Below are 121,896 nucleotides of genomic sequence, written 5' to 3' on the forward strand. Positions count from 1 at the left end.
CTGCATGTTGTGCATGGAATGTTTGAAGAACTTACTTCGAAATGTTAATTAAAGTTTGTTATAATTAAATCGCCCAGAGAAGTGGGGAATTTAATATGAGACATTTCTCTGCAAGCTCGTGAAGAGAAGTCGAAGAACTTTGGACATTTCCGAACAGTTGATTAGTTAAACAAACTTGTGTATGGAAACATTGACTTTGTAGGTCAATGTCAGAGTGCTAATATTCGTTTGTTTGAAGTGATCTGAACGCCATCTATCTTGTGTATCTACCCGTAACTATTACGTTTCCATTCGGACGAAACGTGAGGTAAGCAGGTGTAGGAGCATAAAATTCTGTGCGTCAAATTAAAAATTAGTAAAGTGTAATTTTGGTATGATTTTGGCTTATCGTGCTCCTATACGTAAGATGGACGGAAATAAAGTATAAAATTATATGTAAAGTGAACGGGGATATATTCCTCAGCGAGAATTTGTAAGTTCTAAATTTTATCCTATTATTTTTCACTCTTTTGGCCAACTATTGCAAATTTTTGGTGTGTGGTATGTCTTTGATCACTATATTTAATCATTTGTTGTTAAATATTTGGATATTAAATTCAATTTGGAAGTAAATTTTGATATGAGTAATCTCCTAAATTATATAATCTGTAAATTGTATTTAGAAGTAGATTTAATTGAAAAGTAGAATGATAATGTTGCAAAACTTTCCTACTACCATTGAAAAATGGGAAAGGGTTAACTTTGGTTTGGATGTGAATATTTGTGTATGAACCTTTATTTCGTTATTGTTGAATTTATTTTCATGTTGAATAACTCATACAATAAATTGTTAATATTGAGGAAAATCCTAATTTTTATCTGGAAAAGATTACTCGCCCCATTGTTCTGCATTAAGGGAAAGAAAACTGACCCTTTCGTAAGTAGTGGTTTACTTGCTGTCAAGATTGCCGCTGCAACTAGATAATATTATTTTGCACGAAATACTGTTATCATGACTCACCTATGTACTTTCTTTTTGCAGTCATTATTTAACGCAAATGTAAATACCATATCTATAAATGTTCGCATAAGCGAAAACAGATAGCTGGATCGAGATAACGGTAACTTATGCAAAGCACTCTTGTCTATTACATGTATACTGTGTTTCCACTTTTCGATTAATTTTATTATATTTGAAGATATTACAGAGAAACTGTAAAATTAGCAGTAGTTTAATTTCATTCCATTGAGGCATCTGAATAGATAGAACTTAATATACGAAAAATCAAACAAAGCCAGGCACGAAGAAACATATCTTCCAATGTAAAGCTTCAATACAGGTTTTGAAAATGAGACAAGTCTTCAGTAAACACATGTTGCCCTCAACTGTTTATAATAGGCCATTTCGAACTGACAATATCTTTTTCTCCAAATATGAAATAACATCACAAACTGGAAAGGTATATGTCTTTTTACAAGACTTCCTCATGTACTTTACTTCAAACTCGTCATGAGCAACAACAAAAAAAAATCAATCCTACGTAATGCCTGAAGCTCTTCTTACTTGAAGCTCATTTTATACGATGTAATTCTACAGACAATATTGCATGCAATTGCATTTTCCTAATTCCAACAGATATCGCCAGTGGTGGAAGTTGGTATATTCATTTGTACGTAGCGCAGTTCCCTTCTCTACGCTGTCACGAGCAGATTGACGAGTGACAAGTAACGCCACTCGTCAATTTGCCAGTGACAATTCAGTGGGTAGGACTCTGTCAGGTACAAATGAATATGTACCATCATCCACAGGTGGCGATATTTGCTGGAATTAGGAAAATGCCATTGCATGTAATATTACGTGGAGGATTGCATCGTGTAAAATAAGCTTTAGACAACAGTGAAAAATTCGATTTTATTCAAACAATTTGTGTCGAACACAAAATTACTGTTAAGTTGCATTTAATAAAAAAAGTTTCGGCAAAAGTAATGCATCAACAATAGAGAAAATTGGGCTACAATTGAAACCAAAGGTAGTATTTCACGTAAATAACAATCTTTGATTTTTCTTTATATATATATATATATATATATATATATATATATATATATATATATATATATATATATATATATATATATCTTTTTTTAAATAAAAAAGATATATGTATTTCTATATATATCTTTTTTAAGGATTTGCTTATGTTTTTGTGATATACAATGAAGTGTTTAATTTTCGTTGTACTATACAATTTTTATATCTATCTACGTAAATATTAAAAGAGATAAACGGATAGATATGGAATTGTAATGTTATAACGTGGATGACACAGTACTTTCGATATTAAAAAATATAAACAAGTTCATAACGGATGTAATAAAATTTGACATCATCTAGAAAGTTTGTTCTGCATAGTAGATACAAGTACTATTGCGTTGGAAAGTTGGCAAAAATTTTGATTTGCAGTGCTTTAATAGAAGTTTCGTATTTAAATGGTTATTAAAACAGTAATAGTTTTGGAAAATTAAATCATTCTATTTATTTTAAAATATCTTATTTTTCTGAAATACTCCATTTAGATTCATTCCACTTGTCTAAAAGAATAATTCCACATGCCACTATTGGCATGCATGCCGTAAGTTGCCAAGGTTTATTGCAAAATGTCACTCCGTACACATCGCTTCCCCTCCGTGCATACAGTAATTAACGGAGATGACATTATAAGCACGGAGGTGACAAATTCCGCCATTATGGCACGATTAAGATATACTCCTAAGGTTAGATTCTATTCATCTTAATTTTCAGCATTAATTCTTAAAAGTAACATCATGATTCAACTATATCAAATTATCATCTATAAATACCTTCTTATAATTTCCAACGGAGTTGACAGGTTGTGTTGGATAAAATTATAACAAGTTCGATTTCAGAGTAATAAAAAACAACAAGTACCACCAACAAACTTACCTCGCTCAACTGGCGCCTTCCTTGGGAAGTTCCATAAACTAACAAGTCCTGAGACTACGATGAAAATGAAATCGGGAAATGTGGAGGACATATGTTTTTAAAATGCATTAGCACGGAGGTCAGAAAACAAACTGGATACAGAAAAAATGCTACTTTTAATAGCATGAGAAAAACTTTACCTTATATATTTGTTTCCATCTATTCACTGATATTCATACTTTAAAAAAGTCGTCTAATACTTGGCGAATAAAATATAGTAATTTAGTAATTTCGAATCATTCAAGTGAAACTGTAAGTGGTTACAACGCACGGTGCTGACATATCACCTATTTTGACATTAATATTTTTAAATAAAATTATAAAAAATATGACTGAGTTCATTATTAATTTTCGGAAGACCCGGGTTCGATTCCCGGCGGGAGCTCATGTGGTTCGGATTCCACGTTAATCAGTAGTTCCACATTTCATATAGCCTCGCTGCTGAACAGGACGTAAAACTCAAAAATCAATCAATCAATCATTATTAATTTTAAGTTACATCTGCAAAGTATGTACTTATATAATTTCAACGTGTTTTGATTTCTATCTACTTATCAACATACCAGTTACATCAAAAGTCCCATTTCAAATAGAATGATCCATTTATAGTTACACATTTGTAGTTAAAAATTGTATCCAAGGGTATTTACTCATTTAACTTTTAAAAAGTACTAAAGTAAAACTAATGAAGGGATAAAATGAAATGTATATGCTTGTTAATAAATTAACACATTAATAATCTTTTATTTCAAATACATAATTTATTGGATGTAATAAAGATATATTTTTTTAAATTATAGTCATACTTTACAATCAACTTATGTAATAAAATTTCATAAAAGTCTCCTGTATGAAATTTATTTAATCTACATAAAGCTTTTAATACAGTTCCGTCGTTAATATTTTATATACCTTGAGCAGTGATAGCTAAGTGGTAGTCTGCGGGCTTTATTTGGTCCGCTAGCGTTTCATCCAGATCTAGTTCACAAATGAAAAATGAAAATATGTATGACTTGTTCTTTTCATTTACAATTCTATAAAAAGGAAGAGTATAGCTGGCCATCACAATATACTTGACTTTTAACCTTGGTTACTAACAACGAAAGCGTGTGATGTCACTCAGAAATAATTGCACCAAATTTGATGTAAGAGTAGGTAATGGGAATTTTAACTTTCTGCATTGTCCGCAACAGCCAGCAAAGGCTCCGTCCCATCAATATCTGATTGACAGGCTATACTTCTCCTGAATTATAAGACTCATTATTTCTGCTTCCGAATGCCTGCGAAACTAATGCTTTCACACGTTCCTTTCTATTTCCATTACCTACTCCTACACCAAATTTGGTGCAATTATCTCTGAATAACATCACACCCTTCCTTCGAGTCAATTCTGGAAGGTAAGATTTTAGATATCTGGTCGATATTTAGAAAGATGTAGATTTCATAGATTTAATTATAAATGTCCGTGAAAGTTCTAGTTGGCCTAAATACATCAAAAAAGAACTTAAATACGCAAAATAGAACAAAGATATCAGAAGATAAATTTGACCATCACTGGTCTAAGATATTTTTTCTCTTGTTAGATGTATTTAATCTTTACTTTCATCTGGCCCTTGTTCTTTTTCTTCTTTTTGTTTAGGGGAGGAAGTATCTACATCCACGTGTTCAGTCACCTCTTCACCTTCTTCCAAAACGCTGTAAAGTGGGTTCTCATGTAATACATCTTGCATCCTTACTCTTAGTTCTCCCGTCGCCTGGAAGAAAGTAAAACAAAGAAGATTCTGAATCAAAAGTTTTGTGTGCGGAGAGGCTACGATTTAATTATTTACGAGGCACATCCAGAAAGTAAGTTTTGAAAGCGCTCCAAAATGACACTAATAGTCAAAGTGGGAGGCTCCTGCGCAGAAGTGGAGCAGCACGTAGCTAGAGTCGCACACACGCGGGGGAACCCCGGGCCCGGACTCCCCAAAACTTCGTAACTCGATATACATTTGTACAGAAAAATGATTGATGTAGACTAAAGATTTGATCTTACATTTAATCTATACTCATATATATATATATATATATATATATATATATATATATATATATATATATATATATATAATATTGGTATATATTATATACTCGAAAAGAAATAATTCTAAACCAAGCCAACACATTATAATAATTATGAATTTCCCAAATGCAATAGTTAGTGCAATGCTGATAGTGGTATAGCTAGAAATATATCATGGAGAGCACTAATAATTACCGTAACCAAGAAATACAGTCACACGCTTATATATATACATATATCAAGCATTATATGGCGTGACAGGCTGAAATGTGGGTCATATAGTCGGCAACAGTACTTCATGGGCTCTTATGATACAAAGTTCAGTATTTTATTTCAGTACACAGAGGTGAGGTGAATTGCAGGTGAGACAAATAAGGAAAAGGTTACGATCTTTTCAGTTTTCTTTAGTAATACAGTGTTGAAATACTTATGAAATTTGCAAGGAAGAAATAAATTAAACTTTCAGACTCTACAATCATGAAAGCAAGAAAGAAGAAGCACGGGTATACTCTGGGATCAAGTCTAAAATAAAACTAGCCATTACTATGACAGCTTAGCAGTAGATTTGAGGGTTTTAACTCCTCTTGAGCAAGATATTATGGAAAAATGAGTATTTATTATATTAAGATATGTAAGAAGTTAATGAACTATACCGATAAATTGGAAGAGGTGATTCCTTACATCAAAATATGAAAAACAGAAATCACGTGGGGATTTGCGGAAAAGTACATAGTTTCGGAACCAGGGCTATCCAAAAGCGTGAAAAGTAACATCACAGTGAGCGTTATTCCGAACATGAGGAACTGTGGAGCTGGCGGTCTGTAACACTTCCGACTTCCTATCAATGCATCCCGAGTTAACTGCTGTCAACTATTTGGACCCACCACCACTTTTAAGTCCGAGTAAATCTCACTCGGGAATTCTATTGGGAGCATGTCTGGGAATTATACCCTGTGGGGAATCCCATGAACACCCATTGCACATTGGTGTATGCGTAATTTTCTTTACGCTGATAAGTATCACCACTTCACGATTCATAGTGTTTGGAATAATAGGTATGCAATTTATTATTTCCACGCGTTTGGACGTCCCTAGCTTTGAAACCATGCACTTTTCTCCACATGTCCATATGAATATTTTCATATTTTGATGTGAGGAACCGCTTTCCACAGTTTGCCGATATAGTTCATGAACACCCTCTACAAAAATCACGTTGGACTGAAAGGATGAGATGACTGAGTGTATGAAACCATCCTTGATGAAATTCTGCGTACGCCATTGTGGGTTAGAATGGCTACTTTCGTACAGACTATCAGTGATGATTTCAGATTTTTTTGTGGAGGGAATTTCAACACTGGGGCTGATAAGTAAATTAATATTATGACATTGAGTAGGATAGGATATATTGTTCCTTGCTACCCTCTGAAATCTTCACTGTAGTTCACTGTAGTTATGCGTCATTACCAGTTAGTCGACCGACTAAACATGTAGTCTACTACTCTAATTATAAGATATAAAAGTTCCATCTCGTGGGTCCATTCCGATTATTTGTACATAATCATGTAGATAATGAATACGGAACATGATATTTATCTTGAAGAATGGTTATTCGTTGTATGTTACGACATTTTATTGTCAATAATTTCAACATTAATCTCTAGACTATCGCTCTTTCCATCCCACGTAAGAAAATCCTAGTTACAGTATTGCTAAAGAAAATAAATAAAAAAAAAAAAAATAAAAAGGTTTAGATCTTACCGATGAGGGTTGGTCGTACATTGGATTGTCGAATGCTTGTCGAATAGGTTCGTCATCACTTTGAGGACCTAATTCTTTCACCTGGCTAGCTCCAATTCGTAGTTGACCCTCTTCACTTCCATCATTCTCAAACCGAGCGAATGTGATTGGTCGACTGCCTAAAAATAAAGTGCCTCTGGAAATAAAAATAGTAATTAATGTATTTATTAGTTTTAGTTTATTACAGTAGATTATTATTATTACTGTAGATTAAATCTGCCTGTAATTTGTATGATAAAGATTTTTGAGGACGTCGTACACCTAAACATTTATAGTACATATATACGGCAGTCATTGGCGTCTCTGGCATGTAAAATTTGGTGGGGACATCAAAGGAAATGATCTAACTGCTAGTGACTATCTAACTAAATTAAATTAAAATAAAATATTGAATATTTCGTATTTCAAAATATTGGGGGACGCGTCCCCCCGTCCCCCCGCGAGAGACGCCCATGACGGCAGCACAGGATTGACACAGCATTTCATGACCGGAAGGTTCCTTCAATGTATTGTGCGATCAACAGATAGCTCGCTTCTAACAGGTAGCTGCACGTGGTGTACACAAAATGAATGGGAGGATTCTTAGCAAATTGGAGTGTAGTCCAGGCAAATTAGCTTTTTCAGTGGAACAAATTCGGAACAAGCTGATTTTCGGTACACACGTTCAGAATAGCATTAGAAACAATACCGGAGAGTTCAAATGATGTCAATGGTGAGAAACCTAGGAAATCGCTGCCAACTTGTAAAAACTGTTTTCGACCACATTTTTCTTCACAATTTAGTTTTTTGTGCTAAAACTATGCAAGATATGCCAAAATGTTATTTGACCTTTCTTGTAGAGCATTACATTTTCAACAAATTGAAGAAAATTGCAATTTTCTGAAGCAGTGGTTTCCAAGAGATGGTCCCGTAAAGGTCAGTGGACATTCACTGCAGGAGACACAATTTATAGTTGGGAAAAGAGTTTTATTTTAAACTAGCCTTATAATATTTTTAAAAATTTCACACCGTACTTTGTCTTAACATATGCAATTGGTGACAGGACACATTCAGTCTTTTTTTTTTTTTTTTTTTTTGAATTGGAATTTTAATTACGACTTTAGGATTAAGGTTTTCTGGGGCCTCGTTGATGATGGCGATAAAGTCCTCCAAAAGTTGTTGGCAACCATTGCTCTAAAACAATCCGTTTGTATTTTTCTTTTCCGGGATCATTTTCATCAACCATGATTTCTTCAGTTGACATAATAGGTGGCGAGTTCTGCGTCCCAATCTACAGTGAGAGCATACAATAGAATATCAAAGACCTGCATTTATGCATCTGCAACCTATGCAACCCTTTTGACATTTACATGCTATTAGCTTTAATAGGTTTTCGGAAGAGAGTGGTTTAAGCATGGTGACTGGAACCGAAGAAGTTCCATCTTCTTTCTACCATGGTAAGTCATTGCTCTTCCATAGTTGCACTTGATGAAACACTCTGAATAGGTGTTGTTGGGGAAGACTAACCAAGTTAACTTCAGTTTTTCCTTTAGAAATGAGTTGACATAATTTAGTGCATCTAAAGATATTTAAAGAAGTCTCTATATCTGTAGCTCCGTAGACTCAAAGAAGATTTTTTTTTCCTTCAGCCAGTAATGTAGATGCTTGTGCTGATGGATCATTGAAAACTGAAACTGCATTTTGAAGTTCAGGTTTAGTTCTCAGAATTTGGAAGATTTTCTTCTTTCCTTGCATTGCTGTCACAGCCACTTACTGCATGTAAAAACAGAAATTGATCTGTGATATTTTAAAGCAGTATCGCGCATCAATAGAAAAAAAAAAAAAATTATCATAAACTTTGCCTTGTCCTGTTTTCAAAAGATAGATTGTTATCTCATCGGGTGTAAGTGATGTGAGCAGAATCAGTAGGTCAACCAACATCTTCTACTACAACTTCAGACTTATTCTTGACGCTGCTAGCCAGTTTGATAGAAGTTTGTACGATGTCTGCATAATCATTTACTTGAATGACAGTAATTATTTTGCTTTGGAGATCTTTTGTGAGTTGCTGAATAAAACGATACTTATTCGCCAGATTTGACAAAAACTTACTTTGTTCAATCGTTGAGTCCAAACTTGGTTCAAATCTATGTCAGGGCAAGCTATTTTCAAGGATCGTCTATGTCTTTCGATATTTTTTGTTAATGCTGAGCTGGATTCATAACCATCAAACGCTACTACTAAGCTATAGTCAAAGTGCTTGATCATATAACTGCTGCATGCTTTGTATATTTTCACACTTGGTTTGGGTAGGCAAATCCACTTCGTGTAGCAGATGACCTCCATCAATTATATATTGACAGTTTTCCAGAGGTAGATCCTCAGTTAGTTTGAAAAGAGAGTAGAGAAAAGCAGAGCCGTAGCTAGAGATTTCTGCGCCCGGGGCGAAGTAGAATTCAGCGCCCCTACACTCACTTTAGCAATCATTTTATATATATATATATATATATATATATATATATATATATAAGAAAAGCAGCTTTTGTTGTTACGCTGAATTTTTATTAATCTTCTTGGCAAGACCATTACAACAACCAAAAACGATCATTATGTATCCTTTTCCAAATAAGAGCTGTTTTCGAGAATCTTATTTTGGACTTTTTGTTAAACTTGACAAAACTACCTTTGGTTGTATACAAATTCGCTAGGAGAACAGCAGTGTTGGGTAAGTTACTTGTAAAAATGTAACGCGTTACAAGTTACTTTACTTTCTCTTAAAATGTAACGCGTTAGTAACGCGTTACTTGCCCCCAAAAAGTAACTGTTACTTTACTTCGAAAGTAACGCGTTACTTTTAGATACGAAACTTCAAAAATGTGAAAAAAAATACGACTTCAATTTTCCGTACTACAATTACTAGGTCTACCGCTATTATTATTATTATTATTATTATTATTATTATTATTATTATTATTATTATTATTATTAATTATAACAACACTGTATATAAAAAGAAAGATAGACGGTTTGTATTTGAATACTAAAAAACTGTTGATTGCCAACCTCGATAGTCGTGAAGTCTAGGAGTCAAGGACATTGTTCATGAGCTTCTGAATTTGGGTTGAGGGTCTAGGTTGAGTATTCGGGCTTGAGCCAAACACTGTTAAAAGTTATAGGGCACTGGCCAAATATCTTCAAAACTGGTCGGCCCGAGTTTAGAATTGTCAGCGACTCGAGCAGCTCGGCTCACAGCTCATTCACTATCGACCCGAAGTGAGCCGAGCCAACAGCTCACCCAACCGACTCAGCTAGACCCCTCGGCTCAGTTGAGTCGAACCGAGCAAATATCTCATCCCTACCAAGCCAGTTCGAGCCGATGGTTCACCCCAAGTGAGCCGGTTCGAGCCATCTTCTCAGTTAAGCCAAGCCGAGCTGCGCTTGTTATAAAAAAATATCTTGTTTTCTCGTTATCGAGACGAGACGAGATCCGAGCAGTGTCCCCTTTCGTGAGCAACACTAAAAGTATTCCATGGCTTTTGTTTTCCAGTGTAATCAGGCCATGATTTCAAGACGACTTAAAACGAACGAGCCATTTATCAAACTCGACGCGAAAAACTGAATCGGCTCGGAACTCGACTCAAGAATATTACCCTTGACTTGACTTGAAACTCGACCTGAATTCGAGTCAAGTTGAGTTTTAGCTTGACTCGTGTTCATCCCTATGCGTTAGAAAAAATAGTTCTGCTAAACTAATTATATAATAATAACGATGTTGTTATGTAAAGTTAAAAATAAAGAATATAGAGAAACATTACACTACTCTATAATCAATGGGACTCTAGGATAAGTAAACTGATCTGAAAGAACTCCAATATTACATACCATCAGCAAACTATTTTCTAGTAATAAAGTAGGCCTGCTCATCAAAACACAGTTTATTCATATAACCCCTTACTGTAAATCGTTAATTATGCTACCCTAGTTGTTGATAAATAATTTCCGTCGGGGCACTTCAGACATTTTACTTTTAAATTCTGTCCACCATCATCCTCAGCTCTTAAGAAAAAAGTATTCTTTCAAATGTTCGAACGGTAAAATATTTTCGTTCTCCATCTTTATAAAAACAACACCAATCAAAGTAAAATAGACTAACGGTATCATTGCACACCTACTTCATTCACTGAATGTATTGCTTTGGAGCTGTCAAAATCTATGATCAAATCTTCCAGGTGCTTGCAATCAGTACACGCGATTTCCCTAAGGCTGTCCTCATCTTCAAAAAACAGCAAGTGGCACTACGAACTTATCTGTTTCTCTGTGTGTTGTGACAGTCGGTCACTGGCATACATAGTTCATGCTCGATTGTTTCATTCTGAAAAATTCACTTACAGGAAAGAAACATTTGTTTCCGAAAAAAATATACACATATTGTAATTACTCATCCAAAATGTAACGCGAAAAAAGTAACGCAAACTAGGTACGTTACTTAAAAATTTGTAACGCGTTACCGTTACAGTTACTTTGGAAAAAATGTAACGCGTTACTAGGAAACGTTACTTAAAAAGTAACGCGTTACAAGTAACGCGTTACTTGCGTTACGTTACTTCCCATCACTGGAGAACAGTTATGGAAAGTTACTACTATTTACAACATTTCATACTATTGATAAGAAATGAAATTTTAATACATTAAAAACTATGTGCTTTTAAATTGTTTCAAATGGGTGACAGTATTAATTTCCAGTAATAATTGTAAACTTTTTAATTTTATTCTGTATGTGACCACATCAATAGTATGTTAATTTCGATCTCTTAACGGTAAAAAATATTTTGTGAAATGGAATGGAAATTCAGAAGGATCCTTCTTTGTGAATTTCTAAATATTGATCGATGGAGGTGAAGAATATGTTCAATGTTTGTACTTAAAATCCAAAATATACTTTGGCTACTACATATGTCTGAAATTATAGCAGTGTTGGGTAAGTTACTTGTAAAAATGTAACGCGTTACAAGTTACTTTACTTTCTCTTAAAATGTAACGCGTTAGTAACGCGTTACTTGCCCCCAAAAAGTAACTGTTACTTTAGTCGAAAGTAACGCGTTACTTTTAGGTCCGAAACTTTAAAAATGTGAAAAAAAAATGACTTCAATTTTCCATACTACTATTACTACCGCTATTATTATTATTATTATTATTATTATTATTATTATTATTATTATTATTATTATTATTATTATTATTATTATTATTATTGCACTTTCTGAATCGCTTTATGTAAATGCAAGGACAAATTTTTACTTGATATATGAACATTTTCATATAATGTAACATTGATAAAATGCCATACTGCGTTACTCGTTCGTAGGGATGGACGCGAGCGAGTTTTCTTTGACACTCGATTCGACTATAGGGATGGTATCGAGACGAGACGAGACGAGACTTTGTACAGTCTCGGTCTCGTCTCGGTTGATAAATAGCGGTCTCGGTCTCGTCTCGAGTCAAAAATCGCCGTCTCGGTCTCGGTCTCGTCTCGGTCAATAGATGCTTGTCTCGATCTCGGTCTCGGTCTCGAGGACCAAATCTCGGTCTCGTCTCGAAAGTCTCGAAAGTCTCGAAATAAATAGTGTGAAATTAAAATTGTGAAAGTATTATTATCGTACAGTCTGTCGTTTCCGCTTCTTATTTTTTGCTTTCATTCTTGACTATTATGGTATGCTGTACCTCTTCATAGCTAATTTGCTAGCGCTAATGCTTTCCATGCGTGTGTTCCAGGTTCAATCATCTGTGGGCAGTGGCGGAGGTTGGACGTTAAAAGTGTGTGTGGGGGGAAAGACATGATCTGAATATTTGATATCAATGTTAGTTTTCCTGGTTACTTGTAACACTTTGTTTGACGAAAGGTTGTATAACTAATAGGATACTCTTTTTATCAGTTAAAATACCGTATATCGTATGTCATATTTTATTAAGTAAATTGACAAGAGAAACGCAAGTAGACACTAGCCCTTTGTACTCTTAAACAACGAAGGTGTAAGAAGCGATTTGATTCCTTGCTCATGAATATCTGTGTGGAAAATTGTGTGATCAGATTAGAGGCATATTTAACCCTTTTAAATTCTTGCCTTTTTCGGTGTTTTTCGTGAGTCTCAGATAAGCAGCGACAGTGTTATCCCTATTTACCCTAGGATCATGGTTCATACCTCGTTTTTCTCAGAATAGAGTATCCTTTCAGATGGTATTACCCGATGTCTCTCGGACATCCCTAAGGAGGGAAAAATTGAGGAAAATAGGGATTTTTGTTGAAAAAATTCCTTTTTCCCCGGTTTGGAGCCCTTTGGCGCGGCCCTGGGTAAATATAAAGATCCAAAAATCACTTTCAAAAATACTACGTAGTGTACTAATTGCTTATGCCAAATACTAATCTCCGATCTTCAACACTAAGGACGGGAAAAATATTTTCCTCTTCTGCGAATATTCCCAGAATGTCCCAGAATACCCTATATAAATTTCAAAAAATTCTTGACACGTCCCTAATTATCGTAGGATCACGGTTCATACGCCATTCTCTTCAGAATAGAGTAGGCTTCCAGATTAAATTACCCTAATGTCCCTCGGACGTCCCTAAGGAGGAAAAAATTGAGTAAAATAGGGATTTTTGCTTAAAAATCCCTTTTTTCCCGTTTTGGGGCCCTCTGGTGCGGCCCTGGGTAAACATAGAGATATGGAAATTACTTTCAAAAATACTACGTAGTATACTAATTACTTGTGCTAAATACCAATTTCCTATCTTCAATACTAAGGACGGGAAAAATTCAGGTTATTTTCCTCTTCTGCGAATATTTCCGAAATTTCCCAAGGATACTATACAAACTTCAAAAATTTCCTGACACGTCCCTAATTATCGTAGAATGATGATACATACGTAGTTCTCTTTAGAATAGAGTAGGCTTTTAGATGGTATCACCAGCATGTCCCTAGGACGTTCTTAATGGGGTTACAAGTGAGGAAAATAGGGATTTTTGGAGAAAAAGCCCTTTTTCCCCGTTTTGGGACCCTCTGGCGCGGCCCTGGGTTAACATAGAGATCTGGAAATCACTTCAAAAATGTTACTTATGGTACTAATTACGTGTGCCAAATACCAATCTTCTATCTTCAATACTAAGGGCGGGAAAAATATTTTCCTCTTCTGCGAATATTTCCGAAATTTCCCAAGGATACTATACAAACTTCAAAAATTTCCTGACACGTCCCTAATTATCGTAGGATGATGATACATATGTCGTTCTCTTCAGAATCGAGTAGGCTTTCAGAAAGTACCACTCAAATGTCCCTATCATGTAGACGAGTGGAGCAAGAATTAGTGTTGTAAAAAAAAACGGTTTTTTTCCTGTGAAGTGTTTTTTCAATAAAAAACATCGTTCTTTTTCATGTTTTTTTTTCAAATGTCTGTTTTTTTTTCTGGCAGCTATTATTTATTGATTTATCTTGAACATTATTGAAATAATCAATAGAACTTGAATCGAAGCCCTCGTAAATTACAAATCGTTTGTTTCCTTGTACCTATACGAGCAAAATCGTGTGATTATTCCATTCGGACCCAGATCATTTTTGGCGTTTTCCTACTTTGTCAATTAGTGACTTATTGCTCAAAAACCACTTACCCTATTGATATAGTTAAGACCTTGTTTTTTAGAAAAGGAATGTGGCTATTTTTTGGTGTACATTACATTGCAGTGTTGTGAGCGGGTGGGAAATTACTGAGGGAAATGTAGGGGTGAAAATTTACAAAAAATCCCTAACCGAATTTCAAGATTTTTGTATCTAGCACCACTGATGCCATATCGGTCTAAGTCACCTAAAAAAATTCTTTGGTGCGTTGACAAGGTACAGTGAAAATCTAAAGTCGCTGGCTTCCATTCAAAGAGAGAAAGAAAAAATTCTCTGTTTCCATACACATGAAATGTTGACACTTTTTACGCCTCAGAAGCAAAAACCAACAGATATGCCGGGGCTACAGCTTCTCTAATTATCCTATTGAAACTTTTTATGGTGCGTTCTGTAGGCTAAAGAGAAGGCTTTCAGGTAGTGGTACATTTGTTGCAACGTAGCGAGCAAGAGGGAAATAATAGAGGGGAAAGGGAAATTTGCCAATTTTTTTTTTTACTTAAAATCAGGAATTAATTGTTTTGGCTGGAAACACTGTCATAAAACAGACGTAAAGTATCTGAAAGTAAACCTTCGTACCCCAAGAATACTTCCTACAAGTATCATGGCGATATCTAACAAAGTAAGCATGATTTTTTTAAAAAAAATCTCATTCTACCTCAGAAATTCACAATTTTCTTAACATTTACAGAACATAGTTTATTATAAGCCTTAACTGTACTTCCCCTAATTATTCTACCGAAACTTTTTATGGTGTGCTGTGTAGGCCAAGGACGAGGCTTTCAGACAGTGGTAGGTTTGTTCGAATGTAGCCAACAAGAGGGAAATAATAGAGACAAAAAGGGATTTTTTCACAAGATTTCTCCCTAAAATCGGAAATTAAAATTTTCTGTAGCTGGCAACAGTGCTAGCAGACACACACAAACTATCTTAAAAGAAGCTTTGGTATCCCTATAATATACCCTCAAGTATTGTGACAATATCTAATAAAGTAAGCAGGTCATTAAAAAATATTTCAGTCTACCTAAAAAAAATCACAGTTATCTTTCCACTTAGAGAACAAGATCTACTGTAAACCTTAACTGTACTTCCCCTAACTATCCTATTGAAACTTTCTATAGTGCGTTGTGAAGGGTAAAGACAAGACTTTCAGATACTGGCACTTTTGTTCCTATGTAGCCAACAAGAGGGATATAATAGACAAAACACGTAACTTTCCCCTAACATATTGAATTAAAATTTTCCGTAGGTGGCAACACTGCTACCAGACAGACGAAAACTATCTTAAAATAAACACTGGTACATTACTAATATATCCTACAAGTATCATGGCGATATTTAAGAAACAATTCTTTTAATTACCAAAAATATATTTCGATGAAGAGAAAAGTAGGGGAAAATCAAGAGTTAGAACCTTAATCCGAATTTTTCGTGCTTCCCCTAATTACCCCACTGTAACGATATGTACGCGAGTTTGTTCAGTAAGAACAAATGTTCGACTGACGTAAGTTGACTTGCATTCCGACGTATAGGTACGGTTTATAACAAAAATTTCGAATTTTTTGCCCAAATTTAAGGAGATTTTAATTTCCGTAGTTGGCAACACTGCGCGCAAGCCCGTCCAATTGATGTCAACAATTAGGTATCCATCGGACGTATCTACCTGACAAGTCTTAAGGAGGTCTCTATACAACGAATGAAGCTACAGGGGAAAAGTAATAAAGAAAATTCGAAAATTCTCGAATTCGACACACAGAAGAAAAAGAAACTAAAATGATAAACTATGGACCAACCATATTTGGCAAGAAATATATATATACCGATATCTTAATTAGTGACCATACAGGAGCGGATTAAAAAATTGACATATCCGTATGTGCCACTTTGGCCACCTGGGTCCGAAAGGGTTACGAGTGTACATTTAATTACATTTTTTGACTACTAACTTGTGTTGTTGTATTAATTATAGTCTTGACTAATAATAATATCGTTGTTGTAAACAATCACAATCTCTCCTTTTTACATCTTAGTTCCAATACTGATGCTGAGAAATGCAGGGTGTTTCAAAATGAATATCGGGGAATTAAGTCTTCGCAGTACTTATTACATTTTACGCACAATTATAAACAATACATCAAATAAAAGAACACCTCAAACAGTTTTTGCTTCAAGTGTTCGATGTGAGCTTCATTCGTCACATGGCACACATAGAGTCAATAGGTGAGAAAGGCCCATAAACTTTCCGCCATATGGCACAAAACATTCAATTCACACAGACGGTTGCACTGTAACTACAGATTCAGTCTTTGCAAAGTTAAAACACACAAAGCTTTCTGGTCTCTAGTCTCCATCTTTGCTACTTGCTCTTTCTAACGGCAGACAGAGGAAACAATGCATGGCATGGGTGTGTACAAAACTGTTTGAGTTGCTCTTTCATTTGATAATACTTATAATTGTAAGTTAATTGTAATAGATACTACAAAGTTTCAAAACCCTAATATTTATTTTGAAACACCCTGCATTACTTCAAATTATGTCATCCTATATTCATGTCTTGTATGTACACTCATGTCCAAGATTATTGTTGTATGTCTATAAATATGTTGTTGTAGGAATATAATTTGATAACGAATCCGCCTGGTATTTCTTATAATATTAGTATGTGTATAATCGGCAAAGACATGTATGTGGCAAATTTCATGTCAAAACAGCAGTAAATAAGAACAATAAAACAAAAATAAAACTTTCTTTCCATTTAGCAACAGTTTCTTTTACTCTTTCTCATTTTCGTATTTATAATTCTTTTCCTTTGAAATTTACAACAAATATACATTTTCCGATTATACACGTAATATTAAAAGTACCCTGCAAAATCATTATCAAATTATATTCTTACAAGAAGACAGTTATAGATATGCGACAATCATTGTGGACATGCATGTACATATCATCGGGCCGACCCCAGGCAATTTGTCGCCCGCGCAATGACGTAATTTGCCGCCTAAAACTTTCTCCAGAAAGAACAAATCTTAAAAGTCACGATTTTAAGTATGCTACTCCAGCATGAACAACGAAAGGGAGGGAAACTACACTCGCACTCAGAAAGGCTTAAATACTTACTACAAATACAATATTGTTGTGTCTGTTTTTTTCTTTAAACATTAATCTATTATGTTAGTGAAAGATAAAGCAAATACATCTGAAAGATGGTAATCCTTTTTATAGAATTCAATATCGGGTTTCAATCTCAACATATCAGTTTGCAATTATAGTGCAACTAGCTCTTTTACCTTTATTTCTTGATTTTCCTTCTACATCTGTTATTTTTTTTAATTGTTTCCACCTTCCATGATAACAATCTTATTTGCGACAAAGACAAGAGAAGCTTTCATATCAGAACTTTGATAACTAACCAAAGGGGACAGGCATTCGAGAATTGAGTTCCTGCATTTGACAACAATCAAGCAATTTATTCTGGGATTTATTTTACCATTTGCTTTAGCACTGATCATGTTACTTAAACTAATGCGACCTAAACATAATTTATGAATGTAGTATTCAAATAGAAGGTCAGCTTAGTCAGTGGTGCCCACCCCCTCATGTCCATGACGCACCCCCCCTCAATTGTCTATCCGTAGGTGTTCTTCCATGAAAAAAAAATCTTTTCGATTAATTTTTACACACCCTCAAGCATATTTATATAGATTTTTAATCCCCCCAAATATTTCAATGACGCAATTTGCGTCATAGTCCCCCTGGCTTAGTAAATTTAGCTACCATGATCATGAAGTCTATCTCCAACAAGAAATATTTATTTTAAATAAAACACTTATGACAGATATTGCCCCTCAGTGCAAATGCACGTGTTGCACATATGGTAGAGCCAGCAATGCATATCATATATCTAGTCGACAAATTATTTATATGATATTCAGAAAATATTAGTAGGCAAATTAGTACAGTTTTTACCTTTAGACAAGTTATTTGCATTTTATACTGTTCGTGATATTACTTTCGTACTTATTAAAGGCCTACTTTCACGAAAAAAAAAATGTTCATTTATACTTTTATTTCTTCGTTGATATGAGTGAAACAGTACAGAAACACGGATTATTAGTAGGTACGCTACTCATATAAATTGTAAAATATGTGTACCGTATCAGTATCTAGTGTTTAATTTATGTTGCATTTTATGGTAATTACACCTACATAAAAATACTTCAGACTTAAATGACGTAAGATACATTACAAATGACTATTTGAAAAAAAACCGAAATTTAGAAAAAAAAACGAGAGGCAATGTTTTTTTTCTAAAAAAAAAACGTACATTTCTGAAAAAAAACGAACGGTTTTTTTTTTCTATTTACAACACTAGCAAGAATCGCGAAAGTGGGATTTTTGATCAAAAATATCCCTTTTTTACCATTTTGTTCCTCTGAATCCCCCTTCTATGTTGACGAAGAGATCCGAAAAAATTCTCATAAAAACTAATGGGTCCACTGATTGTTTATGGAAAATATTAGGATTCTAGGATTAAAGAGAAGCTCACCAAAAAATGTTGAAGTTATAGGGGAAAGTCGGATAGTATCGGACAGTGTATAGTTCACTATTTTCGGAACAGGATGGCGACACTCTTAGCCACGTGTTAGTAGTTCTTTGTGAGAGAAGCGTGGCGCCAACATTCTGAGATAGTACGTTGAAAGGTGTATATGTGGTGCGACGATTGGTAGTTTTTGTGCGGTTTGTGGTTGCATGTACTTAATTTTGTCGGCTAATTACAGAAACAAAGGTGTGTGAAATATGAATTTAAGTAGTTGTACATTTTTGTTGTAATTTTGTATCCTAATTGGCATTATATCATTGCCTACGTTGCAAGACAAATTATTTCAGGACTCTTTATTATCATGCACGTTGGTCGGGTGGTATCGGACAGGGTGTTGGCGGGCAATATCGGACAGCAATATTCGAAGTTTCAATGCGAATAGTTCTAGCCGGGAAAGATTTTTATTATTCTTTCATGAAGACACACCACGATTTAAGTTTGAGGTGCGCGGAACCCACAAGTTTGCAGCGGGCTATAGTATTCAACAAGGAGCACGTTGGTATACTTTTTTTTTTACATTCTCTGAACTTTTGAATAAATATTCTTTTAAACCATCGAGAATTTTTAATGCAGATGAAACTGGTGTGTCAGTAGTTCATGAAAATCAGTTAAAAGTTGTGTCTATAAATGGGAAAAAGCAGGTATGGAAATAAGATCTGGAGAAAGAGGCAAAAACGTAACAATTCTTCTGTGCATAAACGCGTCAAGTGATCAATGTATCCCTCCATTATTTGTGTTCCCAAGAGTAAGAATGGACAAAGAACTTACGAAAGATGCTCCCGAAGGAAGCCGTAAACCAAGCAGTTGGATCAGCAAGGAAGTCTCTGAAATTCGACGGTGAAACAAAGACTGATTGCATAATTTGTGGGGAAAACTTTGATGGGAACTGGATACAGTGTAATTCGTGCAAAAGTTCGGCACATGAAAACTGTGTGAGTCTTAAGAGAGATGCATTTTATTATAAATGTGATATTTGCAATACAACATAACAATCTGTAGTTTGTAAGGTATGTAAGAAGACATGTAAGGAATCTAAGAAGGTAATAACAGATCTGTCCGATATAACCCGCCAGTTTTTTATATCTTGAAAAATTAGACTTTTACATTTTTTTCAGTTTCTCTAAATTTTGTAGTAAAAGTGAAATATGGTTTATATAGTGTTATAAAGATATGTATAAGGATTGCATATATGAGGTTTTTATTTAATTTCTGATTATCATAAAATTGTTACATCACATGTTCCTTAAGTACCCGACCTTCCCCTACCTCCCTAAAAAAGGGAATTTGTAAATTGATGACGTCATACCCCCCTATGTTCTGACGCTCGGAAGCATATAGACCCTTCCAAGGCTTTCTTGAATGCCTCCTCTCTTGGAAAATTAAAAAAAAAGAAAGAAAGAAAAAGGAACTAAATAGCATTCTTGGTACTCTTTTAATCGAATCTTTAAGACACTACAATATCGGTCGAAAACGACCGAAAAAACTTAAAAGGGTTAATAAATTTGCAAAACAAATAAACAGAAAGGATAATATTAATCAAATAATCATAGTAATGAATAATGGGGCTTGTTTTGCAAAAGTTATATTGAAACTGGAAATTAATGAACAACTTATTTTTAATTCCACGCATGCTATTATATATGTTATTACTCTTAGAATGACAGTGAATACTACAAGCATATGCTACGACATTTAAAGAAATACTTTTGCACCTTCCCGAAACATGTTCGTTGCCATTAAGTACAGTTTTCACTTTCTTGAAATATATCAAAACTCAGCAATACTTAGTGACTCTACATTTCAGTTATACAAAATAATCCTAAAATCTAGAATTATGCTAAATTTAATAAATTGAATTGTATATACAAAACTGTATATGTACACCCCTAAACTCCTATATTATACTGCAAAATTCCTTACTGAGCTCCTTCGTGGCTAAGCGGTTAGCGTAAACGCCTTTGACGTGGGAGACCGGGGCTCGATTCCCCGGGGAGCTCACGTGGTTCGGACTCCACGTTGATAATTAAGTCCACGTCTCACATAACTTCGCTGCTGAACAGGATGTTAAACTAAAAAAAAATCAAGTCAAAATATTCCTTATTATTAGAAAGAACAAAATACATTTTAGGAACTGTCGATTTTTGTGCAATTAAAGAATAACTTGTGAAGGACTTCTTTTCTTGCGAAATGTTATCTCAATAAGTTCCAGAGCAGCTGACTAACATATCGAGCACTTGCAAGAAGAAATTAAAGTACAGTAGAGCGTCGATTATCCGAACGTCGGTCAACCGAACGACCGCTTAACCGAACTGTGTACTCGCTCGCACCTGTTACTCTCCCGCCCTACCGTCCATCATCCCCCTCACTTCCAAACCAAGTTTCCCACAGTAGTCGCCGCACTGAGCCACCGCTGGCGGAACATTGCTTCTAATGGGGCCTTCATAAGGCGCTGCTGACCGGCCAAGCCGCCAGTCGCTGTGTTTCAACAATCAGCACACTTCTGTCGGTTTGGCACTGGCTGTAGAAGTACAGTCCAGTACAGTGCAGTACAGTACAGTACAGTTCGATTATCCGAACAAACCAGTTTTCCGAACACCCATGTCCCCCAATTACTTCGGATAATCGACGCTCTACTGTACGCTCTAATTGTGGCGTTCCAATAGGTTAATTTTTGGTCCATTTTTAGTAGCAGTTCAAACGCAATTCCTGTAGCTTTCTTAATTCCACGGGAAGACAACCAATACGTACTCATGGAACGACAAATATTTTATGGCACCATTTTCATTCTATGAACCAATAATACATACAAAACTTTATATTTCCAAATGAAACTATATACATTAATGGGTAATTTCAAAAAAGTGGGGGGGCAACTGCCCCCCTTTGCCCCCTAATCGCCGCCCATGTCGGTTGGTATATCATATCTGGGATAAAACCCAATAGTAACCCATATATCACTTTCTAGCAATAGACTTAGTCTCAAATAGCCTCACTACTGCCTATACAATTAAACTCTATTAAATTAACTCCAGTACTATACAGTAGTTTATTTACTTCCTTTGAATCAGAATTGATCAATACCTCCTAACGGATAACACAACACATAGCAGCTCGAAAGTATTAAATCGGACCGAAATTGAAATTTTACAATACCTCATTTATTGTCCAATACATTCTGCTTTGACTGTCATTTTAAAAACAGAATATAACTTTCATGATCTTAACAAATAGGGTAAATTATTACTACAATATATTTTGTTTCTAATTGATCAAATGCTTTATTAGCGTTTCATATATACGTATTTAATTTACACTTTGTAACACGGACTTCCTGAACCTTGTGGTGGGAGCTAAGACACCCACCTTTGTTATGTGTGGTCTTGGGTTGAAATCAACAAACAAGTTAGATTCAAAGTCCGATATTTCGCATAGTTCGCGTCTCAATTTAAGTACATTCTGTTTCTTATACGAGATCGTAAGGTCGTAATGCATTACTATGCATAGACGTAACTAGGCAGGAGCAACTGAGACAGTGTCCCGGGGTCCTCACCTATAAGAGCGTCGAAAAACCCAGTCAGGCTTACAAAATTTCTACTCTGAGAAATATGGAAAGGATAATACGTAAGAAATTGAAGAATTTAGTGCTATAATTTAAATAAATTGTCATGAATACTGCAGATCTCTCTCTTTGTACGCTAGGGAAAATGTCAACCCTCGGTGGCGACGAAATCAGCTTTGGGGGTCCATAGAGTTATTGTTACTCATCTAAGTAGGACAAAGCAATAATTTGTTTCCTTTTTCAAATATCTTGTTTTACTCTTCGTACTACTCTTCGCAGTAGTTTATGTGAAGTATATTTATTTATTTTTATTTTATTTAATTTATGTTTTGCTCTCATTTCAATGATGTCACGCAGAGACGTAAGCAGACTACAGCAGAGCCGTAAGCAGCACGCTTAACTACAATTCGCGTGGTTCCAAGTTCGATTCCCGGTGTGGGTACAGTTGAACGACCAAAGTGGTTCAACTATAATCAGTAGCTCCACGTCTCCTTTAGCCGCCCTAGCATAACCGTGGGACGTTAAACTAAAACAAGTTAACCCAAAAATCAACAGAATGCGTATTACTAACTGTAAGTCTTTGAATAATTGCATATACACTGAAGAAAAAACCCAAGTCCAGATTTTGGGATAAAACGAGGATAATATGCTTTTTGTTGGGAACACTATGACAAGACAGTGGTGTCAGTCTTAATACTGGGTGAAACACCCTCATTTCTATGGCGACATAGTCAGTAAGTGAGAGCGATGCTTACTGTTTTCACAGGAGTAATTGATGCTCTCACTTACTGACGTACGTAGCCACATGAAATAAGGGTGTTGCACCCAGTATTACAATTGACGCCTGGGTATATATATATAAAACAACACCGACGATTGGGAGGTGATTCCTGACACCAAGATAAGACAAAATGCTTCCTTTCGGAGTTACACGCTGCCAAAAACATGAAAAAAAAATGAATTTTAATGTTCCACAGCTCCAGTGGCGGAGCCAAGGGAAGGTCAGGGAGGTCAGGCCCCCTTGCTCAAAATCTTGGCCCCCTAGTGCCCCCCACACAGTGATATAGCTATAGGTTTACAAACGCTAAGTGAGTCGTAGCCACAAGTGAAACTTCTACCAAAACATCTCTCCACAACAGAGTTATCAACTGCAGAATACCGTATGTTGCAATAGTCTGCGTTCCGAAATGAAATGAAATCAAGATTTACGTCCCACGGATATGCCAACTAGGCTAATGGTGACGGTGACGACGAGAGATGAATGAAATGGTGGAATGAAGAAAGTGAGAGGAAACGGGAGAACCCCAAGAAAACCCACGCACGCGGTGGTTGTCCACCACAAAGTTCACTTGACGCGAGCTGTGATCGGACCAAATGTGGACGCTCTACCACTGAACCACTGCTCTGCGTTTCGAGTAAAATAGCACTACTAGTTTATGTTCGTAGTACAGCAAGATCTAATTCACCGAAATTTGTGGGATGCATGCATTGATCTCACCACCTGAACTACCTTTTAACCCCTGTATCTTATTGACGTAGTTATCTCTTTTGTTTTCGACAAAGAGCCAGAAAGAAAAGCAAAATCAGTCGGCATTCTCATTCGCTTCAATGCTGAAATTTATACTAAAATATGAGACACTTACTTACAAATAGCATACACTTTAGTAAAGCATTACACTTGCGTTGGACGAAAGAAGTGTTCGTACATTACCTATTACAATTCGTACAGTAAGTTGTTAATTCTCATTGACTGTGGTGACATAGAACAAATGCATAGTAATCATTAAATAATTTGGTACTACTACTACTACTACTACAGTAGTAATCGCGTCACTTTAGGACACTTTTTGGCCCCTGGGTCCCTGCCTCAGGACCCATGGTCCCTGGCCGGGGTCAATGACTTAGGGGTACATAGGACCACCCCCTCTAAATTTTGGCAGGGGTACCATGGCCCACCCCCTAAATTTTGGCAGGGGTACATAGGACCACCCCCCTTAAATTTTGGAAATTGCCAAATCTAAAAATTTGGTATGGTAGCCTAGGACCATAGTATGTACCTCTATCAGTATTGGGTGTCTATGTCGTTCCCTTTCATGGGTAAAAAATTGCCAAAAATTCAAATTTCGGGGGTTTTTGACCTAATTTATCCCCTTTGATGAGGTGTTATTACCCTATATGGTTATATGGGCGTATACAGGGGTCCATTCCCTTTCATAAGACATGGGTACATTAATGCACCCCTTGAAAAATTTGGGAGGGGTACCTTGGCCCACTCCTTAAATTTTAGAAATTGACCAATTTAAACATTTGGTATTATAGTACAGAACCCTAATATGTATTATAATAAATTTGGATGGTCCACCTCGTTCCCTTCTAGGGGTACCAAATTGCCAAAAAATATAAACGTAAGCAATACGTAGTACCACGTGTTTGGTTTTTGACCTAATTTATTCCCTTGGATGAGGTCCTATTACCTTATATGTTTATATGAGCGTATACAGGAGTCTATTACCTTTCATAAGACATGGGTATATTGGTGCATCCCTTTAAAAATTTGGGAGGGGTACCTTGGCCCACCCCTTAAATTTTAGAATTTGCCCAATTTAAACTTTTGGTATAATAGTATAGAACCCTAGTATGTATCACGATAAATTTGGGTGGTCCACCTCGTTCCTTTTAGGGGTACAAAATTGTCAAATTTTAGTACAACCATGTGTTTGGTCTTTTGACCCAATTTATCGCCTTGGATGAGGTCCTATTACCTTATATGGTTATTTGGTTATGTATAGGGGTCTATTCCATATCATAAGACATAGCTACATTTGTGCACCCCGGGAGGGGTACCTTGGCCCACCCCTTATATCTTGGAAATTGCCCAATTTAAACATTTGGTATTATAGTATAGGACCCTAATATATATATTACTATAACCTCGTTCCCTTTTAGGGGTACAAAATTGCCAAAAATATAAACGTAAGCAATACGTTGTACCACGTGTTTGGTTTTTGACCTAATTTATTCCATTGGATGAGGTCCTATTACCTTATATCGTTATATGGTCGTGTATAGGGGTCCATTACCTATCATAAGACATAGGTACATTTGTGCACTCCTTTAAATTTTTGGTAGGGGTACATTGGACCACCCCTTCAATTTTGGAAATTGCTCAATTTAAACATTTGGTATTATAGTATAGGACCCTAATATGTATTATGATAAATTTGGGTGGTCCACCTCGTTCCCTTTAAGGGGTACAAATCCGCCAAATTTTAGTACAACCACGTGGTTGGTTTTTTGGCACAATTTATTCCCTTGGATGAGGTCCTATTACCTTATATGGTTATATGGTCATGTATATTGGTCCATTCCCTATTATAAGACATGGGTATAATGATGCACCCCGGGAGGGGTACTTTGGCCCACCCCTTTAATTTTGGAAATTGCCCCTTTTACATGTTTGGTATTATAGTATAGAACCCTAATATATATTACTATAAATTTGGGTGGTTCACCACGTTTCCTTTGATGGGTACGAAATTGCCAAATTTTAGTACAACCACGTGTTTGGTTTTGGCTCAATTTATCCCCTTGGATGAGGTCCTATTACCTTATATGGTTATATGATCATGTATAGGGGTCCATTCCATATCCCCTTAAATTTTGGAAATTTTCCAATTTAAGCATTTGGTATCATAGTACATGACCTCAACATGTATCATGATAAATTTGGGTGGTCCATCTTGTTCCCTTTCATGGGTAAAAATTACTAAAATATAAACATAAGCAATATGTTGTACCATGCGTTTGGTTTTTGGCCCAATTTCTTCCCTTTGATTGGGTTCTGTTACCTTATATGGTTATATGGTCATGTATATGGGTTCATTTCCTATCATAAGACATGGGTACATTGACGCACCCTTTAAAATTTTGGGAGGGGGTAACTTGGCTCATCCACTCGGTTTTAGAAATTGTTTAATATAAGCATTTGGTATCATAGTACAGGACTTCAATATGTACCACTATAAATTTGGATGGTCCACATCGTTCCCTTTCATGGATAAAGAACTACCAAAAATCGAATTTCGGAGGTTATTGACCCCTATTTAGCACGTTATATGGTTTATTACCTTTATATGTTTATGTTCCCTTTTAAATTTGGGAATTATCAAATAACAAAATTCGGTAAACGTTTTCTAGGACCCATTGGTGTTCCTCTTATGGCCAAATATTCAAAAATTTAAATGTTATTGACCGGCTTTATTATTGAATAAGTACAGGATTTATTACTTTTTTCATAAGACACAGGTGTATTTGTGTACCAATCTTAAATTTTGGGAGGGGGTACAGTTCTTATTGTCGTATCAATAATTGGTAATTGGATAGTATCTCATTCATTGGGTAAATCATTATGATCGCGTGATCAGTTATTGACCTATGATGGGATTAGGAGTCCAGGACATTGGTACATTAAAACTTTGTAGTATAATTTGAGAATGCGTCATTGGTTTTGATTATTCACGCCAAATATAAACGTAAGCAAGACGTTGTACCACGTGATTGTCCTTGATGAGGTAGTGTACAGGGATTCATTTCCTTTGTTGTGGTACTTCTTAAGTTTGAGTACACACACTTCTAGAAAACAGTTGGTTCTACTCAGGTAAACAATTGACGGACATTATTGACCTTATTGAACATATAATGATATGATTAACTCTAAGACTTAGGTATATCAAGAGAAGTATTCTTTAAATTTGGGAATGGTGATAAACAGAATTTTAACATAAGGCGCGAAATTTGAAACAATACATTGAACTTTAGTCACAGCTCATAGTCTAAGATCATTGGTGGTGATTGATTTGAAATCTGATAGCTAACCTTATTGAATCTTATGACTCATAGACGAAAGGCAATACATGCTACAACAGTTTGAAATTTAATCATAAGGTGGTGTAATCTGACACTAGCAAAGTTATTGTTAATGCAATTTGATTGGATGATCACTATCTTTCGTGCAATCTGATTGGCTGATCACTATCTTTCGTGCAATCTGATTGGTTGCTGATTTTCAAATCTTTGCTGTATTCAGTTTTTAAGTTTTGTTTAACATTTAAAAATCTTGGTTTCGTTCAACATTTTGCACTCACTGATAAATATGATCAAAACCGTTTATTTGTTAATCGAATAGTTAAAAACCGGATAAAGTTTGACGGTTAACCGTGAAACGTAAAATTTTTTAGTTTGAAAACTCTTGTTTCAAATTTGTTTGAATTTTTTGTTTCAGAATTTTGTTGAAATTTATGTTTCAAAATTTTTTGTTTGAAAATTTTCGTTTGAAATTTTTGTTTGAAAATTTTTTGTTTAAAATTTTTTGTTCGAAATTTTTGTTTTGAAATTTTTCGTTTCCAAATTTTTTTGTTTAAATTTTTTTTGTTTCGATTTTCTTTCAAAATTTTTTGTTTGAAATTTTTTGTTTCAAAATTTTGTTTGAATTTTTTTCGTTTCCAAATTTTTTCGTTTCAAAATTTTGTTTCAAAATTTGGTTTGACATTTTTAGAAGTTTGTGCACTCATTAGTAAAGAACCGAAACTGTTTAGAACTAAAACCTCTGGCAACATTGTGGTGCAATAGTACACGTCAGAACATGATAATGCAACGTCATCAGTTTTGCATCATATATAAGTATCGTTCGAGTTAGTATTCATGATAACATCATCATGGCTACTTGTCTGGAGTTTCTAAACACACGTGATGTGATGAAATCATTTACCAAGATTACTGATTTACAACAGAATGTACCTTGTAGAATCTTAGCTAGCCAAATGATCCCTACAAAGTTTGGATTAAGAATCGTAGTGAAGCTTGAAAATGATAAGAATATAATTTTACCAGCAAGATATTTACCTATGGAAGCATCAAAAACAAGAAGAACTGCTGCGTTTCTTAAATACTGGATCTGTATCTTTATGTTACAAAGGATTCTTGGGTCGAAGTCATCAATTTGAATTTAGTACACAGCCAGGTTCGTCAGCAATTGTGATGAAATCATGAATTCAAACGTCAGCACGTCAGACATAGTTGTATGAATGTGGTTGGTCAGCATGACGTCAGCAACTGTGATGAAATCATGAATTCAAGCGTCAGCACATTCCTTTTCAATGACGTCAGCCGTAGTTCTATAAATCAACCAATACAGTGTCAGCCCATGAAATCATTTGAGCAAGTGCGTTTCAGCAGGAAAGATGTGTACTTCTAACGATAAAGAGTTCATCTTCGCAAGCTATTATCCAATAAATATATTTCAAACAAAACATGTGATGATTGGTATCAGTGCTAGAACATTTGAACCAGTAATTCGATTGGGCAAAGCAGAACAATTTGGTGTACAACTGACCTTTGAAGAATGGCAAATATTATGTTCACGAATCGACCAAATGAACGATTATTTTCATGATGAGCTAAATGTGACCATAGTCAAATCATTAGGCTCAAATCATGAAGTGGTGCTGCGTACAGTCCTCGAAGAGAAGATGGTGCTGTTACGTAAGAAGAGTACATTCCTTGTCCCTCGCAACATGGTGTATCTAACACAAACGGAATGGAACAAATTCATCAGCGTATTTCAGTGTGTGAAACATGCAGTGGAAGTGTGCAACAAAACAAGTATATTTCTGAAAAAGTACTATTTTGAAAAATGTGTTATGCATATTGTACAACATGTATCTAGATATTGTGATGGTTGTCAACATCGTTCGTGGGTGCATACCTGTATTGATAAACAGTTTATTTGTGATCAAATGGACATTGAGTTTCCACCAATTGATATTGCATTAGACCTTAAAAGACTTCAATTGGAATTAAAATTATATGCTAAAGACAAACTAGTGCAAGAAGTTCAAAATACATTGTATCGACAATATCCAGAACCACTATCTGGTATGGATGTATGTGGAGTGTAATAAAATGATCCATTTCAATGAATTGTTTTTTTTTCATTTCAAGTACAACCCATGTTCTGACGTGTACTATTGCACCACAATGTTGCCAGAGGTTTTAGTTCTAAACAGTTCCGGTTCTTTACTAATGAGTGCACAAACTTTTAAAAATGTCAAACCAAATTTTGAAAAAAAATTTTGAAACGAAAAAATTTGGAAACGAAAAAAAAATTCAAACAATATTTTGAAACAAAAAATTTCAAACAAAAAATTTTGAAAAAAAATCGAAACAAAAAAATTTAACAAAAAAATTTGGAAACGAAAAATTTCAAAACAAAAATTTCGAACAAAAAATTTTAAACAAAAAATTTTCAAACAAAAATTTCAAACGAAAATTTTCAAACAAAAAATTTTGAAACATAAATTTCAACAAAATTCTGAAACAAAAAATTCAAACAAATTTGAAACAAGAGTTTTCAAACTAAAAAATTTTACGTTTCACGGTTAACCGTCAAACTTTATCCGGTTTTTAACTATTCGATTAACAAATAAACGGTTTTGATCATATTTATCAGTGAGTGCAAAATGTTGAACGAAACCAAGATTTTTAAATGTTAAACAAAACTTAAAAACTGAATACAGCAAAGATTTGAAAATCAGCAACCAATCAGATTGCACGAAAGATAGTGATCAGCCAATCAGATTGCACGAAAGATAGTGATCATCCAATCAAATTGCATTAACAATAACTTTGCTAGTGTCAGATTACACCACCTTATGATTAAATTTCAAACTGTTGTAGCATGTATTGCCTTTCGTCTATGAGTCATAAGATTCAATAAGGTTAGCTATCAGATTTCAAATCAATCACCACCAATGATCTTAGACTATGAGCTGTGACTAAAGTTCAATGTATTGTTTCAAATTTCGCGCCTTATGTTAAAATTCTGTTTATCACCATTCCCAAATTTAAAGAATACTTCTCTTGATATACCTAAGTCTTAGAGTTAATCATATCATTATATGTTCAATAAGGTCAATAATGTCCGTCAATTGTTTACCTGAGTAGAACCAACTGTTTTCTAGAAGTGTGTGTACTCAAACTTAAGAAGTACCACAACAAAGGAAATGAATCCCTGTACACTACCTCATCAAGGACAATCACGTGGTACAACGTCTTGCTTACGTTTATATTTGGCGTGAATAATCAAAACCAATGACGCATTCTCAAATTATACTACAAAGTTTTAATGTACCAATGTCCTGGACTCCTAATCCCATCATAGGTCAATAACTGATCACGCGATCATAATGATTTACCCAATGAATGAGATACTATCCAATTACCAATTATTGATACGACAATAAAAACTGTACCCCCTCCCAAAATTTAAGATTGGTACACAAATACACCTGTGTCTTATGAAAAAAGTAATAAATCCTGTACTTATTCAATAATAAAGCCGGTCAATAACATTTAAATTTTTGAATATTTGGCCATAAGAGGAACACCAATGGGTCCTAGAAAACGTTTACCGAATTTTGTTATTTGATAATTCCCAAATTTAAAAGGGAACATAAACATATAAAGGTAATAAACCATATAACGTGCTAAATAGGGGTCAATAACCTCCGAAATTCGATTTTTGGTAGTTCTTTACCCATGAAAGGGAACGATGTGGACCATCCAAATTTATAGTGGTACATATTGAAGTCCTGTACTATGATACCAAATGCTTATATTAAACAATTTCTAAAACCGAGTGGATGAGCCAAGTTACCCCCTCCCAAAATTTTAAAGGGTGCGTCAATGTACCCATGTCTTATGATAGGAAATGAACCCATATACATGACCATATAACCATATAAGGTAACAGAACCCCATCAAAGGGAAGAAATTGGGCCAAAAACCAAACGCATGGTACAACATATTGCTTATATTTATATTTTAGTAATTTTTACCCATGAAAGGGAACAAGATGGACCACCCAAATTTATCATGATACATGTTGAGGTCATGTACTATGATACCAAATGCTTAAATTGGAAAATTTCCAAAATTTAAGGGGATATGGAATGGACCCCTATACATGATCATATAACCATATAAGGTAATAGGACCTCATCCAAGGGGATAAATTGAGCCAAAACCAAACACGTGGTTGTACTAAAATTTGGCAATTTCGTACCCATCAAAGGAAACGTGGTGAACCACCCAAATTTATAGTAATATATATTAGGGTTCTATACTATAATACCAAACATGTAAAAGGGGCAATTTCCAAAATTAAAGGGGTGGGACAAAGTACCCCTCCCGGGGTGCATCATTATACCCATGTCTTATGATAGGGAATGGACCAATATACATGACCATATAACCATATAAGGTAATAGGACCTCATCCAAGGGGATAAATTGTGCCAAAAAACCAACCACGTGGTTGTACTAAAATTTGGCGAATTTGTACCCCTTAAATGGGAACGAGGTGGACCACCCAAATTTATCATAATACATATTAGGGTCCTATACTATAATACCAAATGTTTAAATTGAGCAATTTCCAAAATTGAAGGGGTGGTCCAATGTACCCCTACCAAAAATTTAAAGGAGTGCACAAATGTACCTATGTCTTATGATAGGTAATGGACCCCTATACACGACCATATAACGATATAAGGTAATAGGACCTCATCCAATGGAATAAATTAGGTCAAAAACCAAACACGTGGTACAACGTATTGCTTACGTTTATATTTTTGGCAATTTTGTACCCCTAAAAGAGAACGAGGTTATAGTAATATATATATTAGGGTCCTATACTATAATACCAAATGTTTAAATTGGGCAATTTCCAAGATATAAGGGGTGGGCCAAGGTACCCCTCCCGGGGTGCACAAATGTAGCTATGTCTTATGATATGGAATAGACCCCTATACATAACCAAATAACCATATAAGGTAATAGGACCTCATCCAAGGCGATAAATTGGGTCAAAAGACCAAACACATGGTTGTACTAAAATTTGACAATTTTGTACCCCTAAAAGGAACGAGGTGGACCACCCAAATTTATCGTGATACAACTAGGGTTCTATACTATTATACCAAATGTTTAAATTGGGCAAATTCTAAAATTTAAGGGGTGGGCCAAGGTACCCCTCCCAAATTTTTAAAGGGATGCACCAATATACCCATGTCTTATGAAAGGTAATAGACTCCTGTATACGCTCATATAAACATATAAGGTAATAGGACCTCATCCAAGGGAATAAATTAGGTCAAAAACCAAACACGTGGTACTACGTATTGCTTACGTTTATATTTTTTGGCAATTTGGTACCCCTAGAAGGGAACGAGGTGGACCATCCAAATTTATTATAATACATATTAGGGTTCTGTACTATAATACCAAATGTTTAAATTGGTCAATTTCTAAAATTTAAGGGGTGGGCCAAGGTACCCCTCCCAAATTTTTCAAGGGGTGCATTAATGTACCCATGTCTTATGAAAGGGAATGGACCCCTGTATACGCCCATATAACCATATAGGGTAATAACACCTCATCAAAGGGGATAAATTAGGTCAAAAACCCCGAAATTTGAATTTTTGGCAATTTTTTACCCATGAAAGGGAACGACATAGACACCCAATACTGATAGTGGTACATACTATGGTCCTAGGCTACCATACCAAACTTTTAGATTTGGCAATTTCCAAAATTTAAGGGGGGTGGTCCTATGTACCCCTGCCAAAATTTAGGGGGTGGGCCATGGTACCCCTGCCAAAATTTAGAGGGGGTGGTCCTATGTACCCCTAGGTCATTGACCCCGGCCAGGGACCATGGGTCCTGAGGCAGGGACCCAGGGGCCAAAAAGTGTCCTAAAGTGACGCGATTACTACTACTACTACTACTACTACTACTACTACTACTACTAATAATAATAATAATAATAATAATAATAATAATAATAATAATAATAATAATAATAATAATTATTATTATTATTATTATTACAGTTTATCTACATAATAATATAAATAACTATTAATATTATTATGCGGTATTAAAACAAATCTGGAACTTGTGATATTTATTCACTTCCATCATTCCATCAGGCAAACTGGTCCCATGTGTGCAAGAAGGAATGTTTCGAACTGGTAAAATTTGAGATGACTACTGCCTATAACCTTGAGCTTCGCCTGTCCAATTCTATTATAGCAGTCAACCTCCGCCGTCACGTCTAAGTGGAGTAGTCACCTAACCCTTGCTCATGTTCGGCAGCAATCACGAGCACTAGGTTTACTCACAAAGGATGTCGCGGCATGTTCTGCGAACAGCTTGTTGTTTACAGTTTCCATTCAACTTTCAGAAGTAATGTTCCACTGTATAAATATGATAAACAGACTTGTTTCCTAGTTCGCTTTGATTTTCTTAACGACTACTAAAAAATAAGTAGTTATCGTATTTCTGCTTTTTTTTTTAAATAGTGCTTTTGGATAGGATAGGCCTAATGGATAGAATAAGATATGCATATTCAATGATTTTTAAATTATTCAGTACATTTTAGCTTGTGATTGAACCTTACAAGTTTTGTGAGTATATGAATCAAGTTTTTCCATTCATTGAAGATGCTCCCCTCAAAATTTTCGTGGTCCCTTCACTGGCCCCCTTGAAAAACATTCTAGCTATGCTACTGCATAGCTCCAATACTATGGGATCTACCGTAGTCGGGTCAAGACTTCAACTAAGAACTAGTATGTTCCCTATCCAAATATCCATGTATCAGTATCTTGCGGTACTTCTGCAACTGCTTTTACAGAGGTAGTTGGTGAGTACTTAAAATTATATGCCCTTAGACAAACTCCTTCTATGAAAATTGTTGTGTGAGTACCGCAGGATTCTGAAACATGTATTTTTGGATAGGTCACATAATTGTTCCTAAGTAAAGTCTTGATCCGACTACCGTAGATCCTATAGTATTGGAGCTAGGGACCATTAAAGTTTATTTTTTCATGTTTCCGGCAGCCTATAATTCCAAAAGTAAGCATTTGTGCACCCAGGTTGGTCTATACTTTTTGTCTTATCTTGGTGTCAGGAATCACCTCCCAAACGTTGTTGATATATATATATATATATATATATATATATATATATATATAGGTAGATAGATAGATAGATAGATAGATAGATATAGATAGATAGAGAGAGAGAGACAGACAGACAGACAGAGAAGGCTACATCAGCAGTGGATTTTGTTTCGGGAGAGGTTTGAGAAACGGGTAAGAAACATTTGTGCTGTACGTGCAGTGCGAAAAATAGTCACAAATTTATTTCGGGAGGGGCTTGAGCCTGATAGGCACCCCCTAAATACAGGACTGTACATCAGTCAACCGTTCCCATATTATCTAACACTGCGACGAAAGAAATTTTGAGTGAAGACAATTTTAATTTTTATCAATATTCGAGACGAGACCGAGACTTTCGAGACTGACCTAAGTCTCGTCTCGGTCTCGTCTCGATTTATAGAGGCCTGTCTCGGTCTCGTCTCGGTTATATAAAATCCTTCTCGGTCTCGGTCTCGGTCTCGTCTCGGTATATAAAAGCCCGTCTCGGTCTCGGTCTGGTCTCGATAATTCGAGACGAGACCGAGACGAGACCGAGACTAGTCTCGGTCTCGGTACCATCCCTATTCGACTAGAAAGAGACATCTTTGAGCTCGACCCGAGAACTCGACTCGAAAAATTTCCACCAACTCGACTCGAATTGGAGCCGAGTTTCGAGTCGACTAGAGCCAAATCCGGTGTGAGTTTCAAGTACATTATTCAAGTGTATTACATAAACAGTATAATTATTATCAATGACACTACTACAACTTATTATTATTATTATTATTATTATTATTATTATTATTATTATTATTATTATTATTATTATTATTATTATTATTAATTATAACAACACTGTATATAAAAAGAAAGGTAGGCGGTTTGTATTTGAATACTAAAAAGCTAGTTGATTGCCAACATCAGTAGTCGTGAAGTCTAGGAGTCAAGGACATTGTTCACGAGCTTCTGAATTTGGGTTGAGGGTCTAGGTTGAGTATTCGGGCTCGAGCCAAACATTGTTAAAAGTTACAGGGCACTGGCCAAATATCTTCAAAACTGCTCGGTCCGGGTTTAGAATTGTCAACGACTCGAGCAGCTCGGCTCACAGCTCATTCACTATCAACCAGAACCGAGAAGTGAGCCGAGCCAACAGCTCAGTTGAGCCGAACCGAGCAAATGGCTCATCCCTACCAAGCCAGCTCGAGCCATCTTCTCAGTTGAGCCTTGCCGAGCTGAGCTTGTTATAAAAAATCTCATGTGGTCTCGCTATCGAGACGAGACGAGATGCAAGCAGTGTCCCATCTCGTGAGCAATGCTAAACGTATTCCATATTACTGTTTAGCTTACATTGCTCATAGCTTTCGTTTTCTAGTGTAATCAGGCCATGATTTCAAGACGACTTAAAACGAATGAGCCATTTATCAAACTCGACTGGACTCGAAACTCGACGCGAAAAACTGAATCGGCTCGGAACTCGACTCGAGGATATTACCCTTGACTTGACTCGAAACTCGACTTGAATTCGAGTCGAGTCGAATTTTAGCTTGACTCGTGCTCATCCCTATGCGTTAAAAAATTGTTGCTTATAATTATTCTGCTAAACTAATTATATAATAATAACAATGTTGTTATGTAAAATTAAAAATAAAGAATATAGAGAAACATTACACTACTCTATATAATCAATGGGACTCTAGTATAAGCAAACTGATCTGAAAGAACTCCAATATTACATACCATCAGCAAACTATTGTGTAGTAATAAAGTAGGCCTGCTCATCAAAACAGTGTTTTCATATTAACCCCTTACTGTAAATCGTTAATTATGGCACCCTAGTTGTTGATAAATATTTTCCGCCGGGCACTTCAGACACTTTACTTTTAAATTGTGTCCACCATCATCCTCAGCTCTTAAGAAAAAAGTATTCTTTCAAATGTTCGAACAGTAAAATATTTTCGTTCTCTTTCTTTATAAAAACAACACCAATAAAAGTAAAATAGACTACCGGTATCATTGCACTCCTAGTTCATTCACTAAATGTATTGATTTGGAGCTGTCAAAATCTACGACAAAATCTTCCAGGTGCTTGCGATGAGTACACGTGATTTCCCAAAGACTGTCCTCATCTTCAAAAAACAGCAAGTGGCACTACGAACTTATCTGTTTCTCTGTGTGTCTGTGACTGTCGGTCACTGACATACGTAATTCATACTGATTGTTTCATTCTGAGAAATTCACTTACAGGAAAGAAACATTTGTTTCCGAAAAAAAATATATATACATTGAAATGTAACGCAAAAAAGTAACGCAAACTAGGTACGTTACTTAAAAATTTGTAACGCGTTACCGTTACAGTTACTTTGGAAAAAATGTAACGCGTTACTAGGAAACGTTACTTAAAAAGTAACGCGTTACAAGTAACGCGTTACTTGCGTTACGTTACTTCCCAACACTGAATTATAGTAATTACTTAATTTCTTAATGAATGAAAGGTACTTATTATTAATTAACATATTAAAATACACTAACACGTACATATATGAAGAATGTGTGTACTTATGTTTTGTATGTATGTATTCGTTTTTTCACGAAGCTTTGCAGCTCTTGTTTACACGCAGACGGCAGTGTGTAAATGTTGTCAACTAACAGACTAAAAAGTTTATAGAAAACCTCGAGCTAACAAATTAAGAAACAAACCGAAGAGCGGGAGATTGAAAATGAAATGGCATGGACTTCTGATAGATTACCAAGATGCATTTTCTCTCTCCTGAATCTTTGAAGCAGCATATAAATATAGACAAAGAACACTAGGAAGCATGGCTGCCCGCAGCGGGGAAGGGGCAAAGGGGATGTTGCCTCCCTGGGTTTTGAAAGGTTTTTGGAAGTGCATGTCAAGACATACTAATTTGCTTACTTAATGTTATAACACTTAACATATTCATATTAAATAATATAGTATCTGGTATTATAGATTATTTACTGTAGTTAATAAGCATACGCGCGTAAATAACTGTTGTTTTACTTGATGTATTATGTGCCCTCGTTTATCAAAATATTGTGTATTCGCGACTGAGTTTGTGTGTCGGTCTTTTGTCCCTCCTTCCGTGGAATCAGTATTTTATCTCTTTGAAAAAGTCCTGCGGACGTCCATGCCTGGAAGCCGGGCTGAACAATCTCTTAAATTTTCCCTGTAATTGCAAATCATGGCTAATCGTGGTTGACGATAAATCTTCGTCCTCTGTATATCAGGGAGTTCGCATTAATGGTTCAAAATATTCAATCTATCACTACTAAATTTTATTTAGCCTGCCCATAGCGTCAAGAGATAACATAGAAAATTAGAATCAGAGCTATTGGATCTTACTATGTTCTCTAGTATTTGTTGTCTTACTATATTTATTAGCTTGACTAGCAGATGTACTAAAACATATGCTCTTTTACCCCCATCCATTTCAAAAGTGTGTTTCGGATCACTACGTGACTCTCAAGTAGAGGCAAGAGAACATGTGGATAATTGTTCTTAAAAAAAAAAAAAAAAAAAAAAAAAAAAAAAAAAAAACAACGAAAGAGTTTATTTATTGAATGGATTACAATTTTAGTATCCCTTGAAGATTTTTTCAGATATTTTGTTACTCCTGAGAACGGACAATCATTCTTACGACCCTTAAATGTTCATTTAACCCTTAACGTACCAAGCCTAACTCGTCAACGTTGTTTACCAAGCTGAGGTCTTCTGGGGACCCCAAGTATTATTTTAATATCTCAACATAGTATTGCAACTCAAATTATTATTTTTTTGGATGTCTAAAAGCATACCTAAGTTAAATGAGCATTGTTGACATCAAATATTATGTTTACTTGAGCAATATTCAGTTTTTCGTACAATCTTATACTTTTGTGTTCGTAAATCTGAAATACAAGTTTAACAATGGAGCTTTTACATTTTCAAGTGTGTTTTTATTTTTTGTATTTTTTTAATGAACGCATCGTTGATCTAATTATGTAATAGATAGTATATCCCAAGCGGATGCAGGACACACATAAAAATCCAGAATAAATTGATTCTTATAGTTGCCGCAGTATCACCAAATATCGCCCTCTGGGGTTCCTAGAGGACCCCGCTTGGTATGTTAAGAGTTAAACCCGATCGTTTCTTTTAATAGATATGCGAATTATAACCAGGGGTAAAAGTGGGGTAACGCGGGAGAACGCCATCCCCGACCTCGGAAAAATATGTACGACGTCCCCCAGTTCCTAAGAAATTAAAATGGGGAAGGATAGGCGGGGGGACGGCGTGACATCATGCCGCTTGCTACCGTACCCCTACCTTTTCAGATCCACTTTTACCCCTGATTATAACATACAGAATTAACATCAGACGTTACGCTACTTCGAATCGGTGAAATTGCTTTTATCTTTATTTCTTACTTAGCTTTAAAATAATAGGCCTACAACTTTTTATATCCAATGAAAGGCTCTCCAATTATCTGAAGTATAATGCATTTAATATATCAAATAGAAATTTAGTACAAGGGCTCAGTTTTTCTTTTGGGTAACATAATGAACATTTGCATCCCAGTTCTCTGAAACTGACTAAACAGTCTGACTACGATTCTTCACAAAAAAAAAAAAAAAAAAAAAAAAAAAAAAAAAACAGAAGTGAGCAACACTTGCAATGATCCAAACGACCATTATTCTTCCATAAGAAAATAGTCCCCAAGAAATTCCACTTGTTCAACCTGAATAGCAATTATTGTATTTTTAAATCGCACTAAGAACATTTTAGTTTCAATTAAAAGCACATTTCTATATGTGGATTGACATCTTATACAAAAATTTAAATTTAACAGGAAAACAGCTACACCCACTCGCAAATACGCAGAGCGCGCGCTATATTTGATGATGGCCATGCAGGCAGGAAGGTTACCAGTGAAGGATTACATGCACGTGCAGAAGCAGAAATATTGCGGGAAACAGACGAAGCATTTTCTCCTGCACCAATCGCTGAATACTCGTGCGCAGAGTGATACAAATTGAGTTACGCGGTTTGTTTTTGAAGAGTGCAAAGGTTTGTGAAAAAGCGAGTAGATAGATAAAAACATCACACAACTATACACGCATACACAAAATAATATGGTGCCGATATAAAAAGTTGATGAAAAATGACCTCAATAAATTCCTCCAAATTGGAAGCATTTGATATGTCAATGGAATTTTAAAATAAATCATTACAGTGATTAGTGGGTGTAAAAAAGTCGAACTTCGTCGGGCTAAGTTCTGATCCCTTAAGCCCTTATTCTACAACTGCTTGAAGTTCGAAAATGTTATTGTTTCCCTCGTTTACTTTTATTTTTAATATTCCCGCGCAAACAGCAGCTTGAATGTGTCTCTTCACTCTTTTCACTTTCATACCTTCATTCTCAACGTTGCACAGTGGGGCCAAACCAGGCAATTCTTAGCAAAAACTCGAATAATGAAGTAAAAGATTGACTTGATATAATTTGCTATAATGAAACCTTAATAGTGTACACATAAGATAGTGTGCAGGAAAAGAAGTGATAGCTATTTACAATGAATTTATGGGACGTGTAAATTTGGTTATCCACCGAAGCAGGAAAGGTGCTGCTTAGTGACAGAAGATAGGAAATTGACTTTGAATGTGACTATTCCTACATTGCGTGTAGATATTCCGTGACTGGTAAACATGGTGACACGACCGACATGTATGTATCGTTTTGTATATTTAGAATGTTGAGGTAATGTGTAATCAATAATCATATTTGGAGTGATGTTAATATCAGTATCATATCCCTATGGTAATCCCCTACTTAATATCATATTTGGAAAATGCTGTGGTACTGAAAGCATATAAACTGTAGTCAAACGATAGAATGGCATTTTAGTAGAAAATATGGCATAATAATGTTATATCTGTGATTTTTTAATATATCATAGCGGAAACATTGTTCTTACTGTATGCAAAGTGAAAACCTGCACATATTTGCACTTTTGGGAAATATAGCGCATGAAAATGTTTGAGGAAAACCGCATTTTGGATGCAATGCTGCTTTTGAATTGAGGTGGAATAAATGTGAGAGCAAGTGTTAGATTATTAGTCGTGTGATCCCATGCACGCAGTGACAAAGTTGAATATAGATCGATTCTAGGAATTTTGCCGCCAAACCTACTTGGTGCTTCGCCCCCTAGGACCCATCTTGTTACCAACATCCAATCATACTTCTCTGGCATTCGCCAACAGAACTAAACTCTAGTCAAACATGTGTGATTAATGGTGGCGATATTTTGAAACGTCAATGTTTGCCAAACAATCTATGGACCATAAGGTAGAACCATATTTAAAATGGTGTTGATCAATTCAGTATTGCGTTTTTTTGTGATGCGATGCGTGCACAGAAGTGATATTGGAATCAACTGTAATGAGCCTCCGCTCGCTCCAGCTCAGAGTGTTCCAATCAAGCCCTGAAATCAGCCCACGTAATGCACGATGCAATATATGAAACAAGCTGAACAGGTTACTGATGCTTGTAAATCATAATATGTTTAATACATCCGATAATATATCGAGAACTTGTGATGAGATAATTTTTATGTATTGAAGCGTCCTTGCATCTTCATTATCATAACGAATCCTCCACAACTTGGAAATAATTTTGAGAAGCAAGAACTTTTCTTCAATTTTATTACTCTTCAGTTGTAAAAAAAAATAAGTACACTTTTTCCTTTCATGCCTAAGAATGTAAGTCAATCGTAAATTGCCAAATCAAAGCATATTGCCCACGCGTTTGTTTATGCCAATCATATAATCTGTTATATTATTTAGGCGCGAATATAAGGAATATTTCCTTTTATGATGTAACCCACTATGTTTTTGATAAAATAATGTCGAAATAACATTATTGTAGCCACTGCACACACCAAACTAATTGGTTTTCTTTCAATTTTCTGCTTCATATTGCGAATTCTTATTTTTGCCAAGAATTCAGTGCCTTGGCTCCACTGTGCGTCGTGATTAATCGGATTGGATAGGGGGAAAAATGAAATGAAATCTTTGATTTTTACGTCCCACGCTTATGCCGGTTAGGCTAAAGGAGACGGTGATGATGAGTAACGAATGAAATGGTGGAATGAAGAAAGTGGGAGGAAACGGGAGAACCCCGAGAAAACACACGCACGCGGTGTTTGTCCACCACAAAGTTCACTTGGCGGGGCTGGGATCGAATCCGGGACCCCAAGTACCAGAGGTGAACGCTCTACCACTGAGGCCCCAGGGGTAGATAAACGTTTTGAACTAAGCAAACTCATCACTGTCAAAACGCCGAACACGACTTTGCTCGTTTCTGAGTTTGAAAATGCTCCTGCGTACACTATAAGTCATTACTCGGCACCTTGTATACCACATGTCATTAAGAAATCATCTATAACTCTTTAAGTAATAAGTAAAAACTTGTTGTGACTTATTTAAACTTTTGGATTGCGAGCGAAGCGAGCAAGAAAATTTTTAAGAAATCTACGTATTTCATTGATAACCGACAGCAATATTGATCTAATAGGGCGCCAATACTTTCTGGGGGCGCCTCGTCTTTTATTCATGTCCAACACAACTTTTTCTTTCTCCTTGCTCGTTCGGCGCCCCCTTGTTGTCAGCGCCCGGGGCGGGCGCCCCGCTGGCCCCCCCTTAGCTACGGCTCTGGAGAGAAGATTTGCGGGTCTTCCTCATTTCACTCTCATCAAACAACGATAATGGTACTGGTGCCAACTCATACTGAAAGAAGGATGACAATTCATTTTTGTCCTTTACTGTTCTTATTACTCGCTGGCAGGGGTAAAAATGCAGGGGAACGCGGGGGGACGCCTTCCCTGCACCTCGAAAAAATATGTACGACGTCCACCCAGTTAATAAAAAAATTACAATTGGCAAAGATAGGCAGGGGGAACGGCGTGACGTAATGCCGCTACCTACCGTCCCCCCACCTATTCAGATCCACTTTTACCCCTGCTCGTTAATACAGTACAGTTGATGTTGTTGGTAGTACAGTGTCATTTATCTTGGTATGTTTATTTACAGCATAAATTGGCAAAACTCTTGAGTTACGCTTGTAGGTGACATCATGGAAATTCTTGCCAGAATTTTCCTTAGCAAGATATGTTCCGATTTTTTCACTGTTAACGCAGTTAGTGCTGCCGTTACCAACAATTCTTGTTGCTAAGGGCATGATGTGAATTCGGAGAACAAAAGGCTGGTGATCACGCAGCCATTTTTCAACATTTCAATGTCCCTCATGTTACGAATTAAAAATGTTAAGACAAATTGCGGTTAGAAAATTTAAAAATAATATTATAATGTATGTTGATGGCTGGTTTAAGATAAAACTCTTTTCCCAACTATAAATTTCGTGCACTGTAGTAAATGTCTACCGACCTCTACGGGTCCGCGGACCACTTGTTGGAAACCACTGTTTTAGAGAATTGCCATTTTCTTCAATTTATTGGAAATATAATATTCTACAAGAAGGATCCAATAACATTTTTGCTTATCTTCCTAGTTTTAGTACAAAAATCAAAATTGTGAAGGAAAAAGTGGTCGAAAACAGTTTTTTCAAGATGGCGGCGATTTCCCATGTTTCCCTCCATTGACATGAATTGAACTCTCCGGTATTGTTTCTAATGCTACTCTCAACGTGCGTACCAAAAATCAGCTTGTTCCGAATTTGTTCCACTGATCGCCTCTTTTTTCGTTTCATTTGCCTAGACTAGTAGTGTTCTTTAACGCTGTTTGTAGGTAACCAAAGTCACTGGCAGCGCTGTTGCCGGTAGTTGAATGCTTTGTCAAATGGTGAAGTACTGCTATTTTTATCATTTGGAAATCATGTTACAAATCATCCTTTCATATTATTATAATTATAGAAATATGACTTGTTAAACGTTCTAAGTTTGCAGCCAGAGCTGCCGTGTTTATTGTTGCAGAACTTTTGGCAATAATGTCGCCAATACATTACGTGTTTTGTTTAACTGTCAGATGTCAACTTTCTTTAACTGCACTATAGAAGAATCCTTCCATCTGCTACTGAGTTGTTACAAAATTAATCTGGGATTTCGGGTATCTTCAATGTGATACATAAATATGGTTTAAAACATTTTACCTGTTTGTTTTCTTTGTATACTTCGAAAGCGTACGTTCTACTCGTTCTTGCTAAATACAAGTGGAAGATGTATTTTTCTGCTATCCCCTATTTTCAGCCCTGAGAAGATAGGATATGAAAGCACAAATTTAATCAAATCTACTTCTACGCATTTAAACTCGGCCACAGAGAAACTCAAACAGCTCTAAACAGACATGAGCTGTGAGGTAAAGGCTGTATGGGCAAATCCTCAGTGTAACATTGGTTCAAAAATTCACTGTAGTGGCTTAAGTTTTTCAGTAGAATCTCCCATTTTATAAGTACATATTTATATTGTTGGAATGAAATAATAGTGTATTAACGTAACTAAGTGAAAATGAGTATATTTCTAGGGAAATAATCATCAGTTACAAAATGTGCTGGAAGTGTCTACTTCTCTTTTCCTGGAGACAAAATCTTGCCCGTTTCATCATGTTGTCAGATAGATGCATTTACATGAATAACTTATATCAATACAGAGGTTGTTCAGTCCACATTTAGCGAATTTCGACTTACCTAAAAATTTAGAAAACTCCATGGCGCTAAGTCCGTAAGTGCTCGATGTGTTTCCCTTGGTTCCTCACAATAGCCCGACAGCGTAATTTCCACTGTAATAGGCTTCTCTGAAGAACTGGCACGGGAATCTTATCCCATTCTCTTTGCACAGCTTTCCAAAGTCCGTCCACGGTCATCACACGCCATTTTCCCAATGCCCGCTTCAGCAATCCACATCCACAATAGTTCATAGGACTTGCATCTGGAGATTTAACAGGTACCTCATTGAAAGGTATCGCCTGTATACCACTTGCCTCCTCCATCTCCTGTAGAATGCGAGGGACTATTGTGAGGTATGTGATGAGGCCTTGTCCATGTGAATGCGCACCAGATTGGCGTCATTACCGTACCTTGTTGGAATCTCATGCTCGTAGATCGGCCGCATGATCTGCTCCTGAAAATACTGCGAATTTATTTTGCAGTTCTTCGCCACCCTACAAATCTTCAGTTTACCTCAGTAACAGTAGCCAGTAACGACCATGAACCCTTTTGGGAAGGATTCTTTACAGACACGGACCCACCTTCTGAAGTTTTTGGCGCCTTTCTCTCGGTACATGATGGCTCTCGGTTTGCCGCAGTCGGAAAGGTAAATCCATGCCTCATCGAGCGTTACGACGTACATCCACCTTTGTTTTGCCAGATGCCGTTCGTACAGCTTCCGGGCGTTACACTTTCGTTCCTTTTGGTGGGCATCCGTGAGAAGATGGCCGCGAGCTTTCATGACTTTTTCCAGCTTGGTGTAACGTTGATGGTGTAATGTCCGGCTCACAGTCCCCAAAGACACTTCAAGATGATTAGCCATACACCTTTGCGTTGGCGGATTTTCTTGCATTGGCATTTTGCGAAGTTTCCTCTGCATGATGGAGGTGGCCTTGGTGCATTCCCGCTTCCTAGGCAACTTCGTTGGTGATCCAAATGGTGGAGCTTCGTTGGCCTTGTACTTTTTAATAACTTTTTTATTCCACTTAAACTGATGTTGCAACCATTCTTCTTGCACTGGTTTCTAATGACAGAAACACTAAAGTGGGCGTCATAAAGAGCCGCAACATAGCCTTCCCAAAACCGGCCTAGTTTGGTCGGCATTTTGGTCACAGAGCGGAAACCTACACACTTGGAAACAAATTTAACACAACACTCACAACAATGGTCCTGTTTTATGCGTTATTGTCGTCTGCGCGGAAATACAACTCCGTTCCCAGGAAGCCACTGGACAACACTGCAGGACTCCACGAGCCAGGTCGGGTGAGTCCATTCTGCCCGGAAGGGGGAAGGAAAGAAATCGGCCAAAGTGCCAAACGTAGGCTGAACAACCTCTGTATTGTTTCTAGCTTTGTTACTAACCGTAGTACTATCTTTGAATCAGGACCATCACGAACGTCATATTCACATCGATACGATTTTTGGTAAAGGTATCATAACAAAATTGGTTAAGTCAATACAAAGTGGATTCAAGTTAGAACACCTCCAATTGTTTTTCTCAGGAATGGTAACAGATAGAAATATGATGTTTATTTTAAAATGTTCGAGCACTCATTGCCAATGCGTAACAGAAATGGCAACAGCATACGGCACGCAGAACTCTCGTAGCAGTGGTGAGAGTGATGAATGTTTTTTTTATATTTAAGGTACTCGACGTTTTCTTCATTTGTGTGTTGTGATACAGGTTGAAATTCATCACCAATTCAGCGAGACATGTGATGATGGTGTCGTGGATGTGTCTAATCTTCGTTCATGGTTGTGACAGTTAAAGAAGGCAGAACGTCGTGTGACGACAAGGCAATTTCCTCTCGGCCTCGCACAAACCTGTGTAACGACATGATCGATCGAGTGGATCAAGTTGTTTTAGAGGCTCGCCGAATGAATGTAGAACAGAACATATCGCCTCTAAAGTTGGCATAACCCTGGGTTCTGTACACCTGTCGTCAGATCGACTTCTGCGAGGCCTAGATTGTCTTGGTTTGTTGTCACATGATATTCTGCCTTCTTTGAACTGTCGCACATTTAGACACATGCATAACACCATCAATACATATATCACTCAACTGGTGATGAATTTCAAGTAGTGTCTCCACGCAAATGGAGAAAACGAATTATTACACGCTGTCCTTGTAATGAAAACGTCGCCATTTTAAGTATCGTAAATATCAGAAACAGTCATCAGTCTTACCGCTGCCGGTAGAGTTCTGTGTGCCATATGGAGTTGCTATCTCTGTCACACATCGAGAACGAGTGCTCGCATATTTTTAAATCAAACAGTACGTTTCTATCTGTTAGCAGTCTGAGAAAAAAATGGAAGTGTTATAACTTGAATGTACCTCGTAATTGTTATAACTTGAATGTACCTCGTAATTCTTCAAAAATGTATACTATTTAGTTGTGTATTCCATTTTAATGGTTATGTGACACAAAACCAGTAATTGATCTGCGCAAGAATGCAAGATTGATATGTGTCGAAACTGAAATTCCTGATTACCTGCATCATTTCAATATATACACTCATGCCAACTATGGACGCAAAGTTATAACTATTTAAAATAAGGAAGGACACGGACGTGTTCTGTTGCTAGGAACAACAAATTGAAGACGATTACTGAAGCAAAATTGTGGGAAACGAGTGGCGAGGTTGCGGAAGAAGTCAACGCTGATAGTTCAACATTTATATGGCATTTCAAGAAGTCAGAAAAGATCGAAAAACCTGACTAATGAATGGCACATAAATTGAGCGGTTCGGGAGAACATAAAGGTAAGTGCCACTTCCAGTGAAATTGAATTTTTTGGTGAAATGGATTGGGGTTGAATCATAGAACAGTGTGTAGGTAATTTAAGGCTTGGAGATGGGGAACAATTAATATATATTATGAAAATAAGCAGTTTAGAATGTTATATCAATTTAAATTTCGCTCCCTCTAAGTTATTTTGCCTTCTTTCTCTGAGCTCTGGCTAGAAGTCCGGTCTCTCTTCGATTATCATGTGCACTCTGAGATAAAATTTTAAATTTTAGTACAATAGTACAATGCTTCTTAATTATTAATATGTTGTAACATATTCTAGTGCCCAAAAATTTACAGAAAGGTTGGGAAGTAGTTAATTCGATGCACTTTTGTGTACGGTAAAGTGTGTGAAGAATTTTTGTGAATTATGTTTGGGTTTTCCTTTTCTTCTCTTATTTCCGATTCTGCATCGGTAAGTGGTGGTGGAAATAAACAGATGTAGATGTCATACAATAAGCTTGGGCATTTGTCAACATAACCGCATCAAAACATTAGTCGATTTGTGTCCGCATCGTAAAGTAATTGTCGATTGAAAGTGTCGGTTTACGAGCCAAATTCTCATTTACAGGATGTTTTAATTTTCTGCTTCAATATGAAGAAATTGGGGTAGAGAGCACTATTAGTGAAAGAACGTGTCGTGAGTGGTTTCAAGGTTTCAAAAGTGGTGATTTTATATCGAAGACCGGCATGGCAGTGGAAGCGGAAAGGTTTTCAAAGATGCAGAAATGGAGGCTTTACTTCTTGAAGACTCGTGCCAAATGCAAGAAAAATTGGTAGAATCATTAGGAGTGACTCGACAAGTTATTTCAAAACACCTCAAAGCCATAGGAATGATTCAGAAACTAGGAAATTGGGTGGCGTAAGAGTTGAAGCCGAGAGATGTTGAACAGCGTTTGTTTGCTTCTAAACAGCCGCTTGAAAGCCAAAGACGGAAAAAAATTTCTGCATCGCATTGTGACTGGAGACGAAAAATAGTTTCATTATGATAATCTCAAGCGTAGAACATCATGGGACTTACTGGCCATGCTTCCACGTCAACGGTCAAACCGAATATTCACAGCTCGAAGGCCATGTTCTGTATTTGATAGGACCAGCTTGATGTAGTGTATTGTGAGCTACTAAAACCGACTGAAACAATCACAGGAGATCTGTATCGAAAGCAATTAATGCGTTTAAGCCCAGCATTAAAAGACAAACGGCCGCAATACAACGAGAGCTACGATAAAGTGATTGTGCAGCATGACAATGCTCAACTTCATGTTGCAAAGTCGGTCAAAACATACTTGGAAACGTTGAAATGGAAAATCGTGCCCAACCCACCGTAATCTCCAGACATTGCTCCCTCTGACTATCACTTGTTTCGATCAGCGGCACACGGCCTGGCTGACCAGCACCTGAATACAAAAATTGGATTGATACGTGACTCGCCTCAAAGGATGAGCAGTTTTTTCGACGCGGGATTCGTACACTGTCCGAAAGATGGGAGAAAGTAGTGGCCAACGATGGACAATTATTTTGAATCGTAAATGTATTACCAGTTATTTACAATAAAGAATCGAATGTCGAAAGAAAAAAATAAATCATTTTTGCCGCCATTTGTATTTTCTTGTAAATTAAGAAATATGGACAAATACATTATTTTTATCGAAGTTAAAATGTATGAATTCATTATTTGGGTACAAAAAATTCACAAAAAAATGTTTCTCTAGCGGGAATCGAATACACGATCTCTGATTCCGCAGTGCAGTGTACTAACCGTACGGCCACAAAGCATTTTCGTAACGTTTTGGTGCACCGCCTATTTTGTGTGTCGATTCAAGCGCCATCTGCGAAGACACTGTTTTTAAGACACTGTGGTCAAATCACTGTCACTTTTTCTGAAGAATCCAAATGTGCAATAAAAAATGGGGGGGTTCCATTTAAAATTTTAAAGTTACCCCTGTATCTCCGAAGGGGGTGGGGATAGGGGGTTGTGTTTGGTATCATTGGATAGCTTTTTCAAAACTATTTAACACAAGTTATTTTTGTTTTGCTGATCTTTATATTTCGCGAGATATTGGACCATTCCGGAACTTGTTCCGCACCCTGTATTACAAGTCTGCACGTGCTCGGGTCGAGCCCGCAGGCCTAAGCCCGATCCATCTCTCGGGCCGGGCTCGGGGCTACAAAGCATATATCTCTTCGGGCCCGGGCCGGGCTTGGGCTGTGAATTTTTAAATATACAACCATATTCTCTCGGGCCTAACTTTGTAAATATACTGTACAACGATATACGAGGAAAAGTCAAAAATTATCTACACTTTTCATTCTACAGTTTATTGACATGAAGCTAGGATTATATTATGCACATCATTTTTCTACGTAAACTTCCTCCTTATCAATGCACTTGGCCCAACGGTCAAGAGCTTACGTATTCCTTCCAAACAAAAGTTCTTCGGATGGTCATGAAGCCACTTTTGCACCGCATAGGTCTGGGCTGTAGGGAGGGTGTTCCAATAACTCAAATTTCAATTTGTTGATGGTTTCAATAGTGTGATGAGCCGTGTGTGGCCGTGCATTGTCATGCAACAACAAAACTTTCTTCGACAACAAACCTGTTGCGAATTGCCAGCTTCAGATTCTTTTCCAATTTTTCACTATAACTTGCACTGTTGAGCGTCTTTCCCTTTTCCATGAACTCTGCCATTATGAGTCCCTGTGAGTCCCAAAACACAGTTAACATAACCTTTCCTGCGGATGGCTCAGTCTTGAATTTTTCTTCGTCGAAGATCCAGGATGTTTCCACTGCATACTCTGGCGCTTTGATTCTGACTCATAGTGATGAACCCATGTTTCATCGCCGGTGACTATTCTGCTTAAAATGCATTACCTTCGTTGTTGAAGCAAGTGAGTAAGCGTTGACAGACCCTAACATGAGTGAGCTTTAAGCTTTTTTGGTACCCACTCTGCACAGACTTTATGAAAACTGAGCTCGTCTTGGATGATTTGATGGGCAGAGCCATGACTGATGTTCAAAGCAGATGCTACCTCATCGATAGTGATTCATCTATTCGCCAGAACCGTCTCTCGAGTTGCTTAATGTTGTCATCTGTAGTGGAGGTTGATGGCCGCCCTGCTCCCTCTTCACGCGTTACACTTGTTCGGCCACTTTTAAACTTCTCGAGCCACAAAAACACAGTTTTACGTAATAGTGCACTTCTCCCATACTGCGATCTGCGATGAATATCTGACCCTTTGACATCCTCCGACCAGAGGAATCGGATCACTACACGTTGTTCCTCTTTGGTGCTAACTTCTAATGGAGCAGCCATGATTTATCTGCAACAGAAGGAAGAAAAATTGAGGAATTAAGATCACACTTTCACAGCATTACCACAACAATATAACAATAAAATATGCGAAGACAGAAGAGAAAGTGCGCAATGTAAGAAAAGTTGACAAAAGTGTAGATAATTTTTGACTCGCCCTCATATTGCACCGTTCTTTCTTGAGAATTTTTAAAGCACAACTGCAAACTTAAACTTCTAAAGGCTATAAATACAAATACAATTTTGCGTCAATTATTAAGCTTATGTAATTCGGGCTCATTTAATTATCACACGATCTCGGACCGGACTCGGGCCTAAATGCTAAAACATATTTCGGGCTCGGGTCTGGCCTTACATTGTAAATTCACGGGCCGGGCCCGGGCTAAAAATTCCGGCCCGTGCAGACCCTGTATATCTCTATTCATTAACAAAAAAAGAAAAAAGAAAAAAGAAAAAGAAAAAAAGAAAAGAAAAATCTTTTACTTACAAAGCATAACTGTGGGCGCTAAACTAAAGATTTCATTTTGTCTTACCACTTAACAGTAAATAATTTACCTTCTCTTTTTGTAGACGACATAAGCAACCAACGCCAATACAAGGAGAACGAAGAAGAACACTCCAGTGGCTGTGCCAGCCTGTTTGCTCCAGAGTGCGTGCTGTGCGTGTCCCGAATAATGGGCAGTGACTCGGTCGATTCCTAGATTATCATCTGAATGGAGAATATTGAGTAATTATTAACATAATGCAAGAATAAAGAAATTTTAATCCATCACTTTGTAGATGAAAATTAAAACTAGTATTTTTAAGATCAACCAAGCTCAAAATTTCTGTTACATTTTCATAGATACAGATCAGGATTACATTTGTTATAGTGACGACTTTTGAAGGAAGTCACGTCAATAAACATTACAGTTTTATCGCTATAAAACAAGGGAAGAAAGTTTATCTAATGCACTTATTCCTGTATACAAAAATTAATACGTGGCATGTCAAGAAAGTAAGTTTCCCAAGGACGAGAGACATAAAAAGGAAATAAGTATCCTTGAAACATTTCTTGCCACAGATGCAGCACAGATCCCACTACTTTTCAACATACTCACCACTTTAATTCAGACACTTGTAATTTTGTGCGATTAATTGTGGTGAAAGTCAGCCGTCTGGGAGTGGAACCAATGTCAGTTGCTTCGTCATCCAAACTGGCAAACAATTTCTTAAAACCCAAGCGTGTCGTGAAAATTTCGTGCAACAACGATCGAAAAATTTGTGGGAACTAGTTGTGGGTTCAGTTATTATGAAGTGACGCTTCTCCAAAATGTTGTGCCGCACTAGGTACACAAGGTCCTCTGTCGCGAGAGATGGTCACCCATTTCTCGACTCAGATTACCGTTTCAAATGAATCAGATAATCATATCTTATGTACGAGTAAGCATTCATATGTCGAATCTCCAATTTTATCGGCTCCAAATTTCACACTTTTTTTTTTTTTTTTTTTGAAGATGGTGGTAATTAACGATGATAGTCATTACTACTTTGGATACAGTGAAGGCTGCGTACATGTTCATAGACATGCAGGTGAGCGGAGAATTCCAAATCGCCATACACGGCACCTACTTGATATCATCTGCTCGGCCGAAGTCGCTTCTGTATGTAGCATCATGATAGCGAAATCCATATCTGACAGAACCGTGGGGACATGTTGAATAACGCGTGCATTTTGCATCGCCACACTGGTCAGGTATGGAACGTTATAGCATGAGGTACCATTACTAGATCACTCGCGTCTAATACGCATACACATGTCTTTGACCACCAAGCAGGGTTGATATGTTTAAAACAAAATGTTTAAAACAAGTGTTTAAAACATGTTTAAAACGAGGGCTGTTGTTTTATTCAGTTTGTTTTAAACGTTTTAAACAAATTGTTTTAAACGTGTTTTTTTGCTGGTTGGACATGTTTAAAACAACTAAAATATCAGATTGAAGAAGCTAATTTAATTTTCTAACAAACAACCCATCCTCCGCAGGGTTTGTGCATGAAGTAAATTACAAGCAGAGTTATATTCTTATTATAACAGCAATTACTGAACGAAATTCTGCACATCAGTGTGCTTATAACTAAACCAACAGAAGTTCAAGTGAAGTATTTGAACATTTCATGAGATATACACCATATAAAAGCTTATAGACCGCAAATTCCAACGAGATAATATGCGTGAAATTCCCGCCGTATTCGTAGAAAAAGAACAGACATAAAAAATCATTAAAAATATGAAAATATTGACTTTGCGGGGCCCTGGCAACCCTTGCAGTTATCTGCGCTGACAAAATGATGCTAATGTGTAGGCCACATACTTGTGACAATAATATAAGAAATGGTAGTCATTGCTGCCATTGCGTAATGAATTCGTTTTATGTAGGAAATATTTTTAAAAAATATATGCGCAGAAAAACATTCATTGAATTAGACATTCTCTCCCCTCCCCCACTATAGTACCACGTCCATATGCAAATCATTTTTGCTGCACACATCATGTATACGAACAAGAATTATGCTTCTAGACCACTTCAGTGAAATATATCTTGTGTTATACGGGACCGTCCCGAAAATAAATGTAAATTAACCAAATTTGACCCCCTCTTCCTCTATAAACAACAAGTACACATACAGGTTACTATGATGTAGGGGACTACTTCATTGCTTCACATACCAATTTTTATGGATGTACCATACAGAGGGGAGGAATACCCGCCAAAACCTGATGAAAAAAAATTATGAAAAAAAACTTCATCCTCCCTCTCTCGGCCGTACATACGTACCCCGTATATACATAAAATGCAAGTGACGGAAAGCTTTATCTCTCAAAAATACTTTGGTACCAAATCACCTTTCTAGCTTAATTAAGGACTGAGCTATTGATGTTTGTTGTAAAAGTAAATGTAATTTACGTCAAAAAACTGAAACTCCAAAAATTGGCTAACTTTGTCCCCTCCCTGCTCCCCATAATATGCAAGAAATACAAATCAGGGTTGGCAAAAACCATGGTTTTTATTGAAAAAACAAAAAAAAAACGTTTTTTTTTTTTTTTTTGGTTTAAACCAAGTTCTTTTGGTTTAAATAATTTGCTCTATATATTCGTATCATATATGGACAGAAATAAGTTTGTTTCGCCTTGATGTTATTATGCAACTACCGGGTTATGCTGGAAGGGATCACATAAGCTTAAAGCGGAATAAAAATCGTTTCTCGAGTTACATCCGAGAGAAATTGTCCTCCATTTGAACTCGGAATCAGGACTAATTGGCCACAAATGCGATACGTCTGCCGACTCACTCACGAAGGAATCCTGATAAAAATACGTTGTACTGATCTTTACATGCTTCTTAATATAACTGTCAAGAGTCATTTCAGAAGGACAAAAAGATAAACAGTTGCACAAGTGAAACCATTATACAGAATTACATATGGACAATTTCAAAGTACTACGGAGTACAGAAGAACTAATTTAGTTCGAGTTAGTTAACAGCGACTTTTATTGGTCCAAATTAAAGAAATATAACGACTTAATTTGCATATTAGTAAGAAAAGTGAATAAAGATACGAATTATTTGAATCCACTTTGGCTCAGACTCATTTATACATAAATAAATACCAAAGAGACTTCTCATTTCACTAAATGTCTCTCGTGGGGTCTGACCCCCCTCCCCCACACAAAAAGTACGGCATTTCGATGTATTTTATCGATAGTAAACATTGAAACGAAACAATATTTAGAATTTTTCTTTGATTGCAATTAAATAAAAACAATAATAACAACTACAAAAAAATCACAAAACAAACATTTATAAACTTATATATATATATATATATATATATATATATATATATATATATATATATATATATATATATATATATATATATATATATGAAGTTGCTTATGCAGTATAATCTTTTTGAGTAATGAATGGGGAATTTAGGTCTGAATATAATACGAATAATATACGGGAGTGAAACGTGATAACCCACAAACGTGTGTTCATCAAGATTTTACAAACACTTACACTTTTAGGAACATTTTTCGTTTTTTTGGTTTAAACCAGCCAACCCTGGTACAAATACACGATATTACCATGTAGTAACCTACTTCATTGCTTCATGTAACAATTTTTATGAATCTATCCCCCAAGAGGGGGAACGGCCCCCAAAAAACTGTTGAAAACAAAACAAAAAAACACGATATTTACTCTCCTCCCACATACATAAAATGTACACCAGGAAAGTTGCATCTTTGAGGAATAAATTAGTACCAAAACCATCTTCCAGTCTTAATTTGAGGTTTAAGACTGAGCCATTGAGGTTTAAAGCCCTGACACAGCAGTTGCGTCAATGGGAGTTTAAAGATGAAGAATGCAGACGACCAGTAGAACGCAACACAAAGAAACTAAACTACATATTCTGTGAACGGAGATCGGGAAAATCCCGATTATTTTCTCCGGAATTGAACATTTGGGCGGATCGAGATTAGGGAAGTTCCCGAAATTTGATCTAGCGGTTGAATATAGATGGCAAGCAGTACCTAAGAGTGTAAAAATGTAATATATATGCTTATGTAGATTATTGTTTTAAACAAAATAAACGTTTTAAACATGTTTTTTTTCTTGTTTAAAACAAAGTACTTTGTTTTAAACAAAAAAAACATGTTTTAAACATAAAAAACGTTTTTTATGATTTAAAAAAAACATGTTTTTTTTTCAACCCTGCCACCAAGTGTACATTGATATGAAGTTGAAACTGATTGTGGTTCCTGTACTATATGTTCATGAAGTTACATTCCAACGAGATTATGCGTGACCACATATGGTATACAATGTTCTACATTTTCTTGATAGATACAATGTTCCACTACTTCCTTCACGAGTTACAGCTGTTCACTTGATCTCTCGCCGATTGAATATACCTGATCCATGGGTTCGCAACACGTATCACACCAGAGACCTCCCCAGGTTTGCGAATGTGTTGCAGACTAAAAGCTTGTCATATCTTAGGAGAACATTCAAGGAATTTTCCATGGTAGACAGACGTGCTTGTCACTTCTGGACTTTCTTCTACAATCTCCCAGCTCTGTCGTACATCGCACAGAGTGGTAATTAAGTGTAGTAATCTTATACTTGTACGTTAAGCTATCTGTATATCACATTTGAAGCTGCTGCCTCATCGTAATATTGGCGTTACACGTTTAATATCCAACAGCATGTGTTCAGGAGTTTATACGTATATTACCGGTGAACTTATGGAGGAATGGAATTTGACTACAACTATGTATTTATTCTGAGCCATTGCATATAAGGGGATAAAGTTTGGTTTAGAATGATTTACTCGAATGCTCGAAATTCACCCAGAAGAAGTAACTAATACATTCAATGTAGTAGACACAGTCAATAGAGAGAAGTATTAGACCATTGGAATAACAAGACACAATCTTACTATAGAGAGTCTTCTTGATTCACAGAAATGTTCGATTCACAAACACAAAATTAGGCAATTCCATTCTTTAGGATGGGAGACAGAGGAAATTTAACTATTATTTAGTTTGAACTTTTAGTCCCGAACGAAGGATTAAATTGGGGCGATTTTATGGTACAAGGCAATACTTACTCAACTCAAAGAGTAGGCGCATGTACGCAGTGATTGACCGTAAGGACAAGATTAAACTAGTCTAAGAAGTAGTGTAGCAAGCGGACTATTTAACACGGAAGTCCCCCATTGACGATCCGCTGGCGGGCCTCCAACGGCCAAACAGCGGGGCTAAGACCAGTATCGACAGCGGCCCGCCAGCGACTTTACACTTTTTCCGCCGGCGGCTCGCTTAGCGGTAACGAGTCTGCTGCCTCCAAAATGTCGCACGCGGCTTGGTCAGCAATTTGTGTTTTTTACGACCACAAATCCGTACGCAGGCAGCCAGATTAATAAATACCTGGGTCTCAAGGACCAGGTTTCGGAGGAACTAAATTAAAGTACCGCTAAATATGACCGTTTTTCTGTAATCAAACTGAAAACATAATCAAAAAATTGCTTTGTAGGAACAGTAGTGTGCATGAAACAGTTATCACCAGTCGGCTAACTGCTTTCGTTAATGCAAATTCCACAAATTTCTGCTTAACGAAAGCAGTTAGCCGAATCGTGATAACTGTATCTAGTGCACAATACTGTTCCTACAAAACAATTTTTCGATTATTTTTTAAGTTTGATTACAGAAAAATGATAAAATTAGCGGTACTTTAATTTCGTTTATGAGGCCCCTAACACACAACAACACATGTGTTACGCTAACTATAGCCATTGGGAAGAAACCAGTGAAGAGACACAATATAACATTTACTTTATTCGTCCCCAGGGGGCACTTACACATCATGTTCTTGTCATTTTCGAATCACCAGCAACTTGGTACAGTTGCCAGACTATTGTTCACTTGGAAAAGCACTACGGTATAATGTATGCACATTTTTCTCACTCACAAAACGTCTTCTCAGACTTATACGTGTAAACTCTCTTTGCAAACGTTTGATGGAGTCCACCCACGCTGCATCACCATGTAACAAATGAAGAACGCGAACCCAATATACAGGCAGCGCGACCAGACGACGATTTCTCCAATCAGGTTCTTTAGCGGCAAAGTTGTTATCGTCGCTGGCGGGCTGCCACGCGAAATAGCTGCAAAACTACATCGTGGGCACTTTAGCGAAACAGCTGCTATCGTCGCTCGCGGGCCGCCAGCGGGAAAGAGCTGTGTTGGCGGCCTGGCCGCTGTAGTAGGAGACGGTCCGCCATGGATGGCGGCAAATTGTCAATGGGGTCGCCACTCCATCAGTATCTTCAGTCAGTTTAGGTGCCAGTGATGATGAGTGCTCAACAACGTCTAACACGTAAACTATTATTATGTGAGTTCGCACTTGGGCATAATGCTGCGGTAGCAACCCAAAACGTTTGTCATGGGAAATGAAAATGTGCAATGAATTATAGTACAGCAACTCGTTGGTTCCAGAAATTTTGTTCAGGTTGTAAAAATGTCGAAGATCAGCCAAGATCCAGCCGCCCTAGGGTAACAGATTTTGACGTTACATGAGAAAATTGTCATGTCACTGATGAAACATCCGTCCACCAGCACACGACTCATGTGGTCAACTCGGCATGTCCTATTCCATTGTAGTGTGTTACCTTCACGAAAACCACCGAGAGCTGCTGCATTATGCCACATGAGTTGACCACAGCTCAAGCACAGAGCAGAGTGGATATGTGCTGACAAGTACTTCAAAATCCGTTTGATGTGCGTTTCCTGAATGGATGTGACTAAAGTAAGTGTCTTTTTCGAAACCCGAATGTGCATAAAGAGTTGTTGAGCAAGGGCCAACTTCCAGAACTGGTCGTCAAACAACCCCGTTACGAACATAAAGTTATGGTCAGTGTGTGGTGGAACTACGAGGGAGTAATTCACTTCGAGCTCGTTCAGGTCGTACCATCAATACCAACTTTTATTCCGAACACTACGCCAAAAGTAGTGTTCGGATGTATCAGCTTCTGGAAGAGCAGATGTGTTGTAAAGTATATTGGTGAACTGAAAGTGCGCCCTTCTGAACAGAAAAACACAGAACCATATTCGACTCGGAAACTTACAAGAAGTGGAAATGGGAGCAACCAACTTCAAGACGTGCCACGAAAGTGACTGCAGACAATTCATCACTAAGGGCTATAATTTCAATATTAATTTGCTTTTATTATACTGTAACAAATACAGGTACGTTATTGATCAGAATATTGTAAGACGTATGACTTCCTATCGTAGCAAGAGGAAAGAGTAATGCCTTTCTTACCATTGGATGGGGGACGATTTGGGATTGGATATTTCTTAAGTTCTTATGAATTCTGAATCGTGTTAACGATTTATTCAAGTCAGACGCCAAGGTTTGTTAGTTTAAATTGTTTTCCATCAATCTTATTTATTATCAAGAGAATAACGGACACTTCAGCTACTGGAAGAGAAATTTGTGATGTGCCAAAATGATACTGAACTCTCTTTGCTATTCTGCCAGCATGCAATTGGAAGAAATTTAAACTTACGTGATTCCAGCACGAGTGGTGAGAGTATTTTTTTAAAACGTACTATTTCAGTATAAGTTCTTTTAATTTTATACATGTTAATTAAGAAAGAAAAGGTAAGAATTAAAGGAGTATTAAAATTATTATAAATTTATTTCGTATTGAACTTGATCAACTATTCAATATGAACTAAACACGAAATGAGCGGACTGAAAAATAGAGATAGCTCTCTCAATCATGACACATATCACTCGATTAATGGATTAGATGTATCAGCTTCTGGAAGAGCAGATGTGTTGTAAAGTATTTTTGCTCTATTTTTATAAAATTTCTGAAACCCAATTTATAATGAATTAGCCGGATTAGCCAAGGCACTTGCGGAAGGGAATTGTGGACAATAATTCTAACTTGACATCTTGCCGCATACTTGACATTGTGATGTTTATGTCACTTTGCTTGAGGGAAATGTGATGGAAAGAAGCTGTTAACATTCCATAGATAAGCCAATCTACAAGTAAAATCAGTTCCTAGCTTAAGTATACTTTCATTTGTTTTACGAAATAATGACAACCAAATACACACAACTTTTTATACAATTTTCCTTTAACGACGTCATGCACGGAAGTAGACCAAACTACACTCCAAAAATTCGTATGATAAAGGTATCATTCCTTCAGCCTAATACCCACGGGAAATAAGCCAATATTCACCTGCATGTTATCTTTAGAGTGCCACTGTTGGTTTGCCTGTGATGCAGTATTGTAAGTTTTCGGAAAAATTCTGAACAAAGCAGAGAATATGGGATTTTTTCTTTAAAATAGGCTGAAAACGGAATATTATGACATCCTAAACTTTTCTAATACGATTTTTCACTCAGTCATTCTTTCCTTCCTTCAATCAATCTGTCTCGTGAGTGACAAACATTGCATGAGTCTAGACGGAAGTAGGAACTCCTATTGCGGCAAAGTGACATTGTGGACATTGAGTCAATCGCAGATCTATACGTCCTTTTCTCCGCACACGGGGGATGAGATTGTAGTTCCTTAAAAAATGTTGGGAAATACTCATCTGGTGTTTCTGCGTTTTGGAAAGCACACAGGTGTTGGTGCTATGTTTCAATGGCCAAAAGCAGGCCTGCCCATGAATTGGCTCCCGGAGCCGAAGCGTGAGCGACAACGAGCGGAGATAAGAACAGGTGAGCACAGGTGTTGGTAGCTCCGCCCCTTCCACTGAATCCGATAAGTGTTGCCAACCACACATGATGGTAAAAAACCTACGGCCAAGCCTGGTCACAAATTCGCACGATGTTGAAGCATTGAGCAGACGCAAGCGTGAAATGTGCAAGTGTGCTCTCCCCCTCCCCATTTCGAAAGCAGTGACGCGAAAACACTGCAGGAAATAAAATTGGTACGTTTTTTGATCGAGGAAGACGCATGATAGAGGTTACAGTTAGCGTTGAAGTAACTAACAAATGAAAAAGAAAGAAAGAAAGAAAGAAACTAATATTAAACATGTCAGCTTACAGACGTAAAAACGACTGCAAAAATCGGAAACGAATTGTTTCAGGCCTTTTTTAGCTTGCTTACACAATTCGTGACATTCTCCTTTAGCCTAACCGGCATAATCGTGGGACGTAAAACTCAAAGATTTCAAAACAATTCGTGACATTGTATTACATTAGCACTCGATCTGTAACTTGTCACTCGCTTCACGTTTGCTAAGTTGTGAACGCCTTTCGTTGCTAGATTGATAGCAGAACGACGGGAGGTTGAATATAATAATAATAATAATAATAATAATAATAATAATAATAATAATAATAATAATAATAATAATAATAATAATAATAATAATAATAATAATAATGCGTATTATTATTATTATTATTATTATTATTATTATTAGTAGTAGTAGTAGTAGTAGTAGTAGTATTCGGACCAAAGACGGATGAAAATGGGGATTGGAGGAAATTCATAACGAGGAATTGCATAGTTTATACCGCTCACTTAACATTGTTAGGGTCATTAAGTGTAGAAGGCTCAGGTGGCCATTCCGTGTAGCCAGAATGGAAGAAATTAGAAACGCTTTCATAATTTTAACTGAAAACCCAATTGGAAGAAGACCACTAGGAAGACCTAGACGTAGATGGGAAGACAATATTAAGATGGATCTTGCAGAAATAAGAGTACAGAGTAGAAACTGGATCCAGTTGGCTAAGGACAGAAGTTAGTGGAAATATGTTGTAAACGCCGCATTGAACCTTCGGGTTCCATAGGCCATAGAGTTAGTTAGATATTATTATCTAAAAGAAATGTTCAAATGTTGTTAAGAGACAATTACACAGAAGAACTGAGTTCCGACCAAACACTAATTTGCCGGAAGGAAATTCCAGTGCAGTCCAGCCCACTTTAAGCGTTATCCGTGCAATCCACGTTTCATGTTCAAGACATTGGGAATAATTGTTCGTATCATTCAGTTGGAACGTTCCCTTCCAAGTTTACGCTGTTACAGTAGGCCTACAACATCATGACTTTCAAAACCAGTCAGTAACTATCGAAGAGAGACAAGCGTGTAGCTTCAGTCGTTGATATGATTTAACATTCTTTTTCACTTTTAACAAGCTACCGGCAAGCAACCAGCCAGGGACAATATATTTTTCCTTATACGCTGCTGAAGTCGTCTGCTGTGAATTTTACTGGGCGCAGCCATATTGGTTACAAACAAACTGTTGCTAAGGTGGTTGTTAAGGCAGTTTCAATGGCGTCGTATGTAGCACCTGGGAGTCTTGTGAAATAAACTTAAAATTATGAAAAAAAAAAGTATTTTTTTTCACCAATAGCAATGAATATATTTACTCTATGCGTATAGGAAAGCTATATTTATCGTAATACGAAAGAAAATTACTCTACAGTACATTTTAATTACTGCGATCGCCAATATCTTGCTGGCGTGAGTGACAAGTGAGTGACAACCCCAAGCATGTACATGAGGGCCTCATAATAATTATTTTAGATTGAGATTAATTAAAATTATAGAAAATTGACATGCTATATACTTTTGTCATATTGTTTGTTTATCTTCACTGAAAACGTTTAATATGAAAGGAACTTGATCTTTTTTTTTTATTTTTTTTTTTTTAATAATAATCAGATATTCGGGACAGCGCTAGAATAACCAATGCATTTTAAAACATAGGTAATGTCAGAAACTTAGCATCTCTTTATGGGAATAATTCCTCATTTAGGCCTATTCTTCATTCTTTTGTTAGCGACTGACCATTTCCTGCTTTGCACTGGTAAAGTTGAAAGGTGCCACCAGAAATAATTATTTAAAAAGTATAATTCTCTAACTATCCTATCTAATGTCCTATTGTTAACTGAATTATTTTCTTTACGTCTGCCACGGACGGCGTACAGATTTGTAACATGCCGGATACACATGTATTAAAGCTCATAAGGAAAACACGTACCAACTTACGCTGGGTGGTCAATTTACGTAACACTACATCTATGATGATTCAGAGCAGTTGAAGCTCGAGCGCATGTAAGGATGCATCTGTAAGTAGCAGGCGGATCAGTGAAGTTGGGTATGCGTGGAAAAAATGGTACGAAAAGCGTAAACCAGCCTGGGCTAGTAATCACTACAAGTTGATTTGCATTTCAATTTCTTAGTAACCAAGACACTTTTTAACGCTGTTTCTATGCTCTCCTCCATAAATACTTTTGATGCACGTAACTATTTTTGTAGATTAATTTTCGAAAGATAATCCCATATTCTTCATGCCTACTCAGTGTAGATCGATAGGATGGAACAATTATAGTTTATGTCAAACGAAATCAGACAAATTAACAAGTCCGGTTTAAAGTTTACTATATTGCCTGTACTATACTCTTACCAACTTTCATATGCTGTAAGGTACGATTAGGTTAGCTTGTACTTATTTAAATGTGATTGTCTTGCATATATATGTAACGCCGATTTATCAATTTTAAAATCATTCATTGCCTGCAAATCTCAATTGTTTCAAGAGTTTCAAATTTTTATGCCTAAATGTTACCACAAGGGTAAAATAGTTATCAAACTTGCTATTTTGACGTATCACACTCCAAGCTGGGGCATATACTGTTCGAAGATTCCAGTGGTTTTTATTTTATTTTTTTTATTTTTTATTTTTAAACATGTGATTCAGTTATCACTACTAAGAAACGATATTACAGTGTTCTGAGTATTAATATGTATTAAATAGTTAGTGAAATTAGCCTAAAAATGTCACAAACAGCAATTAAACACAGAGCAAGGATGCTTTTGGTAAAAAGAAAAAAAGTGTTTTAATTTATTTGTGGCAGAATATGCAAGGAGAGAAAGTGTCAAAAAGATTGAGATATTCATCTGTTCGTCCAATCGTTTGATGTATAGTGTGGCTTTGTTATTGTTCCACTCGTATATTATATAGTACAATATTTCTAATTTCATTCTTGGTATAACAAAAAAAAAAAAAAAAATGCATGTATTTTAAACTATTATGGTTATATCCGAAAGCGAAACAAATCATTTTCAGAGGCGAGTACGTAAACTTCTTTATATTGCCCGCTCGAAGCAGGTTTGTTTGTAACCAGCTAGCTAAACAGGAAGCGGAAATGACGTTTTCTTCACCAGCGTATTAAAAAGACACTCCTTGTTAAAAAAAAAAAAAAACTAATGGTACCCACTAATGGTCACTCTTAAAAATGGAAAATCTCTTTGGCTCTCTTAATATTTTGTTTGATTCTTTGCGATCAAAGTAACATTAAAGTGGAAAAAATGAAATGAAATATTTGGGTTTTACGTCCCACGCTTATATCGGTTAGGCTAAAGGAGACGGTGATGATGAGTAATGAATGAAATGATAGAATGAAGAAAGTGGGAGGAAATGGGAGAACCCCGAGAAAACCCACGCACACGGTGTTTGTCCACCGCAAAGTTCACTTGGCGGGGGCTGGGATCGAACCCGGGACCCCAAGCACCAGATGTGAACGTTCTACCACTGAGCCACCGCGGCCCCACTTTAAAAGTGGAGTAAGAAATACTATTCTTCCTATTGATAGTGTAATAGTGGCTTCTAATCTCCACAACCAACCCCTTGCTAAGCCTATTCGTACACACATACATGCATAAGCTAATTTTCTGGAGATAATACTTAGATAATTACAAACAAGTGCTACAGTATTTTTTTTTTGTATCAACAGATTATCTCTTTTCCTATAAAGCGAAACAACATACCCACACTCGGATTAAGAACTTGATAATATATATATATATATATATATATATATATATATATATATTGAAAACTGGTTTTCCATAGGGCAAACTGGCAAATTTTTATAAATGTAAGCGATGGTTTGGTTCCACCACATCCTTCTTTAACAAAAGGAAAGAAAAAAGAAGAAAAGGAACGTACATAGTTTATCATTTGATTGCTGTTACCAGTTTGTGTTGTCTATAGTTAACGGTTACCACATTGTAAAAAACACTATACACTAAATGGCAATCAGTTACCATACATACTTTTTTTTTATTTGGTAAGCTAGTGATTACCGCCAATGTTGACAACACTTCCGCTCTTCTAAGGACAAAACCCGAAGATTCACGAAGCACGAACAACGGTATTTGCTCATAGAATGCTCGTGAGCGTTCACGAGGAGAGTTTCCACTATCTGCTCGCCGTGGCCAGGGCTGGCCAAAAGGAACATATTTTAGTTGCAGGGAAATTTTGCATCTAATCGGGACATTTCATGGCTTCGGAAAGGAAGTTTACTGTTACGAAACTAACAACATTCCTGCGGTATTAAATTTAATGGTTTAAACGAGCACACTAGGAAACACATTACTATCTTATACCTACCACTTCGTAAACGATTGGCTAGATCATCAATAAATCTTTTGCTTCTTCCTTTGTATAATCCAGATTCTATAATAACGGCTTGAACTTGTCTAGCGGACAGTTTACTAAAATGGATTTTAAACTCTTTGTTTTCTTTACGCTGCATAAGTTCGTCAATAGTATTTTGAAGTTTTGACACCGTGTACTTCGAATTATAATTCAGTAACATATATCCTCCTGTAAGAAGACAATGAAACATATTATTAATAAGTTATTGGGCTATGCTTCTGGTAAATCGAGAATAAAAATTAAAATAAGTGATTTAAAAAAAAAAAGAAAAAGAAATTATATGATAGAAATATTTGATAATCTGCATCCGATTCACAGATCAACAAATTTTGATCGAAAGTATGTAAATTGTTTAAATTTATGATTTTTGCATTCATTTAAGCGTAATATGAGAAAATGTAATAGTGGTGTACTATTCTTAGCTCTGGTTATGAAAAAAATACCTCTGTACAACAGTATTAAAATTTATGAAACATTTAACCAAAATAGTTGTAAATACCGAGATTAAGGTATTTTTACATTCATTTAACCGTAATGTGATAAGTTTGGATATAATTAAAACATACACATGCCAATAGCTTTTATATCCTTGTACTATATGCATACTTTAAAATGCTCAAATCAATGATATAACGAGCTTCAAATTGTTGTAGAACAAATTTGTACAAATATGTTTTTGCTACATCAAGTAAAATCAGCACGAAGTAATCCTAATTTCTTTATAGTTGAATAAGATTTCACAATTAGTATACATAAAATCCAATAGTTCCAAAAGAAGCAAAGTAAAATACAATATAAATTTTCAAACCAACAGCTACACCACAATATAGGCAAAAGTTTCGTGAGATTCCTTGTGCAAAATAGATTTCTGTTGAATTCATTTTGAGTGTCTTCTCTTGGCCTGCCTTTTATACAGCACATCTACAGCGTCCCTTGCAATAGTCCAACAATAGTCTGCTAACATGTTAGAACTTCACTTGCCCTCATATCTCTTCTCCATGGCTGCAATATCTTGATGAAAACGCTCACCATGTTCGTCACTTACTGCTTCACAATCTTCAGGAAAAAAGTCGAGATGAGAATGAAGAAAGTGGAGTTTCAGAAACATATTGCAACCAAGTTTCTCGTAGCATAACAACAACTCAGCCACTATTTCTCTGTAATTTGTTGTTCGGTGTCACCACAAGAACTGTAAACAATCACTTTTCAAGCTTTCCCACACAACTTTTTCCTCGCCTTGTAGAATTTAATCGAAATGATGATCTCTGAATAGCTGTCGAAACTGTGGTCCTATAAAGACACCTTCTTTAACTTGGGCATCATTTAAGTGAGGGAATTTTCCTCTTAAGTACTTTTAGACCTCACCCTCTTGGTTCCTGCTCTTAACAAAACTTTTCATGAGACCTAATTTAATATGAAGCTGGGAGAAGCAAAATTCGCTTATGACCTACAAGTGGTTCACGTTGCACATTTTTCACCCCTGGCTGAAGGGTTTCTCTTGTACTCCAATCACTTTTGCCGTAGTGAGATGCACTATCTCTACTGTCCCACTCACAAATAAAGCAACAATATTGTGTATACCCTAACTCAGGACCGCATTAACCTATCTGGAAGTCCGGGGCTAGAAAAAATATGTGGCCCCTGCTGACTTCGCTTAATACTTTTCTGTGAAAGTACAGTAGGAAGGTTAAGGGAATATGTTTCATATTTTTGGTCATATTTTATGATGATGATTGCATCTTTATGATTCTTTATAGATAGCCAGTTGAGATTTTGGTCAGAGTAGAGGCTCCTGTCCACCAGGAGGCCCGGGGTTATAGCCCCCTAAGCCCCTCCCTTAATCTGGCCCTGCCCTAATTGCATACCTAACAACAGCGCCATTACTTTGAGGGCACCACAAATGAGCCACTGAAAATCATAATATTTAATGGCTTAAAGTAAACTTTCAAATTTTCATAAGATTCTTTCAAATTAACTGCATAACCTACTGGAATTGAAGGAAGTTCATTTCCAATATGTAAAAGCACTGCGTTTAAACTCACCTTTCACGAATCTACGAAGAGCCTCCACTCCGTAGGATTGTAATTAATTTTGAGAGCCTTCATGAGACCACTTATATCCATACATGCCACAAGTGTGTCTTGCATAGTAAAAAATTAGGTGAACTTCTTTTTCCTATTCCTATACACTGAAACATTTACTTCTTCCTGCAATAAATTCCATTGTTGTAACCATTATACTAAAATTTCTGCTTTGCTTTTCGGTAGGTCTAAATTCCTGATTAGATCACTTAGCTCTTCTTAAGTGAGTTTATGTGGTTCACTTGTGGGGTCGTTTACCACAAAGTCAGGGTCGTTCGAAGTACTTGGTTCAGGAGCTATAACACCTTGATCATCATCGGAAGAAAGGTCGTATTCTTTGGATGGGGTAGGAACAGGTAGTCCTTCTCCATGTGGAACTGGGCGCATTGCAGAAGGAATATTAGGATATACCAAGGTCCGTTTCTTTTTCATGGAAATTCCCTTCTGGCCAGAGGGAACCATACAATAGTAACAATCATTGATCTGGTCGCTTGGCTTCCTCCAAATCATAGGCCCCATTAATCCAGTTTCTCAGATTGGTTGCACAAGAGTTACAAACAATGTGGGGTGCCCAAGCCTTATCCTTGGTCTCCAAATAAAGTTCATAAGCTTTTCTTATTAATGGTGTTATATGCTGCTTTTGTGAAGAAAATGTTACTTCTCCTCACACGTAGCAGAAATTGCTGCTTTTGTGAAGAAAATGTTACTTCTCTACACACGTAGTAGAAATTGCTGCTTTTGTGAAGAAAATGTTACTTCACACACAGCAGAAATTGTCTCTATTTACACAATGTCGCGGCATTTTCGTCTATTCAAACACTCAAACTGTCATTTCAAGCAACTCAGAGGAACTGTTCAAAAGTATGCTTGTAAAACTGTATTTTTATATGCAGCACTACAAAAAAATCACATCAACAACTCTGATAACTGCAATAGCATTGTTATTTCGAATAATAGCAGAACACAACTGTGATAAGGAATAGAAACAAAGCATTTGTAATTTTTTCCAGTGTTGCCAGATCAAGGACATTTTTAACCCAAATAAAGCGAAAAGCTATAGTCACTATTATAACGTTATTTTTAGACATGGATGTAAAACAAAAACCAGAGCTAATATTCGATTTTCACTTTCATATTCGTGATCAGCACCACAAAATCAATAAAAATTAGGTGATCTTGTTCAATTTACATTTTCATTGTTGAACAGTGTACGGTATCCCCCAATTTTCGCTATACTTCAATTAAAATGAACTACGTGTATACGTATTCAGCCAGAGAAGGGTGATTGAAACGTCTGTCCAATTCAGTAACAACTTATCTGATTTTGAATAGGCAATATCAAAATATTATAGATTGATTCAATACTCTTAATTTAAGTATTACATGATATTCTCCATATTTTTAAAAGCAATATTAGCCGCTGCATAACTATGTTAAGGAAAATTAAATTGCAGTTGTCTAATGCTATATAGGTGAAGAGTAACAAAAACGTTGTTTTATTTATAGAACTTAACGCAATTCACTATATTACGCTGTTGGTCAACACTGAAGAAAATAGAGGCTGTTCTAAACGGAATGCAAGGTGAAGACTGTCGACATGAATTTACGTCCGCGATAATAAATAACACTTTTATAGAAAGAAAAAAACAAGGTAGTTGATGTATTAACATACCGTATATTTTACTAAATTTGTGAAATTTGCAATCAGGGATGAATTCAGGGGGTAGCCCGGGGGGGAATGTCCCCCCCGAAGAAAATGTATTACCCCCCGGAGAAACTTCCAAAATTTCAGTCACAAAATGTAGAAATTGCTTCACCCACCGTGCACATGCAGACGAAATCCGATTTCTCAATATACATATAAATGACGCATAAACATGTAACATCTAAGATAAAATACCAAAAAGTCAATAAAACCTGTATTTCTTAACGCTATGACCGAGTCTGGCAGAACATGAAATTGTCAACTGTTGAAGAAAGTTTTGTATTTTAGTAGGTACTATACTCTTTCCCTATATTTTATATTAGTAGGTAGCACTAGCTCAGATTGAGATAGGAAAGGAAAGATAGGGAAGATCTTTCGATCATTCCATATGATCTCTTATGTCACCAGACTTCAGTTCTTCAAAATGTACAGTTCGTGCACTATTTGAAATAGAGTGCCTAAATCCCATTTCTCGCATCGGAAGTAACAGATGTAAATGTGTTTGACGATTGTTAATGTAAACACACCTTTCTTTAACTAAAAATAAGTAAGTTAAAGGGTGAGACTCAGAGGGATCAGGGAGGAGCAGTTATCCCTCCTGGGTTAGAGATTTATATAGAATTTATCAATATAATAGTATATATAAGTGAAAGATTGCTATTGAAGTTTACGAAGATCCTGCTCACTGCCGTGCCATGAGGGAGGGGCAAGCTGGTCGACGGCCCCGGGCGCCGAAGTAAGAGGCGCAAAATTCGGGAGGGAAAAAGAAAAGAAGGAAAGAAAAAAAGAGAGGAATGAAACACACGTGCACATGTGGGCATGTGTACATATATAAAATGAAAGGAAAAAAGTAATAAAAAGTGCTCAAAATCAAGGAAGAGCAGAGTTTACTTTTTTAAATTTTCTCATTTTTCGCGGCTGGTCTGTGGACCTCACTCATATGTACGGGAGTGCCGTCGTATACTCTCGCCCCAAGCGCTGATTTTCCACGATACTAATCTACTGTAGATTTCGTAAACTAAACTGATGTGTATGCAGTGAAGAAATCAAGGCTAATATGCTTGATTTAGAATCAGAAGTGTGAGAAAGAATGATAACTTGTTGTTAAGATATTCCTATGTATGTTTGTTTTAGGCCAGAAAAATATGTGAGTCAATTTAAATCTTTTTAAAAACTTCTACATTAGTAACAAACAGTAACTACTGAATATAAGAAATAATAACAAAAATAGCTACTGTAAATAGCAGTTAAAAAGTTTAGTCTAAAATATTTTTGCCAGTCTATTTAATGTTGTAGATAAAATTAAACGATTTTTTTTTTGTTTTTTTTTTTAAATTATAATCTCATATTGAATATTTATCAGCAATTAGTCTCAATATTAGGTTAGATGTGCATGTGAATGAAATTGTTAAATATGCTGCTTTCTTGCAAAAATACAGAAAAACAACCCTCCCCCCCGAGGAGTTCACATCCCCCCCGGGTGAAAATGTCTGAATTCAACACTGTTTGCAATAACAATCTTTAAATATAATAACAATTTATTCACTTGAACTGTTAATTAATTGCTTTAAAATGTAAGCTGTTTAGTAATTTGGTGATTTTATAAACAGTAAGGATGAATATGTAATGCTAAACTAAGCATTCTTAAGTGTAGCTTCCCGAAAATTGTACACAACGCGAAACTTACATAATCACAAATAGGCCTAGCTTAGATTTCAGTTGTGTAGATACAGCAATAAAACAACAAAACAGAAGGTGTGAAAACTCTGTGATGATTGAAGTATGTCTCTGTGGTCATGAATTAACATAGGGAATGGAGCTGTTTTAAGAGTAAATGTGTTATTAGTGACACAACTTAGCTAAGAAATAGTCGAGTATGCTTAAAATTGTCCTGCACGATAGTTAGGTTCGCTCTATATATCTTAATGGATAGTATTAAGAAAAGAACCTACATTATAATAAAATAGTTGATATGCTGCTTAGCAAAAGTAAGGAGGATGTTGCGCTTAAAATTGTCCTGCACGATAGTTAGGTTCGCTCTATATATCTTAATGGATAGTATTAAGAAAAGAACCTACATTATAATAAAATAGTTGATATGCTGCTTAGCAAAAGTAAGGAGGATGTTGATTTGACTGCTACACGCCTGAAGCTGCTAAGTCTCCAATGTTTATTTGACTTACTGTGCATTACAAAGATTAACTCTAGGTCACAAGCTGCACCGGAATGTCCACCTGTAAATATTTGTATTATCATTGTGGACAGCACATTATCCCGATATTCATGTTGCTAACTATATTAATTACTGGTTTTTGCTAAATTAAAATCTAATCTAATGTATAATGGACTAACCTAACCTCACTATTTTACTGTTTTCATGCTGGCACAACTAATCTAACATTGTTTTCATAACATTCTTATGCCCATCTCGAGTAATGTGTTTTGATACCCAGATTTCGATTTTCCTTTTGAAATAAAAGTAAATTGCGCACTGGTAATACATTATATATATAGTTAAATATAGAGCAGCTATGCTCTTTAATAACTGACGAATAATGTACACTCATGTCCAAAATTATTGTCGTATGTCTATAAATATGTTGTTGTAGGAATATAATTTGATAACGAATTCGCCCGGTATTTCTTATAATGTTAGTATCTGTATAATCGGCAAAGACATGAATGTGGCAAATTTATTTGACAAAAGAGCAGCAAATAAGAACAATAAAACGAAAATAAAACTTTATTGTCCATTTAGAAGTATTTTGTTTTACTCATTGTAATTTTCGTATTTATAATTCTTTTCCTATGAAATTTACCACAAATATACACTTTCCGATTATACATATAGTATCAGTATTAAAAGTACTAGGCAAAATCATTATCAAATTATATTCTTACAAGAAGACAGTTATAGATATGCGACAATCATTTTGAACATAAGTGTACATTGAATATACGAGGTGCATTCAAATAGTAGTTATGCATCCAGCCATGAGTTTAAATCTGGATAGAATAAACTATTTTGGAGTTTGACTGTAACGGTAACGAATGGTTAAACAAAAGAGCATTATAAAACGTCGACTGTCATCTATGGTAACGGATAATGATGAATCGGGATGCCGTAATTGTTAAGTCAGTAAAAGTTTTCTAGCATCGCAATTCAAACTTTTCTGTAAAATGCACCATTTTACCAATATTAAAAATTCACAACAAACGATAGAGCTTAAAGCAAAGGAGCTTGATAAGTTAGACATGGTTCTCCAGCCAATCCGACATGCAAATATCAAGAATTTTAATGCCTCTTGCTATCACAAACAACAAAATTTTTATGTGATTCATTTTGAATAATTCAATAAGGCATTACTGATAAAATTTTAAAGAAAAGCGATCTTTCTTTTGGTTCCACAGACGTTATCCTGTTGGTTAATTCTTACCACAAATAGGACAACAATGTCCCACAGGTTGAACAGGATCCACACATGCAGGTTCTATACATCGATTATGTTCCTGTCTACATACTTGCACCTTCAGCTCTTCAGAATTAGTTGCACACATACAACCAGTAACGTCGTTACATTCAGATTTCGTTATTGTTAATGTATCTCGTCTTCCTCGAAACAAGGTTTGAGCACTGTCTGTATTTACGAAGTCATTCCAAGTGTTTCCATCTAATGCCTAAAGAAGTAAGGTAAATAATGTTAATGGGATATTATTTTTACAGAATACACTTCTAACGAGAATATAGAATAAACTTTAATAAATACAAATTTCTTAATATCTGGGTAAAGTGAAATGTACACTCATGTCCAAAATGGTTGTCGCATATCTATAATTGCCTTCTTGTAAGAATATAATTTGAAAATGACTTTGCAGGGTACCCTTAATACTGACACTATATGTATAATCAGGCAATGTATATTTGTGGTAAATTTCATAGGAAAAGAATTATAAGTACGAAAATTAGAATGAGTAAAACAAAATGTTGCTAAATGGACAAGAAAACTTTATTTTCGTTTTATTATTCTTATTTACTGCTCTTTTGACATGAAATTTACCACTTACATGTCTTTGTCGATTATACACATACAAACATTATAAGAAATACCGGCAGAATTCGTTATCAAATTGTATTGCTACAACAACACGTTTATATACATGCGACAATAATTTTGGACATGAGTGTACATAAAAAGGAAAATCAATGGGGTATTACATTGTATACCATAAAGATCTGAGGGTATATTATGTATATATATATATATATGAGGTGTTTTAGAAAAGTATTGAAACTGATTTTCTTGTAACAATAAATTTAGTCATCCAATTATCAAATCAAGTCATTCCCTTCAACGTAAGTAGAATCATGGCAGCGGTTCGTCAATGGCTTTTGAGTCCCGTTATTTTAATGGTTTGTATATACTTGACAAGCTTTAGAAAGTGTATGACGTTAATTTTGACATGTGAAAGTAGGTCTGAGTATTTTCCTGGAAAGTGGAATGACATTAGATGATGATGTGATTGACCTTTTGTGTGTCCACGCACGAGCATGGACCCCATGGATGTCCTATAGCCCCTGAAGATTGTCCCTGTGTAGGGACCATGGGTCCCTGGCTTGAGCTTTTATTTATTCGTATCTTTTAACTCTATGCCCCGAATACTTTGTGTGAGCGTAGAAAAAAGCTCGTTGTTGAAATTTGTCCCTGTAGTGTGCATAGCCTCTGTATTGCTCAGGACCCCTCCAGTGGTTTTGGGTCCTCAAATGGTTCGCTGGGTCCCCATGGACCTCCTATAAGTCCTGTATTGCTCAGGAAACCTCCAATGGTTTTGGTTCTTTATGGATTTTTTATAGCCCTTGCATTGCTGAGAACCTTTAAAATTGTTGTGGAAAGAGTGCCCCTGCCTCCTCAAAAATATTCCCCCTGAACACTATGTTTCTTTTTCCCGATTATTTACAATAATAGTTGCTGTTAAAGAATTTCTGTGGTAAGTCGGATTAGAAACATTTTAACCGGCTCGTAATAATTACTCGAACCCTCTATGTGAGTACTAAAAATGGAGATTGAACCCGAGACCCTCTATGTGAAAGCCCTGCAGAGTAATATTTTCCTATGGAAAGTTGGATTAGAAGGAGGAGGTGGAGTATTGTGCATTTTTTCGTCTGAAAGACGTTGGGATTTTGTGAGGAGTGGAGGAACATTTCTGTATTCTATCGTGTTATTTTAAATTGGATCATTTGCTTTTTGCAACTTGTATTTTGAGGGATCATATGTATAACATACTCGTTGGTAAATTTATGTGTGAACGTTTTAAAAAAATAGTTGTAAACAGAACGGGAATTAACCCGATACTACCAGGTTAATCATGTCAACACGTTCCGCCTTATGCAGAGTCGTTTTGACGTATGATTAGCATCATGCTAAAAGCCTGACTACCTGTAGGAAACATATGTTAGTCGAACTCTTTAGTATGGCACTAATCACGCGTCATAACGACTCTGCATAAGGCCCGAAGTGTTTAACCCTGGAGGCGTAGTGGATTGGTAGGGAAGGAGTAGAGAATTGGTAGGGTTAAAATCTTTACTATATCATTTATTTCATTTATCTTTACTTTTATTTATTTACTATATCATTTATTTCATTTGAACACTCTTCAAAGTGTATATTTTATTCTCTCATAAAGAGAAACTTGTAGCACACCCTTTTTGCTAGGACTCTGAAAACTAAATAAGACTGAGAGTAAACCTGGTGTTTTGACGTTACAGAGGCCTTGAACTCTGATGCTTGAACCCTCCTGCTTGCATTGGTGGTGCTTTCCCCATGCCTTCATGCGAATTACCTCTGAAGGGGTTGGAGGAAGTAACTTTGTGATGAGTTGTTGCAACTAAGATTCCTTCCTTCTACGTGTTGCATACTGTGCATGTAGACAACTTTCCCCTTCCCCCTCTGCATGAATGAGCTGAAGTATATGAGACCCTGAAGGGATACTCGGAAATGAATGTTAGGGTCACTGCACTAACTGGCCAACTTTGGTATTGCTACAGAGAGAGAGTGATTACTTAAAAAAGCAGATGGATTCCAATTATTTGAGAATACATTAAGAAAAAAATGATACTATCAACAGCCATACAGTAGAATGAAATTTTATCATACAAAGTGTACATGTAGTATACATGGAAAACGAAATTCCAACTCGTATATACAATAACCAAAAACTCATTTTGGAATATTTGAAATTATATATGCAGAGAAAATTTTTAACCAATGCCAGATGAAACCCATTGATTTGAGAATACAAGTTTATAACTATACAGAAAGCCCTGACATAAATCACTATTGGAATATAAAATACAAGTTGGCAATTATGTAGATTACATCTTGAAAATTTTCCAGGCAAGATGTCCCAATTGTCGTTAAAAGTTTGATGCCCTCCCAATGTATGTAATAAACTATATAAAATCCCCTGATTTATATCATCTATCCTTATTTTGTTATATCAAGGTGTTCATACACTGTGTTTCTGCTGATTTTTGAATTTTGTGTTTTTTCTTCATCATTGTCTTGGAAGTTTCATGTAAGTTCTTTTTATGCTTTGTTATTTACAGTGTTCTTTTTATGTATGAAAAAAGAATTAACACATAGTTTAGAATGTTGAAAAAATAGTGAGAATGTGGAAGAAAACGGGAGAACCCGAGACAAACCGCGGATACAGTTATTGTATATATATATATATATATATATATATATATATATATATATATATATATATATATAAACATTGTTAAGCTAAGTTTTGTGAAAAGATGATGGGGTATTTTACAGTCCTTGAAAAATGAACAACTAAAGGAAAGCGGGAGAAAACCCACAGACACATGCACCTATTGTATGGTATAAAGGTAGTTAGAGAAAGTTGTTTTGATGTTTTTTCCTATGAAAAGACGTTAAGAGGAAAAAGTAATGGGTAGAAGTAAGACTTAATTTATTGGTATGTGCTGTTTAATACTAAGGCTACATGGGACGTGGACCTATAGTTTTTTGTACTGGTGAATTTTTAGTTGTTACATAGCTAAGAAACATATTCTCAGAAGACTGTAGTGATTTTAACAATAATCCGAACTGCATAAACCATCCGTGTTTAGGCCACATAATTTTTGCTGTGAGCCCTAATTACTTCAAACCAGAGGTGGGTACTATACCGGACTTATGGCACGCAAGTTTTTTTTAACCGAAGATCATACCGGATTTAATTCAGGTTTTGAATCAAATTTTTAAGGTAAACACGCGTACATTAAACAGTTGCGTTTCCTACGGTAGAAGTACATATAATACATGTTATTGCCGCGTTTTTTAACGCGTCACACTACCACCAGGAAACGATTTACGGTATAAGTGCCTCCTCCGGTATTTGAACTTAGAACTTTTGGTATAAAAGACGTGCTAAATAGATGCTTCTTACTTTGTGTCTTTTACGAATCGCATGCCAAAGCATACTCGGATCCTTGTGTGAACGAACTAATTATTTACGGATCGCATGACGAAGGAAGCTCAGCATATATGGTGGTTCGTATGCTAAGGCATACTCATTGTTAGTGTTTTGAAAATAGTAAATATTTGCCGAATCGCATCTTTCATTCTCTCGTAATAATTTAGTTGTTGAACAACCTAAGATTGTGATCATACTAAATGCTCATTGTTAAAGTGTTTCGAAAATACTATTAAATCATTTGAACACATTGTGTGAACCGTTAAAAAAGTATGAGCGAACTAGTTATACTACGCGACAAAACATCGCCAACTTTTTCCTCGAAGGTCAAGATCTAAGGGTTCACTTGTCCCTACCATAAATCCTTCTTTGTAACTAGAATCCGGCGTTGCCGCTCGAACTCACATTGAACTTTTTTCAGCTGTCAGTATGGCTAACCCCACTACGGTTATCATAGTAGCATTGTACTGCGGTTCCTCCGTCTGGCATCCGTAGCTTTTACTAGGCTTTGCAATCAGCCCAAGTCATATGAAATAGAATAAAGCTATTTTATTCTACTTGTTTAGCTTAAAATACAAATTACTTTGATGTAAACTATGTCGGGAAGCATGTAAATATTACCGAATAGAGCAAAACTTCTCTACTCCCGATCTAAGCCTTTGCATTATGTTTCCTCCATAAGTGACGTAAAGGCAATGATCTAAATAGAAGAGGGGGGTATGCATGATATACTTCTTTAGATCTCCCACTTCGAGCACTGCGTAAAGAAATAGCAACACAGTTTAAAAGCCGATATCTTCCTATCTCGAATATTTTCAGTGTGTGGCCGATGGTTGTTGTTGAGTTGAGTTGAGTTTGAGTTTTTTGTCCCGTTCAGCAGCGAGGCTATATGAGACGTGGACCTACTGATTAACGTGAAATCCGAACCACATGAGCTCCCGCCGGGAATCGAACCCGGGTCTCCCACGCCAAAGCCGCGTACGCTAGCCGCTTAGCCACGGAGGAGCTCTCGATGGTTGTTGCAATGCGCCATTGGTTAGGCACAATCCGTCATGAACCGTAGCTCCAGGGAGTCAGTTTAGCACTTCCTTATATTTCCTTGCAAATTTCCTCACTATTTCAATATGCATTTATTATATTACTACTAACGTCCTAGCTACACTGGAATATCACTACCCGTGAGATCAGCGAAGTTAAGCAGTGCCGGGTCTGGTCAGAGGAAAGATAAGTGTGACCATTCGTAGTCACCAGATTGTGTTGGCGTTGCAGCGTTCACTCAGCGTCGTGAGGACAATTCAGGGGAATAGAAGCAAACCCTGTTAAATCCATTTTTTCAATTTTGTTAGGGAACGAAGACAAAGTGATGCCCTTATGTTTCAGAAATATTGATTTTTTTAGTGGTAGATTTGACTCATCTGTGACCATTAAAAAAATCAACAATTCTGAAACATACGGGCGTCATTTCTTCTTCGTTTCCTGACAAAATTGAAAAATTGATTTAGCAGATTTTGCTTCTATACCCCTGAACTTGGAAGCCACTTGAAAGAAAAAAGTAGCGAACTGCAGTCTATGAAGCCAACATTAAAGGCGAGGATAGCCGATGTGCTGACAATACATCATCCCACAGTCATCAGTGCCATAAGTCCAGGCCTCCTAAGGGCTGTTGCGCAAGGAATTTAGTTATTATTATTGCTAATATTAATATTAGCAATAGGCTTAATAAAGATTCTGAGTGTTTGTTTGCTCTGCTCATAAGAACATTATTTATCACTTTATGATATAGTTAGGCAGGTGAACAATTGATCAGTTTCATTCTAATGTGATGCATCACGTGTATAAAAACTGGACAAACTGCGAAGTAGGGTAGTACACACAGGAAATTAGTAATGATAGCTTTATTATTCAGATCCCGCATACATTAATAAATATAAGGAACTTTATACTTAAAAGAATGCTTTTTACGCCATTTCTTTTTTAAAAAAATAAGTTTAAATTGTCATTATAGTATTATTCACGGGCCTGTCAAATAATAATAATAATAATAATAATAATAATAATAATAATAATAATAATAATAATAATAATAAGTTAACCCAGAATACGTCACTGGTATAGTTACTAGTTAAACTAATTAAACTAATATCAACGTAATTGTGAAAGTTTTGTTTTCATGGATATATATATATATACAGTGGCGGATCCAGGATATGATCAAGGGAGGGGCTAAACCATAATTTGCCGTTTTATCCAGTCCAAAGCAGAATTGAAGCCCATTTTATCCAGTGTAAACCTGAGCGTCAAGGGGGGCTATAGCCCCTTATCTCACCCTTGGATCCGCATATATATATATATATATATATATATATATATATATATAATGATTAGAAATTTCATGATGTAATTTCAGTATAATCAAGTATTCCAGTTAGAAACAAAATACAGTACTTTTAACTTGATGTTTTAAAGAATGGAGTTGGGAATATGCACACAGTAATATAATTTTCCCGCTTCTTCAAAGACTACACAGATTCACAGATGTAAATTTAGGTATGTCGTCTCGTGGGAATATTAGAGAACCCCTAAGGCGTGTCCCTACTTTGGCTCTCTTTAGGTGGCGATGTTTGTTTGTCTCTGTTTAGCTAGTTTTGGATGCACAAAGTGAGTGTAGTGTGATCTGTCAACATGTCTGAATTTTTTCGTCCGTGGTTGCAGGAGCATTCCTTGCCAGAACAAGAAAATAATCTTCCAGGTCCCAGCCATCAGAATGAACGAACACCGTCCAAGAAGAAAGAATATTCGATCGGGAGCGGTTCGAAAATGAGAAAACAGAGTGTGTGTATTGTGAGAAATGTATGCGAGTATGTGCGTGATATAGTAAAAAGTGGGGGTATTTTGCCAAGTAAAAACATAAATAAAATTACAGCAGACGCAACTGGTGTTAGTATAACCACAGTGAGGAAAATTTCCGCGATTCAGGATGTTTCATCATATAAGACACCTACTAAACAAAAAATCAATAAAATTAAGTCGTCCTTCGATAAGATAGATGATTTTACGAGAGACTTAGTCCGACGAACGGTGTATGAATTCTATATGAAAGGAGAATCACCAACAATACGCCGTTTAGGGAAAGCGATGAAACGAAAGACTGCCGGGACGGACTATGAATTTCCATATTCTGACGGGACTTTGCGAAGATTACTGCGAAGTATGGGTTTCTCACATAAAAGAGTTCTCCGTAAAACGGCTAGATCCGAGTCTGTAGAAATAGTTGCGTGGAGATTTCGCTACTTAGAAGAAATAAATAGACTGCGTGGAGAAGGATATAGTGATGTATATTTGGACGAGTCGTGGTTCGATACGAACACATGCAAAATGAAAAACTGGAGTGATGACACAGACAATTGCACAGTTGCAACTCCTGCGTCAAAAGGAGAAAGAATTGTAATTGTGCACTGTGGTGGGCGAAATGGCTTTGTTCAAGACGCTCTGCTAGTAACACATCGAAACATGTTAAATGTCCCAGCCGACTACCATGGCACCATGACCTCACAGGTTTTCGAGGAATGGTTTGTTAATTCTGTGTTACAGCGATTGGAAGAGCCATCCGTTATAGTGATGGACAATGCCAGATACCACTCGCGAATTCTCAACCCAATTCCTAATATGTCGTGGCCAAAAGAAAAAATAATTCAGTACATAATAAATCATGGAATTAGTGTACCTCAGCCAGTTCCAATAAAACCTGTTTTAATGAAACTTATTCGGGAGACATCACCTAGAGAACAGAAAAAATTCGTAATTGATGAACTTGCTCTTTCGCACGGGCACATTGTTTTAAGATTACCGCCATACCATTGTGTGCTCAACCCTATAGAGCAAGTTTGGTCAGAAATAAAAAGGCGTGTTGCATCTTGCAATTTAAAAGGTCGTCCAGCATCAGAATTTATCTCAGTTTTGAAAAATGGGACTCTGTTACTCTTGAAAAATGGAGAAACTACATAAGACACGTCGAGGACATTGAACAAAGTTATCGTGTTTTGCAAAAAGTTTTTGATGAAGACAAGGATCATGTTGTCATCGAGATAGATCAATCGTCCTCAGAAAGTGAGGATAACGGATATGAGGACATGTTTTAAACTCTTGAAGGGGTAAGTTCCAATTTTTATTTTATTTTTTTATATGAGAATTTTAAAAATAATCAATTAGGTCTGATATAGTGCTTTATGTAAGATTGATTCTAAGTTGCATGAAGGGCATAAACAAGAAATAATAATAATAATAATAATAATAATAATAATAATAATAATAATAATAATAATAATAATAATAATAATAATAATAATAATAATAATCCTATTTATAAAAGACTAACATTAGTGCATTACGCTAACTCCTAATAGTAAATCACGTTCATGCTCATTGCAATACTTTAGATTTATTAATGCAATAATTTAGATTTGAGCATTTATATTTATGTGTCCGCAAATTCGTTGGTCGGCAAATTAAAAAAAGAAAAAAAGAAAAAGTGAATGCAAACAATTAGAGCTCTTAAGTGTGATTTTAACCTATAATTAGTGCTTGAACTTTTCGGGTAAACAGTACCCGCACGATACCCCTTGTGTTTGGTTTACTCGATCCTTAGACCTGATAAACCCGTTTTGCCTGTTTGGACCGTTTGACCCGATAGACTCGTTATGAGTTCGTGCATGATAGTTAGACCAATTTCTGTTACGATAATAAAGTGAAACAACACATCATTTACAATCTTGACAGAATAAGTTTGTTTTAATAAAAACGGGGTTATCAGACCAACCCCATTCAAGTACGGTTCAATCGGGCAAACCCGATTCATACGGATAAAAATACAATATCGGTCCAACGGGCGGTCCAGAATCGATTCTATTTTCCGAGCATTACCGAAAATGCACAGTAGCCCGAAACGGCTCGGGCGTAAAAACTACTATATTATTATTATTATTATTATTATTATTATTATTATTATTATTATTATTATTATTATTATTATTATTATTATTATTATTATTGGCTCATTCCATGTGAAATGAACCAATGCCATTTGTCCTTATGTCATGGATTTTCTTCATATTTTTTCTTTGGGAAGATACCCATGAGAAATGACCACAGGAATATTTGCAGATTTTTATCTCTTAAACGGACCTCAGGAAAAATAAATGAAAATCTGGCATTTTCCGAGACTTCTGCCGCGGAAAAGTCGACACGTAATGTTAAAAATTCTGTAACTCCCTTATTTTTCGGCCAATTTAAGTGTTTCTGGTGTCAAATTAAAGCTAATAGTCTCTACTATTCAGAACTACTGTTGAATCAGAAAAAGTGGTTAAAAAAGAGATACAAACTCTGAAACACAATTTGTATGATTTATATGTCATTTTTTTAAAAAATCATATCTGCTAAATCACTGAAAACACAACCTCCACATTTTAACCTCAGATTCACCTAAATATGTATGTTCAATAGTGCAAAAATGAAAAGGGTGTTTTTTGTGGTTTGTCAGTAAGAAATTATAATGCAGGGACTTGACTTATGGCACGTTATTAAAATTTAACATTAACATGTTATTAACTATATAAATGTTGCATTTTGTTGGAATGTTTACTACATTGGTTACATTTGGCTTGGTTGAGATGAACGCGTAACATGCAAAAATTAATATATTGAAACATTATTTTATGAATACGGAAGGATATCATAAATATTGAAGGAAGTCAATTGCAATGACATTCTCGCTCACTCACTCCCCATCACACATACCCACGTTACTATTACTAGTGGGTCTAATGACCAGGTGCCTCACGTGAATTTCAAAAATTGCGCCGTATAGAGTGGATGGCCGTCATTTTGAAAAAGTTTGCCGCCATTTTGAAACTGTACATTGGATCACTTGATTGTTAGATACACCAAATTTTATATGTCTTTTGCTTCTATTCTCAAAATTTCAAGTCAAAATACTGAAAATTACGACCTGGAGTGTAGATGGCCGCCATTTTAAAAATCGACCGCCATTTTCAAAGTTGACATTGCTCCACTTTAATGGTACGCACAGTAAATTGTATATGTCTCATGCTTCTATTCATAAAATTTCAAGTCGAAAACCCGAAAACCGCCCTATAGCGTGAATGGCCACCTTTTGAAAATCTGGCCGCCATTTTGAAATTTTACTTCTGTTCTATTCTATAAAGCAAATTTCGAGCGTCTCACGGTTCTTACCTCAAAATTTCATGATATTTTGTAATATTTTCCTTGCTTTTTTGCTAAATACACAGTGGTATTGAAATAAGACACTCTGTCTTGGATACTCCATGATTCAGGGACAAGGATTAATATTTGGACTTTCTCATCAACACTGCTGGCAGAAAACTTTGCGCAAAGTCTCTCCATCAGACTTTCACAATCCTTGCATTTTTTGTCTTCATCCACCTCATTCTTACAGGACTGGGGCCCTTCAGTACCAAAAGCGTTTGCTGCTAACCCTGTGAAACTGGCAGCAAGACGACTAGCCTTATGTGTTAAGTATGTGCCTCTTCTGTCCACTTTTCTTTTGGTAGCTTTCAGTGGTGAACAGTTAAGTAATTCACACGCTTTATTAAGTTTTTCTGAGACAGATTCATCTGGTTCGTAAGCGTCATCAGAATCAAAGTTGATTTCACTGTCCGATTTGCTGCTGTTTGCTATCACTGCTTTCCTGCAAGATATACACAATTTTGTGCCAGGAATTAGTTCAATATCTGTAAATCTTCTGGAAAATGCCAGCGAAACAGATTTTACACTATTCACTACCCTTTTCTTATGCTTTTGAAAAGGATCAATGCATGTTCTCTGCCTGTCTTCATAAAGAGATAAATACTGCTTTAAATGGAAATCACAAATAAATTTCAAGTCAGAACATTTGGCTCTAAGTCTGATAAGTTCCACATCACTTGTTTCATATCACACACGGAAGTTACTTTCCTGTCTGGAACTTCCTCACATTCCTCATACTGCCTGCAAACCGAACACTGGTCACCTGGTTCCATTTGTAACATTGTTAGAGTAACTTCAAAATACCAAATAACAGTCACTCAGTAACATTATATATATATATATATATATATATATATATATATATATATATATATATATATAAACTAATTGCCGAACGTCAGTGAGGCTCCTACTTGGACTCGATCTGCGTTTGGATTTTCCTGTCTCTGTCTGTTTGTATGTCTGTCTGTACCACGCTACAGGGCGCAATTTTTGGTATTTTAATACGAAATTTTTAGGATAGGACTACGAGATACCCTAAACTTGCTGTATAGATTTTGGCGGTGATCAAAAGTAAAATTTCAAAATGGAAGCCATCCACTCTTTACGGCGCAATTTCCAGTCTTTTAACACGAGATTTTGAGGTAAGAACCGTAAGACGCTCGAAATTTGCTTTATAGAATAGAACAGAAGTAAAATTTCAAAATGGCGGCCAGATTTTCAAAACGGTGGCTATCCACGCTATAGGACGGTTTTCGGGTTTTCGACTTGAAATTTTATGAATAGAAGCATGAGACATATACAATTTACTGTGCGTATCATTAAAGTGGAGCAATGTCAACTTTCAAAATGGCGGTCGATTTTTAAAATGGCGGCCATCTACACTCCAGGTCGTAATTTTCAGTATTTTGACTTGAAATTTTGAGAATAGAAGCAAAAGACATATAAGATTTGGTGTATCTAACAATCAAGTGATCCAATGTACAGTTTCAAAATGGCGGCAAACTTTTTCAAAATGACGGCCATCCACTCTATACGGCGCAATTTTTGAAATTCACGTGAGGCACCTGGTCATTAGACCCACTAGTAATAGTAACGTGGGTATGTGTGATGGGGAGTGAGTGAGCGAGAATGTCATTGCAATTGACTTCCTTCAATATTTATGATATCCTTCCGTATTCATAAAATAATGTTTCAATATATTAATTTTTGCATGTTACGCGTTCATCTCAACCAAGCCAAATGTAACCAATGTAGTAAACATTCCAACAAAATGCAACATTTATATAGTTAATAACATGTTAATGTTAAATGTTAATAACGTGCCATAAGTCGTGTCCCTGCATTATAATTTCTAACTGACAAACCACAAAAAACACCCTTTTCATTTTTGCACTATTGAACATACATATTTAGGTGAATCTGAGGTTAAAATGTGGAGGTTGTGTTTTCAGTGATTTAGCAGATATGATTTTTTAAAAAAATGACATATAAATCATACAAATTGTGTTTCAGAGTTTGTATCTCTTTTTTAACCACTTTTTCTGATTCAACAGTAGTTCTGAATAGTAGAGACTATTAGCTTTAATTTGACACCAGAAACACTTAAATTGGCCGAAAAATAAGGGAGTTACAGAATTTTTAACATTACATGTCGATTTTTCTGCGGCAGAAGTCTCGGAAAATGCCAGATTTTCATTTATTTTTCCTGAGGTCCGTTTAAGAGATAAAAATCTGCAAATATTCCTGTGGTCATTTCTCATAGGTATCTACCCACAGACAAAATATGAAGAAAATCCATGATGTAAGGGCAACCATAAAATCTGATATTGGTTCATTTGACATGGAATGAGCCTATTATTATTATTATTATTATTATTATTTTAATAGGAGAGCAAATTACTTGTTGAATGACCTGTACGTATTTTATTCCTATTTTAAATGGTTATTCTGGTTTTATGTATCTGCTTATTGGTTTGCAACACTCAGAGAAAGAATAGTTCCAGACTTCATTGTTTGCCCTGGCGACAGGGATAGCGGCTAAGCTTTTGTAATACCGGCAACATCCAACTGGTTGACAAACCGCACGTGGCCGCTACCAACCATATGACAGTTTTACTACTGATAAGAAAACTTGGTTTAGCTTTGAAAAACAGTATATTTACGAATCGCTTTATTACAAGCTGTTTTTGTGTTATTTCGTTTTTTATTAAAATTATTTCCCTCATAATTATACGAACACATTGTGTGAACTGATAAAAAGTTCCAAAAATACTAAAAAGCTGTGAACCAATTAAAGATGGGAGGGGTCCGGAAATGCTGGTACAATACGCAAGCTTCATTGATGATTAAATCTGTATAATTATTTTAAAATGTTCAATAGGTATAATAATTTAAGTCGGTTATTTATTATAATAAATTTACATATCATAAAATGACTGTACATACCTAAACAGAGAGAAAGTATGGTTAACATCCAGCTGGACACTAGCTCACAGTAAACTGAATAGTTCCAAATTTTGACAATAGGGGGCGTTACTAACAGTATTGCCGGCGACATGATAGGACATGTCGGAATACATGATACGAGGTGATATAATAGCTATTTATACGGTTTAGATATATTTCCTTTTACGCTGTCCCACGGAAAAGATCAAATAAGAGTTTCGTCTATGTGTTAAACAGATGTTTTAAACAGCTGTTTTTTTTTAAAAATAAAGAATATTGGTACAGCATTTTTAAAGGAGTTAAGATTGTTATTGAGATCAATCATTAATATATTACAGTGTGCTAATCCTGCTGGAATCTTAGTCAACCCTGCACTAGGAGAAAAAACAATTGTTTTAAGGACGGGCTGCCATTTGTTGACATGGCAAAGTACCGACGTGAGCACGTCATTTTGTTGTTTTTTACAGAATAATTAGAGATTAAGAGGTGTATATTTTATATTTCTTATAATTACCGAGTTGTTAAAAAGAAATCATAAAATTTGCACTTTTCCTTGTCTTGTTTTTAACCAGTATTATTGATCATTAAGAGAGACTCCTTTTTTAAATTGTAGTTAATCTTCTGCAGACATAAAGTTGATTGTTGTCTTCCACGTTTACTAATATGATTATTATTTAACTGAAGCTTTAAAATAACTAATTGATCCTCCTTTTATACATTATTTAACTGCTGTTTGAAAATAAGTTATTGGTTTTCTTGTCACATACAATTATAACCAGTATTATTGAACACTGAGAGAAACTTTTTTTAAATTGTAGTTAATTTTCTGCAGACAGAGTAAGTTAACTGCGTGTTTTTGTTTTATTTATATGATGACAATATAACTGAAGCTTGAAAATTATTTCATCTTTCTTTTGCACATTATATAACTGGTGTTTGAAAATATTTGACTGGTTTCACTGTTACACTCAATTTTAACTGATATTAAGGAAAACTGAAAACTTTTATTCAAATATCATTACTAAAGAGAGCTTGAGAGCTCAAAATCCTTGCTTTCTTTTGTTTATTTCAGATGGATTTCTTGTGCCGAACTGAAGAATTCAATATGATTGATGTGATTTACCTACAAGAAGTGTTACGCGGTCTAAACGAGTACCCGAGGGTTTTCAGTGTTAGGAAAGCCATAATGGAACTACAGTGAAACTACAGTAAGTAGTGATAAATGTAAAGGGCAGAGAACTATAACATCTTATTTGCATGTTGTGCCTAGAACAGAGTATTGGATGGGGAAGGATAATGCAGGTACAATAACATTTTGGTAATATTCGTGAATACATGATTCATACAGAAATATTTTTCTAATTGCACATTACCTTTTTTACTAATTTATGTAAGAAAATATTGAAATCTCTTTAAGGTGGACACCTCTCTATAGCGGACAATTTTTGATTCCCCACGGCTATCCGCTTTAGAGAGGTTTCACTGTACAACGATTGGGACATCGGGGCTCGGAGAGATGCGATGCACTTTTACGCGCCCTTCGTGTCTTTGAAGGTAATGATATATTACTCTTGCAGCATTTTGTATCCAGTGCTGATGTGCTCGACTTGTTTGTTTACGGATTTTTCCGTAGTGAAGAAACGTATGATTGCGCTCAGCATAAAATTATTTATTTATTATGTTGTGGGAAATGTCAGGTAGATAGGATAAAGGATACAGTGTTACATAACTTTTTGATTTTGGGACGCGGTTTGTTTTTAATAATTGTGTAATCCCATCTGAAACACCCATAGTCGTGACCCCTCAAGAAAACGTAACTTGAGTAGTAATAATGATATAAATCAATTAACTAATGATGATTTAGGATTTTTAGATTGAACTGATTTAAATTCCGTTGAAGAAGAAATAAGGAGATGGGTTGAAAATATGAACAAAGCTATGGTTATACCCACGCAACAGGTCCAAGGACAAAATCTTGTATATATCCCACCTCCTTCTGAACATTGTGTACAGTATTATCATGGCTATGGGAACCAATCTGATCCTCAACCTGGCCCCTCATATCTCCTGATCCAATATTGGTTGGATATGGGAGTAATAATAGTAATAGTACAAGTAGTACTACTAGTAGTAATACAAGTGTTAGTAATAGCAATAATAATGACGGGCAAAATGAGAGTAATAGTAACTTCGAGGTTGTTAGAGAAAGCAGAAAAAGGTTTCGTAAGTTAAATCTTGCGTGCTATGAAATTACGGTTAGACATGTGGATAATGAAAGAAGCATTGATAATCCAGAGGCCTACATTGAAAGTTTAATTGATTTTGCGTTGGAACATGTGATCTCTAATGCGCGCCCCACCGATTATATCGGGCTATACATGGACAGCACTAATAGTAGAAATAACAAGTCTGTGTATGTGCCGTGGAGAAGAACGCGATTTATCTGCTAGAACTGTCCTCACTTCAATTGAACGAGTATTAAATTCAAATGAGAAATTCTTTTGGGGCATGAAGTACTCTTTCGGTTCCACTTGGCCGATAGTATGCATGGCCAGAGAAGAAATGCAAGGTGTGCCGTTGAGAAATATTCAAAGAACCAAGATTATTTGGAAAAGTGTTTAATACGCATAGAAAATAAAAATATTTATTGCCTCCCCATGGCAATAGTTTATTGAATAACGAAACACATTAGGTGCTCAAAGTGTGTATAACTTAAAAAGAGAGGATAGTAATACATGGTTTGTTAAAGCAGAAGTACTCTGCGAGAAGGCAGGAGTTAACGTTGAAACAAAGGGAGGCTGTGACTTTACAGACGTTATTATTTTTCAATCTTATTTGAAAGCGGAGTATCAAATTGTAATTTTTGAGAAGTGTGAGAAGAATGACAGGGAATATGTAGTTCGTTACCCAGGAGAGTATGCAGAAAATAAAATTTCTATTTACTATCAGAGAGGTGATACTGTTGGCCATTTCGAACCTATTCCTAACATTAAAAGTTTTTTCGGTAAACGGAAGTATTATTATTGTTTGGTAGGGTATAATGCTGAGTCTTATAAAGTGTGAAACTCAATGTTCTCTTTGCGAACACAAACACGAATGCGATTATAATAATAACAACATTAAAGGTGATGCATGCAATAGTGTTTGCTGAGGGCGAATGTTTTGAGAATCACGTGAAGCGTAATAAAGCGGGTAGATTTGTTTGTGATAATGTTAAGGTCTGCATTAATTGTGGTGTCATCTATGATGATAGGTGCCGAAAATCTGATCATGTGTGTGGTGAACATTTTTGTTCGACATGTGACATGCATGTTGATATAAACCACACATGTTTTGTCCGAAGACAAAAGCCTGTGCATATTAATAGCTTTATGTGTATTGCCTCTGATGTAGAAACTGTTAAAGGCACCAAATGCGCGCGGTGAAAGGCAACGGGAAATAGTGTTTGTCTGTTGTAAACATGTCTGTCACACCTGTATAAATAATGTATCTATGAGTCCTGTAAAACATGTGGTAATCTTGGAAATCGTTCGTTTCTTTTAAGACTATGACGGTTTTTATTAATCATGTACTAGTAGAGCGTCCCGTCTTTAGCACTATAGTATGTATTGCCCACAACTCTAGTAGATACGATGGTCTCTTCTGCCTTAGAAATCTAATAGAAGAGCAGCACATTATTCTTAATGTCCTTATTCAGGGTCAGAAAATTTTTAATATTAACATCGGAAACCGTATTTTTTTCAGATTCGTTTTTGTCCTTCGGTTGCAAACTATCTAAATTACCCAACACTTTAGGTCTTAATCAAAATTTAAAGAAAGGGGATTTTCCCATATTTGTTCAATACTGAAGAAAATCAAAATTATGTTGGTCCCTATCCGTGCTTGAATTGTACGACCCTGACGGGCGAAGCACGGAAGAAAAGCGAGAATTAGAAGCCTGGCACAAAGAACGTGCGCTAAAAAAAGGAAATGCTCTCTTATTGTGAGAATGACGTTAGAATTCTAGCAAATTTAGTAACATGATTGAAGAGAAAACGAATGGTTTGCAATGTTTCATTACTTCATCCAGCATTGCAAGTCTTGCAATGCGCACATATCATACTTTGTACTTACCTGAAAATACTATTCCCGTAATTCCCGCGTTGGGTTTCCATAAGACCAAGTATAATACTAAATCTATGTAATAGCTTATTTATATGGAAGAACAATTTGGGATAGAAATCCAGCATGCTAGGAGAGGGGGTAAAAGTGTATTGGTAGGTACACTGTCGATGGATGGCATGAAGGACTCAACGCTGCCTTCGACTTCATGGGATGTTACTGGCATTCATGTAAGCGCTGTTACGTCTTTAAACGTGACGCTGTTCTGCATGACGCTAATGACTGTTACTATACGATACGAAAAAAGATACGAACAAACAATGCTCCGCCGGAAGTGCCTGAAGAGTATAGGTATAAACCTATATCAAATCTGGGAATGTTCTTAGGACGAAAAGGTAAATACGAATAAGGACGTACAAAGGTTTATTAAAGAACGTTGTACTAACCTGTCTGATTTCCTTATTCCCAAGAATGTTACAACGGTGGCCGCTCGATCTTACGTCGATTATGGGGATGGTGACGTCATCAAATATTTAGATATCACATCGTTGTATCTATGAGCTATGTCACGTAAACCTATGCCGCTTAATTCACCAAAGATACATACGAGTCCGGACTTTTCAGATGTGGAAATTATTTATGATGTAGTAAAATTGGTTGGATGGTTGGTTGATCGAGATTGGTTGAATGATTCAAAACTTGTTAGGTTTTATTAGGTTTTATTTATACGTCCCTCTCCCCTAGGATGTACCGTTAAAGTAGAATTACAACTGTTTGCCGATCCGTACCTTATGTATCTTGAAAATTTGATTGAGAACGGTCGAATGGTTCAGGAGTTAAGTTTTATTTATATTTTATACTCCCTCCCCCTCCCCAAACACTCAGTTCTATCATCAAAGTGAATAGCCTAAAACCAGTCCAACCTCAAACTTCATCCATGTTACAAATTTGATCGAGACTGGCCGGGAGGTTCAGGAGATTTAGAGTCATAAACATAGTGATTTTCAATTTTATATATATAGATAGTTCACCATCCTCCGTGCTGCGGCACACGGCATCATAATTGTCACTGTTAATCTCAGCTACTCCTAAAACTATTGATTTGACACTTATATTAGTCATTTTCGATCATTTTTAAATGTTTATCCCCTCCCCTACGTTGTAGCCTCCCCCTCCCCAAACATCAGGGCTCAACTTGGATTGAAACAGCATCAGAATTGTAACTGTTTCTCTCATCGACCGCGAAAACTATGGATTCAACACTAATATGTTATTTTTGATCACTTGAAAATTTCTTTCTCCCTCCCTTTCCCCTACGTTGCATTGTCAAAGTGAATAGCCTAAATCAATCCCAGCCCCTAAACTCATGTATATTGAAAATTTGATTTAGATCAGTCGGGTGGTTCAAAAGTGATGAAATCACAAAGGCGGTCATTTTTATTTTAATTTTCTTACATATTTCTCCCCGCTCCCCTCCCCTACGTTGGCTCGTCAAAGTGAAACAATAAAAAACACCAAGGGCCTGACTCTCTTATACGTTGAAAATTTGATCGAGATTGGTTGGGTGGTTCAAAAGTTATTAGGTTTTATTAGTTTTTATTTATACGTCCCCCTTCCCTCCCCTCTCCTAGGATGTACCATTAAAGTGAAATTACAAAAAATGTTTCCAGATCCAATCCTTATATATCTTCAAAATTTGATTAAGATCGGTCAGATAGTTCAAGAGTTATTAAGTTACTAAAATAGTAACTTTCAGTCTTATATAAATTGATTTTTATATATCTCCCCCTCCTCCTTTCCCACGTTGTTCCTTCAAATTTAAATCATAAAAATGATCCCAGGCCCGTACCTCATATATGTTGAAAATTTGATCAAAATCGGTCGAGTGGTTCAGGAGTTATTACGTTTTATTTATTTTTACACTCCTCCCCCTCCCCTCAGTTCTACCATCAGAGGGAATAGCTTAAAAAAGCCCAGCCTTGAAACTCATCCATGTTACAAATGTGATCGAGATCGGTGGGGCGGCCCACGCGATTTAGAGTAACAAACATAGTGATTTTAATTTTAAATATATAGATTGGTAGTGTCGAATCTAGATATTTTCCTGTTGGGGCAACGTAAAATATTACGGCACTTTCCACCAGCCCCCTCTTTCAACAGAATGGTGGATGCATCGCTTTTACCACTAGTAATCCTCTACATTGCGATTTTTCCCAAATAGGCAGTCCAGGCTTCGATAGAAGGAAAAACAGTTTGAAGGGCCGGATCGGGGCAGTGAAGATCAAAATCAACTTTTTTTAGCTACACAACACGACTAGCCGACGTGACGTCCACCATGGTCTCCCATCACGTAGTCCATTTTTTAAAATTTTCAATGGAGACCTGCCTCCGTATTTTGAATTGCAGAGGAAGGTAGGTTGTATGCATTAACATTTCAAATGTATGAGCATATTGGTATTGAAATTTGAAAGACGTTTAAGCCAAATTGAATTCAATAGGTGATTGTATTTCCCTTTTAGGAGCTTTTACATTTTACTTTTGGCAGCTTGCCGTCCCCTAAACTGCTACTTGGAGCGTTACCCCTTTCCCCTAGAACTGGCACTGATTATTGGAGATGACTGTGATCTGGACAGGTCATGGCTTAGTTATAAATAATAATACAGTAAGAAACTAAAACGTAAATATAGTGAGAATAATAACAATTTGCTAATTGTGCGAGCAGTTTTTTTCTTCTCTCAGCTGATCTAATAGTGACTATGCCTCACTCAGAACACGTACAGGAGAATTGGCAACGCCGCAGCGAGCCCGCTAGAAACAAATACGAGCTGAAACTTCTGAGTAATTCTTCCAACCTACATTCAACGTTTCTTTATAATGACAAAAATTATATTGTATGTTTTACCTTGAACTTCGCTTAAAATATTTTGTTCTCTCCAAGATTTTAAGTTCAATCCTCTTTTTCTCTTTCTCTTCGTTGATAAAAACAAACGACATTTTTTACTAAAAATCGTAGCATGATTTTTTCACACAGGTACTGAACTTTGAATTGCGCTTGAGAGTAGCAGTAACATACGAGCTTGATATTTCTCCGCGAGTCCAACATCCACTCATCACTGAGTTCTGTTGCTCGCCACTAGATGGCAATATAAGATGCAGTTACGAAAAACGAGCAATTAACGATTTGAATTCCACTAATTTCACTTACAAATGTTAATCTATTGCGTTAGTACTGCTTCATATGTTTTCCTAAGATAATGTAACGTGTCCTCAGCTTTTTGGTTTCTCTAAATTTCCAAGCAGAAATAGACCAGTTGCTTTTGATCTTCACTAGCGCATTTTTCTTTCTATTTTATAAAATATTAAATTTCCGTACCAAATAAATTAATTTTCACTAAGATACAGACAACACAATATTTACACAGAAGAAATCAGTACAATCATAATCTTGAAATTCCGTTTCGTTTCCGCTCAAAATGTGGAATAGTTTCCCATATAAATCTATGGGGAACATTTTTAAAATGCCGGCGATATTCAGTCCTCTTCAGTGGGAACTGTCGCCGATCATTAGAAAGTTAATATGGAAGAACTATGAAATAAGCATCACGCGTCATTTTGTAGTAAAATTACCTGGCGAGTGCATTTTATCTGATCCGAAGCTGTCATCATCGAATATACACGATTAAAAGAACTGGGATTGGCCAAATTAAAAAGACCTAAGAAGTTTATCCCTCTACAGGCAAATTTTTCTTGATCCCCACAGTGAGGAATACGGGTTCCTTATTTTCCTCAGAAAAAGAAAAAACGATTAGGTGGGTCACAGACCCCTCCAAAACTTTGATCGTGAAATATCAAAAGTGCTAATAACAGTATGTCAGAAGTGCTTGAAGAACATGAAAAATTGGAACGACATATTGTGTAGGGACAATCCGCAAAACTTAACGAATACGTTTTTTTTATTTTCTGCGGAAAAACGGTTTTAGGGGGCAAAAGACCCCATCCAAAGCCAAGGAGAAGTGCACCGAATTGAATAACATTGTGCAGAGATATTGTAGACGTAAAATGAAATAATTGGGTTTCGTATTTTCCTGGAAAAAATGGTTGAGTGAGTCACGGACCTTCTAAACCGTTGATTTCGAAATATGAAAAGTGCAAATAAGCATACGTCAGAAGTTCGTAAAGAATATGAAGAATTGCAACAAAACTTCGTATAGGGGCAATTAGCAAAACAATAAATGAAATGTCTTTAAATTTTGCGGGAAAACAGTGTTGGGGCCTAGGTCCCATACAAAAAGTTAATATTACCGTAATAGCGCAGGAAGGAGTGGAACGAAGCAAATGAAATTGAGTGTAGATATTATATAGACCCAATGTAAAATAAATCCTTTCGTGTTTCTCAACTGTCGCTATTGGTTTTGCTTCAAATTTGGCAGATCAACAGCAAACTGAAAATAAATCGACACGTGTTTATGTTTATGCGCAAGAACATTGTAAGGGTTAAAGATGCCTCCTGGAATACTATAAAATACTCTATAGTGTAAGTGCTTGGAGTTGATCTGCCAAATTTGATAAAAGTGAGATGGAAACACGACACTTGTGAAACACGAAAGGCCAAATTTCATATCCAATATCTACATACAATTTCATTTACTTCGGTTCACTCCTCCCGCCACTCAACGCCTCCATCCACTCAACAGTTTTTTTCTTTCAGGAAAATATGAAACACGTATTCTCTCATCTTACCTCTACAATATTTGTGCACATTTCATTCACTTCTGTCCACTTCTTTTTGCCTTTCGTGGTCAAATTTCAAACTTTTGGTCGGGGGCTCTTGCCCCCCAACAACCATTTTTCCCCCGAAAATAAAGAAACGTATGCGTTTATTTTTTGCCTATTGTTCATACACGAAGTTTCGTTGCAATTCTTCATGTAATTTATACACATCTGAGATATTGTTACTAACACTTTTGATATTTCGTGATCAAAGGTTTGGTGGGGTTCGTGTCCCACCCAATCCTTTTTCCCAGGAAAATACGAAACCCGTATTCCCCATTTTTATGTCTACAATATCTGTGCACAATTTCATTCACTTCTTTTTGCCTTTGGGGCGTCAACTTTCAAAATTTTGGGTGGGAGCCTTGGTCCCTAAAACAGTTTTTTCGTAGAAAATAAAATATCGTATTAGTTTATTTTTTGCGTTTTGTCCATACACAATATTTCATTGCAATTATTTATGTTGTTTACACTCATCTTACATACTGTTACTAGACTTTTGATTTTTCGTGATCAAATGTTTGGAGGGGTCGGTGCCCCACAGAACCGTTTTCTCCAGGAAAATACGAAACCCGTATCCTCATTCTACGTCTGCAATATCTGTGCACGATTTCATTTACTTCTGTTCATTTCTTCTTGCCTTTCGGGAGTCAACTTTCAAAATTTTGGGTGGGGGCTTTGGCTCCTAAAACCGTTTTCCCGCAGAAAATAAAAACCGTAATTCTTAATTTTTTGTGTATTGTCCATGCACAAGGTTGTGTTGCAATTCTTCATGTCTTTTACACACATGTGACATGCTATTATTAGCACTATTAATTTTTCATGATCAAATGTTTGGAGGAGTCTGCCCCACCCAGACCTTTTTTCCAGGAAAATACGAAACTCCTATTCCCTAATTTTACGTCTACAATATCTGTGCAGAATTTCATTCACTTCGGTTCACTTTTTTTGACTCTCGGGCTCTAACTTTCAAAATTTTGGGTGGAGGCTTTGGCTCCTAAAACCGTTTTCCCGCAGAAAATAAAAACCGTAATACTTAATTTTTTGTGTATTGTCCATGCACAAGATTGTGTTGCAATTCTTCATGTCTTTTACACACATGCGACATGCTATTATTAGCACTATTAATTTTTCATGATCAAATGTTTGGAGGGGTCTGCCCCACCCAGACCTTTTTTCCAGGAAAATACGAAACTCCTATTCCCTCATTTTATGTCTTCAATATCTGCGCACAATTTCATTCACTTCGGTTCACTTCTTCTTACCTTACGGGAGACTACTTTCAAAATTTTGGGGTGGATTCTTTTGCCCCCTAAAACCGTTTTTTCGCAGAAAATAAAAACTGTATTCGTTTATTTTTTGCGTATTGTCCATACGTAAAATTTCTTTGCAATTCTTCATATCCTTTAGACACATTTGACATACTGTTACTAGTACTTTTGATATTTCGTGATCAAACGTTTGGAGCGGTCCGTGCCACACCCAACCGTTTTTTCGAGGAAAATACAAAACCCGTATTCCCTCATTTTACGTCTGCAACATCTTAGCACAATTTCGTTCACTTCGGTTCAGTTGTTCTTGCCTTTCGGGTGTCAACTTTCAACATTTTGGGTGGGGTTTTTATATTAAACCTTTACATTATTTAACTTTTTTCTATGAGATTCTTTTTTGGGAAAAGTAGAGAAATGCTTTCCTCTGATATCTGTTTCTTGCAATTCATCTTGTTTGAACTGCTTAGGTTAGATCATTTTGTAACTTCTGATGTCATCCAACACCGTGACCATAATAAAATTGTCATTCTTAACAATTTGTTTTATCCTCTTATTTGCAGTTTGCCACACTGTTATATTTGTTACAAAATTGAGGTTTGGTTGAATGCCTTTCGAATTCGCAACCAACCCAACCGCCGAGCTTCTTGGGTTGCCTGCTATTCCAGGAAACGGAGAATTGCAGGCGGTAATGCACTTGTGAAGTCGTGTATACATAAATTCAACCAGCGATAATCAAACTGTGGATGGCCAACTAGATGATGCAGTATTTAGGATAGCTGAATATAATGACTTAATTGAGAATTATTCTACACTTTCTTAACAGCCTTTTATTTCAAATTACATATTATAATTATGTCATATTCATCACATATCATCATCATCTTATTTACCCATATTTGTATTCAATTCTTGTATTTCATTATATTATCATTATAAATCACAATTCGTCGAGGCTGTTCCAGTAAATTCAAAAATTGACTTCCGAATATATACATAAATAAATATATAAGCATAATCTAAATTACAAATGAACTACGTTGCACCATTTGAGTATGAATTTCATTACGATAAGATCACAAACATAAAAATATTGTAAGGTTCCGCATGTCTACACGTCATGCAATAACGACGTGTGAACTACATGTGTTAGTAATAAATAAAAACAAACAGATGACGGTCCCGAAGAGGGGTTGATCACCATCGCCAACAGTCGGAAGGACGAGAATCAACAAAGGAAGCCGACAATACAGGATAAAAGGGACCTGCATGCCTCGACCAACATCAATCTTCCCGGATTGATCGAAACACCTAAAAACCCCTCTTACGACGCTTGGTCACCGAGAGGTACCCATCCTTATACCCACGACGCTTGGTCACCGGGTTCCTTTCCTCTTTCTCACGACGCACGGTCACCGAGAGAGATATACCTAATCTACACCCCTCTCACGACGCAGGTCACCGAGAGTACCTCACCTTAAAGCTCACGACGCTTGGTCACCGAGCTCCTATCTAATCTTACCTAAATATTAGAGGAATTACTTATTATAATTTGTGTACATAAAGAGACTTTTTATAATAAAAAGGTGAAGGGAAAGTCCAAATCCCGAATACATTTTATTGCTCTACCCAAGAAATTTTACATGGTAGATGCGTCGGCGTCTATTTACAGACATTAAAAGGACTTTCCTACGGGACGCTTTTTTTATTAACGAAAACACGGACTTAAAAACTTTTTAACAATACAATGTAAGTGTTACTAAAAGCAGGATCATACAAAAGATAGTATCAGTATTGTCATAAATACTCTCATTACTCTTAACGGCAGATTGATTTGTTACAGGCTGGCAGGTATTTATGCCGACAACTAGATCTGGGAAAAATACATATAAAGAAGGTGATAACAATATGGCAGGACGTAGCTCTCGACTTTGTTTTACAATTGCAAAATCAGAACCAATTCGACACACTAAGTTACGAACAACTGAAAACCATATTAATTTCTCTGTCCCGCCCAAATTTACCAGCGTATAAGGCGGAATTAAAAATTTTCCAAATTCAACAAAACGAAAATGAATCGGTCGATTCATATTTCTTAAGGAAATTAAGGGCCATCAGACAGCTAATGGCATAAACTTCAGACTAACAGAAAATTCATTTTCTTTCGTTAGGACTACAAAGAAATTTGCTGCAAAAGATAGCGTTAGAATCCTTTCCAACAATACAGCGGCTGCATGATCAACTTCATGAATTGGAAAAAGCTCAGGATCTCATGCAAAAGAGGAATTATGAAGAATTGTCATAAGCAATTCATTCTTTAATCGCCCAACCTAACCGCCCCTCATCACTCCCTTTGTACGACCATTATAGCCAAACGAATCCTAATTCATACTTGCCAACCTATATGCAACAGCCAACTTCCCAATCTTTGCCTTCAGCACCTCCATTACAGAATATTTCCCCTCCATAGACAACTTCCTCTGCACCTGAAGTTTCGAATCCGCACCCCCACCAAAGTCAAAACCCGCCCTCATAACCTCCTCACACGGACCTTACCAAATTAGCTAATCAAATGGCCAAGCTATCATTAATGGTGGCATAGAATGCCATGAAGACCAATTATAGGCGTAACAACGGACGAAAAGCAGATACAACAGCTGTTAGATGCCAAAATTATAACGGAGACACAGACTAGTAATTTTTCCTCGCCTTTAATTGCGATCAAAAAGCCAAACAGTTCAGATTTCAGGCTTGTGTTGAATCTACAGGCATGTAATAGCTATACCAAATATTTAAGCATACCGTTTCAAAATACGGAGGACGTTTTGCACGTTTTAAAAAGGAAAAACCTAATTTCAACCTTGGACATTTCGCAATCGTATTTTCAGATAAAATTGCATCCAAAAAGCACTAAATATATGACTTTCGAGGTAAATCATACACGCAAAAGTTATAAATTCCTTAGATGCGTAATGGGCCATTGTTCCTCTTCCCAATCTTTAACCATAGTAATAAAAATGCTATTAAACGGCTTACCAAAACGCATAACCAATTTTGCAGATGGAATTGTGATTGGTTCTTATACGTGGAAACAACAACTCTCAGATTTGGAACTTTTATTCCAAAAATTAAGGAAACATGACTTCCGATCCAACCCCAAGAAGAGGCACCTGTTACATAGAGAACTCCCAGTATTAGGATTCTTTGTATCCGGAGAGAAAATAAGCATCTCACCAAAAATAGCAAAGATCAAGAATTTTAAAAAGCCGACTACCAAACACATACTTAAGAGCTTTATTGGCCTATGTTCTTATTTACGAAGTCATATCAAGGACTTCCCGACCAAGATAGAACCTTTCCAGCAGCTTCTTACTAAAATGCCAAATTTAAATGGACAGAAAAACATGAGGAATTATTTGAGAAGTTGAAAGAAGACATTTTGAATGCCCCTTCTCTCTATCATTTCGACGAAAAGCTAGAGATAAGGCTCTACACAGATGCATACTCTCACCAAATCGGAGGGTTATTAGCCTGTTATGACCCAAAGACTAACGAAGAAAGAATCGTTTCCTATTGTAGCAGACGTCTCACAAAAACTGAGACCAGGAGCTCAGTCTGGCAAAAAGAACTATACGCTATTATATATGCTTTACGCAAATTTAGATATTTCTTACTTAATCGTAAATTTAAATTGTTTACAGACGCAGAATGTCTACCCTCTTTGCGTGCTCACCCGGACAGGGTAGGAAAATACACTCCCTATAGACTTTTCTTAGCTGACTATAATTTTGATATCTGTCATATCGAAGGAAAGAAACATCCTGCTGATATCATCAGCCGCTTAGAGCAGAATAGCAGTAATACTTTAGAACCTATGGGCCCACATCAGGCAATCGAAGATCTACATGCATACAGATCCAATTCACTAGAGGAACCTATTCTCCGAATAGAATACTCTGGATCTTTCAAGAACTTACGATAAGAGCAACGTAAGGACGACGCATACGCCGATATAATAACAGTTATAGAAGGGGAGAACCAGCAAAAGGTTCTACCATGAAAGCAGCCAAATATTTTCGACTAAAAGACAACATATTGTATCGTACACAAAAACATCCAGATCTTGGACTACCTCATCTTTTGTGCATCCCGAAAGCTTGGCAGCACATTGGTTCGAGTCTATTCATAAAGACCCATCAGCGCCCCATTTTGGGTTTTCAAAGACATATAAAACTGTCCTTAACAAATACTACATGCCAAACATGAAATCATACTTGGCATTCAGAATCAAAAACTGTAAGGACTGCCAACTCTTGAAAAAACTACCCAGAAAAAAAAACAGGGAGAACTACTGCGCCCCCCGATAGGCCATATAGGAGAACGATGGATGTTTGACGGCTTAGGTCCCTATTTGCACGAAGAAGGGAAACCAACATATGTTTTAGTCGCCATCGAAACAAGTACACGTTATATAGTGACGAAGGCTGTTAATGGGATTACGGCAGACACAATTGAACAGTTCTTATTGGAAGAAATAATTTTGAAATTCGGCGCCTTTCGTTTCCTTCATCTGGACAGACATCCTGTACACAAGGCGAAGAAACTTTAAAAATTACCAGAAATATATAATTTTGAATTTAAGTTCTGCCCTGCTTTCAAAAATCAAGACATAGGATTAGTCGAAGTCATGAACAAAACATTACAGAATTCCTTAAAATTTTTCGTCCAGCAAAATCATGAAACTTGGCCAAAATTATTATCTCATATTACTTTTGGTTTAAACAGTTTCGCTCAATTAGGAACGAAGAAATCCAGCTTCTTTCTCATGTTTGGGTACGAACCCAGGACAATCAGTGATTGCAAACTACACATTACCCCTCAGCTACAGCTTGAACGAGATCAACTCGTAAAACTTCGAGAAAAGACACGGCAAAACTTACTGAAGCTCACGAACAACAAAAGAAGTATTTTGATAAAAGACAAACAACAAACTTTTCACAATGGAGACAAAGTGCTCATTTACTTCCCCTTTTGAAGAATTGGAGAATCATCACAATGGACCGATAGATACCGCGGACCGGCTACAATAATTTCAAAATTAAACAATAATCTCTATCAAGTTCGCATGCCCCATAATTTCAGGGACAGAGAACAGAATATTTCCATCGACAGGATTAAGCCATTTCATGCCGCCGAAGAATATAATATATACAATGATAATGATGACGTACGCACCAGCTAGGAAGAAGGAAAGAGAAGATAAGAAGAGAGAAAACCAAGATTATCATCATCCCAGCAGATATAAACGTGCGACATCCGAAGCGCACTCTTCATGTTTCAGAGGCAGACAAAAAAAAAAGCGAGACAAGAAATAAGACATGGAATAGAAGAAAAGAAAATACACCATATGATACAGCTCACTATTTGAAGTGACCAATCTAGTACCTACCTTAGTATTCAAATCGCAAGCGATCCCTTGTCTTTTTTTCACTCTTATAATTCCTAACCAACCTGCATTCTGTCATATAAACAAGCATCCATCCATACAATTTCCTTCAGTGAACAAAATTGCAAGCCATCATTTTCTTTCGACTTCGAGCGTACGAACTTCACAAAGCCAGCTACAACATTTTTTCTCTTCGTTTCTCCGTTACGAATCATATAACTGTCACTAACATATTGACCTACATATACAATGTGTTCAAAAAATCAGGACTTTTGATTGGCAACCTTTTTTCCGGCGTGACTACATTTATCAAAGTACTGAATTTAACCGTTTTCTAAGTGTGTTCTGTCATCCATTAACTAGTACTAGTCAGAACTAGACCAATCTTAGAAACTTTTCTATAATAGCACTCTTTGACGTGCGAACTTCATAAAATATACTACGGACATTATCATCAGTGACGTAGTTATAACTATTAACTGTACTCACCAGAGCTTCGACAGCCTCTCCTTTGAGGGAGATGACGTATTATACGGATCCTGCTTAGATTACGATTACAAACTGTCAGTGCTCCAACTTCAACTTACATTTTAAACTTTACTTATGTGATAGTGTCTCAAACAGTGATATAATGACCAGTGCTTTTAACTTTACTTTGTGTTTCAGTATTATAGTGCGTTTACGGTGTATCCTGTGCCCAATATGCAGATTCCACATGAAGGCACAAACAAAAAAATAATCCAGTGGCTTATTTTTTTCTACGCCCCGGGGGTGTAAGGTTCCGCATGTCTACATGTCATGCAATAAACACGTGTGAACTACATATGTTAGTAATAAATCAAAACAAACAGACGACGGTCCCGAAGAGGAGTCGATCACCATCGCCAACAGTCGGAAGGACGAGAATCAACGAAAGAAGGCGACAATACAGGATAAAAGGGACCTGCACGCCTCGACCAACATCAATCTTCCCGGATTGATCGAAACACCTAAAAACCCCTCCCACGACGCTTGGCGAAATCTTTTTCCCGAATTTCTTTGCTCCCAACCCCTAAATTGTCGGACCCAATTTATCCATGAAAAAAATGGGCTCAATCCAAGAATATTTAACCGACCCCCAAGCGACCTAAAGTTTGAATGCATATCCAATATGTTAATATATAGGACAAGTCTGGAATAAACCCTTCTTACTTTAAAGCGTCTGAAGGGAAAGGGACCAAGTCTTGGATACAGGGATTGGAAGTAATCCACATATGACCCTGAGAAATAGCATGATGGCGGCCATTTTGAAGTCCGCAATTTTGTATTCGGACCCAAAAGTTTAAATGGAAATGATGTTTTGTGACATCGTTTTCGGGTAACCTTTCATTCTAAAAACATATCTTCCTATATTTTCAACTTATCTCTGGTCATTTAATTCTTTTTAGCTTTGAAATAATAGTTTATTATCTTTCAATATTGTTTTTTCTTTATAGCTTACTGAAATATTAATAAACTATTAAATACATGTAATAAGGAAATGATTATATATGTTGTTATATAATTACATCCCGTCGAAATACACACCAGCCTATATTGAATTGAAATGAAATGAAATTACATAAATAATATAATAAATGTTTAAAATGATAATAAAAGAAAGCTGAAGGCTGTGGATAACTAGGCAAATTCTACTGCATCATTAAGCCAATTTTTATAGCATCTGGATACTTTTTTCTGTGTTCACTGACTATCTGCAATATGTATTGTTTCTCTTTTTCGTCCTTTGTTAAAATATTCCCGTATTCTTGTAACAGTTTCACACCTCTCTCTGCAACATCATTCACCCCCACAATGTTTTTCAATATATTCAACCCACGTTGAAAGTTCACATCTTCTTTCCAAGTAGATGGGCATGTGCATTTCTTTCTTTACTTTATGGTTTAATTCAAATAAGGGAAACTATTCAACAACCTTATAAATCTGCAGCCCGTACAGAGATATAAATTCACAGAATATTAAGTTTTATTACTTCGGAGCTTTTATTTTCCATAGTTGATAATTATTACATGTTCAGAGATAAGTGGGAAATAAAGGCAGACGTCTGTTTGTCATCAAAAGCTACCTCAAAATGATATATCATACAAGATAATTTCCATTTAAAATGTTGTGCCCGAATCCAAGATGGTGGCCTCATCTTGGTCACTACTCAGTAACAGGTATGAACCTACTTCTACAACTTCTATCCAAAATATGATTCCTTTCCCTCAGCCATTTTTAAGTTACAAGAGTTTATTACAAACTTTTGCCATATACTATACATTGTAAATGCATTCAGATGTTTAGGTCGGTTGGGGGTCGGTTAAATATTCTTCGATGGAGCCCATTTTTTCACAGATTAAGTTGGTCCGACATGGAACCAATTTAGGGGTTGGGAGCAAAGAAATTCGGAAATCGAAAATTAAGGACCACCCAAATAGATACTAATACAATTGGATTAACTTTCCTACCTTTGATCCCGGGTTCTATGTTTTTACAGATTCATATTTTTACGTATATAGTTATCGATCAAATCACAAAACTGTCTTCTTTCAGTTCAGTTCAGTTTCAGTTACCTCCCTTACGGGAGATTTATAAAGGAAGTCCCGGCCTTAGAGTCCTGTGGACTACGTCACTATATTTGTTTTAATTATAAATTGTTTGAAATAAGAATATGTACTAAACTGGTGTGCCAAGATGGCCGAATATGCCTGTTTTAAATATAATTGTTTATCATACTATTAATGTAATAAAGAAGGATAAGTGACGCATTATTATTACATAATATACGTGTTATATATTTTAAATAGTATAAGCGACGCATACAGTTCTTACTAATTATTGGATTATCTATATTATAATGAAATTTGATTAGTGTTTATTCGTTTGTTTTAACGTTCTATAAAAGAAAACATTCTAAAAATAAACTCCATAGCAATTGTACTATTCTAGTTCTAGTTCTAGTTATCTCCCTTTCGGGAGATTTATAAAGAAAGTCCCAGCCTTATAGCCCAGTGGACTGCTTCACTAAATTTGTTTTAATTGTTTTTGAAAACGTAGGTTTGTATAAAATGGCGCGTTCCAACATGGACGATTTCGCCTGTTCTTAGTAAATTTGTTTTCACACTATTTGTAAAATTACTTGGGTGTTAGAGGCTCAGGACATATAAAAAAAAGATGTAATAATATATTAAAATTGTAAAGAAATTAAATTTTGTCAAAATTTAAAATTATGAACAAATTCACAATTGCACAATTGTAAGAGCATAACACTTCAGGTGTAAAGATGTCCGTCGCCATTTTGTTCCCCCAATTGTACTATTGAGTGGCGCCTGAACATATTGAAAACGAAAAACAGTATATGAAGTTTGTAACAAATAATAAAATTGTCCAAAGTAATGAACTGTAAATAGTAAAAAATTGAATAAAAAATTAGAGCACAGCTTTCCAATACTTAGTGTTTACAGCGCCATCTCTTATCCCCTGTCTTTTTTCTATATCGTTAACATCCTTTTTTTTCGTTTCGAAAAAGTTTTCACAGGAAATTTCAAAAGTTATGACAAGAAGCAACTGACTTGGACAAGACAACGGATAGTTAATGAGGCAATCTTTTTTCTGGTTTTTGAGGTGTGGAGTTTTGACGTCAACAAATACATCATGCTTTGTGAAATTTTGATGCTTGGTGCTCATCAGTCGCGCTTCCATTTTCTAATTTTCCCAGTTCATGACAATAAACAATACATTGCACAGTTCGAATACATGTTCACTTTTTCATTCAATCCAACTCAAGCCGCTTCAGATACTATATAGTTGTATTTGTATACGAAGAATTAATTGCATACATATACTTTCTTGAAAATAATATTAAAAATTATAGATATTTTTGGAGACATTCGAGTCGGGTCGAGATTTTTACGAGCAGTCTCGACTCGACTCGTGTCTCGACTGGAAAATTCGAGTTGAGAAATACGCCTGTCTCGAATCGTCTTGAATTTTACAAAGTGTGTCTCGACTCGTGCGCATCCCTAGAAATATCAGTCGAACGAGTAGAGTTCCATCTTCATCACGACCAACAATATGATGAGTTCAATAAAAGTTCAAACAAATTGTGCTTTTGAAGTAAGATTTGAAACTTTCCTGGCGGCGTATATGATAAAGTTCTTCTCGGGCAATCAGCCACGTGAAAATAGTGGATAGGCCAACGTTTCGAGAGCTGTCATCGTTCTCATCATCAGGGAAATTATGTAGAGATCAGCGGATATAGGTAATATATACTCTGGGCTGGCGAAAATGCTGGTTCCGGATTGGCTGAAAATGCTGGTTAATGATTGGCTGATTCAATCTGAAACCTGGAGCTGTGATTGGCTGGCTATGTTCCGTAGTCCGCGGTACTGATTGACTGAGGGTTATCTGGATGTTTGTGTGTCGTTTTCTTTGCTGTGGTACTGATGACCGGGTTCCACAGGGGGCTGAGTTGAAATCCAGTGTCTCTATTAACGTTGTTCGGTTCATGAACGATGACACGTTGGCCTATCCACCAGTTTTCATCTGGCTGATTGCCCGAGAAGAACTTTATCAAATTGTGCTTTTGCTGTCCATCACCAAGAAATCATTATAACAGACAGTTTTATGTGGGAAAAGTATCACAGAAGTGAAACTGCCAAAAAAAAAAAAGCACAAAATCCGACCTCTGTTCCTCGAAGATGGCCCACTCATTCTCCATGACAAAGCTCGCCCACACTTAACGAATGTCATATGAAAAACCCTACGGTTGGGACATCTTACCTCATGCTCCTTACAGTCTGGACATGAGTCTACCAGACTTCGACCTATTCCCAAATTTGAAACAACCTATGCGTGGCTATCGTTTTCAATCTCTAGAAGAGCGTTCTGCCTCCGTTATAAACGCCATTCGACAGTCGACCAAAAATGGCATATTCGATGGAATACTGAAGCTTCCGGATTTGAGACTCGGTTATTAAGAAACAGGGATATTACATTAAAGGCTTGTAAAGAGACATAAAAATTAAACACGTAAGTAAATAATAATGTCTATTATTTATCGAATCGACCTCCTATAAAAATTATGAATAAACAAAAGAAAGTGTCCAATTGTAAATGAAAAATTAAACATTCCAGTTTTACGTCTCACGACTATACCCTGTAGTCTAAAGGAAACAGATGATTATGAAAGGAATTAATGAACCAGAGATAAAGTACACTGAAGACACACTTTAATAATTTGGTTACAGAAGAGCACCCTTAATTTTCTACTATACTACGATAGAAAAGCAATATAAATATTAGGAATTAACTAACCTGTCCATCAATGACCAAATCTCCAATTGTTACAGAGACATCTGGTAATTTCACCTTGAAACTATTTCTCGAGGGAAATATAACTTTGTCGTGATTGCAAGGCACCCTCTCGACATGAGGCACTGGTGAAGGTTCTTGACTCTCATCATTACGTAACCAGTTTATTGAATCTAACCACGCATACTCAGTTATTTCCGTGAATTCAATATCTGAATAAGAAAAAAATATTAACAATAAAAATAGTGTTTTCTATGTCATTAATTGATTTAAATAAACTAAATCTAGATATACTTACATGTTAGTATTGTTTATTTTTTCTCTATTTATAGAGCTGAATGTATGTTTACATCTTTGTCCGTTATAAACATCCATACTGTTGGTTTGGCATATTTCTATGCAAGGCCGGTCAATATTGACTAGACGACAGGATAGTCGAGGCGAGATTCAGTACTGTGAGCAGTGGAACAAATCTTCGTACCGCAACCGCGTATCGATTCAACCACGTGCTAGGCAAAGTCATCTTCAACACTGTGACTGAAACATACAGTCAATACATTCAATCTATCCTCCCTCTGCATCGGCTTGGCTGGTTTTTCTCTAGTCAATATGAGCCCGACCTAACTTTAAAAACAGAAAAAATGAAATCAAAACTTTCAGTTTTACGTCCCACAGCTTTGCCGTGCAGGCTAAAGAGACGGTGAAGATGAGAAATCAATGAAATGGCGGAATGAAGAAAGTGGGAGGAAACGAGAGATCCGCGATAAAACACACAAACACGGTGTTTGTCCACCATAAAGTTCACTAGGCATGAACGGGATCGAACCAGAGCCCCCTTACACCAAAGGTGAGGCTCTATCACAGAGTCACCGTGGCCCACTTAGAAAAAGATACCATAGGCTAGAATTATAAAATTGAAAAAACTAAGCTCTGCCGTCCAAGTTCTCTCCTAAAAATGTCCCCTAGCTACTTTACTGCAAATACCAATCGATATACACTGCCAGGAACATACATTGATTCGGATCACAATCTCCTGGTGGAAGAAGTGCAAACTGGTTAAAGTCGATCAAGAAAAATGGATAGAGAAATCGAAAATGAAACTGAGAGCGACTAAGAAATATCGGCGATGATATGAAAGAAGAGATTGAAGAAAAATTCTGTGCAATGGGCGATGTGGTTGACAATATAGAGAATAGTTGGAAAAAAGTTAAACAGATTCTACTTGACACACTCCACAATAACATTGGCAGGATGGAAAGAGCACCGAGAAAACCATGGATAATTGAAGCGATGCTTAAGAAGATGGAGGAATGCAGAAGGGCAAACACACGGACATCAATGAATACAGAAGGCTGAATAATGAACTGAGAAGAGAAACGAACAAATCCGAAGAAAAGTACATGGAGCAAATATGTGAAGAAATAATGGAACATCAACGAGGCGGCAGATATGATCTGATGTACCAGAAAGCACAAGAATTAGGAGCGAAAGCTAACAAAAGTATACGAAAGTTCGGCATCGAAGATCAACAACGTAATGTAACCACTGTACATCAAAGAATCCTTAGAATTTGGGTGGAATACATAAAAGATCTGTATGATCAGAAGAACCGCCCCAAAGATATTGCGATCGAAGCAGAGGAAGAGGTGGATGATGATGAAAAAGGACCCAGTACATTGAAAAGTGAAGTAGTACAAGCAATCAAAGACATGTGAAGGAGAAAGACCACAGGAGACGACGACATATCAGTAGATTTGCTCAAGGGGTTAGGAGACAACGCAATGAAAGTACTGACTTCACTTATTAACAAGATCTACCTGAGTGGAGAATGACCAAAAGATTTTCTTGATGTTACAATGATTGCATTGCCCAAGAAAAGGCAAGCAAAGAAGTACAGCGATCACAGAACCATTAGCCTGAGTTCCCACACTGGAAAGATCATTGCACGCATACTGAATAGGCGGCTAGAAAGTAAGAAGAGAGGTTAGATCAATTTGGATTTCGGAAAGGAAAAGGCACCAGAGATGCTATTGGATTGATGAGAATTATATCAGAAAGAATTCTTGATGTAAAGGAAGAGTTGTGTTTGTGCTTCACTGACTGGCAAAAAGCTTTCGACCGAGTCGATTGGATGAAACTTCTGAAAATACTTAAAGAAATCGGAGTCAACTGGAGAGATCGACGACTCATTCAAAACCTGTACATAGGACAACGAGTGAAGTTGCGCTTGAATGAAGGCGAAACCAATAGTGTGGAGATTGGGAGAGGAGTCAGACAAGAATGTAGTTTGTCGTCCCAATTATTCAACATTTACAGTGAACGTTTAATGAACGAAACATTAATGGGAATTGGAGATTTCAAGATTGGAGGCAGATCATTAACAAGATCAGGTATGTAGATGATACGGTTATAATAGCTAAAACCGAAAGAGGAGTACATAAGATGATTGACAAAATAATTGACACTGGAAAACTGTATGGAATGGAAATTAACATCGAAAAGTCGAAAGTCATAAGAATATCCCGTGGAAACACGCCCTTACGGATCAGGGTAGAACAAAGACAACTTGAAGAGGTCGATAATTTCAAGTATCTGGGAAGTATTTTGACAAGAGACACTTACTGCACCAAAGAGATCAGGTCAAGAATTGCCATAGCTAAAGAAGTATTCAACAAGAAAAGATTACTCTTAACTAGCAGGTTCGTGCTATGTATGGAGCATCTGTGTGGTTCAGAGACTTGGACATTACGGAAGTTAGAGAAGAAATATTTGGAGAGCTTGGAAATGTGGTGTTGGAGGAAGATGGAGAAGATAAAATGAACAGAAAGTGCAACAAACGAAGATGTTTTAAAACGGATAAAAGAAAAGAGGGCACTTCTAGCCACCATCCTTCGTAGAAAGACCAATTGGATTGGACACATCTTACGAAGAAATTGTCTTCTTCACACCGGCATAGAAGGAAAGATGGAAGGAAAGCGAGGAATAGGAAGAACACAGCTGATCGATGATTTGAAAGATAGGAGAAAATATTGGGAGTTAAAAGAGGAAGCTGAAGATCGAGAAAAGTGGAAGAAACATTTCCAGGCCCAAATCTAAAATTGAAAAAAAAAATCATCCTCATTAGTCCCAGGATGTGCCGAAAAGTAGAATACTTAATAATAATAATAATAATAATAATAATAATAATAATAATAATAATAATAATAATAATAATAATAATAATAATAATAATAATAATAATAATAATAATATCTTATTGAGCTCAACAAATTAATACGAGTGAACGTAAATCGACATGCATAGTTTTCGAAATTTTTTCGTAAACTTTTAAAATTGATGCTGTATTACAAACAACGCAATCTGTTAAGATGAAACTGGTGCTAAAGTAAATCCTCGTCAATATTTTCATTAAGAAACTAGCAAAGATGACAGTACACAGTATGATTAATGAGATATAGGGCTAGCTCAAAATTATGATTAACTTTAAAATTTTAACTTTTGTTTAACCATAATATTATGCAATATAAGTCAATAGATCACATTGATTTAAATAAAGTGATATTTTTCAAGGTAAATAACCTTATGCGTAATTTTCGAGAAAATCGAGAGGGCTCTTAATTGTTATGATGGTAAAAAATATCCCTTCGTTGCCATAATGACAGGTGATTGCTTTTATTATGCTGGAGCAGATTGTTTATTAGTTTATGTATTTTATATATAACAATAATACCCTGTTAACCTCCAGATTGCATCTATTAATGTTCGTCTTCTTCTAACGGTGATATACACATGCTTCTGTGATGCATCAACTATTTCAAATTTGGGACTTACCTTCTCCATTACACCCTGGAGTGGATGATTGTTGACCTGTTATCAGAAGTTCGCCTGTACGAGGTAATAATATATCTCCATTATAGGGTAATACTATATCCCGTAAAGAAGTAACACCACTTGGCATCAGCACAGCAACATTAGCATCTGAGGGAAGGACAACTCTGTCTCCTGAGCATGGTATCCGCTTCTTGTTCCAGTTGTTGGCGTTACTGAAATTAGTATTTCGGAGCCATGTCTTCGTTTGTATAATAGCAGTCACACACGTTGCACCTAATAATAATAATAATAATAATAATAATAATAATAATAATAATAATAATAATAATAATAATAATAATAATAATAATAATAATAATAATAATAATAAGATAGTTACATAAAGAGAACTGATTGCATTGCATTGGAGTCTAGCGAGGTTGTATGATACGTGAATCTACAAATTAACGTGGAATCCGAACCAGATGAGCTCCCACCGCTCAAGCTCATAGGTTCTATTGAGGTCCTTCCTTTCTTCTCATTTTACCATTTCACCAATTCTTCCATTATCATTCACATGCAAAGGGAATGTGGCGTAGGTCCAAAACATCTTAGTGAAAGCCTCTCACCCAGCAAAGGCCGAAAACCAGCTCAGAAATCTGTTTCGGTCCTATGCTATTTCGATTGTCTGACGGTTATCCCTTATATATCTCCTAGTATCTTTTAAAAAAAACTGATTATTACTTAATATTGTGTGAATATAAGATTATTATTATTATTATTATTATTATTATTATTTCCTTCGTATGCAAGTAAGTGCTTTCAGTCTTGCTAATAAAACTTCAACTGACCAAGTATATATCAAGTATATATATATATATATATATATATATATATATATATATATATATATATATATATATATATATATATATATATATATACTTGGTCAGTTGAAGTTTTATTAGCAAGACTGAAAGCACTTACTTGCATACGAAGGAAATAATAATGTTTATGTTTTTAAGATTATATATGTTTTTAATATATATGTTTTTAAGATTATATATTTATGTTACAGTTTTGGCTATGTAACATAGCCTTCCTCAGACACACCTGTAACACGAAACTGTAACAAATATACATATATATATATATATATATATATATATATATATATATATATATATATATATATATATACTGCCTTGGTCAGTTGAAGTTGTATTAGCAAGATTGAATTTTCCAAAGCTGCAATGAATAATTTACATGCTTTCAGTCGTATGCTGTTTTGGTCATACGCCGTTTCGATCATCTGAATGTAATTCCATGTGTCTTTCATATCTCTATTTCCTTTTAACGAGAGCGTATACTCACAGGACGTAAAGAAAGATTTCATTCAATGTCATCTTCATTTACGTCTATGAAGGGTGAGGGAGGCATCTCGCAATAAACATATATTTTTACCTGCTGGAAATTAATATTACGTCTGCAAGAAAGAGATAGGCTACATTTGGTCGACAGTTACTTTATCGTGGGTGAAATAGTCATACTCGACTGTTCTAAGTGACGTACGACAGCACATTGTGAGACTAGCATGACATAAACAGGTACAGGTCAATATCACTTGAAAGTACACCCTGTTTCAAAAGCATATACGTATTTCGAATGCATATATTTATTAAACTTTAAGACATACGAAAAAATGAAAATGAAATGAAATCTTTGAGTTTTACGTCCCACGGTTATGCCGGTTAGGCTAAAGGAGACGGTGATAATGAGAGATGAATGAAATGGTGGAATGAAGAAAGTGGGAGGAAACGGGAGAACCCCGAGAAAACCCACGCACACGGTGTTTGTCCACCACAAAGTTCACTTGGCGAGAGCAGGGTTTGAACCCGGGACCTCAAGCACCAGAGGTGAACGCTCTACCACTGAGCCACCGCGGCCCCTCTTTAAGACATACGAATATGAAATTTTGCATACATATGAAATTTTACGAACCTCTCATGTTCAAATTACAGTTCAAAGTTCAAATTACCCTTATTCAATATGTCCTCCATCAGCGACACGAACAATATCACATCGATACTCAAATTCCTCCCATACTCGGGCAAGCATGTCCTGCGTCACTGATGTTATGGCAGTACGGATCCGGTTCTTCAAATCTTCCAGGTTCTGTGGGAGTGGTGGTACATAAACGTTGTCTTTAACAAAAACCCACAGGAAGAAGTCACAGGATGTAAATCCGGTGACCATGGAGGCCAGCTGAGACATGCTAAGTCGCCAGCTCCTTGACCAATCCAACGATTCGGTAGAGTTTCATTCAGATATTCACGCACTTGGCGACTCCAGTGAGAGGGTGCCCCGTCTTCTTGAAAAATGAAGTTGTCTTCGTGCAGCCTCGGAAACAACCAGTTTTGTTGAAACTGTACTCAAAATCTGAGTTATATATCCTCTCGTTGCTGGGAGCTCATGTAGTTCGGATTCCACGTTAATCAGTAGGTCCACGTCTCATATAGCCTCGCTGCTGAAAGGGACGCTAAACTAAAATCAACTCAACCCTCTCGATGTTATATATTAACGTACATGCTCAGGATGCGTCCGTAGTGAGCAAACACGTTAGTGAAGATGTGTAAGCGCATAAGGTTTGTTTTAGCAATTGCTAATACGACTGATTCTCCGTGTCATTCATTGTCCGTGTCTGTATAAGCACTTCAACTGGAGCGGGCCGTTTAAAGGTAACCCTTCAATTTCCATCTTTCTTTTCGCTCTACAGTTTGCTGTCCACGTCAATAATGCTGCCTGGAAAACTTCAATGTAATGTTTATACTTCATTTCATAACGTAGCACACAGTGAGTCAACTCAGCTGTAACCTAACAGTAAGATAATTGCACTGGCGTCTCTGGTACGTAAATTTTTTTTTGAGGGGGGGGGGACATCAAAGAAAGTGATTTGAATGGTACTACCTAGCCCAACCTGTTTATTAACTTCGATATCATTTGTTACCTTTCTTCTTACCTTCACGGACCCCCTAAGGTATATCAACAACTCGATTACAATCGTTTCACAGCCTGAATATTATATTCCAAATAAATATAAATATTATTATTTATATGATATTCTGTTGTTAGTAAATAAATTAATTTAGAATAAAATATTGAATATTTTGTACTTCAAAATACTGGGGGAAGCGTCCCCCTCGTTCCCCCACCAGAGACGCCCGTGGATAATTGTAAGTGTTGATTTCCTGAGCTCTGTCACGGAATCGATAATTGAAAAAAAAAAGAGAGAGAGAGAGTGCAGCATTAGCGAGAAATAAGTCAGGTTTAGTTGACAATTTTAGTGGTTTTCATAAACTGAAGTAGGTTTTCTTTCGCAAGACTGTGTGTAGATTTCAATATGAGCGGAAAAATTAACATATGCTTGTAATCATGACTACCACTCGGTCTGAATTTTAAGTAAATAAACCTTAGAAAACTATGAGCACGAGAGAGTTAGGGGTCTGCATGGGCGGGAATTTTTTGCCCGGGCTCAGCTCGACACATGAATTTACAATGTGAGGCCCGACCCGAGTCCGAAATATGTTTTAGCATTTAGGCCCGAGCCCGGCCCGAGCTCGTGTGATAATCAAATGAGCCCGAATTACAGAAACTTAATAATTAAGCAAAATTGTATTTTCATTTTCAGCAATTAGAGGTTTAATTTTGCAGTTGTGCTTTAAAATTTCTCCAGATAGAACGGTGTAATATATATCGTTGTACAGTATATTTACAAAGTTAGGCCCGAGGGCCCGAAGTGATATATGACTTGTAGGCCCGAGCCCGTGCAGACCTCTAGAGTGAGTACAACATTTAAACACGTTCAGAAAAGTTAGATGTAGTGTGTGAATGTCAAACAATATGTAAATAGTTATTGAGTTGAGTTGACTTTAAGTTTAAAGTCCCTTTCAGCAGCGAAGCTATATGAAACAGGACCTACTGATTAACGTGGAATCCGAACCACATGAGCTCCCGCTAGGAATCGAACTCACGTCTCCTACATCAAAGGCGCGAACGCTAACCGCTTAGCCACAAAGGTGCTATAAACATAGTTATTGTCAGTAGATTTTTTGAATCAATAAATCCCTTATTTATTACAGATGTCATATTTATGTGTGGGGGATAAGGCATTATTGTCTTCTTTTAAACTATTGTACCTTCAGACTCTACGTCCTGTTGGCCTAATTAGCCTAATTTTATCCCCCCCCCCAAGGTAAATTATCTAATCCACACACTGAGTATTATGATTTAAGATCATAAGGTTTTAACATTTCCTGTTTGTTTGGTTAAGATTGAATGGGGTACAAACGAGAGAAGGACAATCATTTTGTATCTACTTAAGACAAGTAAGACTACAACTGAGATATTCAACTTTCTACAGACACTCGGGATTATTAGTGTACTCGCCTACCGGACTATCGGCAGATACCAGCAGGTAATCGACGACGTATCGTATGGGCTCCTCAAGCTACCAGAAATATGCGCACCCAAATGCAACGAAACCCCGTGCGAAAGCAAACAGTGATAGCCAATAGAGAAAGAAAAAAAGAAAAAAAAACACCATTTAAGGACAAGGACCAACTCAGTGGTAGAGCGCTCACTTCCCGTGCAAGTGGTTTCTCATTCGATCTCAAACCACGTGAGTTTCTCGTGAATATCAAGGTACCCGTATATTTTTTCGGGGCTCTCTCATTTAATTAAACTTTATAATTCCACCAATACGTCTACTATCATTCTCAAGTTGAACTTCATCGTGACTTTCGCTGAACACTTAGGTTCGATTCTCGATGAGGGCTCTTGTGGTTCGGATCCTGCTTTAAACTGTCAATTAACGTCTTATAAAGTTTTAGTCTTGGTGTTCAAAGAGACATTCAACTCCAAACCACCTTACAGCTATTATATTTTAGGGCATAAGCATAAGAAGTTAGAATAAAGATTTTATTCGATATCATTTATGATGGTTCCAAGGTAATAATTCAACTGAACATTATTTATGTTAAGTAATAGACTAGCAAGTTTCAGATTTCTAGTGAAAATTCTTGTAGTTATATGGTCAGTGTTCTCGCTTTTGATATAGGAATCCTGGATTCGATCAACGGTAGGAATATGTATGGATTAAATCTAACGTTAAACTGTAGTTTCACCTTTCATTTACCTCAATGCTGGGAACAGATGTTAAACTAAAACAAGCAATTAGTATTTATTTGGTGAAAATTGACTACGTTTAAACATAGTTTTAGTAGTCTATATCTTAGGAGCTAAATGTTTCTATAAGAAAATATTTTACATGCGTACTAAGCATATTAAACAACTCAAGGTCTACATCCATGTTTAGAGTTTGGTCAAGATCAAACAGACAAATGAGATATGCAGATCGAATATGATATGTACTGTCCTCGTGGTAGACTTTAAAAAAAGAAGAAAACATCAATTGAAGAACAACGATGAACGAAAACTAACTTCTTAAACAAAAATAATTTTTAATTTAAAACCTATCGTCCTGCCTTGTTTATTTTCTGTTTGCAATATTAAGATGATAGAAGAATACCTGTTAAGATAATTTAACAATAAATCAGAGAAACTAACTTACCAATACCAAATATCAATACAGACGTCCAATACATGTTTGGAACTCATAGAAACGAGCGACTGCAGTATTTCAGTCTGGTGGGCGGACACCGAAAGATAAACCAGAGATGTGTTACTGTGCCATGAAAAGACAGACACACTATTATACGGTTTCAACAGAGTAGGTAGGTATCATACTTCAATTCGTTGCAGTAAGAGAAAAATATAGTGTAAAATTCAAAATAAGAGAAAATGGACTGCCCTCTGGGTTTTGTGTATCCTTCTCATCTTACGTCATTTCTTGTGTATCTTCCATATTAAATTCTTATAAGTAGATGACAGTTATGTATTCTCTGATGCAAAATACCACTAAATAATATCTTCGCATCTTTATATACGACTAGCTCAAGTACTTGTTTCTCGATCGAAGAGAATATATTTATGAAAAATATTTAAAGGATGTGGTCACGTGAATAACTAAAAATGGATTAGAAGGCGTACAAAGATTTTAAACAGGTTTTTATCTATTGTTCTCATGTAGTCTACACTTACGAATTTTTATTGTTTAAGAGTGCTTCCTAGTTTCAACTCGGTGTGAATTGACGTTTTCAGTACCTACAATGCCGTACAATGGACTGATCAATAGATATAAATGATCAATGGACTGCAACTAACTGAAACAAAACTTTCTGAATATGAGTGAGAAATGTTAATTAAAATCCAATTGGTGTTTTAAAAAAAAAAAACTGTCAATGTTTAAGAAAACGCAAGTTTTAGGGTCAATTTTTGGGAATTTTAGGGTCATTTAACAGGAATTTTAGTGTCATATTATAGGTCACTTTTTAGAAAATTTTATGTCAACAAGATCCGGGCCCTGCTCATCATCACCGTCTCCTTTAGCCTAAACGGCATAACTGTGGGACGTAAAACTTAAAAGATTTCATTTCATTTCATTTAAACCTCACTCCCCTTTAGGATACACATTTCAATAAAAGTGTATCTAGGTATGCAACAATTGCAAATTTCGAGCAAAACGAACAATCTTTATTGATTATTTATAGAAATTTTTTAATGCATCCATGTTTTCGTGAACGAACACGACATGCAAATAGTTGAATTTGACATATCAGCGAAAAGCATAATGGCTTTATAAAAAAAAATGACATCGCAGAACAAAACAAAAAGTACTTCGCCCTATTTCTAATGCTGAAAATTCCATTTTCCATTGTTAACATGCTTCCATTGTTTCCAAATGCTTTTTTAATGTTAAGTCTATGGGCATCCCATTTTTCGGTGATTATTCCTCAATGGTATGTCCAATCGGAAACTGCGACCCCTTACGACACAGCGCGCGCTCTCGAATCACCATCTCAAATTTAGTTAAGAACAGATAAACCATCTCGAAGGGATACCCGGACAAACAAACGCCTATATCGAGTCAAAAGAAGTTTCGTTTCAATGATTAAAAAAAAAAATGTTCTGGTTTTGGAATAAATTTTATACCCCACTATCCCCTCCCTTCGAATAGGATACACTCAAAGTGATATAAGAAAACACGAACTTGAAGTAGGTGAAAATGATGTTTCAAAAAATGATTTGGAACGGATCAGTCATTTTCTCGTGATGCAATCACGAACAACAGACAATGTCGCTATCAATGTAGCGAAAAACTTATGGGAAATTCTCCCCTTTCCCCCTTAAAAGGAAATTTTCAAAAAAACTGGGACACATGTACTTTTTGTTTCGTAATGATTAATTTATATGCCGAGTTTCATCTTACTAATTTGATGGACTTGTGAGATATTCAAATTTTCGCATAAATTATGACCCTCCGCTTTCCCCTTAGTATGAGCATTTTAATCAAATTGACATGATAAAATAATAGTTTGCCGTAGGTGATACCTATATTCCAAAATTCATTTCAAGTGCTTCAGTCTTTTTCCCGTGATTCGATCATCCACAATATCAGTTTCATTTTTACATCTTAGATGATGGTCAATCATACAATAATTCTTAAATTCTCCCATTTACCCATTTCTTGAAATAGAACTTTTGAAATTTGCCTAAATAAGAGTGGCGTGTTTTGCTGTTTCAGAGCGGGGAACAGGTCATGTAAAATACAAGGTAATGTAGCATGTGTTTAACATGGGAAATATTATGTTCATAGGTCTTCTCGGAATTCACCCGTTTCCTTCCACATCATCTTTCCACAAATTACTTCATAACCATCCGTCTTCTTTAACCTAAACGACATAATCGTAGGACGTTAAAGACTTCAGTTTATTTTTATATATGCTCGGCCAATACTGCGGCTGAACGAATTTCCAGTAACATCTAAGAACGATGGAAATCATTTTTCCAGCTGTAGCAGTGTTCAAAGTTGCTATACCTGTTACTTTTTTTAAAGTAATATTACGACAAAGAGAGAACTGAAAATTTCATGTTTTATTTCGTTAAACACTTCCTCTGCTACAGAGCTACTTTGATCACTCTGAAATCTATTGGAGTTCTAGTAAACGTAGTACAGACATAGACAAATTATTAGCAATTAAGTGAGCAACTAAGACATATTTTTAGGAACAAAGTTCTATTTCTCTAAATTTAAGTACATATTAGACTAATTATTAATACTATATTATGCATTAGTACTTTTTTGTCTCCAACCCATTTTTTGTCTCCAATTAAGGCTGCAAATGTTTTTTTTAAGCATATTTCCAATCAATGTTTTGCATAAATTTGAAATTTGAACTCCCTCCATCTAAATAGTAAGGACATGTGCTATTACAATTAGTCTTTTGTCGTTGGCCATTTAGCTATGATTTTGATGCCTTCACATGCCACAACTACTCGATAGGGTTCATGTCTTTACTATTTCCCGACTTTTAGTATTAATATCTAGGCCATTGTCCGGTTATTAAACACAGAAATGTCCCTCGAAACAAGTTTCCCATTAATAATTTTTGATAGATGACAAGGCTTCGCCATTTTAAATAAATATTTCATCACTAGATAGAAATTACTCATTTATTATTGACCCTACGCAGACTTCGATTATGTTTTTCACTGTTTTCTTCTACAACATGAAAAAAATTTGGTTCTTATGTCAAAATAGCACTCCAGACGTTACTTTAGTTGGATATCTTACATGCTGTATGATGCATTATCTTCCAAAGCTTCTGCTGAAGTTTGAATTACATATTGCGACCATTTTTCTCTGCATAGATGATAATTCTATTACTGAACACTACTTAAGAAAAGATACATGATATTTGTTTTGTATATTTGTGAAATGAAACAGACAAAGGATTATTTGATATACATATTTCCAATGACTCGCTTCCTATTATTTATTTATTTATTTATTTATTTTTACTTTGGTATATTATTTTTAAAATTAATTTACCGGTTTTGTTTACCTTTCTCGAACATAGAATGATCTAGTCTTAAAATGTATAGATTACCAGCGTTAGCGTTTGATATTTCTCATTTTGAGCACTGGTTTTATAGGGAAAGTTTCGAAAAGTAGGGAAATGGTAATACAACATTGTACGAGGGCCACAATTTAAATTTTGAGCCTAACAATGAAAAAACAGTAATTTGCCATTGAAAATTGATTTATTGTTTTTCGAAAAAATCTCCTTTATGATCGATACACTTTTGCATTTGTTCGAACCATTTGTCAAAACATTTTTTCCAATCCTCTTGAGACACCTTAATATGGTTTTGAAACGCATCAACGCGAAAATCGTTGTTCACGCAATTTATTCATGACATTCGGGAACAAGAAGTCGTGATTGGGTGTCAAATCAGGACTGAACGGCGGATGACCCACCAGTTCGATTTTTTGAATGTTCAAATAGTTGTTTGTTAGACGAGAGGTGTGAGAGCTCGCATTGCCTTGATGAAGAATGATCCGATGGCGCTTGTTTGTTTTCCGTATTTGACCGAAGACCTCCGACAAACAAATTGTTGTGTACCATTCAGAGTTGACCGTTCTACGTTCCTGCAAAGGCTCAGTTGCCACATGACCAGTTTTTCCTTTTTAAGTACCGGCATAAGTTTCCGGTATATCCTCTGTGTAAAAATTTGCCACCTGAGAGTGCAGCCAGTCCAGAACTAATGTCTTGAGCACTTCACTGTCGTTGAAACACTTCGATGCAACCACTTTTTCAGGTGAAGTAAACGAAGAAAATCGCTGGGGCAAGGTCGAGGCTGTAAGGGGAATGATTGAATAGTCCCCATCAAAATCCTTGAATTGTCTCAACAGTGTGAGCAGCTGTATGTGGGCGGGCGTTATCACAGCTCAGAAGAATACAAGAGCGTGGTATTCCTCTTCATCGATTTTGGAAGAAATGTTGTAGATTATCAGTGTTTGGCAATACACATTTTCTGTAATTGTTGGTCCTAGTTCCAAGCTTTCCACAAGAATCACACACTTTTGGTCCCGAAACACGGTTGCTATGCTTTTGTAAATTGATGGTGTTTGTTTAAAATTGTTTGATTTAGAAGGACCAGTGTCCCCATTGCATTGTCTACTGCTTCGATATCCAGTTGAGTACGATATCCAAGTTTTATCTCCTCCAATATCACGTGCAACTGTCATTCTTCGATTTTATGGGCGTTTGTAAACATTTTAGTACCCACCTCCCACACATTCTGTCACAGTCCAATTTATCAGTCACAATTCAATGCACTGTTTTCGCAAACACTTCCGAAAATTCTTTGGTGAGTACGGTTATTGTGAACCGGGAATTGGATAGCACTTTCTCCTTAACGCATTAAGATATCAGGTCGTTCACCTGAATACTAGATTTTCCGCTACACTTATAATTATATATATATATGAATGCCCTTTCCAAAATCTCTGCACCATAGTCTGACCTTCCTTCAGCCTTCACTTAGTACTGTCGGTCTGTAGACCTAAATGGCACACAAATCCCAATGGATGTGAGCTACATTTTGTCCGTTGGTGTTCAGAAATCGTATGTCAGGTCCTACCTCATATTTGGCGGGATTTTGTATTATGGCAACCATTTCACCTTACTGCTACTCGCACCTACACAAGTGCAGTCGGACAATTCTATTTCTTTTGCAAGCACAGAATATTAGGGCATGCTCAACTCCATCAGCGTTGCCAACCTGGCGTAAAAATATCTGCCTTTTTTGACATACGTCTCGTACTTGCAAGAACTTGTAATTACTCGTAGAACCCACAAAACTTATCTTTGTAATGTCATAAAAGCTGAAGAAACAACAATGGTTTTAAAATTTCACCATAAATACGTCATTTTATGAAGTATAGCAAATTCTATGGATATTTTCATATCCCCAGACAAGTTTGAGATGTTCATTGCTGTAAATAGCACTGTGATCTTTACATCTATTGGAAACCATCTAAGTGATTGGATGTGATACTTACCTAAGCAGTTTTTCGATTTAAAAAAATGATCAAAGGACTTTCAATCCTGGAAACTTTTCCCTTTTTATTCAAAAATCTGTTTCGTATTTATCATGATCAAAAGGCTAAGGTACTTTGGATATACATTATCCTATCCGTCTCACCTGCATTATTATTCTTGCAGAGGCCTCCAATGTTTGGCTGTTTGTGATACTGATATATTGGACCTTCGCTGCATCGATGGATGGCTACTTTATAGAAAACCCTGCCAGCAATTGGATCAACATGTTCTCCAACCGTTTAAACCAAGGATGTTATAAAATAGAGAATCTGCCCATGCGTGTCTTCATCCTATTAACTCAATGAAGAAAAAAAAAAAGGTACTCTCGCTTCCACCATGAATGTTCGCTCAAAATATTGCGATCGTATTGGGCGGGGCGGGCAGAGTGCAGGTGGCGAAACTGTGACGTACGGCTTCACTATTGTGTAGTATATGCAGATCATCTATTTTACAACATCCTTGGATTAAACCATAGATTGCAGAGAGATTGTATATATAGTAGAGCAATTTCAGGGAAGGAAACAAGGGTGCCGAAGTTTAAACACTGAGGGTCAAACTGAAGCAAAGGAAAAGAAGGGACCAGTGACCGTGCTTCCGATATATGAAAAGATGGTGTACGCCATTGGCCTGAATTTGTAGATGCACAAGGGAGGTACCAGAATGGAATTGCAAAGTGAAGTGTGAAAAGTGCAAGGTGTTTTTAAGGTTCACCATAACGAAAGACTGCTTTAAGGAATTTCTCGGAAAATAACAATGAGCATTGTGAAAACAATACTAAATCTTATATATATAGTGGCGTATTTAACGGTCTTCCGGGCTTAACCCCCCCGAAGTTTTATTTACTATATTAAAGCAAATGAAATATCTTGCACAGAATTTTCACATTTTCAGGAACAAAGTTGCCGGAAACAAAGCCACCCGAAACAAAATCGTAAATACGCCACTATATATAAAAGATGGCCACCTACTAAGACAATAGAGACCGACAAAAAGGTCTGCCCCTACTGCTCCCCCCAGCAGACAATTCCGATCTCCGCCTATGATATATATGTTTCATATGTATATATTCATGTTTCAT

The 121,896-nt window shown here is 36.3% G+C and overlaps 1 protein-coding gene across 1 annotated transcript; it reads right to left on the reverse strand.

The window, feature by feature from the left end:
* Positions 1–3,695: 3,695 nt before the first annotated feature.
* Amnionless (amnion associated transmembrane protein) lies at positions 3,696–115,516 on the reverse strand. The gene is made up of 8 exons (XM_081757072.1): positions 115,382–115,516; positions 109,774–110,046; positions 105,946–106,154; positions 71,748–71,988; positions 64,477–64,692; positions 51,054–51,207; positions 6,804–6,978; positions 3,696–4,737 (listed from the first exon to the last, which is right to left on the reverse strand). Exons 1-8 carry the CDS (start codon positions 115,413–115,415, stop codon positions 4,573–4,575), a joined length of 1,467 nt encoding a protein of 488 aa, XP_081613198.1. The 5' UTR covers positions 115,416–115,516; the 3' UTR covers positions 3,696–4,572.
* Positions 115,517–121,896: the final 6,380 nt, after the last annotated feature.

This window comes from Thermobia domestica, chromosome 5 (genome assembly GCF_964235325.1).
Source record: "Thermobia domestica chromosome 5, izTheDome1.hap1.1, whole genome shotgun sequence".
Taxonomy (NCBI): Eukaryota; Metazoa; Arthropoda; class Insecta; order Zygentoma; family Lepismatidae; genus Thermobia; species Thermobia domestica.

Excerpts from the sequence above, each read along its gene's own strand:
- Amnionless (XM_081757072.1), bottom strand. The coding sequence starts at position 115,415 with ATGTATTGGACGTCTGTATTGATATTTGGTATTG. Across the intron at positions 110,047-115,381 it reads TGTATTGATATTTGGTATTG|GTGCAACGTGTGTGACTGCT; the intron begins GTAAGTTAGTTT and ends TATTATTATTAG. Across the intron at positions 4,738-6,803 it reads TGTACGACCAACCCTCATCG|GCGACGGGAGAACTAAGAGT; the intron begins GTAAGATCTAAA and ends ACTTTCTTCCAG.